General features: G+C 37.9%; 2 protein-coding genes across 2 annotated transcripts; both read right to left on the bottom strand.

The window, feature by feature from the left end:
• Window positions 1-11,332: 11,332 nt before the first annotated feature.
• On the bottom strand, window positions 11,333-81,683 carry LOC139127607 (ankyrin repeat, PH and SEC7 domain containing protein secG-like). Its single transcript, XM_070693519.1, has 14 exons — window positions 81,662-81,683; window positions 73,720-73,825; window positions 72,362-72,466; window positions 68,148-68,246; window positions 60,719-60,817; window positions 59,451-59,549; window positions 54,361-54,459; window positions 37,988-38,086; window positions 35,088-35,186; window positions 32,196-32,294; window positions 23,572-23,670; window positions 20,390-20,449; window positions 20,019-20,096; window positions 11,333-14,787 (listed from the first exon to the last, which is right to left on the bottom strand). The coding sequence occupies exons 2-14, from the start codon at window positions 73,750-73,752 to the stop codon at window positions 14,485-14,487; spliced, it is 1,371 nt and encodes a 456-aa protein (XP_070549620.1). The 5' UTR covers window positions 73,753-73,825; window positions 81,662-81,683; the 3' UTR covers window positions 11,333-14,484.
• An 11,541-nt stretch (window positions 81,684-93,224) lies between these two features.
• On the bottom strand, window positions 93,225-96,920 carry LOC139127599 (uncharacterized). The gene is made up of 2 exons (XM_070693511.1): window positions 96,464-96,920; window positions 93,225-95,716 (listed from the first exon to the last, which is right to left on the bottom strand). Exons 1-2 carry the CDS (start codon window positions 96,865-96,867, stop codon window positions 93,937-93,939), a joined length of 2,184 nt encoding a protein of 727 aa, XP_070549612.1. The 5' UTR covers window positions 96,868-96,920; the 3' UTR covers window positions 93,225-93,936.
• Between the last annotated feature and the right edge of the window lie 29,325 nt (window positions 96,921-126,245).

Raw genomic sequence — 126,245 nt, forward strand, 5'->3', positions numbered from 1 at the left:
GAAAGGTGTGTGCAACAATATTAATGTTAAAAAATAACCAATTATAGTACCGGTCGTTGCTGGAAGTATAACAATATAACAAAGCAAAGTACATGACGTCTAGAGTTTAACTCACTACTAAACAGGTGAAGACCCAATTAAGATTAATCCAGGTCTGCATAATGACATACCAATGAATCTTCGCTAATCAAATGATGCCAAACAGAATAACCACACATGGCATGATTTTTCCTCATTAATATCTCAGTTGTATGGGGAAACGCAATTTCGCAATTTTATAATTAAGCATCACAACTTAGTACGTATATGACAATTAGCCGCTATCCTGTATGTTTCAGAGATGTGAAACGGATTTTTACTTTAAAATATCCTTCTATGCAGTAGTACACGCGCTGGTAGTTTCGCTATCAAAAGTGCAATGACGTTGTGTTATTGTTCTGAACAGCCAGCCAATCGCCGTACACTGATAAAGCTAATGCCGAACAGCGGTATGAATAAAGAGTGCTCGGCTATGACTACGCCATAGCCGTATTATAGCCCAGCCACGCAGAGCGGAGTAGAGCGTGTGTTGAAGCCAAAGAAGTAGCCGAGGTCCTTCTTTTATTGTACATGTGGTCTTTTGTCCTTGCAAACTTTGCGGCCACCTAAGTCTGTGTATGGTGATTTGTGTTCGTCCACAGTGTTTCCTTCTATTGTGGTGCAGGGTAACATAGTGAACGGAACATGTTCACAAAGGTCAACACAGCATCGTACTTTTGGTGCATCAGAAAAACATGAACACGTTTTTGTCTTCAGAGAGGGATTGAAGGCATACAGTTAGCACCTAGTTAAAACTTTGGTAAAGTTTTAGAGAACACAAACGGACCCTGAATCATTTCTCTAGAATCAACAATCCATGTAGACACAGACCTTGTCCGTGATGTAGGGGAAAGCATAGTTTTTTACTCGATGGATCCACAATGTGGATTGGTGGGACGCAATGGAATTTAGTTTTCTTTTTTCGGCCCAACCACATGTGTTGCAAATTTGATTGTATTTTTATCTTTACTGAACTGATATGACCGTCACCAACTTGAAAAATTTGATGTCGATTTGTTGCAGTTCTAGCACCCAACATCCCTTTATTCTCGTTGCGAAACATCTGGGTTATAGCGTAGCGATGGGTCATTTGTTGCATGGAGAAAACATATGACCGCAGTTCGGATTTTTCGACTGCTATACTGTACAATATATTCAACGTTTCAATGTAGATGAATGTTCAGTTCTAATGTATGTCACACAATTTCTGTATCGTTTGCTGTCTTGTAGCGTCTGATCTATATCTACCCGATGTAAGAACCCACTGAGAAGGACTCGGCATGGCGTCTCAAACGAATCTCTTTGGTAGTGTTACAGCTTATGTAGTTTACTTAAGAACATAGACAGTAAAGGGGGACTTCCCGCTCTACTGTCTATGTTTTATTGTTTTTATACAAAAGAATAAATTGTAATATATAATTTTTTTTCTTTGACACTCTATGTTCAAATGCACAGTTTTAGCCTCGCAAGCACCAGCATTGTGAGCAATTTGTAATATTTGTTGAAAATTTAATTCTAGTCCAGACTTAAATTCATTGTCATCAGATATTGACATAAAGGGTTTGTGCTCCTTTGCTGTCGATGCACTGCCCTCAGAAATTCGTTGTGCCAGAAATGTTACTTCTTTAAACGTTGTTTGAAGACCCATCATTTTACCAAGTTTTACTCATAATTGTAGTTTTTTGAGTTTTTAGCTGTTTTTGTATCTTTTTGTATCTTTTAAATACTTGTGTTCAGCGCACTGAGACGTTATGGAGTGCGTTTTTTTAGAATTAAATATTAAAATATTATTATTACAAGTGGAACACTCAATTTTTTCTGTAGAACATCAAGTTTTATCTTGGAAATGAAATAGAAATATTGAAAAAATACATCAAGTCAAACTACCAAGAATGGAACATCAGTGACTTATTTTTTTTACTTTATCATTTATTGTACCAGGAGTGTAAACTGCCCTAGATGCTGAGAGCCATGAGCTTATCAGCGTCAGGCATCGGTGCTGTGTTGGTGGATCTGAGTGGAACTCTCCATATTGACAATACTGCAATACCAGGAGCTGTAGAAGCAGTTCAAAGGTCAGTCGACAAATTCAAAGGTTTAACTGCCAAGAAAACCAAGACCTGTGAAAAAAGTGAGGCAAAATACTGTATACCTATGTAGTAAAACAATTCCCATTGCTAATAAGTAAAACAAATTCCATTGCTATATTATATAGTTGTATCCAGATACGTATTCTGAAACACTCATAAATGAACCCATGCACACATAATATTTATCTATTGCACTTCAAGTATTTGAAGAAAATTTCAAAAAAACATGTCATTTCGACACAGTACACTAACTTTCTTTGGTTTATCATAAACCATAAATCTGTTTGATTTTCTTCATTGGGAGGAAACAATAGTTATCATATTTTCTTCCGGTTAAAATTGCTGAATTACCAGAAAAAATTGATTTAAAGTTATCCAATTCTATGACGTCATATTTTCTTACTAAAACCTTATGCATTTTAGAAAGACCAGTATCTATTATATAGGCAACATGATGTCTGACCAGTACTTAGGCCTAAAGGTAATTACAAATGCTCAGAACAGCCATTTTATCCAATCACATACGCGTTTCATGAAGGGTGTCAAAACATTGGGCTGATCTTACATTTATAGATAAACATCGAGAACAATAGTATTATGCATGTGTTATAGTCCCGAGCAGGTCAGTTTCTGTTTGGGGAGAAGTTGGAATGATCGTTTTCTTTGTTCATGATTAAATCACGACTGGTGTCATATATTATACGCAGCTCACATATTACCATTTATTGCAGAGCTTTTAAAGAATTTATGACAAACCTTGAATTTTCTTATAAAGTTAAAACATAACACCAGTTTCTATACCTGATATGCCATCCCCCCCCCGTAGGATTTTTGTTGTGAAAATTTGTTTTGCACAGTAGTATAGACACTACAGATGTTAGTAATGTATAGAAATATTCTTAATACGAAGTCACATTAGAAACAAACGTAGAGTATCATAATGTTGATGCTATGAAAGTTATCATAGCCAATTTAAATAATTCGAATTTCTAACACGACTCACCTCAAGTACACGCAAAATCTCTTTACACTTTCATTGCCATTTTAGTTTTGTCAAGGCCTGGGTAACTAAAACGTTCAATAAAACAGGGGCTACGCGTTATATGAATGAATGGGAATCATGTGTACATCGATTCTCTAGTATGGTCTTTTAAAATGGAAATTTTTTTGATATCCCTAAACTTGGGTTTGCTTAATTTTGAAATCGTATTGGTGGACAGCAAAAGTGTATTTTGAGTTCGATATCTACCAATTGTTAATGAAATACCAGGCAAATCGATTGATTTGCATGTAGAAATGCAAGAATTTGTCATTGTAATATTGTCATGTTTTAGAAACCTTGACAAAAGATTTGACATTATAAGCTATTTTAGAAAATAACATTTCATGGAAATAGCGTCGCCGATCTATATTTCTGATAAATTTAAAAAAAAGCATTTTTCTGTCAAATAAGGGTAATGGAAAAAAGCTTACTCTACTGATTCACTCAGTGCTTTCAATATGTATTAGCCTTGGATCACTGGCGGTGTGAGTAATGGTGTTGTATGGTTTTCAACGCTAACAAACAAGCTGTCGCGATTCCTGGAGGGTTAAACATCGTTCTACTTTTGGTGTTATCAAGACATTCATCGTACACATGGTGCGATAAGTCTACTCGAAACTTATCGTTGTGACCTGGGGAAAATTGTTAGTCGCTTAAAAGCTATAACATCTGGAGTGAGGCGAAGTTTTAATTTTCTACTGCATCATTCCATGACACCGCGATATTTTGCGAGAAATCAACACCTATAATTAACTTTTGTTTGATGATGATCTACATGATAAAAAGCAATTTGTTTTCGCTGGGGTCCAATAAAGACACTCATAAATAATATACTGTGAGCATCGATATCGTTGCCAGCAGCCCATTTCAGCACAAAATGAGTCGGGAGGCATGTCTTGCAAATACGTAATTTTGAAGTTCATGAAGTTATTGCGACAGTAATTGTAGTCCCTATACCGACACAGGAATCCTATGTCGAAACCGATGAAGGATTGTTTGTTGAAATATTTATTTTAACTAACTGCGCACTCTTAACACAATAATAATTTATCCCTACATTGGTTGACTCCGGCATTTACAATTTTTATCTGACCATGGTCTTTAATATGCAGCCGTGTCATTTTGGAATTTCGATCTTCCGTTTTCCTTCGCATGGTTCAAGGCAAGAATTCTTTGTTTATAGAAATCACGATGCCTGGCAATATGAATAGGCTTGCCTCATATATTATATATTGTAGGTTTAACATAACAATGAACGCGTCTGTTTTCATTCTTTCGTCTGACAAATGTTTAGAAGAAAAAAGGTTCTATGGATTTTCAAACCCAATAAATCATTATGACTGATATATTCATTTATATAACATAACCAGTTCATTGTCCTGGATTGTCATCGGTTCTGCCATTTTCGTTATTGTTGAATTTACGCATTCTCACTATGTCTTTGAATAAAGTACCCGCATTGCTTCAAGATCTCGTCCAATTCATTTTCTTTGGCAACGATACCGGGCCGTGACAGATGTCTTACGTTCCTCGTGCGCCCTCAACGGCTAGCAAAATGAGCAGCTATGAAAGCAGTTCAGGTCACAGCCATGTGACCAAAGCTAAGCTCCGACTGTAATTAATTGTTTTCTTGCACAAAAGAATTGTAACTGTGACACTGAGACTATGCTTCTAATACTCAACAATATATGGAACAGTGATGTTACGTCTCTCTCTCTCTCTCTCTCTCTCTCTCTCTCTCTCTCTCTCTCTCTCTCTCTCCTCTTGTATACCTTATAACCTATTTGTAGCAATTGTGAAGAAACTTTATGTGATTTTCAAAAACACTATCATACTCATCAAAAGATACTTCTATTGAGCCCTCAGCATAGGCATCACTGACATTTAAAGTTTGAGATTGGTGAGTTTTAGGTAATTTCTCTACTGAAGTAAGTTGCATGGCGACCCCGATTTATTTTAACTTTATATGTAATATTAAATAATATTTTATCGTGAGTCAAATCAATCGGGAGTAAACGCAGTTTCCACTATTCAGCAAAGAGCTAAACCTGCATCAACAAAGAGTATAAAAAAGGCAGGCAAAATTTCAGTGTCTGAAAAATCTTCCTTTCAAGACATTTTACATTTACACGACTTTAGCCTGCTCACCCAAGTTACTATGGATCCTGCACATACCGTGGGTCCACAATCGCAACTAATAACGTTGGTCAAACTACGTTAATAAAAGAAGTTTATGACGTGTATGGTCATTCGGAAAGAGTTTAATATCATGTCAGTACATGGCCGGAGGCTGACAAGAGTGAAGTATTCAATTTGAGCTAAAACTTTTGGTTAGATGCCGCTTTAAAAAACACATATTTACAGTACTTGCTCTGCACTATAACCGCCCTACCGATATTGTTACCAACGATAAAAGAAAGCAGTTTTAAGTTTTAAGCATATTACATCAACAGCCATTCATTGAATTTGCTTAGTGTAGCTTTCCACCTTTGCGACTTCTTTCGAAACGTGAATTTTGCCGACAAGTTGTGTATTTTAAGAGTAGTATTTATATCGCCTGAAACTAATTTATGACTTGTTTTTTTGTTTGATCAAGAAAAAAAAGGGGCGATGAATTTTTATGAAGATTTTAATTAAAGTGTAAAGAAATTGGGTAAACTGACGTAAAACAGTTTAAGTCAGAGCGTAAGGGGGCTATTGTCTAGGTGTCAAACGAGTAATTGCATTTCAGAATACTGGCTACGAAACCGTGTCTCAGATTTTTATAAAAGCCTTAGATTTTTCACAGTGTTGAATCAAAGTTTATCAACCTATTAGTCTCACAATGCCGTCTAATTAAGCGGCAATAATGCGACTCTAAAGTCCTAAATTACAAAACTGAGACAATGTTTAGAGACAACCTATTCGACAAATATCTGTGAAACTCTGGTGGACTTCCTTTCCTGCGATCTCGAGTTAAACTGTTTAGAGCGTGCTGTAATGTGACAAATGCCGAACTGAGAAAAAGACGATTTAATTCAGTTCGGGTTTTCCTTTTGAATGGCCATAAACAATTTACTCGACAGACCAAACATCAAAACAAGACAGTGCAATTAACTGTTCAACCCAAACAGTATTACCACTCATTGAAATCAGTGTCAACGGTTGAAATAGGCTAAAAGGGTAATTTTCGGGAGCGACGTTTCCTTTGTACACAGTGGCCGATGACTGAGAGGTACCAAGGAAGGCATTATGCATGATTTTTTGACGGATTAGCTGTAAGGTTTAGACAGAGTATTATCTGTTTGACCCAACTGTTGTGACTTCTACGGCATCTCGATGCCGTCGACACAAGCGTAAATATTGTTATTTTATGTCAGTATTCGATCTCGGAAAGGGTTCATAGCCGCGGAAAGTTTTGATCGAGCGATCCCGATAATGAGTGACATAACCAATGGAATATTGGTTGACATCACAACAAAATACCTGCATTTATATGTAGATATAGATTGGCAGTGTCTGTGATCATGAGGGTAAAAAGAACTCCATGTATTGATTGAGTTAGCCGCTATTTTTTCCGAACTTCACGCGACTTGAAAACAGATTAACATTACTCAACTCCGAGCATTTCTCAGACAACCGTTTACCTTCACTCTTTACGACATTTCTGAAGTGAAGACCGTTTCCGGAGTCATTTCGGCTAACATAGACCATATGTCAGTCAGCGGCAACAAAATCTAAGGAGAGAATCTTAGAAACTTTAAGATTAGCCGAAAACATCTAGTTATCTCAGCCGCTGTTCTCGTTGAGGGGTGTCTCAACATTGCGTGTCATCGGTATCTTTACAAATGCTCCCATTGGACGACAAGTAATCTAACATCGGCGTTAAAAGTTAGGTTGTAGTATGACCCTTTGTCTGACATTCGCAGGCCGTCTTTTACTCTTGTCGACATCGGTGTGGTTGTTGTAGACTTTTCAGGACCCCCTTTTCGTATCCTTCTTTTCATGATGCTCTTTTCCTCTCTGCCTTGAATGTTGAACCACGGTCCCTCCACAACAAGTAAGGGACCGTGATTGAACACGTAAGGGTAAGTCGCGGCATCCAGTATTCGCTATCGCTATGGCTTATAGTGGAACGTACAATTTATGTGAACGGGAAGACTGGAGCTTTTCCAAGTTGAAGAGATGTTGAACATCAAGGTATGGATCCACTGCTCCGGGTGTTTTCTCAAACGCGCAAAAATGGCTCAAATAAAACATTCGGTTTGTGGCAAATCAATTACAAATAGAGGGCTCGCCGACACGACTCGTCTAACTCGGATTATGCTGCCAAATGTAGCCTTTGGATTTTAAACAAAACTACTATCTGCCCCAATGATCATGGATTCGCAAACGTAATCGGCGGGCGATCTCTGAAAAGAGAACTTGACCGTGACTTTTTATCATTTTTATTTGATAATGACTAAAAGGTTCTGCCGTCACTCATGCTGTAGATTGTAACACTCGATGTATGCTGCTATTTGTATTTATTACTAACCTGAAATTAGATCGTCAAAATTCACAAATTCGGCCTCTTTGTGTCACTAATACGTACAAGTTGCCATCTTTTTGGAGCGGCCAACCCTATGAGAAAAACGTACGATCCACTTTCTCCGCCTGAGCACTAGGCCCACACACGATAATCTCGACACACGCAGTGAACGACAGGTGTCATTGGGATTTTTACAATGGATGTTGTCCAAGTGCATGTGACAATACTGTGACTCCGTTTAGCTTAACCCCTTTCAAATCAACACTTAACGGTAGTCTCAAAACGCAAAAACGTACACCTGTTCCTCTTATGTATTCTTATCGCACAATTTTGGGTTATAGTAAAAAATATATTTCTTTAACCTGAGTGGACAATTTGCTTGCGGATATTTACTTGTCCCCGAGTCTGTCTGATAGCTCAGTAAAAAGCTTCGTGCTTTTCCGATTACTATATGTGTGTGTTTGTACTGTGTCTGTGTGTCGTCTGCTCCATGCACACTGTGTTGCTCGGTCGCGCACAGGATTGTAACATCTAAGTCGGTTGCTGTGACCAACTCTTTTGGGTTGGAAACGGTAGCCGACTGGTTTTGTGTGAGGCCTAGCAGCTAGGCGATGTTGCCGTGAGTGTGTGGGTGTTCGAATCCCGTTTGGGTTATAGTAAAAAATATATTTCTTTAACCTGAGTGGACAGTTTCTGCTGGTGGATATTTACTTGTCCCCGAGTCTGTCTGACAGCTCAGTAAAAAGCTTCGTGCTTTTCCGATTACTATATGTGTGTGTTTGTACTGTGTCTGTGTGTCGTCTGCTCCATGCACACTGTGTTGCTCGGTCGCGCACAGGATTGTAACATCTAAGTCGGTTGCTGTGACCAACTTTTTTGGGTTGGAAACGGTAGCCGACTGGTTTTGTGTGAGGCCTAGCAGCTAGGCGATGTTGCCGTGAGTGTGTAGGGGTTCGAATCCCGTTTGGGTTATAGTAAAAAATATATTTCTTTAACCTGAGTGGACAGTTTCTGCTGGTGGATATTTACTTGTCCCCGAGTCTGTCTGATAGCTCAGTAAAAGCTTCGTGCTTTTCCGATTACTATATGTGTGTGTTTGTACTGTGTCTGTGTGTCGTCTGCTCCATGCACACTGTATTGCTCGGTCGCGCACAGGATTGTAACATCTAAGTCGGTTGCTGTGACCAACTCTTTTGGGTTGGAAACGGTAGCCGACTGGTTTAGTGTGAGGCCTAGCAGCTAGGCGATGTTGCCGTGTGTATGTGGGTGTTCGAATCCCGTTTGGGTTATAGTAAAAATATATTTCGTAAGAAACAAAAACTTTCAGACAAAGATATTCTTCACACTTGATGATCAATATTACTGGAATACTTTTCAGGGAAAAATAAATTTCCGTGTTTTCGACATAAAATATCCCGATGAAGGTTGAAAGCTACGTTAATGCGAGAAAAATGAAAGAAACTTGGTTCTTGGTGTTCAGAATTTGGTTCCTTGAGACACTCTTTATGATCTAACAGACCTTGTGTAAATCTTGCAAAGTGTGTTGTCATCCATTCGAACTCGCAAATTATATCAAATTATATCAATACAATAAGAATAAAAATAAGTCGAACTTACATAAAAAACACTTTTTTGCTGTATTAAGTGGGCGTAAGGTTAGCTGACAGTCACATGCCTGATACGTCACTATTTCTCTAATTACATGTAAGGATTCAAGAATGTCTATTATCTTCCGCTAAGCTGTCGCGCTCATATTCGGAATATGCAATTTACAAGACTGCCACAATCAGATTATCATAGTCGCACGAAAATTGATTTCACAGATGAAACAAATTTGTTACACAACTTGCAGTATCTGTAAAAATCCAACAAATTTACCAGTCCCAAATGAAACAATGAGAGAATAATAATTGCTTGCTAAATGAGGTATTGTCAAATACATAACTGGTACATAATATAGCTCTTGTTCAGCACTTCATCATAAAATTTTTCTTCAGATCATCACTTGAATTCGTTTCTACAGTCCAAAAAGGAACATGTTCTCAAAGAATTCTAGTTTTAAATGGTGACGAGTCTATGAGATGCTGAATTAATGCCTTGTACAATGTTCCTATTCACACATAAAAGGCCTTATAACTCAGATAATATCAAATCCCCTTATTATTGTGACATACCCTAAAATAACACGATGCAAGGGCGATTTGGACCTCGTCGTTGCATGTTCGGATATCTAATGAGTTACCAATGCCTACATTTGCAAACATGTAATAATTAAATCGCTGATTTAGCGGAATGGTTCAATCAAGAACTACTATGTCTTGGTTACAAGCTTGTAACATTTTGTTTTTAAGTATTATATAACTGGAGTGTTTAAACATGAACTAACTACTGCATTGTAGGCACTGATATCGCTGCGACAAGGAGGCTATAGATATAAAGTCACGTATGATTATACCAGATATATAATAGTTTCGGCTGGTACCCTTTACACTTAGCACATATAACAGGTGCAGGAGATATAAAATATCATAGTTGATAGTTGTAATTATAGCGTACACAGTATTGAAAATGACAGTATAAATCCCAATTTCAATGCCTATATGGTTTTACATACAATCGCTTGAATGTTAAGTTTTCTGTAATTTAAAAATAGGTACATCCTCACATGCAAAAGGCGTATCAAATTTTACGCTGAAAACTCGATTCGCAAAGATGCATTTCTCCCCTAAGTTTACATGTGTGCACGTTGTACTATAGCTATAATGTAGAAGAGCTGCCCATTCACATGCGTGATTTACGTTGATCCCAAATAATTGTGGACGTATATCAAATAATATCTACTGACACAAAAAAGCAAAGAAAAATAGACACACGAAAATGCAATGCATTGTTACTTCAGTAAGAACATACATTCAAGCCCTAAAACAGTGTTATATCAACCATCAAATAAAACTGCATTTCTGTAATTTCTTCTGTGATACAATGCGAGATCTATAATCTATATCATTTCCTAACGGTACTGCGACATGCTGCAACGATGAGGGGTCATCGTACATGTAAACAAGTGTATATTCGTGACATATATACCGGTAAGCATGCATTCAATGTGTACTGCCAAGGACATACATTGCAACAGATTGACTAAGCAGACAATAATTGATCCGATTACAATCAAAATATAATGGGGACTAATATGAGGCTGAACCCGTTTAGTTGCAGAATGCAGCTATTTTTCATTCTTTTTCTCATTGAATTTTGCCAGGCTTAAATAGTGTTGTATTGTCATTTTTTTCATGACCTACGAGAAATAAACTATTACTATTACTAATATAATATAATATATTATATCATACCAGTACATTGATGGCGCAAATACATCGATCTAATTGGTCGAGACGCAAAAGAACCATGGTATATTGGCGATATAACACGGATGGCATACGCGCCAGCTTTCAGCTTGAGCAAAACGCCTGTTCAACGCCTGAATTTCAATATACTGTTATGATATAATAGCAATTAGTCACACCCAGCGACGGTATACCACTCGATTTTGACCAGTTCACTTCATATATGCACTCGCTATCGCTCGTGCATATAAATTGTGAACTGGTCAAAATCTTGTGGTATACCGTCGCTGGGTGTGCTTTATTGCTTAAATATATCATGATGCATATTACTCACACAGAGAAGAATACTCGTGTTCCATGGTCTACCGAAGTGTATTTCAAGTGTTACTGATTTAGGGTCACCGCTTTCCATTTATTGAAGGACGATAATATGGAGATCATCAAAAACTTGAATATTTAGACAGGGGAACATCCAAAAAATATTATGTATGTTTATGTAATTCAATCTGATTATATTTGCAGTATGTAATGTTAGATTATTATCTTGGAGTCTGAAGGATTTTGCAATGTTCCTCACAAACCCAAACAATTCTTTCGCCATGTGCTACAGGAATAAGGTCGCCAAATTTACGATCTTCATCGTTTTTCCCAAGAAGCCTTTGAAATTCCCGTCGACTAAGACTATCTGTACTTATCTCTAACTCTTTCATAGATTCATCATGGGATTCATTTCGTACTTCGTTCAATGCAGGATACTGGCTTCCAAAATCATTTATGGATTCTGAAAGCATTGTATTAGCCACTGTTGCGACATCGGATATGGTTGCTGCTGTCACTGTTTGGCCAGGAATGAAACTCAACAAACGGCTAGCCTTCCGGATGATTTTCAGTACCCTACAGATGTGTTTGCCATACCTTTTAATAAAGCCTTTCACATTGCGGATTCGATATCCAGGAGAATCTATGAAGTGCAGTGATCCAGGACATTCGCAAAGTAAGTGAACAGCATAGCCATCATAGGGATGTGACAAAACCTTGTGTGCCAATTGTGCTAATGCTGACATGGCATCGATGTTTACAGGTAAAATAATGAAACGGCTCGGGCAATACATATCATTATGCACATCAAGAGTTGCACTGTAGAAATCCGTTCTCTCAACTCCAGTCCACAGTAACAAATCATCCCTACTACTAAAGTTGTGATCATGAAACTTTGAACAATAATGAGATTCGCCACTCGTCATAATTGTCCCGATATCATCTTTGCGCAGCTTAACGCAGTGGGGACACGCCAGTGTATCGGCGATATTCATGTCGACATTGTCGTACAAATGGTTCTTGCTAACATCGGTAACAGTTTATTTAAGTTGGTTTAAGATACAACAAGCCTGTGGTCCCCTGGCACTGATTAGGATGCTGTTGCTGTGGTAAAGCATCTCAAATCGAATATGATGTGCAATATTAGCAGAGGCACTGCTTGCATTGCTGCATTCAGCACAATGAGGCACGGTTTCATGGCACCGGAAGACGATGTTGTTTCTTGTGTATTTCGGTTTTATCCCCTGTAAGAATTTCATTTCCTTGTTCACTGCAACTATCAAATCGATGAAAAATAAAGGTGGAAGAAAACCGAATGTGCACAACAGGCTAGCTTGTTTCTGTCCAGGTTTCGGATGAGGAAACCAATCTTCGCGACTAGGCTGGCCAACTGGTAGCTTGCAAGGAAACAAATATTGCTGCTCTGATTCAGGGACGGAAACTTGATTTTGTGTTTCATTATGAGGAAAACAAACGCGCATCAATACAAACACTTCCAAAAGCGCATCGTGATGCTTAGTATCGATATCTTTCCAAGCTTTCTTCAGGTTCTGCATGTTTAATATTCCATTACTATCTATGTATTCTTCAGTACTTCCGTCTTCCCTATAATATGATATCAACGTCTGCAAGATATTAGCTAACCACTGAGCATCGAGCACGACGACGCCATCCTTGGAACCATTCCTTGATTTTGACCTATCTAAAACAATGTTCCCTTGACTACACAGAAAGCTTGTTACATTCTGTATTGCCTTCTGGTTTTCTATTCCAGAGTCGATTGCGATAGTTTCATACTCATGATACGATATCAACGGATTTGTACGTTTCAAACCTTCGGATTTAAGCTTTCCTCGAAGTAGATACCACCTTTCTGGTATGTCCGGATTTGATAACTTTATAGTGTCGACGCTTACTTTTGTCAATTGTCTTTTAACTTGCTGCATGCTTTTGTTTTAACTGAAACATATAAATATGGGTTTTGGGAACTTTTACAGGAAACCTCAAAATATCCGAGAATATGAGGGAATGATACAATGGCCCTGTCTTCAGAATCAGTTTCACCGTCATTTTCAGGATTCGTGAACAACAACGTAGCCTGCCAATCCATGAAGGTCACTTTGTCTACCTAATTGTTCTGTGTTTTTACAAACAAGACACTTTCCATCGAGACGTTTCGTATAATGCAAAAGATGCTGTTTTCTCACTTCGCACATTTCCTCTCGAAACCTTAGCCATATGGAAGAGAGCATACCCTTGTTTAACGTCGGTGCATGGGTGCCGACCAGCAGAACGGCGGAATTTGGCGCGTAAGAGAATATTGTCTGGAGCCACAATTTAACTCTGCCAATCTGGTGTAAGGAGAAGTGTTTGCTACAGATGTGCCTATGGAAAATTTACTGAGATCAAACACAACAAGGAAAACACTGTCATCTGTAATGAACAATGAATGTGATTCAAGGAAATCGACATCTCCTGCAAAGTCAAAGATCGTTAACCTTAAAGACTTCTTATCCAAGAATAATTCAGAAACTGTGATGCCATCTGTTTTCTGAACTTTTTGTTTTTTATCTCCAGTCAGTGCTTTTACAAGACTTGTTTTCCCAACGCCTTCATGGCCTGCAAGTATCACCTTCACATTGTCATTAGGTATGGTCTTTGAATCTAAAAATTCCTTCAGATAACCAATAATGGCATCCTTACCACCCTCTATGATATCAAGAGGTATATTCAGAGCAGGGTTACTTTGAATATTCAAATCTTTGCAATCAGTAAGTTTACACAATGATGGCGGCATTCTTCGTATGGAATTGTTACTCACGTCTAACACTTCTAATCCAGAAATCGAACCAATGTCTTCCTGCAGCGCAGTCAAATCATGTCATTCAGGAAAAGTTGTTTTACACCGTCACAGGCAAGGTGGTTATAGTTTGTTTTGGTTTCGCGAGAAGCTTGAGTATGCTTTTGAATCCGGACAGTGCAGTGACTGATAATAAGAATTTTGAGTGACCAAGACAACTTGATAGACCATGGTACACTTACATTGTTATCAACGCACTGAAATACTCTAGAAGATTGCAAAAGCCATGACATAACTTTTTACGGATCAAATGATTTAATACAGATCAAATGTAAGGCATGAGATACCTTTATCTTTTTCACATTCTTCATATCTATGTCAAATAAAAGAATTGAACTTATTTCATACTTCTGAAGTAATTTATTCAACACCGACAGTGCTTTGTTGTCACTTAAAATCACAACAGACGCTGTGTAGCCTTGTTTGTACCATGATTCCAATGTGCTTGATGCTTCGTCGCATATCTCAACGGATGCAGGAGCCACTTCAGGTGAGTCAACTAAAAGCCTTGCAAGTTTGAGTCCACTCTTCTTAAAAAAATTCTATTGGGAAGTAAAAAATAAACAAACAATACAAATGTTTACAAAATATATATTGCAAAACAATTGCTTCAGTCTCTAGACTAGTACGGAATGTAACGAGAATTTAGTTAAACTCGGTAACTTCATGCAGGCTGGTACAGTAAACTCACATTTAAAGTAAACTCACATTTTCCTACATAGGTTGCCTTTATTTCAGCAATTTTTTTTACACAGATTGTGAAAATAAAATAATTGCAGATACATTTAGGGTATTAAGACATAATCCGAGAAAAACATTTTCTCATAAAGTGACTGCGAAAAGTAAAATCCTTGTCGATTGTCGGCAATTAATGTGATTAGCTCAGAGTTTGTTATTCCCCAACCTGCGTAAGACAATAAGATTACATGCTCCAGAAATGATTGCAGAAATACTTAGAGAGTGAAAATCAAAATTCCGACATGCTTCTCCAAAAGTGACAGAACGTATAAAATACTCTCTGTGTAATCGAAATATGCCGTAGTAGTGGCATGAGTGTTAGTCTTTATCAACATTGTAGACGAATGTCTTTATGAAACGTTTGCAGAATAATGTAGGTAAACCTTCCGAAATGACATTGCTATGACCCTTATATAGCCCCGTCAATACCATCATGTCAACGCTTTACAAAAAATATAAAGTATTTCACCGTCCTTAAGTCGGTAATGCTCCGAAGATAAGATTCGGTTACTCCTCATTTTCATCAGTGTTTGCAGCTGATGTGGCGCCTCGGGTAAGGCGTTTGCAGAGGATTAAATATTAGACGAGTTGCCATTTCAACAGATGCTGCACACTCGGACAGTGCTGTCTCACCACGCGCTCACTATCTCTTCAGAGGTTTACCGTGCCTTGCTGTGCAAACTGTGGAATGTTTATTTAAGAGCTTGTCCCAAAAAGGACAATAAATTCAAGAGTAACTATGATATAACACAACGGGGTAGACCTTAATTTTTCTGTATTTGCATACCGAAATAACCCGTGAATTCCCTTTAGCCCTTTAGTCTTCTTTTACATCAGCAACATCGTAGCGTTGGTGAAGGGCGACGGCCTTTCGATTGTTTACATTGTTTACAAGTAGTTCGGGAATAGTCCAATACTGATGACGTTGATTGTTAACATCTCGACGTTTGTCGTACAATATTACGGTCGACCTTATACAAAACGTCACTAACATTGCAGGATTTTGGCATGGTTATATGATAAATTACACTGATCATATACCCATGCCCATATCGCTTCATCCTAGTGACGTTTACCGTAAAATATCAGCCGTGATATTTCACGGTAAACATCGAGATTTGCACGATAAACGCCATCGGTTTTGGAGTGTTCCCAAACTACATTTGTAATTTGATGGATGGTAAACAACGTAAACAAACAAAATTGCTGCCGCTCTCCGCCTGCGAAGCGATGTCGACGAAATAAAAATTCGAAGGTCGTTCGAGGAACACGTATTTTTCGGGTTGCTAAATACGGAGATAACACGTTGAGTCTTGTAATGTTTTCAAAATGGTTTTCTGATAAAGTTCTTGTATTTTTTTAAACAAGCTCTAGCAAACATTCTGCCGTTCGATGGCAGGGTCTACCTTCGAACAGGTAGCAAATGCATGGCGTGAGAGCGATGTAGACGCGCGACGCCTGTTGACATGGTAACTCTCAGTGTAAACAAACAAAATGGCAGCCCCTCTCCGTGCCGTACGACGATCTAACGCGATCGAAATCAGAAGAGATTTAAAGCAAAGGACAGGTTTTGATCAGTTACAATTGTAATAGCATATTGCACCTTAAAACGTTTCCCCTGTATCTTTATTTTTTGGGTTCATTGAGATATGGAGGACTTGCAGCGATGTCGCATGCGATGTTGACTTTTTTCATATAGTTTATGAATGACTGCTCATACAAATATTTCGATATTTATGCGCAAGGCGTAATAAAGTAAAGCCTCAAAATTTAAGGTTTTTCGTAAGTATTAGAAAAATTCTGGGCATAGGTATGGTAAATAGGTTATTACCCTATATCGCCTGTTCCCTACGTTGTATCGGCGTTCCTGTCATTTGTGCTGTGTCAGACACTCGGTTTCGTCTCGTTTCTGGCGTAGCACAATGACACTCATGCTGATACGACGCAGGAATAGGTGATATTGGGTAAAACCTCTAAATATCTAGTACACTAATGAACACATTGTCTATAATTTAAAATCTAGCCTTTATGCACGTTTTAACTTTGTGCTTCAAAAGTTTTACAAATCTAATGTCCTACGTGGACATTAATGTTTTAGGTTTATTGATAAGTAATGTGTGTGACATGTATTCTACACACATGATTTGACTACGCCGAAAAGTTAAGGAATTATGGGCGTCATCGAGACAATATCATGTTACGAAAGACAAACATAATAATACTTTGCTTTGCATTGACGCTTGCGCAGCTTTTCAGGATCAGAACATAAAAAGAACTATCAGAATCTGCTGCAAAGCCAAACCTTAACTCTTACAAATATTTATTTACAAAATTTGTTTCATGGATACAATATGTTCACACATTATGTATATGACATACTGAAAGAATGAAGTGCTAAACAAAAAACATCCTATTGCTGTTATTAGAAAAAAAAAATTTCTTCCTCATTCTGTTGGTAAAAGCACAGGGTAAAAGAGTCAGTCACCTGGGGTGGGGGATAGGTGGGGCTCTTTTTGCAGTGGTTTAGTTTCTTTTATAAATTTTGATAATGATATTTCAAAAACGATTTTGACTCCAAACCGTCTGACTGCTTTCTGTATTACCTACAAGTATTTATCTCCCCTCCAACCTGTGTACATACCATTTTAATTATTCTGCAAACGTTGCCGACTTGCTAATCGGCTGTCCGTATCAGCGGCTTAATTGATTAAGTCAACACCACCGCCGTCCCACACGCAGTAAAATAAGAGAAGGGGTGAAGATCACAGACATAGTGTGCGATGTCGCCCGTAAAACTAGTGGACGCTTAAAATATTTACGAGTTCATAAATAAAGAGGAAGGTACACTTTTCAATATTCGCATAAATGGAAGGGAAATGGGCTCGCCGGTAACAAATGCATTATGCTTAACTACCGTCGCCACTGCTGTGCATTTGACAGGCACCTTTGGGCGACAATTGACATTCAAATGTTTTAGGGAAAGGGTCGACCAGGGATACTTAGCCGTCAAATGATCATAACATAGATAGCTCTTCTATGATGTGGTAAGTAAGAAACTAAAAGAAAACCCTTCATGGTTTGTCCGACTCGGGCCGGCCAAAAGTCCGTACAACTACAAAAAGAAGGCTTTCAGCGACGAAACTGTTATGAAACGTGAACACGGTTAGTTAGTAGGGACCTTTCCATTTCCATATCTTAAACAATAGTGGAGAAGGATACAAAAATAAGATAATTGCATTTTAAACTTCATATTTGCATACAAATGTCATGGAAGTTACCTCCATGGAAATGAGGGTTTATAAAGCAAATCAAAATGTTGGCTCCAGACGTGCGTTCAGTCGTCGCGAAAGTCCTACACCAGCTAATATTTTAAGTGCGGAATAACGACTGTCTTATTTAGGGTATCCGTTGCAGGCTGTGCCAACATTTTCAAGCGGCACTCTGCACAAATGCTCATCACAGCTGCAATCGTGTAGATTATTTCAAAAGTGTACGTTTTCTGGTACAATTAGCGCCCAAGTTATCCGTCAAAAATAGGACATAACCTCACTGTACCACCTCTGAATGTTGCGACGGTTAGCCCGTACGGTACAGAATGAGACAAATTAGGTTTTAGTATGCCAAAAAAAAGCCAGAACAAGTATTGTTCGTAAGTGAATTTACGAACAAATGTTCTTTTTCTTTTGTTTTGAACCCTTGACCCGTTTTCTGTGTCTGCAGCATGCAGCAGGTACGTTTTACAAGTAAAGTGTTCGAGTTGCATGTAAATGAAATGAAATGTTGATGAACAGAATGCGTATGTTATCGTTGGATGCTGTATGCGTGACACAGGCGCCTTTTGGCTGGGTTGGGTAGTCTGCTAGATAGATCGACTTTCTGCTAGATCTATCGATCTACACGCCACTGCAACCTAAATATCCCAAAGTGTGACACAGAAAAGCTCCATTTACACACAATCGGGTTTTCAACTACCCGTGCACTCATGCAAAACATTCAGAACGTCACTCCCATATACCTAGTTGGCTTAAAATAATTAACAATCTTCTCGACAATCACGCTGATAAAGGTATTACTCGCATCTTCTTGAAGAAATGGCCGTGTTTGAGGTCAAACGTAGTGAAACACGACCTCGATAGATCGAGCAGAAACTCAGTCGGTCCGGCAGACTACCCAGCTAAATGGCGATTCTTGTGCATGTGTTATCAATGTACACTAGTACAGAAATCTGCGAGAAATGGACACTTTCTCGCTTTTTTGCGAGAAGTATGCAAGACATGTGTTTTCTCGCATTCGTCCAGCGAGATCTGTTTTCTAACCCAGCTTGTGCGAAAATGGAATTCTTGCAATCAACTGGCAAGAAATTAGTTAGTGGATTGATGGCAAGAATTCGATTTCTGGCAGGTGCAGAGAGAGAAAACTAGTTTCTCGCTGACTGATTGCGAGAAAACAAAATTATCGCATGTTAACTGCGAGATAGTATGAATTCTCGCAAACTTCTCGCAAAAAAAGTGAAGTGTTCATTTCTCGCTAATTTCTCACAAATTTTTGTACTAGTGTTTATCCAAACTTATAAAAAATGCTCGGCCTCGGGCGTTGAAATTTCGACAGACAAGTTGATATAATATAATGGCAATTATCCCCGCCGCAGTCAGGTAAACACTCGATTTTGGTACAATTCGCTCCATATAGCACTCGCCTATCAGATTGTGCTATATGTCGCCCATTGTACCTCAATCTTGTGTACACCCGCCTGCGGCGGGGGTTATTGCTTAATTAACCTGGCAATTATATTTTTTAAAGGGCGTATTAATCTTGTATACGGTCAATTGAAGGTAGTGTGGGCTGACGGGTTTTGGTTTACTTTCGAACTCAAACACAGATAAAAAAAAATCGCGTGGCAGGTTTCAAAACATACCGCGTATTCGTAAACAAGCAAGTTCGAATTTTCATTAGCGCAGAGAGCTACATCAAACAGACTATTGACGAAGATATATATGTCAACCTTTTATCAAATAATGATAAACATGACAAATACCTTTATTGAGATGTCAGCTCGTGTTCGAGTAAGTAGAAGTATGAGGATACGCATACAGTTGATCTGTTCCTGGAGTTCCTGAAAAAATCGTGTTAAAATTTTACCTCAGTTTGCATACAGACAAAAGAGATCATACTCGTATGTTAGTCCGATTTAACAAGCAATTCTCAAACAGTATTTATTTTATGCGGAGTCCCTCAGGTAACGACACAGAAATAAAGTTACGCATTGCTCTAACTCTCACTAAAAATGAAATATAGATAAGAACTAAAGAGTTAGAGTTAAGAATCTGAAATGCTACAAGAGTTTGAAAGTACTTAAATGTCATTAATATGGATGAAACACTAAGATTTGACATACAACTAACTTACCATATCCTTAACGGAGTCTTTGTAATATTCTACTACACAATCCAAAGGCGTGCGTCCCAACTGCAATAAAATATTTCGAAATTGGTTTTTGAAAGGTTGTAAATGGAAGGGCTGTTCAACAGACAGACCGCTGCTTAGGACATTGCATATAAAGATTAACTATATGAACTTGCGCACGGTAAGTTTGCGATTCAAAGGTATCAACAGCAATGCTTAAAAGTAACATGTAACATGACAGACATAAAAGCAACTTGTATCATCGGCGTTTAGACTATATTTTGTCACTGTTAGGCGTCTATTCTGGGATAAACATTGTCTCGGTGTGTACAGATATTCATCGATCTACAAGCATAATCACTTGCCATACAAATGGTATTTATTTTCTTAATAAAATTCAAAACCCTGTTATATTTCTTGCAACTGCTGCATTGCTAATGGAAAATTTCCATATTTTTGTTTACAGATGTATAACGATTGCTTTCTTTTATGAATATTTTTTCTATTGCGATAAACACAAGGCTTGGCACCTAACAGATGTTAGTTTTAATAAAACATTGTACAACTGCATGACTAGCATGTCAATTCAAACACAAAATAACTATCAAGCTAGATAAGCAATAGATGTCTTGTTGTTGTAAAACCATCGTTGTAATGTACACTTCCATCAAAAGATGCATTCGCCCGACTCTCTCGAATGCCAGGACCTCAGCCATTCTTTGGACTGTATATTGACAAAAAGCATGTTTGGATATTTTGCTTTCGAAAATTCGCCATGCATTGTTCGTTTACATGCTATAACCAACTGTGTTGCCATCGACAATTCAAGATATATGAGAATTTTAGTAAGAGAATGCGCATCCAGTCTAAAATGTATTTGCGCAGGTCTGCTTGATCCTGAGAGGCTTAGCAAGGGTGCAGTTCAAGCAAGAAGGAATCATACTTAGGATATGATAGACATCGATGAATATGGCTGACACATTGCAAAATGCCTAAGATTTTCACAGCATGTGTAAAAAAATGACATGACCATACTTTCATAAACAATTAGGAAGATTCACCTGATATCTTTGCGACTTTAATATTTTGATTTCGTAACATATCTGTTATATCTGATATTTGCTGTAGTATTAAATCGGGAGTTTAACCAAGAAAGAACAAATGGACCAATGAAACGGTCTGATACACAAAGCGCTTAGGTAACATTTACTAGTAGTGGCTTTTGGATTGGGTATGGTAATCTCCGTGATCATTTCTTGCGCACGTTTTCAGGACAATTTTGATCTATAAATTCATAACATTGGACATTTATTAATTTTCAATTTTTAACCAGTCGATTTTCCGATTATTGCCCTATCCGCCAGTATGAAATGTAAATAAAGGTTTAATACTTCCCTGATAGTGAATATTAGGCTGTTTGTATAACATTGTTTATCATATACCTCGCGAAACGTTCCTAGGTAACGCTTTGGGGGGAAAAACACCCTCACATTTGTGTAATAATTTGCTGTACCACGCCTATTAGGCACGCTTTCCCCAAATACGGGCAAGCACGAGCATTTCAGAACGAGCTCCATTCTTGTTACTATGCACACTGCTATCAGCAAACGTTCCACTCGTAAACAAAAGTAGCGTGAGATTCGACGTCTCCTCCGTTCGGGCGACAGTGCAGTTAGCAAAATCCGGTGATATTTCTCAAGGTTTTTATATTAAACACCAGTGTTACCTTCGTACGCTTTCGAAGATGTCTGCGTTTTTGAAGACTTTGAAAGTGAACTAAATGTTAATTAGATAGAGTGCGATCATGCAATAGATAAGCTGAATTCTTAGCCGTCAGCCCAGCTTCAAGTACATGGTCATATCTAGCGAAATCCTCATAAACATAAATAAGGCACAATATTTCGTTCAACCGAGCTTTTTGCTGATAATCGCATATTACTTCCGATTTAGTGTGATTTACTATAAGTTACGCCATGCTGTTCTTCTTACACATCGTTTCACGCCTCATTCTTTCTTGGTATACGTACGCTGCTCTATATTCTACAAGTAAACTAATGACGTCATTATGCGGCCATCGCTTTTCCGAAAAAACTACAAAAATGGCACTGTGATAAAGGTTTCAAGAAATCGCGTGCAATTCTATCTGAAAATATTTGCATAATATTTCTTATAACATATTTATCATACCGTAAGGTACATGACAAGACATTTACGGCCCTGATACGGATTTTGCTAAGCTAGGTCGTACAGCGTACGGAACTTGGCACGCTCAGGCCCTTCTGCCGTACAACCTCGTTCCGAAAAACCCGTATCGGGGCCATTAAGATGTTACCCTGTCTTCCTAATATGTGTCGCCATTTTGTTAACCAACACGTGTGCAAAAGTTAGATTTGACACAGCAACATTCAGTTTGGTGACAGTGTTAAAGAGGTTAAGGGGTTGAATGTGACAAATATTTGGATTTTGCTGCAACTATGTTATATTTCAAAAGCTCATTTACTTCTTTTTGCCTTCTGCTAGCAATTGTAAACAATTAATAACATTGATGTGACATTGCGTACTAGACTGATCACCCATGATATCCACATGTTGCTAAGGGATGATGATATTATGAATTAATTAGCATTTGTATAGATAACCTGTGGACATATAATATACCTTTACTTGTACTGACACAAAATGGTCCAACCCTGACAGTACTTAACTTCTGAATACAAGAACTAAACGTACAGTTGTAAATTTTCAAGACTGGAAGGGAAGCAGTTCTCTGTTTATAAAACTCACTGGTAGTTCTGCAATGGAACTCGGGGAAATAAAACTAACAACAGACTGTGGATTCCCAGCCAATCGTCATACAACTTGACCTTTTGAAAAGTAATCGCCTCGTATTGAAAATGAACCACTGACACGGCTTTTTACACATAAAGCAGAGTGAAAGCAAAGTCTGAGCTGCAAATATGAGCTCTTTCATGCGCACTTATTAACTATTTTAATTTGTTAATGTTAATTGGTATTATCGGCCACTGGCCCTATATATAATTCATGAAAATAAATGAAAAGTGGTAACAGACAAAATTTGGAAAAGGAAAATTACTTGCGGGCAATCACTTATATCGTAAAGCAGTGTTAATTTGAAAAGTCTTGTCACACTGTAAAAATGCATGTGTGACTAAATACTCGCTTACCTTGTTCTTTATGTCTGCTGATGCTTTGTATTCTAACAGTAATTTGATAGTCTTTTCGTTCCTCACATCTGCTGCAATGAGCAATGGTGCGTTGCCATCCTGCAGGGATGTGAATATATATGTAATTTGATTATGTATAAAGGCTTGCAGACTGGTGCTTTTTACTGGTATAATGAATAGTTTAGGCTCAATTGCTTTATTGGGTAATGTAAAATGCACACCTAGAAACAAATATTCTGTCACAATTAACGCTGGCCAAAATGCTTGATATACACCAATATCTACACATATATACTTATTCTGTACATGTGTTAAATACGTAAAGTATACGCGAACGTATACTAATAATATGCAAAAGTACAGTGTGCACTTGTGTGCCAAAAAATAACGTATTCAAATGTTCCACATACAAAGATATACATAACGTAAGCAATAAATATTGTGTTCCATATACGTCAATATACGTAAATATACTGATCGCATACCAAGCATTTTGTCCAGTGTATAAGTGAACAGAATCCGTGACATTTTGCGGCATATCGATATTTCAACAATAGCCTGATTTTCTACTTGATTCGATTCTCACATTCATTTCTTCCATTCCGTATCTATACTGATAAGTCGATATAATAAATAATGATAAACATATAAAACGCTCTTGAACGTCGTGCATTTCAATTCCTAAAACAAATCTTGTTTCATTGTTCCTGTAGCATTCGCAGTATGTGAGGTACAGTTTGCGGTCATTCGATTATCACAATATGAAACCCCATAATCAAAATAAAAAAGTAATCTTGAGTTTTTTCATTCACATTTCACATTTCTAAGTTTGCTATAGACCGATTGTTCATTACTTAAATCAGATCATTTCTTGAAAATAACGAAATGACCGGAAGTAATTTGATTGTGAAGTAGACAAGATTAATGCTATCATCATTTTCATGTCAGAAACCCCCGTAGATGCATTCTGCATAAAAACATAGCCACAACATATTCCTATGGCGACAGATGTACGCAAGAATTAACGTATCATCACTGAAATTTGCTACTTTGCCAGCTCAAGTCTTTACTCTCATCTCTGCTGCCATGTCTTCTGTTATGATATAGAACTACTCTGATCATTGTTGTAGAAACACACCATAGCTGACAAAAGCCAGACAGTCTAACTTAAACAGGGCGACCCTATGTACAGTTCCTATCATAAGTCTGTTTATTTCTGCCCGCCACTTCTTGGGGAGCAGCCATCTTGTTTTATGCACGTTTGTTAGTGTTTGTGTTTATGTGGCTACAACTCATTAAATAAGTGTACCGTACACCACATCACTTCAGCCTGAGTCAAAAACATAATCGTCTGATTTGATTGACAAGATACTTTTACCTTGGGTCCGTACTACTTTCACCAGCAAAGATTATTGCAAAATGTTCAAAGGACGCAAAGAATTGGTTGGAAAACGGAAAGAGGGCAGTGCCCACGGTTCCGTATCCTCCAGAATCCACTAGAATATAATTTGGTGGATTCTGACATTATACAGCAGAATCAAGAAGAAAATCCATTGCTATCAAGTGTAGAGAATAAAGAAGTAGGATACACAATGTATTCTGCCGGTATCAAATGAAATCGTCTAATCTATTTAGGGGCCTTAAAGCCGCACTTTTCAATCCCAGGTTCTCGCAGTAGTGGAGTTCTCCTCCCAGTCAAACACAAGGCCAGTACGATGTTTGATTTCTATAACATTAATTACACAAATTGATCTCAACCTTTTGGCACCTTTTGTGAATCCTGCAAACAGAGCTTATACAACCGTTTGGTTTACTATCGGTTCAAATCGCCAACGGTCATTGATTCCCAAGCATCAACGCTCGAATTTTCTAAAAAACGTCTTCCAGTCACATTAGAATTTGAATATAACCACAGATTTCGATCGGCAGCAGCTTCGCGCTGACCGCTTTGGCAGTCTGTCAGCGTTTTTGCGGTCGGAAAAAACTAAAAAGTGGCATTTTCTGGAGCGTGTGCCCTCGTGCTGCCTGTTTGATGTCCACTTACACAATGAACACTGCCATGGGTTGGCGCCCTTTTAAAGGGAGGCTCCGCCTTTAAGTTTTTCCGCCTAGGGTGAAAGGGCATTGGATTATTTTATGCCAACGTCAAAAAGTGGCAATCCCCCATCCCACATTTATATATATATATATATATATATATATATATATATATATATATATATATATATAAGATAGATAGGTAAATAGATAGATAGAAAGATAGTAAGAGAGAGAAGAGAGATAGAAACATAGATACATAGATATAGATAGATAGATACTTAGATATATACATGGACAGAATTTTTGGATATATTTTAAACATACAGCCATTCTGTGCTTTAATAAAATTTTGGTCATGTCAGTTGTAAGTTAGGAATTTCAAAAATTCAATATTTTGACCTGATTTACGACTGTAAGTTAAAAGTAAAAAAGTGTCGCATATGCAATCTAAACTGTGCTGGACCCTTTCCCCAATTTAAAAATTATACATGCATGCACATGTCTTTCAAAACCGAATGTAAAGTATAGTGTCAAAGGCGAATCACTACTGTGACTTCCCCACTCAACGAACATAACGTACATAAACGTAGCTCAGTCCAATAACTTTTCCTCAGAAAACAGATCATCAGTCAGAACAATGAACAGACGTCGTCAGCGTCGAATCTGAACCTCACACTGGTGATGTGTTGCAAGAGTGTTTAAATGCAAACTCCAGGAGTTCAATCGATGCCAAGACCATTTCTTTCTGATTTTGGTCTTCTGCATGATGAATTTAAAACATCTGGGTCTCCATTATATCCAATGAGATACGCACTGCACCAAACGAGTCGACCAACTCTGCCAAAACGGGTTACGTGATTGGTCCATTTACGATTTTAAACGGCTGGCGAAATCGCCGGAAAAAATTGCTTTCTTTTTGATCGCACATGCATTTTACATGTTGAACATGAGAGCCCCATTCATGTCCTTCCCAACTGGTATAGATTTTTACTCATTTGCGGTGAAACGGTCATTTTATGTAAGGTAGGAAAAATTATATCAAAGGCCATGTCATGGCATGGGCGGCCATTAAGTCACATCCCTTATGGAATTATTGTGATGAGAAGCCAGGCACTGCCATCGCACATTGAATATGTTGCACGAGCTGGTTAGTCAATTATTTAAATCTTTTCCCAATATTCTGTTGTCCCTTGCACTCACACACATACATTACCCTGCATCGAGCATTTTACCCCTCTGAGATGATACAAAAAAGTTATATTGTACAATTCAACCATTGTAATTGTTATGTTCGTACTTTCTATTGTAGAAAACACCTGAAGAAGCTCTAAATTTAGAGCAAAACGTTGTGTTTGAGGTATAATAAATACGTTTGGAACCTAACAACCAGGTGTGGTAGTGTGTCGGCCCAAGTTTCTTATCGATATATATATATATATATATATATATATATATATATATATATATATATATATATATATATATATATATATATATATATATATATATATATATATATTGTTTGTTGTTTATTCTGTTTGTTGTATGCTTGTTATTTATTCAATGTTGTATGATATTGTATGTGTGTTTGTTAATTTATCTAGTTGTTTATGTTTGTAAGTATATTTGTTTATTATGTTTATATATTTTTTCTTTGTTCGTGTATATATTTTTTTGTTTGTTTGTAAGCTTGTTTTTTTCTTGGCTCTCTTGTGGTCTCAGACATGTAGAATGGCGATACAGCCATTGGCATTGGTTTGGCCATGCAACGTTTCAATATGTACATGTTTGTAGAGAGTTTGCGCTCGAAATTGACCATAAGCTGCTAGAGTGCAAACTTTCGCAGCCATCTGCCCGGATCGAAAGATGGGTACTGCGTTTACAGGTGTTCACATTATCAGTTGTCTACAGATCCGGGAAAACAAATATCGCAGATGCATCGTCTAGACTTAACTCAAGAGAGGTGACAATGATTATGTTAAAGCTGTTGCAGAAAATAGCGTACCTGTTGCCCTGACATCCAAGGAGATAGGAAGATAGAGAGAGCATCAGCCGATGATCCAGAACTAAACTGTATCAAGAATTGTGTGAGAACAGGAGATTTAAGAGACTGTAGTGTAGACTGTAGTGGACAGGCATACCTACATGTGAAACACGTGTCATGCACAGTAAGAGAAATACTCTTACGAGACAACATGATCATATATAAATCCACAATCGGTGTAAAGTCATGTATTGGAATTAGCACATGAGGGGCACCAAGGAATAAGTAAGATGAAAAACAGACTAAGAACGAACGTTTGGTGACCTAAAATAGACAGAGATGCCGAGCGAATATGCCGAGCTTGTCGTAGTTGTCAAGCAGTCAGTCAGTACTCACTGCCAGAACCAATGTCCTGAGTAATGCAGCAAAGTGAGCTGTGGCAGGATTTGCTAGATCCGTTGCCTTCAGGAGAAGACATAATAGTCATCATCAACTACTACAGCAGATATTATGAAGTGGCTATACTGCGGTCAATGGGTGCATGCACAGAGGCCCTCTCTTGAATCTATAATAGAGCTGCTTGCAAAGCGTGATATGTCAGTCAGGCATGGGTGCATGAACATCCATCGGGACCAAGGGATTATAGAACAGTCCAATCGGAGTTGGCTGATGGGCTCTTTAGGCACCAGTATGCTAAAGAGATGCAGCTTCCTCTGAAGTGTGGTCTTCCTTGTTGGAAGCCTGGCTACATGCCATCATTACAGCTTTGAACTCGGAAGCAACATGGTTGACCAGCAAAATGCCTTCTGAGGCTATAAAGGCTAGAACGTTGACAGAAAAACCCTTTGTTTGCACATCATTCTGTTGGTATTCAACAGCAAAAACTCCCTTTGAAGTTGGCCTCTGTTACGGTAACTTGCCTGGTGAGCCAGATGGGTGGTGGTCGCCGGGCGCAAATCCAATCTGATCCTTGACAAGCTTGGGCACTCGATGACCATGCCTGACGAGCATGTGCTGTACTTTTGCAGGATTGGCCACCATGGGGATTTGTCTGCGAGGAACTTCTGGTAGTGCACCCTGATACCTAACTGCAATCAGCTGGGGATCCTCAGTCATTGCGAGCTGCTACCCCTCTGTTTCTGTTACACTTTGGACAGGCTAAAATCATGTTGTTAATCGAGGAGCCCCTGGTGCTGTCTAGCTGGTCGACACTTAACTACTTGTTGTCCTTTGGCTGGTAGGCCCAGAGGAGCTTAATACTGCAGGTAGCACTGTGGTTATTTAGGGCCTCCTTTGGATTCAAGACGTGAATGACCTTCAGGTCAAACTTTCATCACTTGGCTTGATCTTCGCACTTGTAGGTTACGATAATCTTTGTGATGGCCTGATGGAGCTGCTGCTCAGTTTGGGGCCAGGCCTCGAAACTCTCCCCAGGGGGAAAGGCTACCTGTTTCAGCTGGCGCATGAGCTCCATCCAGGACATGGCAAGGTTGCAAGGTTTGACCACTGGAGACAGTCATCGATGATCAAGACATTTTTGGGGTTGTTAATGGTAAGGTCCTGGCTAGAGTAATTCGTAAGGCTAGATGCCAGTCTTGATTGCTACAGACACTATCCCTATGCTGACATTAACGATGCCGTTCAGCAGCAGCTCTTCTCTGCAGTCAGTGACTGGGATGGTGACTGGTATATTTTGCTGCTGGCTGTCATTGGGAAGGAACAGGAGCAGTAACTAAATGTCTTGAAAGCAGTCCATGTAATGCTTGAATAGCAGCCCCTCCTGTCTTTCATAAACTTCCTGTCCTAAGGGTATGACAAGGTCACTAGACCTCTGAAATTTGCCCAATATAAGAGTAGGAGTAATGATAACACACTACTGACTTCTGCCTGCCGTGTGGTGTAGAATCCCCTCATGTTTGATATATACCGCCACTTATAATTTTGTCAGACACAAAACTGGCTGAAGACGTGTTTATTCCCGCAAATTGCAACTGCAAATACAAGCTCGCACATGCGTACTCATACTGAAGTAGTGTTTTATCTCATCAGAATGTTTCACTTTACATTTATATCAAATCAAGCCACAATAATGTAATCTTTATATCGTGCTTTAGTGGAGACTGCATTGACACTGTTCTGTATGTCTGCAGATGCTTTGTATTTCAACAGTAATTTGGTCGTCTTTCGATTACCTTTCTCTTCTGCGTTGTGCAATGGAGTGTTACCATGCTGCAGGATAGTGAAATACAAGCAGTTTAGTCATACAGTATGATATGCTTTACAGCTTTACATTCTAAAGTGATGTTTCTTATATGGTGAATATTACACTATTTCTTTGATATAGTAATTCCACACTCGAATTCAGATGATAAGCATTTGGTTGAATTCTAAGTGAACAGCTGAATCGGACCCAGTAGCATACGTCTACGATCAACAACGTAGCCAGAAACTGCAGAAGGCACCACGTTCGTTGCTCAACTCCATCATTCAAAAATAAGACGTTCTCAGTCTTTTATTGCTTTTATATGCTGTTCTTCTTAGTTTTTTTTGAGTTTATGAAGTTGCAGAGCCGTTTTGATATTAGCTTTTTGTTAAAGTATGACCTTTTATCTGTTTAGATTTGCTAATCAGCAGTAACTGCAACCATCCGTGCCCTATGTTATCATATCAAGATTATACAAGTTGCTGCCACGTCGACAGAATCTCACGATTGATCCATAATCTAGCAAAAGGATTTTCTGCTTGACACTCGCAATTCACACTAGAATAGTGAATATTTTGTATAAATATTTTAAATACCAGTGCAAGTTCCAGTGCACTCTAAGTTAACGATCATTCCACCACAAAGTTTACTCCATGCGCGTACACAAACAGCTTGTGTGTGTTGGGCGAGAAAGATGCTGAATACGAGAATGAGAACTCTTGTGATAAATTAATAACTGCAGCAGTTTAGTTTGATATAATTGAGAATTCACAAAATTTTCAACCCTACCAAAAGATCAAAACTTCAAACTTTGTCTGCCTTTAAGTTGTAGGTGACGGGTTCTTAGTCACAGCTATCTGATCAAACTTTATAGTATAGTTGCCTGCTCTTGAATTGTCATCACCGGATGAAATTTGTTGTTGTAACCAGTTCTGTTCGTCTGATATTTGTAATAGTTTTTGTCAATATATTAACATTTAATTTTGCATTGGTTCGACTGTTGTTGCCTGTGATCCCCAACTGCTTTCCGCAATACTGTCCCCTCCTGCTTGATTTCGCGTATTTTGGGCAAGAGATCCCAACGCGGTTTGCATATTACTTTAATTTTGGGATTTAGGAAAAGTAAGTCCCCTAGTAAAGATTTTCTCGTCATACCTGTTTTTAATTATGGCATTACCATTTTTACCGAATGATCAATGTCACCCCACGTTGCTTCGTTGTAAAAGAAAAGTTGTGCTGATAATGAACATCGGTTTTGCCCACGGCTTTTGGTACAAGTAAATTCGTATTTGTATACTAATGAAAACAACGCTTTGTTTCCTCTTCCTGCAAATTGCCTGCAACTAATTTAGTTGTCACCGGCATTTTTGGGTTCTAAGATATGCGCTAATTGACACCAGTGGCTTTTGATTCCTTAACTATGTGCAGACGCATCTAATGAACAATGAATGAGCTTACACACGAGAGAGCTGTTGCCAGTGGCCTACACCAGATAAATGCTGTCATAAATAGAATGCATTTTTTGAATAGTCGTACTTTTGTTCTTTAGACGCTTATGTTTTGTGTGGCAAACAATCAACAGACATAACTAAAATCGACTCTCTGTTCGCCTTTCTCATATATAATTTTCTGACAAAACTATTGTAGTGTTTCGCGCAATATAGGATTAGAAAAATGATCATACTTTTCTGATTAACAAAGATATGATATGTTTGAAATGGGTCCAAATTAAAAATAATATACTGCTTTTCGGTTATTTTCGATAAGTCTTTTAACTGCATTTAAGAAGAATTGAGTGCCACTGTCTCTGCTGAACCTTTGCTTCAGTTTATTTATATACGATACTACCCAGCGCCACGCTGCCTCATCTGACCACGCATGCTATCCACTTGTACAGGGGATTATATGATAAATTTACGTTTATTGTATTCAAAGGACAGTCAAAAATGTGATGTTACTCTAAGAATACAGTCCAAGAATAGTGCACACCCACAGAGCATGTACCTTCCAGACACAAGATATAACCCATTTCAAACTTGATGACTGAGAGCCAACACGCCGTCCACGCATCTACCACTTGTGGCCTTTTGCTGACACTTGCCCGATACAATAGAGTGATTCATAGTAACGGGCTGCAGACTCATGCCAGCCGTGTGGTGTAGAATTCCCTAATGTTTAATATATACCGCCACTTATAAATTTTTTCAGACACAAAACTGACTGGATACGTGCTTGTTCCCGCAATTTGCAACTGTTAATATTAGCTCGCACATTCGTACTTATACTGAAGTAGTGTTCTCATATGTCTCATCTGAATGTTTCTCTCCACATTTCTATCAATTCAAGCCTTAATAATGTGTCATTTCGATAAAGTGCTTCAGTGGAAACTGCACTTACACTGTTCTGTATGCCTACAGATGCTTTGTATTCCAACAGTAATTTGGTCATCTTCTCATCACCATTCTCTGATGCTTTGTGCAATGGAGTGTTACCATGCTGCGGAAAAGCAATATATGACTTGTTTAAATCATATGCTTTTAATTCTAAAGTGATGTTTCTTATATTGTGAATGGTTACACTATTAATCTGTTGTCGCAACGTCACACTCAAATCTAGATAATAAGTATTTGATTGAATTCCAAGTCAACAGCAGACTCAGACCAAGTAGCATGCATCTACGATCACAACGCTGTCGGAAACTGCAGAAGGCGCCACGTTCAATGCTCCATTCCAGTAATCGATAATAAGACATTCTCCTTAATTTAAATGCTTTTATCTGCTATTCTTTTAGTCTATTTGAGCTACAGAAAGTTTTAAGGCCGTTTTGATACTAGTTTTTTTGTTAAAGTTGAGCTTTTATCTTTTGGGATTTGTTAATCACCGATTTCTTCAACCACCAGTGCCCTATGTTCTCATAGAAACATTCTACTAGTTGCTGCCACGTCGCAGAATCTCAAGGTTGCGCTGTAATCCTGCAAGAGGATTTTCCTGCTTGGCACAAGCACTACGTATACACACTAAAAGAGTGAGTACTTTGCAGAGTTATTTTTAATACCAGTAGAAGTTTGAGTGCACTATAAATTGATGATTATGCTGCCGCCAAAGGTTACTCCAGCCGTGTACACTTAGTCTAATACCAAGTGTGAATTAGGCGAGAATGATGCTGAATAAGAAAATAAGAACGCTTATAATAAATTACCAAAGGGATAAAACTGCAGCAATTGAACATTGATACAGTAAAATATTGACCGACCAGCGGGAGATAAAACACTACACAGCAGCAGTTTAGTTTGCTATAACTTAGAATTCATAAAAAGTTTCATCCCTGGGAAAAGATCCGAACTTCCTACTTTGTCGGCCTTTAAGTTGTAGGTGACGGGTTCTTAGTTGAAGCTATCAGATCAAACTTAATAGTTGTCTGCTCTTGAATTGTCGGCACCGAATGAAATTTTGTTATTGTCACCAGTTTTGTTCGTCAGATAAGTGTCATAGTTTTCGTCAATATATTTATATGTATTTGTGCATTGGTTCGATTGTTGTTGCCCGGGGTCCCAAACTGCGTTCAATAATATTATTTCTTCCTGAGGGGTTTCGCGTATTTTGGGCTAGAGGTACAAACGCGGTGTCCCCTCATCAAGGAATTTCTCGTTGCACATGTTTTTAATTATTTCATTACCATTTCTACAGTTTGATCAATGTCACCCTGCATTTCTTAGTTGTAAAAAAAACCTTGCGCTAATTATGATCAGCGTTTTTGCCCGCAGCTTTAGGTACAAGTAAAAGCGCATTCATCTACTTACAAAAAAATGCTCTGTCACCGCCACCTGAAAATTGCCTGCAGCTAGTTAATTGTTGTCATCAGGAGCTTTGGATTCTAAGAAATCCACTATTTGTTGCCTGTGGCTTGTGGTCCGATAACTATGCCAGACGCATCTGGTGAACAGTGAATGAGCTTACACATAAAAGAGTTGTTCCCCGTGGCCTACATCCACTTAATGCTGTTGTACATGGAATACCCATTTTAAGAATATTGGTACTCTTGTCCTTTAGACCCTAACACTTTGTGTGGCAAACGACAAACAAACATTACTATAATCGACTATGTTTTAGCCTTTCTCATATATAAATGTCCAAGGAAAAAAGCTAATGTTTCACGCAATACCGGATCAGAAACATTGTCGCTCTTTTCTGGTTAACATAAATATGATATGTCTGAAAATGGGTTCAAATAAAAAGAATGTACTGCTTTTAGGCTATTGGAAATTCAGGTCGCCACCTCTGCTGGACTTGCGCTGAAGTTTAGTAATTTCCTGTACTACCCAGAACCGCGCCGCCTGGTGTGACCACGCATGCCCCTAATTTTACATGGGATTATATGATAAATTTTCATTTATTGTATTCAAATGACAAGTCAAAAATGTGACAGTGTTCTAAGAATACAGTGGAAAAAGAATGCACACCCTGAAAGTATATAACTTGTAGAGATAAAACCGATTTCCAAATTTGAAGACTGAGATCCAACACGAATCTCTACCATCGGCGACCTTTCGCTTACACTTGCCCGATACAAGAGAGTTATCCGTATAGTGGTAAATATCAGGTGGGTCAGTCAAACCACAGTCCATATGTGGAATTTGCAGATATTTGTAGATAAGGATAATTAGGTGTGAAAAATAGCTGACAAGACCCATCTGCGACTATACTATAGATGTTTATTCTTCCTAATGTTTCGGACATACACTGACAACCTTCATCGGAGGAAGTTTGTGCAACACATCTGTTCTCTTTGAGCTGTGACAGTGAACCTCACTGTCACACCTCAAAGCAAACAGACGTGTTCCACAATCTTCCTCTGATGAAGGTCGCTGTCACAGCTCAAACCGAACAGACGTGATCCATATACTTTCTCTGATGAAGGTCGTTGGTGTACGTTCGAAACGTTAGAAAGAATAAACATCTATTGTATAGTAGCAGATGGGTCTTGTCAACTGTTTTTCATACTTCAGGTGATTCGTAATAACAGACTGCAGACTCATGCCTGCCTGTGGTGTAGAATTCCCTTATGTTTGATATATACTCAGCTTTTACTTTTTGTCAGACAAAATACTGATCAAACAAATGTGTTTGTTCTCGCAAATTGCAACTGCAAATGTAAGGCTTGCACATATGTACTGAAGTAGTGTTCTTACACATTCTATTTCATCAGAATTTTTCACTTCAAATTTTAATCCATTGAAGCTCTAATAATGTGTCATTGTTATAAAGTGCTTTAGTGGAAACTGCACTTACTTCATCCTGTATGTCTACAGAGGCTTTGTATTCCAGCAGTAATTTGGTTGTCTTCTCATTGCCATTCGATACTGCGTTGTGCAATGGAGTATCACCATGCTGTAAGAAAGCAAAATAGAGTCAGTTCTCTTCTACCTCGCTGCGATCATGGAGCCAGACGCGGAGCTAGTATTTCCATGCTATATGGCAAGCCTAATTGTTGAATATCTTGGTCATTACATGCTGTGTTACAAACGGTTTTTCTAGGTTTGCATAGTTTACCCTTTTTGATAAACGTTAGTGTTGTATTCGTAAGGAAATTGTGAAACCAATAAATTTGTCTTGCTATATTCGGAGTCGTAACAGTCTTACAAAGAGTAATCTTAATTCACTGCCCACGTGGTTGTCAATCCGATGTAATAGCTATTCCAAAGATTTTCAACCGATATAAGAGTGCGTACAACAAAATAAGCGCATAAATTTATTGTAATAGACGTATTGGGTATGGCCTATTAGCCTGTTTCAAAATGACCTGTCATAGACACATGTGCTGGCCAGAGTGATTGGTATTTTTGGTCCTATAAGGTCCGCTTACAGCTCACTGACTTGCTGGACCCTTTCTCTTAGGTCTCAATATCATGTAGTGATCGCTTCACGGCACTGTGATTGGTTACATTTTGTCTGTGTATTAGCCTCGTTCAGTAGTGTTTGTTGTCTCGTAATATAGTGTCCCATGTACTTCCTGAAAACCGTTGTAGTAACCAGTCATTTAAAGTGTTTGCACCTGGTATGTCGTGCGATCACAAGAAATGAAGACAAAAACAGAAGGCCGACTTCGCTTGAGAAATAATCTGCTCACTACTTTGATGCGTGTCTATTTAGCTTTGAATGCCGGCGAAGTAACGGTTCAGTTTCAAGGTGATATTTTTATGGTCGTTGGTGTGGACTAAAGTCTCTTCTACAGCAATTCGTTCTGAACACAAGCATTCTGAACATTATAAAAAACATCGATTGTTTACCAATAGGGTTTGTGAACCATGTGATACTTACGCAATACGAGGGACCGTTTTCAATTTTCGAACATGCACAGCATACACTGAATAATACTTTTACCAGCTTGCGCGTGCAAAACAAGCATTCTGGTCGGACAGCCTTTTAACGTTCGTTTAGGGATCATTCTAATGTTGACATTATCATGACATCTTCAATAATTATTGTGTATTTTTGCAGATGTTTTTGGTCATCTTTTGGTCATGCCATTGAAATGAGCTATCAAAGATTTTCACCTTCATCATCAACACATGTGCCTCCTCTACATAACTCATCGGGGCTACATCGGCCATTATGTCGCTTGTTTTAGGTAGTAAGCCTCAGTTAACCCCTTGACTACCAAGGGCAATGTATTCCTATATACCATTCCCCTTATGTAAATATTGATAAAATCTTGGGTGTGGTCATTGCATGAACACTGATTAGAGTAAAAATTAAGTAAGTACCAATAAACCATATATTTTCTGAATCAGCATGAAATTTCCCACTTTTTCATACATACGTTTTGTATTTCCAGGTCACGTGACTGATCACATGACACATCATGTGAGACCAGAGTTGGCAAAGAATATGAATTTTGAAGCATCAGGACGTGTTTTGAATCCATAAAATGACGCAAATTTGAATACAGTTGCAATTTTCATGGCATTGTCTTTACATATATGTAATAATAACTACCCTTTACTTTATTTATAGATGTACAAATTTAAGATTTTTCTCACAAAAGGCAGAGTAAATGAACCACGAACATCAGCATCTGACATGATTTTGTATTTGAAAATCAACACATTTTATATTTGTAAACACCTGCGTTATGTCTTCCTTGCAGAAACATGCATCTAAAATGGTTATGATTTATCAAAAAATAATTTACAATATTTAAAAATACATTTTAGGGAACAGCATATCACATGACCAAACTCACGACCAGTCATGTAACCAGTCATATTGATAATATGGCTGCTATAAAATTTCACTGGCTTATAGTAAAAAATTGTATTTCCTCTAGTTTCATTCACGAATATTGCTATTAATAGAACATATTTACATATAAATCATTGTTTTCAATAAATAAACATTTCATTTCATTAAAAAAACAAACCATAAACATCTTCGCGATCGTCCGTACTTCTGAAAACTGTAAACAATCAGCATGACGCTTCTGTGATCAGCCTGACCTTTCAGGGTCGAGGTCATGGGTCACGACATTTGCTTCCGGATTTTGGCCATACTTGGACGTACGGGGGCGCAATCCCATTTAGGCCAAATCGGAATGCATCAATCTAAGTCGCGCTGCATGCCGACGCCGAAATTACGGGATTTTTAGCGACAAAAACGAAGCAAATACGCCTATTTAACTGTGCCGGATATTTCCGGCACTCAAGGTATATGGTAATTCAATATGGCGCCGGATATATCCGGCGCCATAGGTAGTCAAGGGTTAATGCCTTGTGGGTACTGGGCACATTTGTTCGGACACAAATGTGAGTTGTCTCCGGTATATTCCCATGTATTTTTCCATTTGTTTGAATGTTGTTGCCGCTGGTTCCAAATGGCTGTCCATAGCCAGCACGTAGGCCCATAAAGGTAAATGTGATTACAGGTTTTAAGCATGGAAACACGTTTGCCTTCACTAAATATTCAAGCTGTTAAGATCAAAAACCGTCAACTGTACGTTTAAATTCTATTAGCAAAGAACTCCATTTGAAGTCTCTGGTTTTGCTGCAAACGTTACAAACGGGAGACTAGTTGTGTACTAACAGTGAAGTGCACGTGGTGATATCACACATTCTATCCATTCTTCAATCCATTGAAGCCCTTATAATGTCCCATTGTAATATCATGCTTTCGTTGAAACCCAATTCACTTACTTTGCCCTGTATATCTACAAATGCATTGTTATCCAAAAGTAATTTGGTCGTCTTCTCATCATGGTTCTCTATTCCCCAATGCAAAGGGGTGATACCAAACTGTAGGAAAGAGAAAATATTAGCAGTTTAATTGTACAATATGATAAACTTTAATTAAAATCTAAAGACTTTATTGCTCAACGGGATAATTGAATGTTCGACTATTGTTTGATTTCGTATTGTCACAAGCAAGCCTAGAAATTAAGAATTCATGAAAAAACTCATTTCACCTCCACTTTTTGTAAAGTGGGAACTGTTTTTTGTTTTGTTAACTTAAGTCAACAGCTGACTCTGACCCAGTGCGTTAGCATTAACTACCATGCTGATGTCAGTAGCGATCGATCGAGCATTTCACTAATTGAATGAATGAATTCAGGATAATCATAAACTGTTCTCTATCGCCCCATCCTGGCGACATATTCGCCAATTTGAAATATAAACTATGATATTCCATGGGAAATGCACTTTAAATATCATCGGTTTTGGAGTGTCCCCAACCTATAGTTTGAACATACAAGTGGCTTTCTGTGAGACTTGGCTAAGTGATAATGTGCCAGATGAGAATATCTGTATGGACGGTTTCACTGTATTTTGTGGCGACAGAAACTCTCATTCTTGCAAAAGCAGAGGTGAGGCATTTGTTTTTATATTAACTCTCGCTTGTATACTAACATCAAAATCCACAAGAGGCTTTGAAATCCTGATTTCGAGATATAATTTGTCACTACACCCATTTTATCTGCCACGCGAGTTTTCAAACATTGTGCTATTCTGTGTCTATATTCCACCTAGTGCACGTAAATTATTGTATGTAAATAAGGATTGTACGAATTGAATTGTATATAGAAGGTGTCTTTACGAATACCAGCTCAGAGAAGGGACAACATCTTGAGAGAAGGAACTATCTGGCAATATGTAGTGTCCATTTTCAAGAAATAAACGGAGTTGGAGTTATCTTTGAAGACTTGGAGTCTCAACGCTGTTTCTGTACCCAGACATCCTCTCGCATGGCAATTCCCCGAGGAAGATAATTGTCAATGGTAATACATGGTGGCAGAATCCGGACATACAGAGCAAGCTCTAGTTGAAAAAGTTAACACCAAACGAAAAATACGTACAGCACGATGGATGCAGCCTTGAAAGAATGTATTAATGTAGCTGAATGGCAGCACGATGTCACGGCCAGGTTGGCAGAGCTACAGGACATCATCTCTGGAAATGGCAATTGTCTAGGACCGGGAATTTTCCACAGTCGCGACAATGACAATATCCTACAATGATGGCAGCGATATACTAACTTTGCAGACTTTCTGTGCTAGTCTGATGAAAAAATACTCAAGGACTTTGGTTTCTACTTATCAGATGAAGACAATAGGTAGTTCAGGAATTTATCTGACTATCAACGGGGTGACTTGGAAATTGAGGAGAGACTTTCCTGAAGCACTTGATAAATGTGGTCCTACATGGCTCTACGATAAAATGCTTTTCAAATTGAAACAGCAGTGTAACCAGACAGTCGACCAATACACATCACTGCTACAGCTAAAGGCAGAGAGAGCCCGGACAACCGACAAGGAAATTTTGTCGTACTTTATGAATGGACTGAAATCTCCACTACAAGCATTCGTCGCAGGAATTGATCCCACAGATTTTGCAAGCGCCTATGAACACGCGATGACGGCCGAAGTTGTCAACAAACTGCATCAGAAGCCAGAGGAGGAGCCAGAGGAGTTAACGGAGAAGATCAAAGAAAAATTCGGACAATTAAAAGAACTAGTGAAAGAAATATCGGACATTAAATCGAACTTGCATGAACAATCGCGACAAAACGACTCACGACAGACAGGCAAGAGTCGATGGAAAGTTCATATATACGGAAGAAGAAAAGCTGGGCGCAAATGGATACGGTATAATCACTGTCAAGGTATTTTACATAATATTTCAAAATGTTTTGGAAATTCAAGAGACTATTTGATAGTAGAATATGTTATAATTGTGGGAAACCAGGGCACATAGCCCGTCAATGTGTTAAGAAGTTTGTAGGGTATCACCAGAGCAAATTTACTAAGCCAGCTGTTTGTTGGATGTCATTTACTGAAGGTGAAACTCGAAAACTTTCCCATAACGACTGTTTCTCCCGGAAAGGTAATACTTTTGAAGAAAATTTAATTGCTGTTTCTATCTGTAACAGAAAGATAAATTCTTTGATTGACACAGGTGCTAGTATTACAGTGGCTCCCATGCGACTATTAAATTTAATTCTTGAGTTACGGAAATATCTGATTTTGACATCAAGATATAGTTGTGTACAAACAGAGTGGAAGGGAATTTGAATGCTGTTGGGTTCATGAAGATACCTGCCTTTGTTGGAAATAAGCGTGTTATGTTGAATGCAAACTTGGGTGATACTCTCATTCATGATTTAATTTTTGGGCTTGATTTTTTGAAGCGTTATAGAGCTGTCATTGATTTTACTGCAAATAGTGTTATGTTACAATCTGATGTGCCATTGAGAACTACTGTCGATATGATAATTCCCCCATGGCGTGAAATGAAAATTCCCGTTAGGGTGCTGTATAATTATTCTAATGGAGTGTTAGGTTGTTTTTTTGATAAACGAACCCAATTAACGTCTGGTGATTTTGTTGTCAGTGGTTTGGTGTATTCGAATAAGAAATCGATGCCAATGAGAATACATTCGATAATGATGTTAAGATCAAGAAATGTAGTATTGTTAAAGCATTTTCGCCACTTCATTTCTCTGGCAAATTATTCCACAGGTCAAACCCATGATTAATAATGTTGCTAACAGACACAGTCAATCACAATAGGAGAGACATTACTTGCTTTGTCAATTGAAGCTTGATGTGTTAGACATAACTGATAATAAACACAACAAACTTAAAATATTTTACTGCGTAACACTGATGCTTTTGTTGATTTTGTGGTAAACTGGGTCATTGTGATTTGATTAAGCATAAGATTCAATTGCAAGAGGGTTCTGTTCCGTTTCGTCGCGCCCCTTACAGAGTGATCCTTGATAAAAAGCAGGAAATAGAACGACAAATTAACAAGTTATTAGAACAAGGTATTATCGAAACATCTACTTCTCCTTTTGCAAGTCCAGTGGTTATAGTTCAGAAGCCTGACCATTCTTAAAGATTTTGTACAAATTTTCGACACCTAATGAATGGTATAACTATACCTGATTCCTTTCCTTGTCAACACCAGATGATTCTTTAGAAATGCTTGGTAAAAATAAATCCCAAATATTTCCCGATTTTAGATTTGCAAGTGGCTTTTTTCAGTTAGAAGTGGATGAAGAAAGTAGGCCAAAGACAGCTTTTGTCACACATCAAGGTTATATCAATATTGGAGGCTGGCTTAGGGTTGAGAATTAGCCCCAGTTGTTTTCAACGCACCATGCATTATGTCTTACGTAACATTAATTGGCAGTATGTTTTCTGTTATATTGACGACATAAGTATTTTTAGTAACCTTCGAGGACCACCTACAACATATTAACACCGTTTGATGAGATTACATGAAGCGGGATTGAAATTGAAGCCTAACAAGTGTCAGTCTATGAAATGTAGGAAATGTTTAGGACATATTATTAGTCAAGATGGAATTTCAGTTTATCAAAACAAAGTAGAAGCTGTAAAGAATTATCCCCGTCCTCACACAGTCACACAATTGAAATCATTTGGGAATGGCAAATTACTATCAGAAATTTATTAAGAATTTTTCAATAATAGCAAGGCCTTTTCACAAATTATTGGGAAAGGATGTCAAATTTTACAGGACTGATAAATGCGAGGAGGCATTTCAGAAATTGAAACAGATACTATGTGAAGCACCAATTTTTGGGTACCCTGATATGAGTAAAGAATTCATTATATATACTGATTGTTCAACTTATGCCCTTTGATTTGTTTTGACACAACAGCAAGTTGGCGTCAAGCGTATCAGTTTGTATGGAGGATAGAGTTTAAACTGTCATAAATGGAACTATTCAATCACAGAGATAGAGGCCCTGGCCGTTATACCTGCTATTAGATATTGCGATCCGTATGTAAGGAGCAATCACATTGTTCTTGTAACTGATCATTCCAATCTAACTTTTATGTTTAAAAAAAATATATCAAAAGGTCGAATTGGTCGTTGGATAATGACATAGCAACAACTGGATTATGAGATTTTTTACAGGCCTGGAAAGAAACATATGAATGCTGACGGGTTGTCATGGCGACTGTATCATCAGTATGAAGGTTTTCCTTCAAACGTCACTGATCTTGAGAACGCTCCTGAAATAAATTATCGACTTGATTACAGTCTCATGCTGGTTGATAAAGCAGTCAATAGACTTAGTTCAGCATCCTACCATTTCTAGTTTGACTGTGGGAGCATGGAAACCTTAACCTCAGGTTACGTCACAGGCCAAGACACTTTCTCAGATCAAGAAACCAATACCGACAAGGCAGACAATGAAAATGACAAAGAAGTTATAAAAAGCTTACGAAAGGAACAGAGAAATGATTCATATTTAATTAACCTTTTAAATTATATGGAAAGGAACGAACTACCTGAGAATGAAAAGTTAGCTAAGAAATAAGTAAATATGGCTCCTAATTATGATATTGTTGACAGAGTTCTATATCATTATTGGAAACCCACTGGGAAAGCTACTACGAAAACTGATTGTATTAGACAGGTAGTTATCCCCAAAGCTATGAGGAATTATATGTAGAAGAGGGTCCACGATTGTGTCGTGGGTGAACATCTTTGTTACACTAAAACACTGGGATTTTTGAGACAAAGGTAGTTTTGGGAGCGAATGCCACGAGATGTTTATATGTATCTTAAAACGTGCGCCCATTGTCATACTATGAAACGTGCCATGCCCCCGTCCCATGCTAACTTACTGCTGATTCCCGTTTGTGGACCATGGGATCGACTAGGAATTGATATCTTTGGACCATTACCCCGAACTTATGATGGCAATAAATACATTTTAGTTCTTACAGATTATTTTTCCAAATTTCCCTTAGCCTTTCCTCTGAGGAATGCCAGAGCAGAAACTGTGGCCAGAATATTGTTTGATGAAGTAATTGCTACACATGGAAATCCCAGAGTTTTATTGAGTGGTCAAGGATCAAATTTATTATCTCAGGTAGTAAAAGAAACTTGTAAATATTCAATATAGAGCGCAAAACATCGACTCTTTACAGGCTGCAGACCAACGGCTAAACTGAACGTTTTAATGCTGTGTTAGCTGACATGCTATCAATGTTTGTCGATAGCACACAGAAAGATACAGATCGTTATATTATCTCTGTGCTATTTGCTTATCGAGTTAGTCCACAAGAGTAAGAAGCAACGGTTCATCTCCCTTTTTCATGTTATATGGAAGGGAAGCTACTCTCCCTATGGATGTAGAATTTCAACCAGTTGAGGGAAGAACACGAAATATAGACACCCATTTGAAATACTTGGCAAGTAAAAGAAACATAGCCCATCAGTTAGCAAGAGATAATATTGAGAAATATCAGTGTAAAATGAAACAACCCCATGATCACCGTATTAAGAAATCTCAAGAGTTTAAGATAGGAGATGCAGTGTATTTGTACAAGCTGTCAATTAAGCCAGAAGTAAATAAGAGATTTGTTCACAAGTGGACAGGCACCTACATTGTTTCAGAAAAAGTGAGTCCTGTTAATTATAAGTTACGACTTTTAAATAGCAATAACAAGTATCGTAAGGTGATCCACGTAAACAGGCTGAAGAAAGCTTATTTGTGTCCTTAAGAGTTTAATTCATTGACTTCTGATAAGTCTGAAGATGAATTACAAGTTCTGTTTCAATCGTCAGCAGCTGACGAGATCGGGAACTCTCCTGATGACTATGTTAGTTCAGCTGCCAGTAAGAGTGTACATTCTTACAATGATGAAGACAATGAACACTCAGTTCATCCATATTTAACAATTGGTGGTGACCATGACAATAACACCCCACGATCAGTTGGCTCAGAAAGTAAACAGGCACCAATGAATGAAGTGGAGAAAGTTTTGAAGGTACGATATAGAAACGGCTAATTACAATATTTAGTCAAGTGGAAGGACTATTCACACAAGTATAATACATGGGAAGATAAAAATAACATGAATGATGCCGCACGAGAGTATTTATGGAAGCACCTTGTGAAAAATTACAGGCAAGGCATTGCTGTCTTTTTTACGAATTTGTTAATTGATCACATGTAAAGATAACACAAATGTGTGGTCACCAGTTAGTCTTGGATGAATGATTTGCGTCATAAGCAAGGCTGGCCTAAGTAAGAATGAACTTTGTGAGTGGTGTGACTCACTTCGTTTGCCCCTAAATGTGATCAAAGTCACGAAAATATGAATTTATAGTGTCGTATTGATCCTCTGAATTTATCGAGATGTAGTCCTTCCACTTAAAGAAACCTCGAGAAAGACAAAACTGAGAGTATTTAAATTTAATACCCCCCTCCCTCCAATGGGAGTTACACAAAGTGAAAAGGACGGAAATAATTTACGCCGTCATTCTGTGAAATTTGAATTGAGAAATCGGCGATAAAACCCACTCTGCCTCCATTAACGGTGAATTTTGTGTGACTGAAGTTGTACAAGATATGGAAAAGAAATTTTATGGTTCTGCAATACGTAATAAGACAAAGTGTCAAAGATGAAACAAGGAAAAGATTTATTTTTCAGAATGAAGGGATAGAACAACCTTCGCTTTAGGTTTGTAAGATTGGTCGATTTGTGGTTCCACACAAATTATGAAAATATTATTGTTAGAAAGGGCCCATAATACTCACTATTTATGTATATTTATAATATCAACTGTTGTAAGGAACTTTTTCTTAAATTTTCTTGAGTTGCGTAAGTTTTCGTATTTACTAAATTTTATTAGTGGTTGTATGCTTTTGATTTTACCGTTTATTTGTAATTAAAAATTCATGCGCGACGCATTCATAGAAAAAATTGGAATGATACAGAGTTCATTGACTTTGACGTCAATTCTGCATAAATGTTAATTATGTGTGATATACTATACGTTATGTGAGAAATATAGCAAGTAATACTGTTCTCGTGTTTATGGTGTTGGCCATTGATACATGTAGGTGCTTTCGCACCAAATACCTTACTATGAGGGAGAGACATTCAAGACGAGTTTGCTCTTCATTTGTATGTAAATAAGGATTGTACGAATTGAATTGTATATAGAAGGTGTCTTTACGAATACCAGCTCAGAGAAGGGACAACATCTTGAGAGAAGGAACTATCTGGCAATATGTAGTGTCCATTTTCAAGAAATAAACGGAGTTGGAGTTATCTTTGAAGACTTGGAGTCTCTACACTGTTTCTGTATCCCAACATCCTCTCGCATGGCGATTCCCCGAAGAAGATAATTGTCAATGGTCATACCATAACATGATGCAGCTCATTCCAACTTATCGCTAGGTGCTCAAAAGATGGAATCCCAATAAAATCCAGGTTAGTCATTGGTCTGAAGACTCCGTCGCACAGCTACAAGGCTGCTTTGCAAGTACTAACTGGGATGATTTCATACCAGACAAGAGATCTGAATGATCATGCGACTCTCGTAACTGATTATATTAACTTTTGTAAGACTATATTGTGTCCAAAAAGTCTCTTAGTTTATGCAATTCAAAATCCTGGGTTACTTCAAATATCAAATTCTTACTGAAACAGAAACAATCAGCATACCGATATAAAGATAGACAACAAAGTCTAAGGACAACTAGAGAGCATTTGCAAGCAAAAGCGAAGTTCCAGAGACCAGAGCAGCGGAAGAAACGAGAGAATGTGTGACAAAGATAGGTGCAGAATGAAAGAGTGCTTTGGATTTTACTTTGGTGACTGACCTACAATTCTAACACTAGCGGTACTTTTTTAGTATTATGCTTTATTTTCAGCAAAAGTCTTATCACAAGGCAGTCCGGAGAATTACAGTACACAGATTACAAATGCCTACATGTACGGTAAAAACGCAACAAATACATACGGGGGCGACAACGCACGGAAATGTTTATCAGACGACATTCTCGCAAGCCAGAGCAATAATTTTTGCTCCGCTGCGCGCTGACCTACGCAAAAATCAATCGCTTGACGGGTAGCGCTGAGCTGTTGCCGTAAAGAGGCGAGTGATTTACGACGATGATCAGACGAGAGGAAACATCGGACCTGGGCCGTTGAAATTGAGCCACATGCTTTTTCATTTGATTAAAAGCACAGACTAAAACAATTTTCATTGCTATGTCGCTGTTTTCACAAGATACTGACCGTTTGATCTTGGAAAGTTGAGTTGCTTTTTACATGCAGCCAACGCATGCCGGTGCGAGACAGACAGTACGTTCACTATGAATGGCTACCTCTGCATGGCAGGGCTGTGTGTTACCGGCCCTCCCACCACAGCCCCGCAGACTGATATAGGAAAAACCGCTGGTGGCTCCTCAGAAATACGGCGGGCAGTTTCTCCGCCAAAACAGTCGATTTTGAGTCCAAATTTGCATTGATCATCGTTTTCGAGCACACCCACCTCGCCTAGGTACACGATATGCCAATCCGTGCTTGTAAACTTTCAAAAACCGTACTTTTCTCTCTCTGTGCGAGCGATACGCCGCCATTGTTGTCTCATGAGCATTCGGGCGAAACAGTATAGCCACGTACGGCGAGTATTTAGAGAAAAAATAAAATCAAAAAGCAACAAAAACAAAGCGAAAAAAAGCTAGAATTATTAATAACTGAACGCAATATGATAGTTGAGCAATGCCAAATAAAAAATAAATCAATAAACAAACAAGAAATGCCCGTAAAATCCGTCCGAGCTGAGCGATGACGTCATAAGCGTGTCGCAATGCATTCTGGGTAATTAAGGTAAAATTTGTGTATAGCATGTTCTATGGTAGTAATACCGGAAATAGAGAAAGAAAGAAAGAAAGAAAGTAAGAAAGAAAGAAAGAAAGAAAGAAAGAAGGAAAGTGAGCAAAAACTAACAGTTCCAGAGCTGGTCTCTGGAACTAATTAGATCACTACGTACAGAAATCAAGGTAGCAAAAACTTAAATTCAGGAAGAAGGTTGAAAGTGAGTTTAACAACATTAATTCAAGGAAGGTTTTTTATTATTTGAAAAAGATGTCCGGTCAAAGTCTCGTACAACCAACATCGTCGTTATTTGAGCCACAATCACTGGCTTGAGATCTTAATATATTTTACACCAGGTTTGACCAAAAAAAGACTTTTCTGCAGAATGTAATAGAAGGCTGTCCTCCTGTCCATCCCCACTTCAAAATTGACACAGTCATTTCTACCTGTGATGTACGGCGCCAGCTGAAATGTACGATACCATGCAAAGCCAAAGGCCCAGATGGTATCACTGGTCGTGTGCTAAGGGCATGAGCGGATGAACTTGGTCCTGTGCTTAAGAATTTATTTCAGTGTTCCTTGAACACTGGTACTATCCCCTAACTTTGGAAAAACTTCAACAATTGTACCCGTTCCGAATATTTCATCGCCTTCAGAAATAAACTAATTTAGACTGGTAGCCGTCACATCCCTCATTATGAAATGTTTTGAAAGGTTGGTTTGTCAAATCTAATCCCCTACGTTCAATCAAAGCTTGACCCAAATCAGTTTGCATATCAACGTAAAAAAGGTACAGATGACGCAGTCGCTTGTCTTCTTCCCAAATTGTTAGAATATCTTGATATATATCCCGTAATTATGCAAAGATTTTGTTCATTGACATTATTCTGCTTATAACACTAATCAGTGTCATATTGTGGTAGACAAACTATTGAAGTTCAATATTTCACTTTCAATCATTCTCTTGGTTTATAATTTCCTTACTGACAGGCCACAATGTGTAAGAGTCGGACAGTCCAAATCTACGATGATCTCCACAAATACTGGTGCCCCTTAAGGATGTCTTTTAAGTCCGTTCCTGTTTATTTTGTATACAAATAATTGCCATATGACTGCTTTTTCCCACTCAGATTTAGGCGTGTTTGATTATGGCCTATTTTGGGCAAATCGGCCATAACCACCACGTCTATTAAAATTCATGAGTTTACTTTTTCGTTTATGCACATACTTAATCGGTTGGAAATCTGTTACATCAGGTTGACAACTCCCACATGTGGGCAGCGAATTCAGATTAACTTTTGGTAGCCCCATAGAGCTAGCTCCATGCTCTTTGTAAGGCAGTTGTGATTCCGAATAAAGCAAGACAAATTTGTTGGTTTCACTAATTTCCCTACAATTACAACACTAACGTTCATCGAACAAGGAAAACTATGCAGACCTAGCAAAGCCGTTTGTAATGACATTCAAAGCACAGTGAACATGCAATGATCAAGATTTTCCACAATGTTTGCCATATAGCATGGAGGTACTCGCTTCGCTCCTGGCTCCGTGACTAACCATGGAGGTAGAAGAGAAATTTTTTACATCCTTGGACTGACGAATGCGTGACCTAAAATAAAGCCACAGAGGTTACTATTAACACTGTGGCGACTGCTTCCTTTCTACTAAGGTTTACACGACCTCGCTCAGCCGTCGGTTTGCACGAACATCTGGTTTTTATCAATAACCAGACGATCTGTTCTCTCGAGAACGATCCATGAAATATTGGGCAAAGTGAGAAAATGCCTCAATGTGTAGCAACCTGGGATGTTCGTTATTTACATATGAAAGAAAAAATGCATTTTATGAATTTATTATCTGAATAGAATCATGAAATACATATGAAAAATGAAGTGCAAGTGAATGTTATTTGTCATCGGCGGTGTTTACTGTTTACTGTGTGACCTCAAAGTGTTTACACTGTACGCAAACATTAGAAATTTAAAACGGCACATCTGTTGCCGCTGACGTCAAACATTGGTTCGTAAAGCTCATCTCTTTCTCTCACTTGTATATTACAGGCAGTGAGAAACCACGATGCAACAAGAAATAGAGCGCAGACAGGAATACTACGAAACGAGTATTGCCGGTGGTACCATGAACAGACCATACACAGACCTACGAACTGGTAATTTGGATCTTTTACCGGAGTTCATTGGTCCAGAGCCGGGGCTTATCAACCCGCTGCCAGACGATGCTTCAGAAGTCGAATGGTTTTTGCAAATATTCGACGAGGATCTGATAAGATTCATTACCCGATGCACTAATTGTTACGCTAGACAGAGGAGAAGGGCAAATGCGAGTGAACGAAAAAGATCGGCCTGGACACCGACGACGGTTGTCGAAATGAAAGCAATCATTGGAGTGATGGTGCTATTTGGAATTTGCTGGCAGCCTGCAATCCAGCTGTATCGGTCGGACCATGTTTGCTTTGGTCATAATTTCGTCAAGAGAACTTTCTCCCGTGATCGCTTCAAGCTACTGATGCGATATTTATACTACAGCACACAGCCGTACTGTGCTCGTAACACAGCCATGTATACAGCCCAAAAGATAAGTGAGAAACGGGATAGAATGTTGAAAGTACAAAATGTCATTGATCGAGTGAATGCAAACAGCAGAATGCACAGGAGCCCGATGTGCGAACTGGCAATCGACGAAGGAGTCATCCCCTACCGGGGCCGCACAAAGAATGTTTTCTACAATCCAGCAAAACCGCACAAATATGGAATGAGAGTTTACACTCTCAGTTAGTCCGCCACGGGTTACGTTTTCATCGACGAAGTCCATCAACCTGTCGCTGATAACTGTCTTGATCCCGATGCTGCAGACAACCCCCAAGTTTTCAGGGGAAACAGACCTGGGAAAGTTGTTTCACGGCTGATTCGACCTTACTATGAGTTAGGACATCATGTCATTATGGACTCATATTACATTTCTGCCCCGTTGTTTGACCATCTCTACGTGCATAATATTGCTGCCATGGGAACCTGCAAGATGTACACCTTAGGTTTACCCAATGAAATAAAAAATGCCGCAAACTATGATCCACAAGTCGTACCGCCTGATGCTGACGACGAAGAGTGATGGCCACGTGGTAGTTTCTCGGTATTTCAAGACGGCGCAATGACAGTATGTGCCTGGAAAGACACAAAAATGGTGAAATTTATGAGCACGGCAGTCTCTGAACAGCCCCGGCGAAAGTGTCGGTGGTCTAACATGGACTACCGTGTTAGTTCATGGTCATATGACCATGGTCAACCTTGGTAGTTCATGATCGACCATGTTTGTTAAATGGCACAAATTACCATGGTTGTCCATGGTCACCAACCATGGTCAACCACGGTAAACCAAGGTAGTTAACCATGGTTAACCATGGTTGACCATGGGCATCAAACGTGGTTGACCATATTATTTACCTTGGTCAACCATGATCACCGACCAATGGTATTTGATGGTTTTTGAATCAAAACCTTGGGTTGAAAATTGTCAGAACAGAAAAAATCATGGTATAAACCTCACCAAAACTCTGCAAAACACCAGTGATCCCTGACTGGTGTCATTATAACATGACAGACTCACTTAAGGATCAGCAAACTTAGCCTCCATTATAGTGTCCACTGCAATAACAGCTAAGCCCTTCAGATTCTATCAAAGGTCATCCTCCAGCATCTTCTGAGTGTTTCCCTGAATGTTCGATGAGCAAAAATATCCAAAGTTTCTCCCAAAATCGATGTTAAAAACACAGCTACTTTTCCAGTTGTTCACTGAACAGACAATCCGTTTGAAGTGAATTTTGAAGATGGCTGCTTCAAATGAGCCAATCAAATGCATAGCTTTATGACATGTGACATCATGGTAAAGGGTCAAAGGTCCAATGACAATGGACCTATGACCTTGCCTATGTTGATATCATGTTCCGAGGCAAACATTGAGTGAGACTGAGATAGTCTTAACTTCCTGCCATTGCAGCAGTGCTTTCATGCCCTCCATGTCAATGATTCCAAGAAATTCAGCTCGATATTTGTCCACAGTCATCTGACATGAACAAGAATACAGCAAATTGGTCTAAGCTTCCTGGGCAATGACATTAATTTTCTCTAACAACTGTGAATGATATCAAGAGACTCAACTATGTAAATATAGTAGTTTTTATACATACAGCCTATTATCAATATGATCAACAAGAAAATTTGGCATCAAAATTAAACTACCATGAGTCATCAAATATCATGGTCAACCATAGTTGACCATCGGTAACCACGGTCATAAATACAATCAGTCATCAAATATCATGGTCAACCATGGTAGCCAATATCCATAAACAGGTCAGTGATGATAGACCGTGATTAACTGTGGTAGACCATAGTATTGGAATGCCTACTGTGTTCTCATATCATGGCCAACCATGGTAGTTCATGGTCAAACATCAAAAACCATCAAATACCTTGTTGACCATAGTACACCACAGTTGACATTATGCCGGGGAAAGACCGAATCGAGCGCTAGTGAGGCGTCGATGTAAAGATAAAAGAACCGGTGCTTTTGAACGAATTGAAGTAATATGGCCGAACATTGCTGTAATGTACAATCAGTACTTCAGAGGTGTTGACTTGACTGATCAACAGCTGGCTTACTACACGCCTGGTCGATCATCGCCACGGTGGCACAGAGCTGTGTTTTACCACAAGCTGAACAAGGCACTCATGAACGCTTTCCACAACATGGCATCAGTTCATGGATACGGTCAAAGTGGATCGAGATACAGACGTCAGCTCATGTTTCGCGCCCAAGTAGCAAAACAGCTGATCGGTAGTTTCTCCTCTTGGCAATGTCCCCAGAGAGGAACTAGTCTGATGGCACCATGTCTCATTCCTACCAATGTGGAAAGAGTTGGTCATCGAATGGGTCGCAATCCGGATGTGTGTTGCAAATTTGATTGTATTTTTATCTTTACTGAACTGAAATGACCGTCGCCAACTTGAACAATTTGATGTCATTTTGTTGCAGTTCTAGCCCCTCCCCCATCCCCGACGGCTTCTCTCTATTCTCGTCACGGGACATCCAGGTTTTAGTGCGGTGATTGAGTCATTTATTGTGTCACATCATGCTGAAAAATAATGACCGAAGTTCGTATTTTTCGATTGCTATACAGTTTCAGTATATCAATTTAGATGAATTTTCAGTTGTAATTTATGTCATACTATTTTTGTACTGTTTGCTGAGCTGTCTTATAGCATATGATCTAAATCCCCCCTATGCTAGAACCAACTGAGAAGAAACTTGGCATGGCGTCTCAAACAAAAGTTTGTAGTAGTGTGACAGCTTTTTGTTGTTCAGACAACCGGATGTCTGACCAGTGTATAGGCCTAGGGGTAGTTACAAATGCTCAGAACAGCCATTTTATCCAATCACATACGTGCTTCGTGAAAGGTGTCAAAACATTGGGCTAATCTAACATTGTAGATAAACATTTAGAACAGTAGTATTACAGCATGTGTTATAATCTCAAGCAGGCCAGATGTGTGTGGGGAAAAGTTGGAATGAGAGTAGTTCACCAACTAGCCAAATTTTCTGATGATGCTGCTGTATTTGCTCTACTAAGTGATTTTAACTCGAAAATTGATTACATAAATTCGATAAAATATCTTTCTGACTGGTGTAGCTCGAATTTCTTAGAGCTAAATGTATCAAAGACGAAAGAGTTTAAGATCGACTTCCATCAGCTTCTTGACCAAAATGACCCAAATTGCTGTTAAACAGGTGACCTTCTTCAAGTATTTATGCGTAATTCTCGACAATAAACTCTCATTTAGTCACTATACAGCAGCTCTTCAAACGAAATATCAGCAGATGTTGCACGTGCTTTAAAGGCTACATTCCTTTGATGTATATTCATACCTGTTAATCTTACTATATCGGAGTATTATTGAACCACTTCTGACTTATTGCAATGTATGTTATTTCTCGTTGCTGTCTACCGTAAATCACAAGAAGTTGTTGAAAATCTCGCAAACAGCTGTTACAATTATTGCTAGACTCACTCCGTCCCTTTCAGTGCACAGTCACTGATAATGCAATACTACGCAAAGCGCGAGCACTTACTGCTGACGTAAAGCATCCTGTGTGCTCCTCTTTTGAATTAATGGCTTCAATTAGTGACCGAAATAATGGTGTCATCTTTACCGAGGTAAGTGAACGGTGGGAAAATGTTGATATTCACGCACAATATTACTGGCAAGATAATCTCTACCATAACATAACGTTTGGTAGGTAGTCGTTTAATAAGTACATTATTTGCATGTTACGCAAAACATATTTTTCCTTTACCAACTAATCATTTCTTGGTAGGCATATAAGTATTATCCTTTATCGTGGAGGCATTTGTTATTTATCGTTGTCAAAATCTTCCGACCATCACCACAAGTGAAGAGATGCAAATACTAATGCCTTTATCGACGATTAAGTCTTTGAAGTTGATATTACACTTCACTGAATTCGACCAAATTTTTCATGTTTGGTGAAATGTTGCAAAAAGTAGCTTTTAAGATTCTGATGTGAAGTTTAAATCCTAGAAAGGACAATTCCACAGATCCCGTTCGTATAGTAATACGATTGGCTGTTCACTCATGACACATCAAAACAAACGTTTTATCATGGTTTATCCTAAGTTCTTTTTAACGGAGTTATGGAGAAGTCTACACTGTGTATGTACGTTTAAATTACTGTTATAAAGTGAAGTATTCCGAGTAGTATAACGTCAGGTTACAATTTCTAAGACAAAACTACGGAACGATATTTAGTATACATGTTCAATTATCCTTGTGTTAGATATATAGAAGAATGGAGCAAAATTTATCTTTAACAGCGATAAAACCACAATGCAAACAGCAGTAACTACAATTCTCCATAAAGCAATACTTTCTGAATCAATCGATATTGATAGCAGGAATGTTATCTAACCAAAAGCCACTGGCGATAACTAACGCATTACTTAGAACCCAAAGCCACTGCCGACAAAAATAAACTAGCTGTTAGCAATTCGCAGGTGGCGGTGACAGTTTTTTTTTCGTCAGTAGACGCATGCGAGTTTAATTGTTCCCAAAGCCGCCAGCAAACATACTGTTCATTATAAGCACACTGTCCCTTTCACAACTAAGCAACACAGGGCGGCATTGATCAAATGGTGGAAATGGTACAAGAAATAGTTAAAAACATGTATGAAGAGAAAATCTTTGGCGAGGGAACTTGGTACATTCTATGAAATCCTAAAACTAAAATCATGCGCATATCACGATGATATCTCCCACCCTAAATACGCAAACCCCACGGAATGGAACAATTGTGCGCTAAAATATCAGCGGAGATAATACTTACAATGTCCTTTATATCGACTATTGCTTTAGCTTGCAACAGTAATTCTATAGTGGCTTCGTGACCTTCCATCACTGCATTATACAACGGGGTCCGTTTAACCTGTTTGAAAATATAAAAAATAGCATTTAGGCGGTTGTATTTTAAAAGGAGGAAAGGAATATCTGCATTGTCTGGCGTTTAACATCAAGATCCTAGGTTTTTTCCTGACGATGTCAGGCTTCGCTCCAAATCTTAAAAGAACACCGATGTGTTTCTGATAACACGGTGTTTCCTCTAAATGACCTTGTGATGTAATTTTAAAAATACTGAAAAGTAATTGATGAAAATGCAAAAGATATCTTCACTGTAAAAAGATTACTTCGTACGTAGATCACGCTGAAATATTTAGTCTTTGCGACAAAAAAGAACATGAATAATTAAGGAAGACTTAGTCACAAAAAATGTCGTTATTTAGATGTGATATCTCAGATTTCACGTTTTCTCATACTTGTCCGTCGCATGTCGAGGTCATTGCACGTTTTCCTGTACTTAATACAAGTAAAAAGCAAAAGATGCCATTATTTATGTGCTATGTAATTGAATTTTTGAATGAATTTAATATACAGGACGCGGTAAAATAAATAAATAACGTGGAAAACACAAACAGAAACCTTTATCTATAAAATCAACATATTGCTGCCCATCAAAAAAATTGGAATTTCGAAAAGCTTCTCAAAGTACAGTTACGACACCTGCAAGGGAGAAGTCACCACTTTCAGCAGCTCATTTTTTTGACATTTAGAACTTACAGAACAATATTTGGCGAATTACTCTTTAAAGTGGAATATATTATTGCGACAATGCAAGCGTGTCATACTCTGGATATTTGCATGTAAATCTTGTGTTGTTCTCTACAATCGTAAGAACAAGAGAGCCTTTTGACGTTGTTTCTTCATGTTGTTGTGTTATTATGATATAACATAACAGAAAAACACCAAACAAAATTGAGTCTGGAACAAAAGGCTTTATCGTCTTAAGTTCGACGGAATTATATATATATATATAATCCCATGGTATTTTTCTCTGTTTGACGTCATCGTATACGAGTGTTTTTCGCGGAGCCGTACAACTTCGAGCCGAAGGCGAGAAGTTGTGCGGCTCCGCGAAAAACACGAGTGTACGATGACGTCAAACAGAGAAAAATACCATGGGATTATATACTTAAGGCATGAACAGTCTCCTTATTTTTCTTTTGACGTAGAGGAATCAAAATTATTGTAACAAATTGCATAATTTCGTCGCGATTTGTCTTTTATTTACGCGGCTCACTTTCATTTAACGGGTAAAGCGGCCCGTCACCCAGTAGATATATATACTTTCATTCATAAATCCCATTAAGTTCAAATTTTGATACATGGAACGGTATTTCTACCAATCAGACATACGGATTCGGTCACGTGATCGTGTTAATCATTGTCTCGCGCTGTCGATGCCAGGCGCGGCAAGTCGTCTATCGGCGAACATGGCTTTCACTGCGCTAGCGACGGATAGCCATAGTATTTAGAATATTTACGAATAGATTTATGAAGTAAAATGCAACGACACGATCGAAACAGTATTTCTCATTCTTAGAGATGCTGTGGCTTTTGAAAAAATCACACAAGTTTTCGACTTTGGGGAGCGCGAAAGATTCAATTCGATGGCACAAATAGTAGGCCACATCGCATGTTTGTTTTGTGTGTGGCCACAAGGCTGCCGTCACTGGTCTCCGCCGGTGTCAAATCGGATTCCGATCTCGGTCGTCTATGTTTTCGTCTGACGGACTTTGATGTTTGCAGTGACACATATCTCGCCCGAAGATACATCCTAATTTTATTACTTGACGGAAACTCCGTTCTGATGTGTGTGTTTTCTGAGTCAACTCTCGAAATACATCGGATTCCAGTCGAGTCGAAAGGCAAGGCTCAATGTGGAAGTCGTACCTGTAAATTACCTGGCGATCCCGGTTGGCGATAAACCTGAAATCTACACCTCAACGTAGGTTCAACTTAATAAATGAGTACAGTATAATCTTCGGGAAAGCGACATAGGGGGCAAAGCATAAAGTCATTCGACTAACAACGATAAATGTCCTTCATCACACAAACAATTCCGTAATGTAGCTCGGAATCAAACCCTCAGCGTAAGGCTGTAGCGAAGACATAAGCTGTCTATAGCCGCGACGCGACGTTACTGAGCCATTAAAAAACGATCAACGGTATCCACATTCGATTCTCGATAATAGCTATAGTTTTTGCGGCTCGAAAGTTCATAGGACATGCCGTCTATGTTTCCATGTGCGGATTTGTCGGGTCACCTTTTTTGTAAAATTGTCATGACAGCATGGCATCGATCACGACAAATCGGTCTGTGTTCGTCGCCTCTCGACGTGCAGGTAGGAAAGGTACCATGCAGGAAAATAGTTCCGGTTGATTACGTACAACAGGGGTAATATGGATTTCTTATCTGTGCTGGTGTACATCACACAGGTGGAGATACGGGCCAGTTCTTGTGATAATATATATATATATATATATATATATATATATATATATATATATATATATATATATATATATATATATATATATATATATATATATATACATATATGTACATACATATATATGTGTGTGTGTGCGTGTTTGCATGTATATATATATATATATATATATATATATATATATATATATATATATATATATATATATATAAACATACACACATAAACATACATACATACATACATATATACATAACTACATAACTACATAACTACATAACTACGTACACACATAGAGCCTATGCTGGGAAAAGGGTCGAAAATTTACACTGAGCCTCGCTTTCGAGACATACAGCTGAAAACATTTACGTTCAGTCTCGATTTCAGGCAGCTGCAAAATTATATATATATAGGGCCTCGTTCTGACACAGCTGCAAAAATTATACATAAAGGGCCTCGCTTTCGTAATACAACTGCACAATTATACATACAGACCCGTTTTTGACACAGCTGGGACTGGGAAATTTTTATATGCATACACCTCGTTTTCGAAACAAGATAGTGACTTCCAAATCTTCACATAATGCTGGTCGCAAGCGGATTTACATAAAAATGTTGCATTCACAATGCTGCACACATCAGAGCTTGTGTTCACATAGAAGGACCCTAGTAACCCAGCGTACGATGTTGTGTGTTCCCGGCATTATAAGGTGTTGGACGGGAGGTGGTAGGACTATACCGCCGCGCTGGGAACACATAGTATTGTACTCAGGGCAATAGAGCTAAAATGCACCATGGCAGGGCTAAAAAGGACCTGGCTGGCTGCTATATTGTAGCCCACAAACCATTCACCGCCTTTTCTGACGTGTTGACTTAGCAGCTCCAGCCTGAAGCGGCGCTGCACAGCCAACAGGTCAGAAAAAGACCGCGCACGGCCCATGACCTGCAATTTTCGCAGCTAGACACTGGAAAAACTAATGATAATGCACGCATAGTACTGGCGCTTGTGCCATACAAGTGCATTTGACCTTTGTTTTTGCTTTATGTTGTGCTAATAAGCTAGCCACAAGAATGATCGTGGTATTGCTATCAGATGAGCTATCACCACTGATCAGGGCTGCTCGTAGAAGAAAGGACAGGCGTCAACCATACAACGCTTGTTCACTGAGGCCGCTACAGTAAGCTGTACAATCAACCTTCGCGGTCTACATAGTGAAGAGAATAAAAACAAAAATTTGATGCTGAAATCTTGGTGCAAAAAACATACATTATGATTGTTGAAGGTCAATTTTGGTAAAAAGACACCAGTTCTTGGAATTTGGCTTTCCTCTGGGCATTTGATGCAAGGAGCATTGCATTGAGGTGCACAAAGCATGGAGGTATTCATACAATGGTTGTGTTTACGAGAATTAGAAATAACCAGACATTCCAATATTTCCAGTCAATCAGCAACTCTCGGCTGACAGAGTATATGAGATAATCAAGAATACATACATGTACAGATTTATCTAATTTTGTATTGGAAAAAAAATATTCATAGTTTCATCATCGACAGCCTTGTATGGTGAATCAATATTTCGGTGAAATTCAAAAATCAAATTTCTTGCGAAACCATGGACTTGTAACTACCCTAGCTTTGACTGTTCAAGGTGGTTAATGTAGGATACCATTACATTTTCATTGCTTTATTGTGAAACTTGTGGATAATGTATATATTTGAAAGAATCTGTTTATTTCGTTGGTGATTTCCTATTCAGAAAAAATCACACAGGCAATCAAAGGTTTGGCCATAGAATCAGCTTCTGTCAAAAGTGACCCCCCACCAAGATAGGAGTGACCTACCAAGATAGGTTTATAAAAAATGACCCTCACCCTTGCACAGTTTTCTAAAAATGTGACCCTCCCCAATTCACCCTGCCCCACCCCCGTGTACTAATCTGAAGACTCCCTAATGAGACCAAAGAGAAAGGGTCCAGCCAATTAGTCAGCTGTAAGCGGACCTAATAGGATGACAAACACCATTCACTGTAGCCGGTACATGTGTCTTGGACATACATCGGTGGTCTTTTTGTAACAATACCAATACAGCAATGACCGATCAGTCGCCAACGTCATGAATAAAACAATCGTGTAAATCTAGGCATGTAGCTTACAACGAACTCGGGTCATTAAAAGAACATTTTACCCTTTACTTAAAGCACTCGGTAATTTTCAGATCCAAGAAACTGGTCACTTTCTTCAGCCTGGGGTAGGGTGGTTAATCCATCGGTGATCACCATGTTTTCGACTTTGGCGATGGGGAGCACCGTTAAATGCTCAATAGGCAGGGTCAGTGTGTTTTTGTACTTCAACACGGACTCGTACCTGCAGATCGCGACCCCGGTGACTAAAGTTTGCTCCTCTACATTTTGAAGTGCTGCAGCGTTATTTTATGACCACCGCAACATATGATGTCATGGCGTTATTCAATGAAGTCCCTCTCACGTTTCAGTTTTAGTGAGATACATTCAATTGTTAAAGGGTTATGATTCACATATCAATACAAAGTCCCGTATCACTTTTGACTAACCTCATCCTCAGCATTGACATCTGCATCATGTTGAACCAGCACTTGAGCGACGTCTTCATGGCCTCGTCTCGAAGCTTCATTCAATGCTGTGGATTGGCCCTGGAATAAACATTGTCAACGATGTTAACACGGTAATTCATCAATCAGAGATAAATAATTTTGGCGCGATAAAAAGCGTCACCTGACAAATTTCTGGCAAATCACAGTAATGAATGAGTGTGCGTATGTGAATGGGAACATTTAGAAACACACAGCTTAGCATACTGGTTAGTAAAGCACAATAATATACTATAATTAATAGAAGCTGGTAACGTGAGAAATTGATACCTGGTATAATTAACAATAGCATTTACGAACAAAACTTAAACCTGAGTTTTTGCATTGTTCATGAATGACTCGAAACAAGTCACATTTCACTCCTGAGTACACCGAATGTAATAAATAATCAAATACGGGTTACCTTACGCTAACTTATCTATCGGCCTTTCTCCATATGTATATTTATATCTTTTATGCCGGGTAAGATTGAAATGTATCGAAAAAATCGCACAATTATGATTTTAGGTGATATCCAGTGTATCTGTTATACTCAGTAAGTATGTTAAACATCTTGCTGATAAATGTTTCGAACATCCAATGTTGCGACTTGTGTGCTCTCACCCGTACTATGGTTCTGCGCCTCTAAAGACGGCCTAACACCAATTAAATACATCTACATTATCGGTCAGGGATTCAGCTGAGAAAGCTAGAAGTGGCCTTTGTAGGTCATTCTTTGGTCAACGACCTCTGATATGAATTGTAAATCTATGGCTCTTTCGCTTACCGTGTCACATAAAGTTTGCAATTTAAGAGTATTAAATTTACACCATACTCACAATTTAAAAAAAATACAATTCTTCAGTTTATCTCCATCAATGACTCATGATCATAAATGGTGCGACATATACGCCTGTCATCTCTATTGTTAATTGTTTTCGACACCAGAGTTAAAAAACCCACGCCGGAGAAGAATTTCCGAGTTTCGAGGACTTGAATACGGTCTAACGCTTTGGGAGTGGTAGGATACTCTTTTTGCCAGTAGACAACTGCCAGGGTGACTATATTATGTTCTTGTACATTTTGAAGTGGTGTTGTGGGATTGTAGTACCACGGCAAGATATAATGTCATGGTATTATTCAGTGAAGTGACACTGGGAGAGCAAGAAATTTAGTTCTTATAGAGTTATGATTCAGATTTCCGTATTGGACATGGAGTCACATTTACTTACCCTATCCTTAGCATTGACATCTGCACCATTTTCAATCAGCACTTCAGCGATGTCTGCAAGGCCTTCTCCACAAGCCGCATGCAATGCTGTGGCTTTTTGCTAGGAAAAAAACAAGATAAATTACGTTACTACGGTAATCAGAGATAAATAATTCTGGCGGTGTAACAGGCATAAATTGACAATTTGTTTGGAAAACGCAAGTCACAGTAATCAAGGAGTGTGCTTTCATGCGTAGAGAATTAACAAAACACACAGTGTGCAACCAGATATATAATGTGACACGTCAAATAGTATATAGCTATTTGGCACATAGTGCACAACATTTACAAAATTAGATTTTGAATAGTCCATTTATGGATTGAAAGAACTGAAAACTCACCCCTGAGTACATCGAATGTAATATTCGGCTGATTAATTAAGAATTGGCTGAATTAAAAATGCTTAAGTACTTCCAATAATGTTGTATTATAGTATTCTCATTGCACATAGCAAGTTTTGTCGATATTGGTCAAGTCAATCAAGATATATAAACCTAGTTAGAAAGCTTCATTTAATATGCAAATTGGGAGTTGACTAAATTAAAAATGCTTAATGACTTTCAGTAATGTTGAATCATAAGCTTAGTTTCGGCAATATATACTACAGATTTAGATTGAGTGTAACATTTTAGAAAGATAGGAACACGTCGTTTGGTGTAAATATAATGTTGATAACAAAACATTGGATTGTGGAACCACTAAAGTAATTAACAAACACTGCATGAAAACACAATAATTCAGATAAATTCACATTAATGAGTTGCCTGTATTATAGTATAATACACGTGAATTCACATGAATCCACATGAATACAGGCTTGCTGAGTACAAAAAGTGGATTATTGACTGTATTCATCTGTATATGCACTCTTCAGCTAAAATACAGGCAATAATCCATGTTAATACAGTAAGTATTATAGGGTTTTTATGCAGTGAAAGCGCTATCAGTGTCTATAGAAGTAGAAGGAGTCGTATTTCACCCGAGTTCTATCGATGCTAGAAAGGAAGACCATTAACCAAAAAGTTTTTTTAGCAGTGTACAACACATTCAACTCCTGCAAGATACTTTATTTTCAAATATTAAAATAAAACAAAAGTGTTCATGTTCTGAGTATTTGTGATATTGAAATGCAAAATCAGCAGTGTTTACTGTGTAGTCAAATGCCTGTAAGCTCACTCGTAAAGGATTATCATAGTCAATGGTGAGTTCAAGCCCCGGTACGGCCATAGCGTTGTATCCTTCACCAAGGCACTTTATTCCTCATTGCTTCTTCCCACCCATGAGTGATGGGTACCTGGTAGGACAGTGGTTGTAATGTGTGCGTTTAGCTCTGCTGCGCTTATTGACTGCACATGTGAGCTGTTGTTTGCTCCCCAGGGAGTTGAGTGGTATCATATTAGGTCCAGTGACCAGGGGTAATAATAACTGTAAAATGCACTTGTGAATATGTGCGCTATATAAGAACCCATTATTATTATTAATACACTCTCGTGCACTGAGTTTTGGTGTTGGTGTTTTGTCTCAGCAAGATTAGAGTCTCTGTCATATATTTCCAGCAAATTAGTGAGACAGTCTTTCCAGACTGGTGCCCTTGTCCTGTTTTGTCTAAACCATGCTTAAATGAGTCGAAACTACAGCATGTCCAGGCTATCAACACATTTTGTCTCGATTATGTAGTGCTGATTTATGTCAGCATATTGTTTGTGTTGTTTGATGTTTCTAAACTTTATTTATCAACATAAAATATGTTCATGTTGTCGTTTGATTTTTATTCACTTTCAAGGTTGCCTTATTTCAGTTCCTTGTCCTAGTGGAGTATGTATTGTCCACAGGTGAAAGTTTACTCCTAGAAGCAATGGTGTAATAAACGACCCCTTCTACGTCCATAGACACTGATAGCGCCTAGTTAATTACTTTCGTGGCACTTCAATCCAATGTTTATGTTATCGTGATGAAATTGACACTAAACGACGTTGTTCCGATCGTCTCGAAATGTTACACTCAATCAAAATTGTTAGTGTATACCAAGTTTCGTCAATTTTGATCATCTTAATTCAAATACATATACCTAATTAGGAAAATTTATCAAATATGCAAATAGCAATTAAATTTAACCCGTGTGCGGGGTATATTAAAGGCTACCAATATATTGAAAATTCAATATGGTGCTTGAGTGACAACTGGGAACAGCAAAGTAGACTGCTTTGTGAAAATCAGTCTAAAAATTTCTCAAACAGACAACTTTGGCGTGCCATCAACGTAGACTGTTTCATTAACACCTAGGCCATACAGGTATTCGCAAAGTTTCACAAATTTTGTTTTTTTTTTTAAATTACGACGATTACGGGAAAAATCACATTCGGAACAAAGGGAATTGCCCCTCGGAAACAGTCGTTATTTGATTCAAACAAATGTCAATCATTTAGTAACACGGAGATTCGGTGCATATGAGAAGAATTACGATGTAAACAACCCGTGTGTACGGTTAGAGTTATATCAGCGTGCAAAGGATGGAAACTTGTAACACGATTGGAACTACTTTGGGTAGTTTGATTATAATTTTCAAATTTCTCAATAGTTTTCGGTGCCCTATAGCTGAATGTTGCAATATTACAAATTACTCACAGAAACAAGTGTGTAACTTAAAAAGAAAAGCAGATGAGGTTACATTTGCAGATTATATCGACATTACTTCACAATCCAATTATCCCAAATTATTCCAATCCTGTTTTTGTGTTGTCATACACTCTTTTACTAGCGTCTATAGTGCAATCACGAAATTGAACCCTTCGGACGCGACTTAGCAAGAGGACTAGCAGTAGTACCAATTGTTCTTGCGAAAAGCGCATACCCCTTTTAAACAAAAATGCAGGGAGAATCCATAGTTTGCATTTACAATGACATCGAAAACAACCATCAAAACATGGCCGTTGTCTCCGTTTCTAGCTCCATGCCTCCATAATCAATTTAATTATAGTCAGTAGAAGGGATCTACGTTTTAACACCCCATCCAAACATACGAGCGAACATGACGGTACTGAACAGTCGCTTTGTATATTATATGCCGGCCCTGCAAACGGCTGTATGGTTTATATACATATACATGTTAGAGCTTCACACATGCCGTGTTCGATGCTGGTAAGGTTTTGATGTACCTGTTGTCCCAGTAATATTTTGACTTCAGTTATGAGAAGTAAACAAAGCTTGTAAGCGTCTGAACAGTTTAAACATTGTATCTGTCAGTTCAAAGTGAGCAAGTAAGCGTCATCACCCGATCTCGTAAAGGCTTCAGGATACGCGTGTCAAAAGACAACTCTCATTGAGTCTGCGCTACAGTAAGAATTCAACAAACATTGGACTATAATTCCTTCAATAATGAAGATGAACCAAGTTTGTCTTTGATTCTAGTGGCAGTTTTTCATGCAAAAATTGCTCCGAAAATAAACATAAATTAAAGCTGCAAGCAGCGTTAGTGGGGCCTAAGCTGTTACTATGGTTGACAATAATTGCACCGATGACACTATGGGCACAACTTAAGCTTAACTGGTCTCTTTTGTTCTCGTAAAGAAGCATTTTGAATATCATCTCATGGTTATTGTTGATTTTTTTGAAATCCTACATGGCCGCCAAACCACGTGACCCATCCATATGATTTTGGCAAACTGTGTAAGGATAATAACAGCAAAGTTTCAGTTCAAATGGTGCATTGGTTCTGGAGTAAAAGATTTCCGACTAATATAAGGGGGTTTTGTTTGCAAAAACAAAAAAAAAACAAAACAATATGGCCGCCAAACCACTAGACTGATCGAAATGACATTTACAAACTTGATAGTACTCATACTTGTAATTACATTTGTAAAATTTCAATTCAAATGGTTTATTGGTTCTCAAGTTTCAAATTTTTAAAGATTAAATTTTTCTGTTTTGAGAATCCAATAGGGCGGCCAAGGTCAAGTGACCGCTAACCATTTTATTAACAAAATTTAAAGAACATTGCTACATACCAAATTTCAGTTGACCAGACCCCAGGTCACAAGGAAAAGCGACTTTTCAATTTTGGTAAAATCCAATATGGCTACCAGGTAACCCGAGTTATTAAAAATTCAAGGGTCAGGTGCACCACTTCTCATTAGCCCTGATCACTCTGCCAAATTTGGGAAGTGTACATGCAGCGGTTTTCCAGATCTAAGATAGCAAAGAATTGACAGAAGAAGAAGAAGCGGAGAAAGAAAAAGAAGAAAAAAAACAATGAAAGCGATAGGGGCCAAGCCGAGAGGCTAGGACTCCTCATTAACTCATGCTGAGTTGTAGAGATCACCCGTCAAGCAAACGAGCAGCCGACTACGATCGCTATTACGCATCTTTTGACACAAGAGATTCACGGAAGTCTCGACCCTTACGTAATGTAGTGAACTTCCTTTCTATTCTGGTTTTAGCGATCGGTCATGACATCGCATCGTTCACCGATTTCCTGCCATTCTCCTGATCGTTCTCATACGTCCGCGTACAGATGAATACAGTTTCGTCAAATTTCATCATAATTCGTGATTTCACCATACGAAATTTCCAACTTTGGGTTATGTGTAATTTATATAAGTGTTTGTAACATTTTAATGACTACTTCCACTATGTACGGCACCAATTCTGTAATAAGGATGTATATGTCGTGGTCATTAGCCAATAAATGAACGTTGACATGGCTTCAAAACTTCAGTTAATGTACTCAGCAAGCTCCTTTATGATTAAATTGATATGTTTTCTTTATTTCTTGTTTTTCGAGTATTGCCATGGCATAAATGAAACGAACCGGTAAAAGGAGACTAAACCTATATTAATCCGAGCTAATTTGAGAGCAAACACATTACGTAGATAATGCGAACGATCGCAACCGTTACAAATAGTCTAATTATGCAGGGCCATGCAACAAAACGCCCACCCAAACTTGGCACTAATCCTGGTCCTGGTCCATTTCGAGCCAGGTATCGTGATTAAGTCCCTTTGTGATCAACATTTGCAGAAAATATCATCCAATTCTGTACAACCGTTCTAAATGTATGTCTCATTTTTCTAAAATTATTACTTATTATAAATGAGCATGAAATATGCAAGTCACACCCACCAAAATCTTATCAGTTCTTGCTATTTCCTTACAAAATCTATGTGCAAGATTTGATTTTGATCTGATAAGACGTTTGTAAGATATGGGCCCACAGACAGATGGACAGACAGACTTCTAGGCATCGCTGCGACATTAGCTCACGTGTGTGAACACGTAAGCTAAAAACAAACACGCTCGAAGAATCTAGTATAATGACTTTATAAACGAAACAGAAATACCGTCTTAGTTACAACTAAAGCTAACTAATTATGTCGCTTATCGCTCAGAAGTAATTTCTTTTCTCAATCATTAGACGTACTGTTTTTCTCTTTGCTCATGGTGGTTGCAAAGTAACCTATTGTTGTTCCTGGAGTTACCCTATTGTTTTTGTAGGACTTCAATACTTAGGGGCCCATGCCTATCGGCTTGGCCCCCATTGGTTTCATTGTTTTTTCCTTCTTTTTTTTACTTCTTCCGTCAAATCTTTGCAAGCCTAATTTCTGAAAACCGCTGCATGTACACTTCCCAAACTTGGCACAGTGATCAGAGCTAATGTAAGGTGGTGACCTAATCCTTGATTCGTTTATTACTCACGTGACCTGGCACCATATTGGATTTTATGAAAACCTAAAAGTGGCTTTCCCTAGTGATCTATGGGTCTGGTCAATTCGAATTTTTTTGTGTAGCAAGCATGATCTCTCTTCTTTACAATTTTCTAATAAAATCATTATCGGTCACGTGACCTTGGCCGCAACATTTGCTTTTCAAAATAAACAGTTTCATCTTTAAAAATCTTAAACTTTGGAACCAAGACACCATTTAAATTGATATTTTGCATATGTCATAATACATGTGTGTACTATCAAGTTTGCGAAAGTCATTTAGATCGTCACGTGCTTCGGCTGCGATAAGCCTATGACCTTTTTTCTAAATTTAAATGTTATCTATAAAATCTTAAACCTTAGAACCAAAACATCATTTGAACCGAAATTCTACTCATGTCATCATAAGTGTAAGTGCTATTACATTTGTGGAAGGCATGTGGGTCTGTCACGTGGTTTGGATGCCATATTGGATTTTTTTAAATCCAATTTTATATCCAAAAATTTCAAACTCCGGGACAAAGGCAATATTTGAACTGAACTGAACAATATTTGAATTTGAACTCATGTCATCACTTGTGCGGGTACTATCAAGTTTGCTAAAGGCATAAGGATTTGTCACGCGGTTTGGTAGCCTTATTTGTTTTTGTGATAAACCTTTATTCAAAGCCTTTTACTGAAGGAGACATGCACCATGTGGACTGAAATTTTGCTCATATCAACTTTAGTGAGGGTATTTTTTCAGTTTGCAAAAGGTATATGGATGGGTCACGTGGTTCAACGGCCATATTGGTTTTCACAGCTATTGAATTTAAATTTTAGTCATATCATCCCTAGTGTGGCTGCTTTCAAGATTTCTAAAGGCAAGGATCGGTCATGTGGTGTGACTGCTATATTTAATTTTTTTAGAAATATCAATTTAATCTTTTAATTAAAGCCGCCAGCAGCTTCATGGGGCCCAAACACTTGCAAACATTTCCAAAAGGTACCAAAATTATAATCAATAACCCTCTAATACCATTTGGTGCTTCATCCGATCAAATTTAGAACATTTAGCATTTATTTATGGGCAATACTAGGCATATTTGTTAAATCGAGATGAAAGGTCGTAATGGTCTCTTGGATGTGTTGGCAAAACAATTTTTGTCCAAAACATATCCATGTGTACCAAAATTCAAACATCTAGCTCTATTGGCTAGCCAAGACTAATATATGTACATAATGAATGAGGTTCAGGATGTGGCATTATAAGGTCCCTTATTACATCCAATATCGATGGTATAGAACTTGTGGTTACTGATTTATAGGCGTATATGCATATCGGAGGTTAAAAGGTCATCGAGGTCACATCGCTTTTGTTGTAGCTTGAATCTCTACCCAACCAACATGATCAAACACAAATTTGAAATGACTTTGTACTATCCTGCGAAATAAATCAAGCAGTTGAATAAAGTCAAACGCTATGGTAGTGGTAAGACACTCTATTCGCAAGCAGACCACTGCAAAGATGACCATAATATGTTCCTCTATATTTTGAAGTGTGTTTTGGTTGTTTTACCCCTGCAACATATAATGTCATGGTATTATTCAATGAAGTGACTATCACGTTTCAGTGGGAGAGATATAAATTTAGTTGTTAAATCATTATGATTCAGATTTTTCATATTTGGTACGGGTTTACATTTACTTACCGAATCCTTAGCATTGACATCTGCACCATGTTTGATCAGCACTTGAACAACGTCTACATGTCCTTTTCGAGAAGCCGCATGCAATGCTGTTGCTTTTCCCTAGGTAAACAATTTCAACGATTTTAAAAGGGATTTTCATCAATCAAAAAGAAATAATTGCGGTGTCGTTAAATGCATAAACGGACAAAATATATATAATCACAAGTCACAGTAATCAGTGGGATATTAATAACATAAACAGCGCCAATACTAGTATATAGCGTCACAATTCAGCTAATGAATAGAAACTAGTAACGCAAGTAATTGACATATAGTGATAACAGCATTTACGAACAACATTAAAAATGAAGTTTTGTTGGTTTCTTGGTTGAAGTAACTGAAAACTCGCCCCTGAGTACATAGAATAATTCACGATGAAATAAGGCTTACCATACGCCGACAAATGTATGGGCCTTTGTTCATATCTGTTTTATATCTGTTATGTCAGGGTGGATTCAAACGTATCGTGAAAAGTATCTTTATTACAATTCTATGTGGGCTAAATGCATCTGTTATACTCGTTGAGTATATATAAAAACCGATGATTGAGAGTTGTGTGCTCTCGCCAATCCGCAGTGCTACGCATCCATTGAGGGTGATAACACCAGTATACTACGTCTATTGTATTTGCTGAAGATTCCACTGAGAAACTTATAAATGATATGGTAGGTACTTCCTTGGTCAAAGACCTTTGAATATGAATTGTAAACCTATGGCTCTTTCACTTACCCTATCACTTAAAGCTTGTAATTTACAATTTTTTATTTCTACCAACTCACTGACTTATTACTGGCGGTATTCTGCCGACATTCAAGCCCGTCGTCTCTTAGTTTATGCGATACCAGTGCTCGAAATAACATATGGGAGGGAAATGTCCGTCTTTTAGAGCAATTTTACAGCCTGCTGCACAAGTCATTGAACTGCCACCTAGTTATTTGAAAACGGTGCAATATTTTTTTTAAATTCCAGCCATATATTACCTGTCACTTTTCTAGTTTCCTCGCATGGTAATCAGCTGAACTTGAAAATCATTCTATCAATGTAAGCCACAACTTTTTTGCATTCGCTTCAACATTTTAACTAGAAGATTAGTAAAACCTGAGTCGTTTACTGTTCAGTCCGCACAACACATCGGGTGAACCTGTGCACCTTAATTAGTAATGAACACGCCGGTAGAGTGGAAGATGATGACTTTATTAACAGAAGGGAAACGTCATCCGAGTTATAACTTCTTCAGCCAAATAATGTCGTTTCTCTCACAGAAGTAATTTCATTTCTCGTTTATTCAGATTGTGTCTATTTCCATATGAAGATCTTATTCATATTGACTGTTCGAACTTTTATGACAACGGCACTTTTATTACCACTGACTTGATGGCGATTTCAAGTTGAAAGATTACATAAAAATGCCAGACAAATAGTGTTTTGTATTTGGAAGTGAAGTATGATGCAGCACGCTTACAACAGCCAGCTATGACAAAAATACAAGCTAGATAACAGCCTTATTGTTTTGTAAATCGCTCCAAACAGTTACATTCTATCTTAAAGCTACATGACAATACAACCTTTTGAACTGGTGAACATAGGCGTATGTTAAACACAACTCGGATTAATTGTTTAAAACATTTTTCTATGTGTTCAATAACAGTTTGCAGAATGAAAGTTTACTTCGTCTCAAATACAATGACATCGGTTTTCAACGGTCATCGAAAATGTTCGCCATCCAAACATCCACACAAATTCTCGGAGATACTCGTGTACAACATTACAATCGTAATGTTGCTAAATGTTTAATTTCCAGCTATTGTCGTGAAATAGCAAGGAAAAAAAGGTATTGCTGGAAACATTAGTCGTTCAGTACAATTTTCCTCTATCGAATTTTTGCATGTGATCTGATGGTCCCTCTTGAAGCCGCCAGTTTCGCTTTTGACAATGTATGGCCCTTGTAATATAATCAATCCTATAACACCATGATGTAATATACCGATGCGTATACGGATAAATATGTGCTGTGTTCATAATAACAACTTGGTACTACAGAATAGCCTTTCTTTGTGGAGTTTTGCAACAGTTGTCTACAATTTTCATTCTTATGAAGCTGGCTACAGGAAAGTTTGTGTCACTTCGATGGATCCTGTTTGTGTACCTAATTTCCTTTATTTGACATCACATCTAAGGCAGATAAAAAGGTTGGAGATAAATGTGGATATATGGTAAAATTAGATGTTATTTGTTTAAGTGAAAGACTGATGTTACTGTTTCTCTTTTACGGCTATACTTAATGTTTTAATTGAAGCAGATGTGCTTCTTTCCTTCAAAAACATGTTTGTTTCATTTGTTTGTCGAACATTAGCCATTATTGCATGACAACTTTTCTCCACACAGATTAAGACGTGGTTGATATGACCTATTTGCCCAAAGTCGGCATACCCACAACGTCGAAGTAATCATAAGTTTACTTTTCTTGTTTACGCACACACACACGGATTGGAAATCCGGGGGATGGAAAGAACACCAGGTTGACAACCCACACACGAGGGCAGTGAATTAAGATCACTCTATGTAAGGCAGTTAAGATTCCAAATGAAGCATGGGAACTTTGTTTCTTTCACAAATTTTCCTACAAATACAACACTAACGTTCATCGAACAGGGTAAACTATGCAGACCTAGCATAGCCGTTTGTAACGACATTCGAAAGACAATGAGCATGCAATGACCAAGGTATTCCCAATGCTTGCCAATAGCATGGAAGTACTAGCTCCACTCCTTGCTCCATGATCGAAGCGAGCGACTAACCATGGAGGTAGAAGAGAACTCCTTTACCTCCATGTACCCACGTCCGCGTGACAGAAAAATAAAGCCACGGAGGCAACTAGTGGTATTTGCGTAAATTAATTTACGTTCATTATGAATCGTATTCTTTTGTTTGATTCATCATGGAATCGTTTGTTACGATAATCAATTGTAGCATGATATATGACATAACTGGTCGTAAAACTACCAGAACACCGCGATCGAGATGGTTATCAGAAATGTAATTCTTTGATCACCAAGTCGCTCGTTAACAGGATTATCTTCTAAAAAGCGTTTTTTTCCATTATTGTGTTTAATATGAGACACTATTTATGTTGTTTGACATGCTGAAAGATATTTCGTGAATGGGTAACCATGCGTAGCTTCACAATAACACATCAGTCAGAAATAATTTAGTGTCTGCAATTAAATCGAGTGTTGCCAGGAATTCTTAGGACCCCGAGCATAAGGGTGTGTAAATACAAAAGGTGAAGCGCCATGCCTATTAAATATATGGCTGGAGATCGAGAATGCAGTTTTGTGGTTTGGCAATTCCGTATTAACGACATTATTTGTCCCGGTTGCATTTTGAAGGGCAGCTTTGAAATTATACCTTGACAACTAATCCTGCTCTTCGGTATCTTGGGCTTTGTTACAAAAGGTCGTATTTCTTAATGGGCATTAAAAATGTTTACTAACAGCAAGAGCCATGGAGCCTCGACGTTTATGGCGGAGTTACTTTACAGACTTTCGCTTCAGTATTGAGGTGATCACAAAATTGAAGCAATATACTATGGCAGACTGATTCGGAAGTCATTGGTTGAACACAATTAACTGAAGCGTACGCCCGAGGAAAATCAAGCTATTTCTCGGACTAGGACAGGTCTCATCTCAGGTACTCATGAGCATGGTCCACCGAGGGTACTAAAGCGTGCATGGGTCTGGACCAGTGCTAACATATTAGCGAAAATCGACCGTGGAATGATGTCAATATCTCCTTGATGTTGGAAACGCATCGTCCGGCTTCAGAATGGTGAGCGACTACATGGGCGTATTTGTATAAGACATTTTGCCTGACTCATTTCCATAATTTTGGAACTGGGCAGTTGGAATGGTTTCATACTACACATTGCTCGGCTTACGTCTTTTGACATTTCACTGTTGTTTGTTCTGTTAAAGATATACAGTCACCTGTAATCTAAATATCCCTATACATGGTCAAAATGCCCATGTGAGGGCGCTATTTTTTAAAAGCAGCCACCCGCTTAAAATTTGTGATTGGTTAGATTTTCCCTTTCCATGGTAACTCTGGCAAAATTGGAACAGGTGACAGTATACCTTTAATATTTACACCATGAAACAGATGATCGTTATACTTACGTAATCATCATTATCCTCGACTATACTATTGACATCATAACCACCACGTTTTATTAAGGACTGAACACCCTGAACATCACCTTCCTCTGCTGTATCAAAGAGAAGCTGTAATAGAAAACAATTAGTTATATCCTGCTATACTGGTATTTCGAAACTGCTTGATTGTTGATATACAAAAACATAAATGAATTCGAACAAATTACAGTATCAAGAATTGGGCTTGTTAACATTTTTACATTTAATTTAGTTATATTCACTGATGCATTTGTATATCGTCTCAGCTATAAAACACGTTATTTTCAGCATATTGATAGGCATGCAGAAAATTGACCTTTGCAGAATATATGTCCGCATATGTGTCTTAAACATTTCTTCAATTTCCTTGGACAGCGGTGCGGAGAACAGCAAAGCTGACAAAAGGTGGATTCGTGATCTCTTCAAATGAGGAAACTACTCGCAGGTTTCAAAACAAATCCTTGTCCTTCATTGCCTTTTTTTCTTAACATGTGTCAAGATTTGTAGAGCTGTAAGTCAAATCATTTGTTTGTACTTTGAGAAAGATAGATTGGTCATTTATATCACCGACAAAGACTCTCTGCTAGGATTGTCGTAAACAACGTCATTCGGCTTTTGCTACCATATAGCAACATCGTAATTAAACTCTCGTGATCAAACGCTTGCATGGATGCCTTTATCTACAAGTACAGAGAACCTCGTGACGGACTGTGAAATATTTATATGGGAATACTTTGACCAGTTTCAACAACATGCGTGCCTGTTCCCTGGTGGGTACACGCATAGAAAAGGTTTACTGATAAATGTTGCCCCGAATCGGTAATTTTTTCAAAAAAAACATAAACATGGGGCAATTTTTCATCCGATAAAGCACTAAGCATGGGTCGATAACAAAGCAGATGGTCCACACTTTAGGAAAACCTTCCCATTTAACAGAAGAAAGGAGAAATTTCCACAATTTGTATAGCCTATCTCCAACAATGAGTCTCATTTTTTATATAAACATTGGTAGATGTTTTCGACCTGGGCGTCACACCCCAAAAACGAAAATATCAGGAGTACCCCTTCAGGGACATGTACCAGACGATTGTGGTTGGAAAAAAAATGTTTCATATGTTTGTACCGGTCCGAAAAGCAACGTTATGAAATGTCAATCATAGTCGGCGACTTGACGACAGCTGAGCTCTCCAACTTGATAGATTCAGTGCACAAATTTTAAAAAAAGCAACAATACATGATCGTCAATAATAGAAATTAAGTTGCCCAGGAAAGTAGAGTGAACGTTTAATATGTTATATACTACACACGTATAATTGTGGGAAACCACTTTAAAATCAGCTTACCTGGGCCTTCACAATTTTGTCATTGGAAGCCATGATAAAGCCATAGACAATTTCAGGAGATCAGCATACTTCGGTATTGGTGTGCACTTCTTCTACGTCCTTCAGTCTGTAAAATCAAACGTGGCGTAGATAAGGGGATCTTGTGACCGCAGCCTAGTATATTTTTGGTAAATAATTAACTTCTGGGCGATGCTTTTTAATAGGAACACCAGTAAAAATACCCTCAGTGGTGTTTTTGTTGTCTGCTGGCAAAACTTTGCCTTAATGTAGCTTTTCTTCGTGGAAACATTGGGCAATTATTTAACAATAAAACACCTTCGAATTCAGGGATGATTTACCACGAAATTTTGATAAGTTCACAACATATACGCACGAGCTATAGCGAAAGCATATGAAGTTGAACTGTTCAAAATCGACCTTTCAATAACAATTTGCGATGTTGTTACTTATTTGATAACATTCAGCCAATGACAATACATTTTGTCTAGGTAAGTGTCAAACGTTCATGTCGCCATATGTACATTTTTAATTTTTGAGGACAGCGACAGAATACAAACTATTTAGAATAGTGCATGGTGTCATCAGTTTCAGCTAAGAAGTTTCAGGTCAAACAACTTTGAATAACAATTTGAGAGATGATAACCTGCGTGTTATTCGTAGTTTCATCATAGACTATAATTTATAGAGAATCAACATTTTTAGTGAAATTCCAAAATCGAAATTCTTGTACACATGCAATTGTCAACGAGTCTAATCAAGTACATAAATATAAATCATCAGACGTCTATAAATACATAAATTTAACTCATTTTGTATCGTGAAAAACATATTTATAGTTTCCTTATAGACTACAATGTATAGTGGATCAATATTTCGGTGAAATTCCGATATCAAATTTCATGCACACACATTGACTTGTAACCGTTCTCGCCTAACAAGTACATTAATATCAATAATCAAGCATACATGAATACACAGATTTACCGAGTTTTGTACTGCAAAAAAAAATATTCATATTTTCCGCATTGGCTACAATGTATAGTGGGATATAGGTTTGCGGTGAAATTCAAAAATCGAATTTCTTGTATACATATGCACATTTAACCACCTTCTTCGAATCAAGTACAATTATGTCAATTATTTAGTGTCCCTATATGCAAAAACATTGCAAGTTTTAAATTGGGAAAAAATTCTCATTTTTGTCATATACTCCCATGTATAGTGGATCAATATTTTCGGCAATATTCAAAAAATTAAATTTCGTGTACACATGTGCACTAAAATTCCCAAGCCAACCTACCACCTTTATATCAGTTATCAAACGTCTATAGATGAACAAATATACTGCTAGCTTTATACCGGAAAATACGCGTTCATAGTTTTCTCATAGACTACCATGTACAGTGAATAAAATTATCGATGAAATCCCAAAATCATTTTTGTACCAACATTCAATTTTTACCTGCCACTTCAAGCAAAGTATATTTACATGAATCATCACACACATATACACGTAGAGATGTAGCTTGTTTTTATTTTAAAATGTTGATAGTTTACCCAATAGACTCCCATGTACTTTAATTTGATATTTTTGGACGAAGCACTATATCGCTCACATTTTGCCACCCTTTGAGGGGGACTTCAAAATTGTAGCATGTCGAAAGGGGGACTCTAAAACATTGCGCGTTTGTTGGGATTGTATTTGAACATTCTAAGACATTTTTGAGTCCCTCCTCAAGAGGTATTGGTGATTGTAGCTTAATACTAGAAATATTTAAATGACAATGCCAGTGTCAATTTTTGAACTTTGAACGATCAATTTGAACCTAGTACCTCGACCTTGCATAGACGTTACATTGCACTCCGCCTAGAGCAGAGGGGTGTTTAGGGTCTGATCAATTTCTTCGGCCGGGGGGCGTTGTTTTTGAATTTGGTGATAGAGGGTCACCAAGTCTTCGAAATGCCCGATGCAGAAATGAGACATAGACGCCAGTAAGAACTGGACAACCTTCGAAGGTGCATGGTAAGGGCATGGTAGAAGGGATGCTGCTCAGTCCTGCCGAAAAGATTGGATACATTGCCAGAAAACAGGTCCGGGTGTGGGGCTTCGCCAAGAAGCACACAGGATGTTAGCCGTATGGCCATTGGGTCATGCTGCAGAGGCCACACTCTGCAACTGTGCGCTGCAATTGGGCGACAAAGGGCCTGGTCAGGGTCCTGCAGCCGCAAGTGGGGACTTCCAACAAGAAATCAAGCAGAAAAAAACAACCTTTATCTCCACTGGTTGCCAGCGAGCAACGAAATCCAGATACGCCTCGAGATTGGCAAGAGCAAAGCCTTCCGTAACAGAGAAAAGAAAAAGATCCACTTGAACCCCTCCAACCCTATGAACCCTCGTGAAGATGCAGTCATTCCCTTCAGCGTGCAGAAAGACCGTGGACCAGTAGCATTGAAATTTATACCCTCCCTTTTTTCAGAGACTTAACACTTAAGGCCATATCCTACATACCTTTGGCTTGAACTTGGAGGGTGAGGCACCGAGTTGTAGTAGTTTATGAGTCCGACAGATATAAAATAAAGTTGATTACGGTAAGTCTAACGTACAGTGATAGCGACGACATACTCTGTGCAACTGATGATTGGTAGATAATTGCGACAAATTAACTTATTTCCGGCCCTGCTTGAATATTTTTATTGTTTTCCTTTAAAAACGTATTTAGTTTTTCAAGGTATTTGTATTCTAGGATCTTTCATTTCTGCTGTGTAAACTACTTCAGAGTAGTATATTTACACTAATACACAAACACCTCTCGTCAAAATAACGCAAAGACAGCAGAATGGTTCCCCTTGATATATGTATGCTAATAGTCATATAATTGATCACGAAATCATTTTGCCTTCTTAGCATTTGCAAACAGAATCTAGTACTCTTATCTCGCTCGAACAATCACCACACGGAATCCCAATAGGTGTTTTATTTTTTTTAATATCATGCGTCAACAGAAATTTTCACCTGCCCACACGGATGAAGGCACGGGCCAGGCTCTGAGAGTCATAAGTTTACTAAAAGTGTTTTGACGAATGTCACCATAATGCAATGGCATCAAAACATTTCTTAATCCAATTGAACCAACTAGACTGTATACTTATTAAAGAACACTGAGCTAAGCAGCGGACTAATTCTAAAAGGTGTTTTCATTGCTTGTTTCCTAAAATTGATGTTTGCAGGTCAACAGTTTATGGTATTCAGGTCATAAATATTATTTAACTAATGCTGTAGCGGTTTATATCGTGGTCTTTTCAAGTAAAGTCATAAACAGCTATGTTTATTAGCTTTACAGCTAGTCGTTATGGTCGCAGACTGAAGGTCACTCTAAAAACGATGCACGACTTTCTTTGTACCACAGCTTCGCGTATGTTATGACAGGACGCGTTGTTACCAATGATATAATGGTTATTTTAACAGTGCTATTGTTTTTGACGTGTTAAAATAACGTGAATTAATGTGGCATAAATTCAATGTTTTATTACTTTATGATTTATTGACAATTACAGGATTGATAAACTTTAATCCTTTATTTGGGCATGCAAATTATGAAACTTTTTACTATTAATTATTCGTATTATCACCTATTCAGTTTTTGCCCTAGACAGGTAGTTTTAGTATAGGATAAAGCCTGAGTACGAGGGCTCTTCTGGTATATAAAGTCCAACCCAACCATAAAATGTCGAGGCCGCAGGCCGAGACATTTTATCGTTGGGTTGGACTTTATATACCAGAAGAGCCCGAGTACGAAGGTTTTATCCGACTTAAAAACTATCGCCCCTAACTGATATATTTTCGTTTTCAATGTGTTTACGTCAACCGTCCCCTTTGTCAATGTAACATGTTTAGGATATGAATTAAAACTTTTATTTGTGAAATAGCCTTCCAATGTAATGGAACATTCAATAAATGCCCTAGGGCACATTATATAAATGCCCTAGGGCACAGCAGATTTGTATTGCCGCTGGTTTCCGCTGTGTTACCAAATTTGAATATTAAAACGTACCAGATGTCTACAGAATATGACATGTTCACTTTTGATTGGACACTACTTTACTACGGCGCTGTCATTCGTTTCTGGAGTTTGGTGACCAAGGCTTTATACGAGTAGATAAAACACCCTGAATTGAGCACTCTGGTTGGCCAATCAACAGTAGATAGTTTTTAAATAACTTTACAATTTCTCAGCCCTTGCACTATATATATCTGTCACTTTGAGAAGATTTTTGTCGTATATATTATTTTTAGATAAAATACATATGAAAGAGTATTTGTACTACATAATCGTTGACACAAATTTCGTTCAAAAACCCTGCAGAGTAGTAAAGTTACTTGTGATATTTATTTCAATGTATTCATGCAATGGCACACAATGCTCTTATCAACACGAATTCAGTTGATATTTAATATTCGTGAGGTACAATGACGTCACGACTTCGCCACACTGGCTTTTCTTTTTTTCCCTCCAAATTTCTCAGCAGAAATTATTTACACATACCACACTCCATTGCTGCAACTGAGCTATGGTCAACAGTTTCTAAGTCGGCCGGTTGGCTGTTCCCTAATGTGAGTGTGTCAGTAGGCGTGATCATGTCTGGTTGCAATTTTAGTTTAGAGATTGCTTTAATTTTATGATAACAGAATCTAGTGCTGCGATCCCAACGTAACAACAAATATTGCCCGGCTTTCAAGGAAAATATCAAGCATCGGCACTTCTCTAGTATTAATGCATCGACAACTATGATGCATTGCATTTTCTGTCAAGTCATTACACTTACTGAAAGCTTTGTAACAAATTCCGTAATATATCATGATGGATATTCACGACTGCATCCCGTTTCGACCAACCGGGTCGCTAATTTTTTCAACTACAGGGAACTGCGACCCGAAAGTACGTAAAGGTATGCCTCAAAATAGTCATGCTAAACACAGGTCATTGTCAGTAACATATATCACTGTCAGACTACACCCAATGTAGTTGACTCATGAGTGCACCCGAGATGGCCCACAGGACAACCGGTTCTATTCTGGGGAAGTTGTCACAAGGCCTCGTCTTGGCTGCAACACTGCACTGTTTGTATGTAACAATTGTTAAAACGCAACGATTTTGATTAGTCAAGCATTTGAAATACATCTAAACTCGTAAGTGCTTATTATAAGGGAAAGTGTACATAAATATATCATATTGTTGACCAACCTATGGAAAACCAAGTTTATGGATATGGGAAAATATTTTCGCCCAATATAACGATAATTTCATAATTGTACACTCCAATCTATGTTTGAAATTAAAATTTTAAATTAAAGTTATGTATTGTTGACAACGTTTACATATCAGTCAGCTGTTCCATCTTCCAACATTCTATTAGCGAAAAAATCGTATTCTAGATGAATTAAAATCTCAATTTCATTTTCGATGTTCTTGCTTGATAAACTCAATTAACGGAAATGGGGTCCCTAACTGTCAAACGCAACGAGTATTGTTTTATCACCTTCTTATTTTTAATACATCGTTAATTCCCAACAAGAAATTCAAATTTCAGAGCTTAAATCACTCACCCTTAGCTTGTAGCTGCTTGGACAAGTACACGACTGTCAGTTGGTCTACTGTTAAAGAAGTAATGCGGATTTACTCATCGTTTGCACCTGTGCAGTTATACAGACAACTCTTTGACTAAAACAAGAGGATTGTCACTGCAATGATCAGATAAACGTTGACACAAGCGTTACGATTTTGTGAGGTTTTAGTATCATTGGTATCATTCCATATGATTTGTTTGTTCATTTTCTTATAGCATTCTGACTACTACACAGTCATGTACATGTATTTTGAATTACCTACATTAGAATACATTTTAGGATTGTAAATGAAAATCTCCTAAAGTCTTCTAAAATCCAGACATAAATTCTTCGACTTTTAATATATATCGACATGCAAACATAAATTATGACATCATTGACTTGCGTTGCATTATTTCTTTTAACGTGAATCTCAATATTTACTATTGTTCTACTAATTTTTTATTGCAAAGTTAACATTAATTCACGAAATGACTACGTTGATCGCAGGATTGTCTATTGAACTGTAGATTAGTAAAGCAAAGCAATGGGTCTGATAGATAAATTACAGGGAGGCAACAGCTTAGTTGCAAAATTTAGGAATTTCCAATGCACATTATGTACATTATACGCCCTCAACGGTTAGTAGAACAGGGGTGTCTGAAAGGCTGTAAGTCTGAATGGTGTCAAGGTAAAATGTTCTTGTACGAAATAATTAAAATTGGGAATGCGTAAAAGTTTGAAAGGTACCATCTATAATTGAGTTTAATGACATCGATAGACCTCCAACACAGAATCCTGACTTCAAGTCAAACGCAATGAAAGCATTTAGCACAATTGTCTCTACTCTATGATTTTTTACCAATGGCACTGTGCACCCGTGCGGCCCCCTGAACAGTGTGGCAGTTCATTGACCTGCACTGTACGCTGAGAAAATATTTACGATTTATCCCTTGAAGGTATACTATTTTCGTGCCTCTACCATCTACAATTGAACATACAACGGACGAACAATGGAGTGTAAAGTGAAATAAATCTATTCTTTAGCATTTTAAGTAGCGATTACAGGACAAATACGAAGCTGTTTGGTTGTTTATATGGCATGCTTTAATTTTGACCTGATAAGGTAGAGACACTGAGAGACACTGCAGGTAGATTTCTGACTGGACATTGCTGAAAGTACAACATGTATCACAAGGCAAGGTTGTGTGGGTCCATCAAAACCTAACAGAGATGGTCGGTGAAGACCCTGATCAAGATTTCTTTAGGTCTGCATAATGACATAATGCTAATTAATATTCATAACTCAAATTTTATGTTGAAGGTGAAACAGAACATCTCGACCTCTCTTGGCATATTTTTTTCCTTTTTATCGCATTGATATAAAATAGATTATTTTAATTTCGCAATTTGATAATTCTGATTTCGCTTCGGTATATAACACAGCCCCGGTACCATAACCGTTTCTTTTAAATGATGTGAAACCGATTTTCACTTTAAAATTCCCCTCCTACGCCGATTGTACATGGGATGGCCGTTTCGGTTTCAAAAGTGCGAGGTAAAATAAGGCAGAGTCATTGTGTGGAACAGGAAGCCAATAAATGACAGCTGACATTAATCATTGGTTTGACAAAAGTAACCATGTCGTTTACTTTTGGTTTCGATCAAAACATACACATTTAACCGTTGAATAACGAAATACGGCAGAGCTGCAAATATTCACTGCCTTCTAACAGGTGGGTCACTCAGCATGACCCTAGTCTTGGACGTGTATTCAAAGATCAGCGGCTTCACTGAACTGCTGTTAAACGTTTTCTACCCATCTGATGAGCGGTTTTAAATTTGGAAGTTGAATTTTGTGCCGAAATGATTAAAATGCAGTTATGCGTTAAAATAAGAATATCCCTACCTTGTAATGAAGTAGAACTCAGACGTGTTACACGTAGGTCAAAGTTCACTATTGGGTCTTTTTTGAGAAAGTAAAATGTGCTTACAATATTTTGAACATTATGACGTCAAAGGAAAATCAAAACGGCCTGTCAAGATGCTAAGATCCATTGCATTCACATTTTCTCAGCAAACTGCTTTCAAAATTATGTAATAAAGCATATGTCTATGGACATATGCGTGAGAAAATTCAGTGCTGATCGGGATAGCCATTTCGACATGTTCCTTTACGTCAATTTACAGGACTATAGATTACTCGGGGCTCATATGAAGATACGTCGAACTTAACAGTATGTACATGCGTCTTTTTGATCTGAAATGTACACATTTATGACATGTCCCGCAACATTTGTCCAGCATTAATATAAGAAAATAAAATAGACCACTCACCCTAAATTTCCTTCTTCTGAACAGTGACACAGATAGCGCATGCGTTAAGTCATCTACTGTAAACATAAACGAGGTCGCGTGATTTGTGATAGCGACCATAGGCATAGCCAATCCCTTGCCGTCCCTACCGACTGACTGATCATTGTCACTCAATCTTGTTGCTGTTTACGGATTAAATTTGAATAATTTACACAAAATCGAGAGAATTATATATTTTCACTGCTTCACATGTACGTCTTTCAGTCACTGACCCGGCATGCCGACTGTCGCTGTGCGCACTTGGTCTCTTCTGCGTCCTTTCATATGCCAATTTCTGCGAATAGGTGAACGAGGGGGGAACTGGTATTATCGTGCCGAGTCTCATGAGCAGATTTATGGCCACGAGAAAATCACACGCTTATCCCTGGTGATAGGCGATACCCTATGCTCTACTGAGAGTTGACCTCAGCTGACCATAAACAATATCTGCCGGGTTGTTTCACATAACATGTATTGAATTTACCTGACAGGTCAATACCCAAATTCTGATTCAGAATAACAAGTTACGATTGTATTGAATCTTTCTATTGAAAGCTAAAACAAAGTGCGTGATATGTTAATATGTGTTCTCAGAGGACACTCATGGGGTAGCGCCTATCGACACAATCATCGTGTGTATAGACAAAAAAAAACGCTTACCGACACGATGATCGTGTAGATAACGTGGTTTTTCTTACCTATCCACACGATGGTCGTGTCAATGAGCGTGTCCTTTTTACTTATTGACACGATGATCGTGTCTATAAGACGGATTTTCCGCTAATTTGCAGGATGATCGTGCAAATACGCAGTTTTTCTTTCTTATTTGCACGATGATCGTGCAAATAAGCGGAAAATGCTTCTTAAAGACACGATCATCGTTTTGATAAAGAACAACATATATACCGACACGATGATCGTGTAAATAAGAAAAACAAACGGATAATCCACACGATGATCGTGTCTATAAGAAGCATTTTCCGCTTATTTGCACGATCATCGTGCAGATACCAAGTTTTTTCTTACTAATTTGCACGATTATCGTGTCTATAAGAAGCATTTTCCGCTTATTTGCACGATGATCGTGCAAATAAGCGGGAAAATCTTATTATCGAAACGATCTTTAGACTTTTTTTGTTACGATCATCAAACACAGCAAATAACCGGAATGTTAATGCCTTATCGGGCCAGCAAATGTATTTTCTCTGTGTGTGTGTCGGCGCAATTGTCGTCCTTATGGCCTAAGGCACGGTGCTTTGTAATTTTAAAGTTGTGAATCTCCATCAAAGGCCATCATGGGTTTTACTTTCTTACTAACTTAGGTATGAAGATTGAGTTTATGAAATGTTATGGGTTTGCGTCATTAAAATGAAATAAATATGCTGCCCTGTTAATGTATTCCTTATGGCTGTTGATATATGATTGAAGTTGCAACTAAGTAAGTCTTTGCCTGACAAGTTATCGACTGTAACAAAAATTTATACATAAATAGTTATCATTTCATTTTATTTACACACTATCTAAGACGGGTAATTTGATTAACAAACTAATTTTCATCAGAGTCCTAAAAGTATGCATCATCAATAGCAAATCATCTGAGCAAAATGTCCAGAACTTACCAGAAGAAGGCAGAAAACACCAATGACGTACGTAGACATGATGTCCCAAAATGTATTCAAAGCGAAGACAATTCCTAACCTTTCAACTTATTTCGCGAGTTTTGTTTACTTAAAAATTACAGGGTACATTTCAAGGGGTAGGCGGCCGCGCCCAAACATACACCAGCCACGACACACTGGCGCCCTAAGCCCCTGGCAGTGGATCGGCGGAGATTGTCAAATGCAATGACAATTTAGATTCGAACGTGAGTGTTCTAAAGCGAAGCTTCCCTCGTTCATTGTGGCCGCTCTGCGTACACAATGTGCCACCGGGCTGTCGTTGCTAATGGAGGAGAAAATAAGCAATATAAATAAAAGAAGTATTGTTTTATCTTATAAGCTGCGATTTTGTTTGTCATCCTCTCTAATTCACATTTTTAGCAGTTTGAGCCTCGAAAACGCGAAATATTGAGATCGCGAACATGGTTTCATTGGTGGTTTATTATAAAACGGGTGATTGGATTTTAGCAAGTGATGTCAGCTATTCAATTGTCAATTGAACACGTTGGCTAAATTATGGAGAACACACTTTTTGTCATACGAGGAAAATTTATTTCAACTCGAAAGCTGTACTTTTGAGACCACTTGATAAAGCAAAATGGTGACATAAGTGTACAATTTGCATTTGATCGCAAGTTATCATGATCGTGTCGCTAAGTTGCTTTTGATTCTTGCTTACCGACACGATCATCGTGTCGATAGCCACAACGTACTCATGGACGTTGCGTAGCCATCGGAGCTGAAGTACATGTGCCAAGCGATTACGTGATAGGCTTTTCACCAGTCACATACAACCGCCTGGTGGCGCTTTTAATCAAACTATTTAACGACTCGTTGGGCAAAAGGTCTGACTTAGGGGAGCATCCGGCTGGCCGAACAGGAGACCTTGCTTAGAAAGCAAAGATGGGTCTGTACAAGTGTTAATAATTGTATCTGAATACTAACATGTTTGTTGTCTCTGTTTATATATAACGCGTTCCGATTCCTTCCCCGATGAGTTCTTATGTTTAGAATGTTTACCATTCCTATAGTAATCGACATGGTACACATCTAGTACCGAATTCAGTAAAATGACCCTTACTGTTCGATTTTTTTATGTGATCAAGGAAATGACTTACAGCTTCCTTACTCAATTTGAATGCACGTATTTCCATATACACATCCGGCTATTATAGAAAAATCCTCTCCTGTCATTTTAAAAAGCTGACTGACTCTAGTCATGGCCATGCTTTTAACAATTAATTGTCGACTGTCTCGATAAATGACTTTCACCCCGAGTTTTATACAACGACCATGAAGGTCAGTGGATAAAATGCGCAAAGTAGACTAAGTGCAAATGAAACCAGTTTAAATGTTTACTCATCGACGTCGACGCGATTGAGTGTAGCCTACATTATTCACTCTGTCATAAATCACATTCTTTCAGCAGAAACAGTTCAATCGATCTTGCAAGAGTACAAGACGGGACAAACTCCAAATGTGTCGGTTCAGTCGTGGTCTTTGATCTCCGTTTGACTTATAAGATAAATAGCAGCTAGCCTACAGCCTTCAGCTTCTCACTTAATACATGTAATGGAGAATGACTTCACTTCTAAACAGCTTGAAAATACCTCATTCTGCTTAATAGGATATAAATCGAAGTGTAAGAGGTTCCTACTGTCAAGTTTTTTACCACTGCCGAACAGTTCTCAAAACGAGTACTTAATTAAAAAGTCATCATCAGTATGAAGTACCGCGGCAATGTCAAACTTATAAAATGAAGACGATCTTACATCCGAATTATGTGCTTTAGCGTTATGTACTACGTTTTTTTACAATTTTTATTTACTTTGAAGGAAAAAAAAACACAAAACGACAACAAACCAATACATAACACAGAAACCACAGGTGTACGAGGTAAAAAGGCTTACATTACCAGGGGCACAGATATACCCCGTTTCGTATTAAATTTCGTTTCACTTAAAACTTTCTGTTCAATCTATTATTCCTTTCACTTTCTGAGTGAAGAGTTGTAAAGATGGTGTAATTGTGCATATCTGCTTGCATACAATAGATACTTTCCAATAAGCATGATATGATTAAGTACATTAGCATCATTTTGAGAACCTAATATAATGGTCTTACATGAAAATGACACACTTACATAGACCTTCCAAATTTTTTCTATAGCTTTCCACAACTTCTGTGCGATTTCATAATGCTAAAAAGGATGCTCTACACTTCCGATCTGGCCACAATGTTTACAAGTATTGTCAGTTCGTACTTTATTTTTGAAAAGGAAAAGATTTGTTGCTATGATACAGTGAAGAACCTTAAACTTGAAAACTCCAAATTTTCCTCCTTGGTAACTTTGTAAGGAAGATGCCAAGCTTGCTTACAGTTTATTTCTGTATTTTTAACATAGTCCAACTGCTCAAACTTAATCTCAGCACAAGTAAACTATAAAAGTCTTGTGATTTACCTTTGCCAATGTCCACAACATTCCTCTCACAAATGTCTAGACATTTTAAATGTGGTGACAAGCAAAAATTAAATCTTTCAATTCTTTTGGTATGCCGAAATACGTTACAAAATCAGTGGAAACACTATATTTACTAATAAAGCTAGTATATGACATGGATTAACCATCATCATCGATGAGATTGTGAATATATACGATGCCCTTTTTAATCCAGTTATTTATTATACCACACTGATTTACACCCAACTAGAATATTCTCATTATTCCAAAGTATCTCTGAGATAGCATCTTGAGAAGTTGTAGGTAAATTATAATTTTGTAACTCTTTCCAAAATCTCAGGACATCCTTGTAAAACAAGGGGATGTGGGTTTGCATTCTATGAATATTGTAATTACACTTCAGTAAATATTACAATCCCCCATAAGGACGGCAGTAAAATTTGGGTATTATTCTCCATGGAGCCGTAGTTTCGGAAATACGTACGGTCCATGCTAATTTGAAAGCCTTATTTGAATTTCAATGTCAACCATACGCAGTCCACCCTCTTCCAACCCTCCAATCAGCGAGTCGTTTTATATGGTGTTTCTTTTCTCTCCACAAAAAGTTCAACAAAATGAGACCTTGTACAACGTACGTCCTTATCTGGAATTGAAATCGAATTCAAAACATAAAGCAAGTTTGAGACTTCAAAAGCTTTTTAAAAGTACCACTTTACCTCTAATAGAAAGATCTCGTGATTTCCAAATATTCAGATTCTCCCACATTTTTCTAATTTTACAACTGAAGTTGAGATATAAGTTCTATGAGACATTTTGGCGTAGAAAGATACCTAAATACTTAACTGGATCATTTGTGGGTGTTATTTCATCAATCACTTTCCACTGATGTTTAATGTACCCAAAAGCACTAATTTTGTCTTCTCTCGGTTTACTTCCTACCCTGAAAAGTCTTTAAAATGGCTAAGCATAGACAACAATTTTAACAGATATTTGATCTTTTAAAATTCAAGAGGTATCATCTGCAAATCAAGATATGATTTGTTTTTGCCGATTTCGTAGTCTTATATCTTCTAAATTACAATTGGAGCGAGCTGCTATAGCCAGAAGCTCGATTGTTGTCACAAAAAGTGCAGTAGACAGGGGACAACCTTGTCTAACCCCCTTTTAATTGAAACCAGTACAGTGTCCATTGTTAAGTAAACAGCTTTCACTGTTATTGTAAAATACAGATACCCATTTCTTAAAGGAATCCCCAAAATATAAAAATTCAACGGCTTTGTTCAGAAAAAATCCATTCTAAGGTGTAAAACGCTTCAGTAAAATCGAAAAACATCATTGCTGCTGATTGCCCAGTGCTTTCACACAAATCTATAATACCTACAATTAAGCGAATATTATCGATAATAGATCTTCCTGGAATAAATGCTGCCTGATCCTCATGATTAATTAACGGCAAAATATTTTCCAATCTTTTGGCAATACATCTACTAGCAACTTTGCAATCAGTATTGAGCAGAGATACTGGTCTCCAATTACGGAGCTGGGATAGGTCTTTGTCAGACTTTGGTAATAAAGTAATAACAGCTTATTTTTTGTGAATTTGTGAATGTTATAAGCACAGTACAGAGAGGCTAACAAGACATCACTAATTATTTCTCAGAAGAACAGGTAAAACTCTTGAGGTAGACCGTCATTACCAGGAGACTTGTTTTTTGGAGCTCGTTGTAGTGCATTTAATATTTCATCCTATGTCAGGGAACCCTTGCACAGATGAACTTTATCTGGAGGCACTGTTGGAATATTTGAATGATTGAAAAACCCATAATCATCAGTTGTATCTAAATCTTAAGAAGAAGAAGAATATAAGGCGGAATAAAATGTTTTCATCTCATGCAAAATCCCTTTTTCACCTTGAATAAGGTGATTACTCACTCTCAGGTGCTTTATTGTTTTCTTAGTGTAATTTCTTTACATCTGTTATCTTATCCAAAATCTATTTATACAGACTCATATTGATTCAGAACCCCTTCATTAAGATTATCGTCAATTCTTTCTTCCAGTCTATGCAATTCTAAGTAGACGTCTCTTCCCTTATCTATGCTATCTCTGGCTTTCTTTTTTGAATATGTAATTGTTGAATCCCTTATCTTATATTTTAAAAATTCAAAAAGAGCACTATCACTTTAGTTTGCGTTATAATATATTTCTGTAATGAGTGTATTCATCATTTGCGTGTATTGTTTATCTTCTAATAAACTGCAATTAAATTTCCAAAAACCTGGGCCTCTTCTGCTTGTTGAGATCTCTAATGTAAGCGTTATTGCATCATGATCTGATTTTATACTAGGGATAATATCACACTGTTTTACTTGCTTCTGAATAGAAGAGGGAATAAAGAAGTAATCTAAACGTGATGCCGAGTTGCCTCTTCTCCATGTGAATATATAGGCGTTTGGGTTGTGTATTCGAAAAATATCTACAAGGTTAAGAGTGTCAATAAATTTATGGACCCCACTTCTGAAAACATTTCTAGTGTCAAGAACGTCTCCTCGTTTGTCCATTATTGGATCTAACGTAATATTAATATCACCCCTACAATAATTTTACAGTGAGGAAAGTTTGCATGAACAGCTGCTGATGCACTTACCGAAAACTCAATTTACTCACGTTCTTTGTTTGGAACACAAATACTTGCAATAACAATCAATACTGATTTCAGCAAATTCAAATCTACCAAAGGTATCCTTTACAATACTATTAGGGTGAAATTTATTTTTTTATGAAAAAGAATGGCAGTACAACAGCTCTTATTTGTGTCATGCAAATAAATTACATTACCACCGCACTCCGATTTCCATTTCCGTTCAACTTCTAAAGTACTGTGGGTTTCTTGCAGGAGGATAACATCTGCTTGTTGTCTTCAAAACAATCTAAAAAACAGCTTTTCGTTTAGTATATTACCTTATACCTCGTATATTAAGAATAACAATTTTTACAGACATTCAACAAGAAAGAAACAAAAAAAAAACACAAAATGCTGCCAAACAATGAAATCAAGAAAAAAACAGGCAGCTGGAAAGTTATTCCGGAGGACAAATTCATTTTTTTTTAATTTACAAAACTTGAAATGCTGTTTAAAGTACTATCTTACGTTTAAAGTACTATGACCATTTAGCAACACAAGCAATATAGAAGCAAAAAAATGCAAAACTTTATTGATACGATCGTTGTCTTCATTTGTATTTTTCATCCAAGAGTGATGGATTTGACTCTGTAAAATACGTAGGAGTGACTGCGTACTTGTAGTGGGATTACCAAGTGTGAAACATGTATACAAAAACAAACGTGTGGTCCTCTGAAAGCTACTCATAAGTTACAATTATCCAAATTAAAACACTCAACGTAGGTATTTGAGTAGACGATTGAAAAAGTTGTTTTACATTGTGACAACAATCTTAATTACAAATTTTATGCATTAATGATCATAATTCCAAATTGAACAAATAATTCCAAAGTGAACATAGCCATTTGAAACGGATGTTTGATAACCCTCACGGTCGTAATCTACGATAGTGGTGTTCTATGTACAGTCGTATAGACATATTTCCAGATAAGTCGTACCCAATTTGTAACTTAAGCAGTAGTCGTTTAGGATACTGCAATAAGGCGCCGCCATAACTGTAATTTGAATTACGAGTTAAATATGATTTCAAGAATGGATATTAAGCGCCTAGAATTGACAGAAATCATTGCAACAAAGTAGTATTTTGCTATTATTTTCACCACTTTTAATTTAAAAAGTCCGCGGTAGCTTTTGGACCGGCCTACTATACAGGGTTCCTAACATGTTATCATTGCTTATGCTGAATACCCTGAATATGCTCTTGTCCAATCACGGGCACTCGGTTGTTCTGAATTGATAGTCTGAATAAACTAAGCTGCTTATATGTAAATACGAACTTTGATGATAGGTACGCGCGCGACCTGCACTGTGTAAGAAATTTATAACAGAATGCCGTTCAGATTGAAATGCCTACTTAGCTACAAAACCAGATCAAGGTCGGACGTGTATACGGGAACGCCACAAGCGATAACATCGACCGTATTATTTCGATGCTAAACGTCGCGGCGGAACGACGCACGCATATATACGCGTACTATAGGTACGCGCGCGACCTGCACTGTGTCGTTTCACATAATGATATATATACACAAGGGTATGCAAATCATTTATCGACGATATTATTTACCGATGAAACGAGTCGAATTCCGTCGCGAAAACGACGTATGAAATTTGAAATGGCATCGTGGCACACATCAAGTTATGAAAATGATAGACATGTTGTAGATATTAAAACTATGACCGAGAATAAATGCATCGCTAATCCTGACTATGTGCGTTACAAATTGCCGTTATCCGGTAGCGACTTTGGATGTTCGAACGTCGCACAATACGCTAATGTAGCAAATGCCGTTCTGTGGTTTCGTCATGCGCAGAAGAAAGGACATATTTTTTATTTCTCTTCGTAGTAAAAACCTTCCAATATAATATTCCAAAGAAGAACATTTAATTTTTTTTTCAGTTTTAGTGAAAGCCTTTCGATAGAACCCGAAAGATTATTTCAAATGTGCATTTCTTTTCACTCAGTCTGTTTGGGTCGAACGGACGTGAACAAGCCTGGCAGGTCAAGGGTTACATTTTCACATTTTTTTCTTTGTTTTCATTCTGTATTTACTTTCTATCGTCAGTGAGTTACATTTTAAAAATAAAAAATGTGTTTACCTTTTGCGGACGTTTCAGAGGGGAATAATATCTGTTCCCCCCCCCCCCGTCCCCCCTTTTTTGTAACGCACATCGTCAGGTTCCACGTTCATATGAGCAGACCCTTGTGTATATATACATCTCTGAGGCCGGGACAGCAGACGACAGTTCAGAGGCGCGAGGCGCTCGCGTGCATAGCTGTCGTCGCGTGCACGTTCCAGCCACCGCGCTCATGTACACGGCAGTCATAGCAACGTACCATCGTCATTCTACGCGCTTCATGATTGCGGTAAATACACCACTTTCCCGGAAGTGGAATGTCGCTTTTTAGAGTCGCACGCATGGTAGTCACGGAGACAGACGACCCTGTCTGGGGTGTTGTTGCCGGCCCGGGCGACGATCAGCTGTTGCATAGCGTAAACCGGTAAACAGGGAAGTTCAGTATGGGAAAAGGAACATACTGCTGTGCCGTTGGATGCACTAACAGTCGTGGACTAATAAAGATACCCTTCTACAGGATACCTGTGAGACCACCTCAAAGGCGCAGAGCGTGGATATGTGCAATTTCACGTAAAAACTGGACGCCAAATGAAAATACCCGGTAAGGTAACCTGCGCACAGCAAAAAATGTCGTCTGCACCAGTTTTGAAAATGGCGCCAATATCATACATACGTAGTACTATTTCAAAATCGCCGCTGATCATATAATGTTTTCTTGGTGAAAGAGAGAAGAGATGCCAATTTTCTCCATAAACTGATCACTGTTTTATTTACTATCTTATTTCAGGCTTTGTGCAGCACACTTTGTTGGTGGTAAAAAAAGTGACAAACCGGGCTCTAGGTCATATATCCCCACAGTATTCACCCATAAACAACGCCTAAGACCAAGTAAAAGAAAAAAACTGAAAAGAAAGGCACCAGAAACTCTGACCTCAAGGTAAATATAAATAATACTGACAAGAGTCAAAACCCACAGTGATATCTGCAAAATGTAAAATGCATAAAGTTTGTAAACATATGCAATTTTTTAATGGAAAATTCTGAGCCATATATTTGAGCAGGTATATGCTCTAAACTCAAGGATTAAACTTATTAATCCTGTAGCACTCAACATAAATTGAATATATTGAGAGATATTTTAACATTTTTAAAGGTTGCTGTAAATAGTTTAATCATAGGCAGATAAAATATTGCGACTTTCATATATATTTTGTAGAGAGAAAAGACAAAGGAATCGAGAGAAGATGAGAGAACATGATGGAAGAATCCACAGAAAGCAAGCTACAGAACATGAAAACTTCAATGCCCTCATGTTCCATGATTATACTGTGAGTGAGTGTCCAGCTACCTCAAGTATCAGCGCATCTCTCCACGATCATGATTACTGCATTGGAGCAACAAGTCTTACAGTTACTGCAAATTCAACCTTGGATGAAGCAATCAAGAAAATTAAAGATCTGCAACTAGAACTTGATACAGTGAAAGAAAAACTTAAAGAGACAAAGAAAAAAATATTATCCCTTGAGAACATCAAAGACGATGACAAATTAGTTCATTTTTACACATCTTTACCAAATTACGCTACTTTTAAAGCTTTATTTGAATATTTTGAGCCAGATGCAGCAAAAAATTTAATATGGAGAGGGAAGTACACTACAACCGATGGTACTCGGAAAAATGATATTCAAGGGGAAAGAAAACTGTGCTTGGAAAGTCAGTTTTTTGCAGTACTAGTACGGCTTAGACTGGGTATGTTAAACAAAGAAGTGGCAAGAAATTTTGGGATTTCTGAGAGTTACTTTTCTCGTATTTTTACAACTTGGATACATTTTTTGTCAGATGCCCTTCAGTCAATAATTCAAATCCCATCATCTGAGGAGCTTGAAAATGAAGGTGTCCTACCGCAGTGTTTCAAAAGATACACCAGAGTGAAACTAGTAATCGATTGCACTGAAATCTTTTCAGAAAGGCCATCACAACTTCAAACAAGAAAGCAAACCTGGTCAAACTACAAACATCATGACACCTTCAAATTCTTAATTGGTGTATCCGCTAAAGGGGCAATTTGTTACGTATCAAATATGTGGGGTGGGCGGGCCTCAGATAAATGTATTACCAGAAATTGTGGCATTATGGATGAATTCGAAGCTGGTGATTCTTGTATAGCTGACAGGGGATTTGATATGGAAGCAGAGTTCAGTACTTATGGAGTAAATCTCATCATCCCATCATTCAAAGCAAGCAGATCTCAATTAACAGGTGAAGAAGTAAGCCAAAGTAGGCGAATTTCTGAGTGTCGCATACATGTCGAACGTGCCATTGGGCGCCTTAAAAATTTCCACATATTAGACAGATCTATCCCCCTCAGTATGAAGCGAAATGCCGAGCAAATTGTGAAGACCTGTGGTTATCTGACAAATTTTCAAAGTCCGACAATAAAATTGTAAGGTGTCATTTGCAGCAATGTTGTCTTTGATGATGGTGTGTGTGTGTGTGTGTGTGTATATATATATATATATATATATATATATATATATATATATATATATCAGTTCAATTTTTACTGTGTGTAAATATATATATATATATATATATATATATGTATATATAGGTATATATATGTGTATGTGTTAATCAAATCATTAAGAAACAGAAAATAAGATACAATTTTCAATATTTATTGAGTTCCAATTCACAACATTAACTTCAAGGCTCTGGTTTTTGATGCTGTGCAATCAGAAACACAGTTCGAAAGATTTTAACATTTATCAATTTTAGGAACAGAATAGTCTTATTAGTTATTAAAATCATCACTATAGAACATGTACCTTCAGGCTGACAGCAAAAAATATCACTGGCCAACCTAGTTTCTTGCATAAAGGCTGCAAGTACAATACCAGAGTCAAGGTCAAATTAAATTTACAATCCGTTGGGCTAGTCAGAGCAAAAATTACAAGCCCAGTATAAAAATCTATGACCTCAGATCAATGAATTGTTCTGTCCCCTGGATATGGTTTGCATTTCTATGGTCAAACTATTTTCACTCAATGTGCCTTATATGAAAAAATAGATTGTAAAAGCTTCTTATTTAATACCTTAAGTGGTCTTCCATTTTTGACATTTTGTTCAATAAGTTCAGGCAACACCAAATTATCATATATAATTGTCATTTTTTTTATCATGCGTTTCCATAACACTGCATTTCTATTTACCTTAACAATCAAAATACCCTGTGTTGTCCACTCTACAAAGTAACAAACATCGACATCACATATATTAAGTTGGCCTTGAACTTGGTAAAAGTAATTATGATTCTCATCTAATTTTGGACCATTTGCAGATTGTACAATGGGATATCCAAGTACACCAATAGGTTCTATGGGACTGACAAACCGATATCTATATGGGCATTTGATTCAATAATGGCTTCCACATTTCCAGTTGTGTTTGAAACTATTGTTGCATCAGGTGTTGCACCAAATTTTGGCCACTTTGGATTTACAACAAAACCACATTCTTGAATCTGTAAACTATCTGATTCTAGTATGGTTGACATCTCATTAGAAAATTCTTCCAAAGCAATTTTTTCATGTTCTCTGCCCCACTTTGTTTCTATGGAAGTGAAAGATCTGTAATGCAATATCTGAGAAATAAATGGATCAAGATTTGTAAATTTTCTCCTCTTATATACAACACCAAAATTTGAAGCTGTAATTCGAACACTGCGATGATAAAACCATTGGGAGCATTTTGCTTGCAATCTGGTTTCCTGTTCAATCTCTTTGGCCTGTTTGTCATTGACAATAATTTTGTTTTGAAGAAAGGAATTGTAATCTTCATGTGACTGACCTGAAAACTTTGGAAATGGCAAAATGGTATTATTATTAACACAATGAACAAAGTGATTTCTCATTTTACATTGATCAAAGCTAAATGATTGAATAGTTTGGACATTTCCCTCAGCAATCTCTACAGCAAATGCAATGGCAAACAGGCCACAATCTTTATTACCGACTTGCTGCTGAACAGGAGGGCACTCTATTGAACAGCTATGCTTATTTAAACCATATATGTGTGTAACTTGTTTAAGTAATTCATCAGGTATGTGACCACCAAAGCTACTATCAAATATCTGCACTTTACCTCCTACATTTGATGATGTCACCCAATGGCCATGACCATTATAGTGTATCTGTATAGACTCTACTGAAATAGATCTGAGCTGAGAAACAGGAAGAACTGTTGACTGTAAACCAGAAATATGTGGGTATTGTTGTTTTAGTAACTTTTGTGCTGCATAAATATGCATATCTGAGAATTCACTACCATTAACCACAGTCAACATGTCATTGTATGTAAGACCAAGATCTCTATTCCAATACAGAGTGCTTGAGTTTTCAACACTGGCATGTTGGCTATCAGAAATAGTTATTATTTCTGTCGTGTTTGACACACCCTTACTGATAGGGGGCACACTGAAATTACATCTGTCCTGCACAAGTGATTTAGTCAGTATTTTACAAGTACTTCTGTTATATTGAGTGTGGCATGAAGCAGTGCTTTCATTTTTTTCAGGCAAGGAGCGAGGCTCAAATTTGCAATCAGTTTTGATTTCAGAAAAACTCACATCTTTGGACAATTTCAAATTCATTTCTTTCATGTTTACATTTTCTTTGTCATAAACAATGTCTGTCTTAACCTCAGTGGTTACTTCTATTTCTACACTAGGTGGCAGATAATCAGAACTCATCTCATTAGGAAGCTCTCCTAACACAGAAATTGATTCTGATCTTTTATCTGGAATAGTTTTGCTTACTCTAAAATGTGTCAACCAATCACAGTTTCTATTACAGTTCAGCAGTTTTTGCCGTAAGTCTAGACATCTGATCTGTTCATCTTCTGAGAGGTCGTGACTTCTGTGTCTTTTGTACACTACATGTGGGTCCAAAAGTGCCTTTCTTTTTTTTCCATATTTCGGCTTATAAACTGGAATATCCGATAGAGGTTTGGCTATGACTTTGTTGTTCTTCACTGCCGTCCATTTACAGATCACTTCTGTTGTTCCCGGTGCATCAGGTAAGTAGTTACATCCCCTTTCAAAGAAGTCAACCAAAGAAAACAGCAAGGCAGCCAGGTGAGTGCATGCTTGACCAAGACTGAAACGCAACAAAATAAATAGAAAAATTATCAAAGTGAAACCTTGGCAATAACAATGTATGAAAAGTAATGTCATTCATTTTTTTCAGTGATTTTGTAAACAACATTAGGCTAAAGTAATTAAATTCTTTGTTTTGCGTCCACTCTAAATGGGAAAAGGTACGCGCCTAAGCGGCTGAAAAACACACACGAGAAAATTAACAGAATGTAATTTGATTACAGCAAATAAAATATTGTAACAAAATTTTAGTTCAGAAAAGCTAAGCGGTCATGTCCTAAAATTTCCTATTCAAATACACTGTGTGTGTTTTTTCATGAAGACCTTTAAAAACCTAAGCGAGTGGGGACGCAAAACAAAGACTTTAATTACTTTGGCCTTATTTTGCTGCAGTTCACTATATCAGTTGACTTTGATCACTATTTATTTTTATTTCATCATTTAAACTACATTATGAAATCAATTAACCACTCTCGCAATTAGCCATCAATGACACAAGACAAAATTGTACTTTGCAAAGTCAAATATCACAGTTACCACTGTTACACTACTAGCTAAGCTATTACAACAACTCACTACTACTACCCACATCGCCAATGCGACTACTACTACTACTACTACCACTACCACTACTACTAGTACTACTACTACTACAACTACTACTACTACTACAGTCTGTACAGTTGTAGTACAGACTACAGTTGTACTTGTACTTGTGTACTTCACGATCAGTGGGCATAGTACTCACCCAGCAACACACTGGCAGGTCCCACCATATACAACACCAGTAACTTTATCCAAACAAACGTATGTCGTGTAATCTTTGTTTGTCTTCTGTGATGGGAAACACTTACTCCGCACAATGCAAAAATTCTTACTCGAGGACAACTGATTATATTGCACACTATGGATGTGGCCTGCCTCGTAGAGATTGTATGCTCTAAGAGCTTTGTAGGCTCGTAATGTGTCCTTGTCAAATGATTTATCGTTTGAATTTATAAGATATTCCTTCACATTTTCGATGGTAATTACTGGGCTTATCTGTCGTATGTCTTGACTCCACCCATCTTCTATCTTTGAAAACTCTAAGTCGCGATACTCCAATTCTATACTGACAGCAAGTGGGTCCGTCGTCTGCTTCGACGCCATCATACCGGAACACCCCAGGCAGATGTAGCCTCGCTTTGAAAGCAACTTCCGGGAAAGTGGTCTATACGCGCTGGTAAGAACTCTGCCGTGCATGCCGCGGTGCAGAGAGACCGGGCGTGAGAAAGAATAATCAGTTAGGTGAACAAGCAGAATGCGACTGTTTCTTTTGTATTAATAATACCTCGTTTTTTTTAGGCTTTTATATTTTTCTAAATCACGATGTAAGTTCTCCAGCGGCAAACGGAAACTAAAATACGAAATCATATTTACACGCTTATACACCATCATTTAAGAACAACAGAATGCCCGTGGTCCAATCAGCAGTTTTGCCGTCTGAGATAATGCATACAAAACAAACACTTTGCATTTTGATGTTAATTCTATAATTCCACCATAGACCAGTCATATTTTACAGCCAAACATCCAGCGATGCTTTATCGCTCACTGCAATGTGACGATTAGTCATCAGTGATAAGTCAACTCAAGCAATAGGTATCTTGTTAAACTGCAAAATTATCGGATAGAATTTGCCAGCAGTTTTCTACATTAGTCAAACTTTCACAATGAATATGAGTTAGGAACCCGTCGCGGTCATTTATTACGGCCTGGGGGGTCTGAGGAATCTGAGAGAGGTCACTCATAAAATTGAAAACTACAAATGGGGGTACTCAAAATGTGGATAGAAAGAAGAGGTACTCAATTTTTGGTGTCAAATAAACTTAAACACCTCTTTCTGCGACATTGCACACTTTTTTTCAAAATTTTTGATACGAGAGGGACACACCCTCTCTCGTACCTCTGCCTTTGGGTTTTTAAGTTTTACTGCTAAAAAACGAACTGGAAATACCTCTAAGATTACACCAGACTCAACCATTGCACACATTAATTTCTCAAGTTTTACACGGGATCTAGGGCAAATCTGTACTGTTGTGAATTCATCCTTTATTATCAGGGAAACATTTTCTTATGACTTCAGTTCAGTAACCATTTTGTCATGTAACCATACTATGTTCAGGCTTTTTTGTTAGCAGCTGGCAGCTGGGGTAATTGCATGGCTTGTGAGGCTGTCAACAAATAATAAATGGATGTAAAAAAATATTACTCTGGCTGTTAGTCCTCTGGTATCGTATACAGAAATGTAACATTTTGCCAATGACACTGGGAGGTCGCATATTCCCTGCATATTATTTGATCTTCAATCTCTTGCAAACTGAGAACTGTTTTTATAAAATGTATTGTCATTGCTTGGTTGTTGAATATTGTGACTGAAACACTTATCATACAAAAATGTTATAAAAATATCGATATTCAGTGTCATTTAAAAAAATGGTTTATCGAGTGCAAAATTGCTCGAGACTGCACAATTACACACATACATTTCTCAAAATTTTCTAGGCAAGATAGGGGACACCCCTGCTGACACTTTCCCCCTCAATCTCTTGCGTGCCCCTCCCCCTGTACTTTCAAATTCTGCCCAGTCAGATAACCCGGTGAAAAGCCCAGTCATTATACCCATCCAAAGTAAACAATACTATATGGTTTGATACTGGTTATAGAGACAGCTTTTATCTGTAATTTGTTGTTATGTTGAATTTCATTATGTTGTTTTCACCATTTTCAACCGTCATGAGATAACCAGTGATAATCTAGCAGAGCACATCAGGTTATGAACATTCTTTAGTATTGCTGTATTTTTGTAAATTTTACAAATACATGTGATTTAACTTTTCTCAGTGTGGGGGCAGTCACAATTTAAGTGTAAGAGGGTTGCATACTCAACTTCACCATATTTGGCAGAGGGCTACTCGAAATTTCGGAGAGCCGATGAAACTCCTCCGACCCCCGGCCGTTACTATTGGTGGCTCCCTTACGGGCATACCTGTCTGAATTCGAAGGTGTTTTGGTGATCAAAATGCTGGCTTTCCAAATCTAATTCTAGTTTAACGTTAAATGATACTTATCTTACTATTCTACATATAAAAGTAGAAATAATCAGTGCGAAAATGTTGTTATTCTAAGTGTACATGTGTTACATATAATATTTCTTACTAGTTGATTAAAGTTCATGCCAATGTATAATTTGATGTGCTTAAGATATCGATCTTTACAGTGTCACAGAATCACTGATTGCCGCAGTGCAAGGGAGACCTCTTAAATGACGTGTACACCTACTCAATGCACGATTACAATTTTCACGGTTAGTAAAAGGTCTCATGGATGTATGCTAATTTACCGTAGACATAAAAGAGAGCTTAAGATTTCAACCATAGCGAGAACATAACGCAGAGCGTTACGCACAGACCTGTGCGGTTTACGAGTGCGTAATCACGCACCCCAGTCACGTAATGCATGTACTAGACACTTTTGCTCGGTGTCCGTCAAAACATTGTCAGATAGTCAAAGTTAACATTTAATTTGTGTTCGAACAACCATTCATATCCATGTTCAAAACAAACGACAACTTTTATTTCAGACGCCTGAATCTACATTCGTTCACGTCCCTTTCACGGGCATGCATTATTCGTTCACGTCCCTTTCACGGGCATGCATCTAAATCTCTCTCATATACGAGCTTAAGAAATTAAATATATTATCAACGATCGAGTACATAAGATACGAATAAGAGCTATATAAAAAAATTACGAAGAAATTTGAATCTCTACATGAATTAAATTTAAACATATTCGAAAATATTTTTTGTTGGGGGGGAATCGTTTCGTTTCTTTACAAATTTATAAATTAGTATTGCAACAAAAACATTGTATGATTATTATGATTATATACCATTACATTGACTCTTGTATAGAAAGCATTGCACAGTAATAACTGTGATCTCTATTGCCACAAATTCTTAACTTGATCTTGCTAAGATTGAGACTGTTGATTAAAGATCTTAAAATACTGTAAAATTTAAAATATCATAACACCGTTTGTTTTAATTCTCGTTTTCGAAGTTTTATTGTACCACATATTAGTATTAAGGTAGAAGTGCCTCGGTCTCGTTTTTCGAATATCGAAAATTATTTTCTCCGTACCATTAACGAAAAGCTGCCTTTTTGAATGTCAAACACTGGTAAATGCCATAATATTTGTTTCGCCAGTACCAAACTTTGCACGGTGATCTCTGATTTTGTTCTGATATGGTGAGCGACTCGGAATGGTTGAAAATTAAGTTTCATGGAGGAAAGTTTGAGCAAACGTTTAAGTCTTTCACTTTCGTGGCGTGTACTGCCTTAACGCAACGCTGAAGGATTCGATGCGTGTGAGGTTGCATGTGATATTGCTCATGCTTGCAATGGTTTTATATATTATAATCAGGTTATCGATCGTTCGGTCTTTAACTAACACGGTTGGAGCTAAATAGGGAAAATTGGATGAGGGTAATTATTAGTAACGTGTAACGCAATCGAACTCTTTACAGCTGAAATTTTACAAAATGATAGAAAAGTGTAAATTTTAATTGTTCTCATTGAACAAAACAGCGAAAACACAATGATTATTGCATACCTCTTTCATCGGATTCATTTTCATGAAAAAATATTTTTGTGTAAATGTTATTAAAAAAAAAATAAAATGTCTAAAATTTCCCTAATTGACGACTTTTGAGTCAGGGCACTTTTGAAATGTCCTTGACTTTTTCGTGAATTTAGGGCTTTAAAACACCAAATTGAGTCAGGGAATATTTTGAATGACCCTGACTGACCTAACTGTTAATCAATCGAAAAATTTCATTTTGGTTGAGGCAAATTGAGATAAGCACTATTATTTCAGTAACGAAGGAACTACAGACAAGCTCACACATTTTCATTCAAATATGAATATTTTTCATATGTTTAGAACAAAATTGCATTAGATACTATCATGCACTGATTCTTACTGATCACCTTTCAACAGCATTGTAAATTTTGAATAAAATATTTAAGTTGGTAAGCAAATATGGTGTAAAATTAGACAAAGTTTTAAAATTCACGAGAAATAGTGCCGATCCAATTATAACTATTAAGTTCCAATCATGTTAGTTATGTGTTAAATGAAAATGATAAAATACAACAGTGCCACATCTCAGGTTCTTTATGTTGAATGTCATCTTAGACTTAAAGCGTTTGACTTAATACAAATTAAGAAATGTTCAGTTATTCTGCCCATTAATTTTACTCCTGAAAAAAATATTATACTCTTTTGCTATTTTTCGATGATAAAATTCCCATCTGATGATGCTCTTGGTCCATTTTGAGTCCTTGCAACATAAGAGAGTGAGAAAATAACTTCAAAAAGTACAGATCGAGTGGTTTCTCCCTGTCAAGTACCAGTAAACATGACGCAGTATACGTGACAAAAGTAAACGTGTCTCAGTAAACGTGATACACTGAACATGACAGATTAAACGTGACAGAGTAAACATGATATAATAAGCGTGACACAGTAAACACGACATAGTAAGCGTGACACAGTAAACATGATGCAGTGTACATGACATAGTAAACATGACACAGTGTTATGAAGAGCTTTTATCTCACATAATGCACCGGTGGTCATAGGCATCAGTAAAATTACCAATTCAAACAAGAAGATCTCAATTATGTAAATCGATATGAATACAAACCATAAATGCAACAGACTCACAAAGACATTAATTACGTTTAATGAACGAAGTTTGAGAATTTCACATGGTGGGTTTGCCACGTATCAAAGTGACTTTCAAATATTAATTGTGACAATCATGTTAATTTAACATCACGACCTGTATTGATGTTTATGATTGGATATATTTTTTTATCTTTCATTTATGTCTATTGTATGATCAAAGCCACGTCATAAAGATAGCGTTTAAATTCTCATTCTTAAGTAATACGCGAGGCAAAGTGTAAACAAAGAGAAATACAGCTGGTCCAAGACATTTAGACCATGGGAGAAGTGTAGTTTGGCAATTGCGTTTGTCTACCGAGAAATAAAGTCTATGTGGTATTAACGAATTCTAAAGTCTCGTGCAGTCAATGCTTTGAAGATTTTCAGTACCTCGATGCAGGCGAAGACGAGCCCTTAAGATGAAAAACAAGAATCAAATAGTAACAACAGTAAGCATGAAAGTAAACATTATGACCTGTTAAATGCGACAGCACATTCACTGGAAAGAAAAATGGAGCAGATAAAATTGACGCTATTGACATCGTCACTATTTGGGATTAAAATTCACCTTATCCAAAACTCCAATATTCAGAAATTTTCACAGTGACTACATTTATCAATCGAGCGAGACGGAGACAACGATATGCCTAATAAATTGGATGTATGTCAATATGGAAAAAAAAGGATTTTGACAAATATCGTCGTCTTGTTTACTCAAACTATGGCCACTTTCTGTGTTAGGTTTTGGAGGTCATACATGCTAATTACTAGTTAACAGTTTAGAAAACCTTTAACTGATCGCTTGATTAACAGTAGTGAAAACTCACCCATAAAAGGGTCGCATTTCATCGATGGTCAAAGAGATGTCTAACACAAATCACTAACCGAATCAACAACAGCCCTATTCTTACAGCCATATTGGAGCTATCTTACCCGTTCCTCTATGCTTACAGGAATTTTTTTAAAAATCCATGTATGGAGACGACGATATTTGTCAAAATCCTTTGGTGAATTAAAATCCCTTGAATTGTAAATTATAAATGTAACTTACTGTAGCTTCCAACACAAGACAGAAACAGCAAAAAACATCCATTGGTCATTCAAATTGAATTTCGTTTTAAACTTGAATATATTGACATACATCCAATTTATTAGGCATATCGTTGTCTCCGTTTTGCTCGATTGATAAATGTAGTCACTGTGAACATTTCTGAGTATTGGAGTTTGAGGACTCAAATTAACTTAGCATGATTAATATCAAGTTTTAGTTTCTCATCCTTATGTCATTTTTGCGACATGAATAATGTGCTCCGAGACTTTAATATTTATCATTATCTCATTAACTGGCCCGTATCTCCACCTGACGTACACCAGCATTGATAAGAAATCCATATTACCGGTGTTGTAAGTCATCAACCAGAACTTTTTTCCTGCAATGGTACCGTTCATACATGCACGTCGCGACACAGACAAGTTTGTCGCGATCGATGTTCTCATGGCATTTTGACAAAAAGTTGCCCGATAAATCAAGATAGGGACATAGAAGGCATGTCCAACGAAATTCTCAAGAATCGAATGAGGATACCGTCAATCGTTTAATGGCTCAGTAACGTCACGCCTCCAGTCGTAAGGCTCATTTTGGACGTCGTCGTACCTGGCGATAGTCAAGCGACGTCGTACCTGGCGATCGCGGTTGGCGATAAACCCGAAATATACATCTCAACGAAAGTTTAACCTAATAAATGAGTACCGTATTATCTTCGGGGAAGCGACATATAGGGCACAAGCATAAAGTCATTCGACGAACAACGATAAATTTCCTTTATCACACAAATTGTTCCGTCGTTTCTCGATCGGAATCAAACCTAAAGCGTAAGGCTGTTGTGAAAACATCAGCTGTCGACCTGCAGCCTTAAGTCTGCAATGGCGCTGTAGAATCCGATGGATTTCGAAAGTTGACTCAGACAACACTCAAAACAGAACAGAGTTCCCGCCAAGTAACAAAATTGGGATGTACCTACGGGCGATATATGTGTCACAGCAAACATCAAAGTCCGTAAGACGAAAAATTGACGACCGCGAGGGCCACCGGCGAAGACCGGTGATGACAGTGCCCTCTGCAAGCGTACATTCTGTGTGTCATCGATCTGAATCTTTCGGGTTCGCCAAGGTTGTAAACGTGTGATATTTTAAAATCCACAGCATCTCTAAGAATGATAACTACTGTTTCGATCGTGTCGTTGCATTAGCGTCATAAATATGATTGTAAATATTCTAAATAACTCAAAATACTATGGTTATCGCTAGCGCGGTGAAAGCTATGTCTGCCGATGGCAGACTTGCCTCGGCATCGGGCCACCGCGAGACAATGATTGACACGCACACGTGACCGAACCCGTATGTCTGATTGGTGGAGATACCATTCCATGTATCAAAAGTTCAACATAATCGGATTTATGAATGAAAGTGTACTGTAAACATTCGCACACCTCCTGGGTGACGGGCCACTTTACTCATTAAATGAAAGTAATCTGCGTAAATAAAACACAAAATCGCGATAAAAATTATGCAATTTGTTACAATAATTTTGATCCATCCGCATCAAAGAAAAATAAGAAGACTGTTCATGTGATAAATATATAATCCAATGCAATTTTTCTGTTTGACGTCATCGTATACTTGTGTTTTTCGCGGAGCCGCACAACTTCTCGCCTTCGGCTCGAAGTTGTACGGCTCCGCGAAAAATACTCGTATATGATGACGTCAGACAGAGAAAAATACCATGGGATTATACATAATTATGAACACGATTGGAACTAATTTCGGAAAATTGGATCTTCATATTTTTCAATTTCTCAAAAGTGTTTGGCGCCCTATAGCTGAATGTTGCAATATTGCAAGTTACTCATAAAAATAAGCGTATGATGATCGTACATTGGCATATCAAACCGACATTACTTCACTATCCAATTATCCCAAATTAGTCCCAATCGTGTTTATGATAATGTTATATTTACCAGATATTGCCCGTTGCCGTGTCCTATCGAAACAGCATGCGAGTCTTTCTGCTGTGACAGTCAACAGGCGAAGAGCCAATGGTATATTTGGACAAGGGAATATTTGGTAAAAACTGTTTATCACAAACCATGCCAAGAAGTTACGGTAGCGGTAAAGGCTATTTTTGCACCAATTCTTTTCTCAGAGTTAATGTCAAGTTTCAAGTGTTAGAATCAAGATATTTAGTTCAAATTTTCAGGATAACTCCCTTAGTTAATACTTTCTCCAAAGAATATAAAAATTGTATATTTGTAGCCATGATTTCGAAATATGACACCAATCAATATTAAAATTTAATTTTTCATATTTTTTTACATCTTTGAATTTAATAATAAATTAATATTACCAAATTAGTTATAAATATGTTGACACTATTAATTGTAAGATTTGTACGGCAGGATTTGTAAATAAAATTTGTTTTTATGATTTTACATGGGTTTACATATCAAAAAATTATTAAAACTTCTTTCAAATTTCAAAATGTGATTTTTCAAAAAGTACTTCAAATACGGGAAAATTGTGCCGTACAAATCTTATCTGTAACCTTGTTAATAGGCTGCAAAAATTCCATGTCCATATCTCATTTCAAAGGTCGGATTTAATTGGTATAAAATTATGTAGGAAAACTGTTATTCTGTCAAAATTGTTGAAAACAAGCCATATTTGCACTCCTCTTTTGAAGTCAAAGAGCAGTCTTTTTGGTTAATCTCACTTTTGACATCTTTTTGACACTCAAATAATCTAAAAATGCATTTATAATAGCAGTCACGCATTCTGAATGCAAGCACTGCCTAGTCAAACTTTCCTAAAAAACAGTTAAAAATGACTTTCCCTTTTCAAACATTTTTTTAAAAGCTAGGGGACCTCTACCATAGTTAATACACTAAGGACTCCCCAGCTTCCTCTTATTTGGTCAGTTTTTCAGAAGTTTCAATGGGCGATAACTCTGCAATGCTTATGACCCAAAATGTCTAGTTTTTTTTTATTCCACAGAGAATGTTGACTACTTTCATGTTTTAATAGTTTTATTGAAGATTATAACTGACGCTCTAGCCTTTACCGCTACCTTAAACATTGAAAGGAAAACCCTTAACATTTGCGACTAACTCTTCTTTTTTCCGACATGCGTATAAATGCTGAAAACTTATGTAAACAGGCGTTATTCACGTAACAGGCGTTACTCATATAATAACTTAGCTCTGTACTGCAGTAAACACAACATGCGACAGCTCCTTAACATCTTAACGAATATCATAAAAGATATAACAGAACACAAAACACCTGGCAGGGACGAGCTACTTGTAATGACAATAGAGGTCCATCAATTCTTTCCTGTTTTTCAAATCCCTTCCGATTTCCTGTGCGTTTGATCGTCGTGCGCAGCAGAAAGTGGCGGTTATTTTGTTTCCTTTTGTTTTGCTTTCACTGCTAGTGAAACAAGTGTTACACGAGACGTCACATGGTCTCGTCACGCGCTCACTGCCTGTTTGGAGGAGACCGTTTTTTCCATTATAATATTGACAAGTTGTTCGAAGGAACTACAGATTCAACATACCGTTACCGCATTTACCTATTAAAATAGTCTTGAACCTTGCAACTCGGTAATATGCATACCGCTCCCATCAAAGGTATTCACTATAAAATATGGAATAGAACAAAATTTGTGCACAGTGTTAAAGTATAAATAACGTGACGAGTAAGCTTGAAGTTTTGATTTTAATTGCTTTCAAAATTAACGATATTAAGACTCCCCTTGATTGCAAAATAAGTCGATTTTATCAGAACGTCGGCTAAAAAGTCTGATATACATAACACATACTATCAGTTTTGTTTCTCTTCTGCCAGAGAGACAGGCAGACAGACAGACAGTGACAGAGGAAATCAGATAGAGAGAAATAGGCACAGACAGCAATGTACACTGCAGAAATACCAAGAAAGACCGAATGACAAGAAAGGTAAAGGCACAAGCATAGAGAAAAAATGAAGAGTAATAAATAAATATGTGGACTGATTAAGTAATCGCTACTAGTCAATTCATGCAAATGTACCATATTTTAACATTTTCCTCAAAGTGCCTTACTATGCGCCCTCAACGTCAAATTTGAAGATGACATCGTCTTCTTTGTTGGCTTTCCGTTGAATCAACTTTGATAGGTCAACGTTAGGAATGACGTCATGCCAAGACAATTTACTCTTGCCATCGCTTTGTTTATCAACAAAGCGATAGCAAGCGATTTCCACCGACAAAGAGACTTCCAGAACCCTATTGCATATCCCGTCCGATGTTCACTTTCCCTGGAAACCATAGGCCCTCGTTAAAAGTGGTCATATTACCTAAATTATCAATTATGTGGTAAACGGATTTAAATGAAAACGTTTTGTTTTGACTCCGAATGAAATTTCACAGATATTTCGAACATAAATTTGGTGATCTATAAAAATTACTACAGTTACTAAGGTAAATTATTGATACCTTCCCAACCTCGTTATTTCGACTTTGTGCTACAGAGTCACTGTGAATGAGATGTACTTTAAAGAGGCACTCCCACTTGGTAACATTTTTAAAACACATTTTTTTAATGCCAACGGTCGATATTTGACGTGGCGACTCCGCGCGGATCGCAAGATATCGATAAAAAATGTCATTTCCCGAACGTATTTTTCACATCCCGAAATTTACGATCGTTTCTGGTTATGACCCGAAATCCCCCGAAAATGTGTTGTTGTGCTGATTGACGATATTCTAGGGCGTCCAAAAACGTTCGAATGACGCAATTAATTTACCTCCTACAGCGATTACTTTATATACATCATGATCAATGCCTTTACCTCTGGCAATTCTTTTTAAAAACTTCTCCTTAGTTTTTGTCGTTTTCATTATTCTCAATCAGTTGTATTAAATTTTTAAACAATACCACATAGATATCAGTTTTTACGTGTAAAATATTAGTTGCCTCTGATGTCTACCTTTTGTCGTCTGCTACACAGTTACGCGTGGTTCGATACATAGCGGCCGCCGCGTGTGGTATGCGCGCGGCCACTATGTATCAACCGCACGTATCTGTGCTAGTCACCTATGCGAATTCTGGTGGAATTAGCAAACTTCGTTTTTCTTTTTTTTTTGCCGAATCATAAGACTCGGCTTTCTTTCATGGGACATGACCGATCACCGATGCGAGCGGTACTGCTGGTGGCGTACAGCAGCGTCAGAGTAGACTCGTACTCCATAGCTTAGTTGACAATGGCCCCAGTGCCGAACGTTCTATGTTCGGAATCTGAATTCAGGTGGGCCACCGGAATTCAAACTTTTTTGAGGACATGTTTTTATCGATATCTCGGGATCCGCGCGCAAATATCGACCGTTGGCATTATAAAAATGTGTTTTAAAAATGTTACCAAGTGGGAGTGCCTCTTTAATATATCATCAAGTAGTGTTTTTCCACGAGAATTACTGATTATGATTATCTGAGTATATCCCATCAGCATACTTCCTTCACCGCTGAAAATACAAAGACAAAAACATCATGCCATAATCCTATTCGAATGACACCACGTTACCTGGCCTACTTTTGTGTGCAAACAACTAGTTTAGATATTTTCAGACCACAGTGTTTCAGGTATTCCTATCTAGAGCGAACAAGCGAGCTCCGGCAGTCTTCACTTCAGTCACAAAATAATTATAGCACAGCTGTGTCTTTTCTTGCTTGTATACCTTTCAAGAATTTAGCGAATACGCAAGTCACACGAATGATGTCATGCAGCCAAAATCTTACTAACTTTTATCACGATAGTCGTTTTTGCACGTCCTGTTTTGATCTAGTGCAGTGAACGTTGAGACGTTGATCGGTTTTAGATGGATATCTACCAGGAGTTACATTATAAGTGTATCGCCAAACATCGAATATGACAGGCAGTAAATATCCATTGGTTCAGGGATTCAACATCATTATTGTCATCAATATATATGTCCCCATACATTTTTCCAGAATGTGCAGTTGTCTCAAAGATCACGTGACTATATATTCAAAAAGGTTTATCCATGGTGTTGCAATTCAATTAATGTGCTGATGCGGCCAGCTAATGTCGCACTGGTATTAGATTGTAAGTGTGTATGTTTCTGTCCATCTGCATAACATTTTGCACTAAAGAACTGATTTGATACCGATGGAATTTGATTAACATTTGAGGTTACGAAATACTGAGACAGGTATTTAATGTCAAGGTTCGCGGTGCACCTGGAGAACACCCGACCAAATTGTTACTACTAATCAATCAGATATTCGCAAAGAAGCCTCCCTAGCTTCGTGCAAATGACGCAGGATCATGATAAGTTTTGAAATGATTCAGTGTGGCTCTGAATTTGTCAGCATTGCCAGACTTGCAAAGTTAACTTTCATGTCCAATAAATTTGATGGAAATCGGTGAAAAAAGTTTTGCAGAATTACGTATTGATAATATATCATGTATCATATAACCAGAACTTGTTTTCAGACGCAAAGAAAGTTTACGAATTTCGCAAGCACCTGAAAACCTCGAAAATAAGTCGCCATGATTTATTCATTGAGCTGAACACGTACCTTCTAGTCATTCCTTATCAAGTCATTCATTACTGGAATGGCAAATCGTTATTTTGTTGCTAATGTCATGACAATAGTCTATTTTGCAGAGTTTATTGTCGAAATTTTTATATTAATCCTTCTCTGACAAAACATGATATCCTTTTTCACGCGAGTGTCTCATTCTTTTATGCAGTTTTCATATAATGTATCATCTAACACGCTACAACGAGATCAGATACTCACTATCAACTACCAAAATGAGCAATTTTAAGTAGAGTGCCTTGCTGCAGGGGCAAACGTGCGCTATGCTCAAGGTTGAACTGACGATCCTCCGACAGAGAGTCCTTAACGTACGATTAACTGGGTCTCGAACACATCACCCTCCTTTAGTAAGTTTGACACTAAAACCGCCAATTTATGATGCCACTTTAACTGTGGCATTTGGTAAATATGCACGTGGGAATGCTTTTTTCCCTTGATATGGAAATATCTTCCTGCCTGACATGTTTGGTTTCACGTAGGCAGAGTCCGAAGTGATGTCAATGAGAGCGCCCTCCGCGTTTGAGGTGAGGTACGCTTCTTATAAGACCTTTGCCATCACAAGCCACACAGGGGCATTGCAGATTTTTTCAAGCACACAAATTATTAGAAGCGATTCACTCTCAAGGATTTACTGATACATTTGCTGGGTAACATTGCTGATACTACTCAATTTACTTATTTAAGGAAGTATAGCCAGATATGGTGAGAGGACATGTTATAACAACAGATGATGACATGCCCAACAGTGTGGTAAAAATAGTCAACAGCAGAGTGCATATGTTTATTTACGAAGCATCGCACCGGTCCTCAAGCGATTTGGTTATGGAGGATTTAGTTTGTCGTTGGACTTTGTGGAAATCTAAGGAAACATAAATCTGAATAAACTTGGTCAGCTCGTGTAACCACCTTTTTGCAGTGCACAATGGTGTATATACAGGAAGTCAGCGGTGGTGACAATATGCATCTTTATGCACTTGTATGAAAAGTCTAACAAGCCCTTTAAAAGTATGCACCTTTATGTAGTCCAATAAATATTTATAATAATCATAGGGAAGGTATAAATGTCATATATTGAAGTTATGATGATATCAGCAATTTTGCATATTTTGGACAATTTTTGCCATTTTTTGTTAAAAATGTATTTTACAAAAAACTACTTGTCTGATAGTTTTCATATTTGATAGACATGTCCCTTAGGATAATCTTAATGGGATATGTGCAAATTGTGATGAACTTTTCATTGTGTATTTTTGCGGCTATTATTTCCACCTTCTAGCACAAAGATTTATTTTCTACATAATAGAGCGAGGCTCTCTTGGCCACAAGGCTACTTGTTGTACTTTTTGGCATGTTCAGTTTTTTGTTTAACACTCAACCGCACGGTGAAACGCCGAGGTTTCATTTTTCAGCATAGACAATGTGTTTATAATTACCACTGTAATATATTATCAAAAATTGCATTCAGGTCAATACTTAAAATAAGTAGTAACATTAACGACTATGATTATACTTTGTGTATAACAATATACTTGGCATTTATGGATTGTTTGGGAATTAGAACAAAAAATTGTTTTTGACTGCAAGAGACATAATACTAAAAGAAAGGTAAAAGTTTCAGAAAGTGTCTCTTGAATCTTAAAACATAATAATTTATGATGATAACAAAAACAATACAGAATCAACATAAATAATGTTAAAACTCTTATGATTTATTCTGTGTATCGTTATTAACAGAAACTGCTGTCCAAGATGGAATGGCCTGGCGAGGCGAGAGGAAAATCTAGAGACGTCTTGACAATTGAGTATGAATCCTCTGAGGACAGCGTGCATGACCACATTTGCAAGATTAGTGCTTGTATTCACAGACCCTTGCCGTGCGACAGAGAAAGACATTGAAAGATAAAGAGACCACTTCAAAATGCGTACACACTTACGCAAAGGCAAATGCGTGTGCGGCTACCTCGCAATGAGGGTTTCGCGTCAATTTGGCCTGAGCCCGAGGATGATGCACAATGGGCCGTTAGAGGGACACGTGATACTTCCAGCAATACTGACAACTGGTTACAAGACAGTGTGTAATGTATAAACATGATCGTCTCCCCTAAAAGCTCAGTGATGTATTTTAAGTTACCAACACTGACCTTTCCGCTGTTGAACTTTGCTGACCAGAAAAATACTTTACTCATGAAGGTCCAACTTGGCACGCTTCTACAACATATTTACTGTAGTGACTAAGCCACAAACAGTTGTTGTTGTTGTTTCTTTATTCCTCCTCAAAACATGAGAAGAGTTACATCAACACATTAAATTACAGAGGTAGTAAGGGAAAAAAATTACTCAAAAAAAACCACTAAATTATATAAGTAAGCTTCTGTCAGAAGGCGATACACGGTACTATGTTCAGTTCTCAAGGCACATTTGCACAAAGTCCAGCACAATTTCTTGAAGAGTTGCTTGTTCACCAGACTCCTGGTAGTCAATCATGTAAATACTATCTTCTAAAATATTTCCAATGAAGTCAAGGTCATTTAAGTTGAAAAGTGTTGCAGAAACAGTAATGCTCATTTTGTCGAAAAGACAGTTCCAAAAAGAGTCTCTTGCTATTGTTGTATGACAACAGGAAGTTAACAAATGAGTCAAAACATCATCAACTGTATTTTGACACTTAAAACAGACTTCATTCTTAGGAAAAGTGAGAAGATTCATAATACTGTAAACAACTTCACGGCGTTCAGGAAAATTGCGTAATATGTGTACAAGTGAAATGGAGCTAATTTTGTGTGCAATCGAGAGTAATCAAGCATATCATCTCTACTTTCCAATCTTTGGACGGTCTCCAGTAATTATTTTCATTCTCATGGATGGCATCATTCACAATTGTTTTCCAAATACGTTTTGTCGGGAAATAGCCAGTAGCGCAAAATTCATCAAGAAAGCATGTCAGATCGTATTTTGAAATGATCTTAACAGTATCAGCGATAAATCCTAAAGATTTCTCTGTAGAAGACAGTTTGAATTCAAAAAGACGATGTAAAAAATACATTTTCTTGTTGAAAAAATATTACAGTTGCAAAGATTTCCAAAAATAACAGTTTACATTTGTCAACATAGCTTCAATTGAAATTAGACCTAAAGCACTTAAAGCAAAGTCAGTGGCAGTTCTGATGGGGAAACCTTGTATGATTTAGCAGCATAACGCTGACTTTCTCAAGCATAACTAGCTCATTTTTTGTGAGAGACCAAAGCTCACATCCATGAAGAGCAGCTGGAAGGCACACACGTTTCCAGACTTCACAGCTAAGAATTGGATTTAGACCATGCGGTCCAATACCCACACTGCGAAGCGAATTTATCAATCTCCTGGCTTTTTTGCAGGCAGATAATGTGCGATCTATCGAAGACAGTGTATTGGTAATTTGCATGCCAACAATGGTGATAGAGTCAACTTCTGTGACAGAGAATTATGTAACAAAAGATTGCGTTGGTGGTGGCGTTCTCGATTTGTTTCCCCGAAAACTAAAAGTTTACTCTTTGATGCGGAAAGTTGCAGTCTCCAATTTGAACAATAAGCACAAACTATATAAAGTAATTTCTGGCAAGTAGCGCGAGTTGGCGCTAAAATTGAAATATCATCCGCTAAGGAGGGCGAGCCTACAAACGAGGAGCCAATGAAGCAACCCACATTACTGTTTTCCAGTTCTTTGAAAAGATCATTTACATAAAGTAGGAATAAAGAAGTCGAGAGAACACTTCCCTGACGCACACCTTGGAAAATAGGGTATTTGTGTGAAACATACATTCCCAAGGCATTTGACATTCTTGGCCATAGAACATGGTTCGCAGAAGCCTCCAAACTTTAAGTTGAGGCCACCAGAATACAATTTATGAAAAAGTCCGTTCCACCATACTGAATCGAATGCTTTATGAACATCTAAACTACACAGAAAAACTTTGCTGCGTCTTTCTACATGGTAGTAAATTGTTTCTAGTATGCAGAAAGCTGTCGTGATATTGCTTTGACCCGGTTGATATCCTGCTTGTAAAGGATGCGGAATTTGTTTTTCTGCAAGGCAGGGCTGTAAACGCTGTGAAATGCAAAGTTCAAAATGTTTCTGCAGTGAAGAAAGCAAAGAAATGCCTCTATAATTTGAAGCATCGACACGATTTTTGCCACCACCCTTGAAAATTGGAACAAGGAAAGCAGTTTTGAACGAAAAGGGAACATATTCAACGGTGATGATTGAATTGAACAGGTGTAACAAAGAATTTACGAGTGAAGGCCCTCCGAAGATAATATGCTCATACGTTAAATTATCCGGGCCACCTGCCTTACCACGTTTTAGTTTCCCTATAGCACGCGTGATTTCATCAGCTGACAAGGGTTTACAAAGAATGGTGTCAGTATTACGTTGGCTGTCGTTAACCAATTTACGAATTTCGTTATCGATCTGGTATTTAAAACGAGCTGAGAATACTTCATCTTCAGACGGTTCGTAAAGTTGCTTGAAGTGGTGTGCGAAAGCATTTACAACAAAGTCGGGATCAGAGATTTTCACGCCATTAACTTTCAGAACTGGGATAGCGTCAGATTTGTTTTTTCTGCGAAGATTGATGCTACGCCAAAAGAGAGACTGATCAAGTTCTAAACAGTTTTCAATAAAGTCATACTTTTCCCTTTCAGCTTGGCGTTGTCGTTTTCTTAATTCTCTTCTAAATTGGCGTTTAGAATCTTTGTACTTGCGTAGGGATTCATGTTGAAGGCCACGAGGTCTCCCTGCTTGAATCCACTTATTTCTAAGCTCCCAAGCCCGTTTGTGAAATTGTTTGATATCCTTCCAATAGGGCTTCAAATACGGTTTAAAACGAGAAGCTGGGATACATTGCTGTGCAGTATCGCGCATGTTGACCAGTTTATCTGTGAAGCGATCAATGTCGGGGGGACAAGAAAGCATCTCTCCGCTAGCTGCATTAAGGGCAAGCCGATCTAAATTTTCAGAGAGCGACTTGGTATACGAATCTTTGATACGGTCAGGGTCGAGTTTCGACCATGCCAGACGTGTTTTATGCGAAATAATGGGCTGACTGTGCGAAATTTGCAGAGTTAAGTTGCATACAATAGGAAAGTGGTCTGAAAGGTTTAAAGCAGAGTCATCGAGAACTCTGCATGACTTTATCCCTTCTGCAAAATTGGACGATACAAGTATAGAGTCTATTGTGGACGTATTCTGTCCACTGAACGACCAAAATGTTTCTATCGGACCTGTGCAAACATTCAGTAAATTTGTTGGCAGAAGATCGCATGAAGTAACAAACTGTTGAAGAGCTTTATCTCGTGTTGAAGTTGGAAGCCCAGGGCGGCGAGGCCCGAATAAATTAGCATTAAAATCGCCAAGAAAAATGACGTCACCATCAGGCGAGTACGTTGAATAGAGGTCATCAAGAAAGGTAATGTAATCTGCATAATCATCAACTGCATAATTAACAGGTGGCAAGTAACCGCGAAAATAAAAGCACATTAAGTAGGCGCGTAATGAATTTTCAGGCCAATAACTCGGTCATCACCCAGATCTAAAAAGTCAACACATGAAAGTAAGGTTTTTCTTACGAGGAAGGCAACTCCCCCTTGTCCCCGAAGAGAAACAATATTTGCGTTGTCTTCCAACGCTCTATGAACAACACCAAATGAAGTGAAGTTGAGGTCAATAGAATTTAGAAAATTAATTGAATGCGGAAACAACCAATGCTCACTTATAGCTAAAATATCAATGTCGTGAAGCATTGTAGTCAAGTATGGAACAGTAGTCATCACCCCACAAACATTCCAACAACCAACCCGCAACGTATTACATTCAGAATTTGAATGCATTAAAAAATAAAAAAAAACAGAGTGCAGCAAACGCAAAGGTAAGATAACTAGTTATCTGTGCTTTGAATGTTAGGTTGTTGTCCTGCTTGTGTATTTTGATTTCGTCTAAAACTCGAATGTTCTGAAAATTTTTGTTCTCCCAACCACCTTCTGCAAAATACATTGCGGGGCCAAAAGTCTGTGGTAAGGAGAGCATCTACATACTTTAAACGTACATTAATCTTAGCCGCCACGGCTACTATACGTTTGCTTGCAATAATTCTTACCATCGTAAATTCGATATTGTGTTTCTTTAAATGATTCTCAAATTGCTCACGGGAGGTGCCGGCTTTGATGCCGCCAACGTACATTCTCTGTGTTCGAGGTCTTTGAGAAACACCTTCAAAACCAAAGTCAGTGTCACCACGAGAGTTAGCAATTGCTGAGTGAGATGGATAATTACCAGATTGCGATTTCTCTGGAATCGGCCCCCACGTCAACTGCGCTGTATCAGGTGCGGGCTGCAAATTTTCAAATACATCAGATGTAGCGGCTGAAGTCGGTATCTCGGATGGAGTTGAAACCTCTCGTGTTACAACACTTGAAATGCTTGACTGTTCTCCAGTCTTTTGTGGCAACTTGGTATTTTGTTCACAATTACCTGAAATAGACTTTGGGTATTCTGAAAATATCGAGGTTAGATGCGTATCTCGTTCACTTGTATTCATTCGAGGCACCGTATTCACGCTCACCAGGTTAGGTAGTCTAAAAGGAACATGTACATCTTCTGGACAAAAGAGGGCGCTCTCCTATATAGAATGGTAGCGTACTACCTTAAAGTTTAGATATTTTCAGACCACAGTGTTTTAGGTATTCCTATCTAGAGCGAACAAGCGAGCTCCGGCAGTCTTCACTTCAGTCACAAATAATTATAGCACAGCTGTGTCTTTTCTTGCTTATATACCTTTCAAGAATTTAGCGAATACGCAAGTCACACGAATGATGTCATGCAGCCAAAATCTTACTAACTTTTATCACGATAGTCGTTTTTGCACGGCCTGTTTTGATCTAGTGCAGTGAACGTTGAGACGTTTTATCACGATAGTCGTTTTTGCACGGCCTGTTTTGATCTAGTGCAGTGAACGTTGAGACGTTTTAGATGGATATCTACCAGGAGTTACATTATAAGTGTATCGCCAAACATCGAATATGACAGGCAATAAATATCCATTGGTTCAGGGATTCAACATCATTGTCATCAATGTATATGTCCCCATACATTTTTCAAGAATGTGCAGTTGTCTCAAAGATCACGTGACTATATATTCAAAAAGGTTTATCCATGGTGTTGCAATTCAGTTAATGTGCTGATGCGGCCAGCTAATGTCGCAATGGTATTAGATTGTAAGGGTGTATGTTTCTGTCCATCTGCATAACGTTTTGCACTAAAGAACTGATTTGATACCGATCGAATTTGATTAACATTTGAGGTTACGAAATACGGAGACAGGTGTTTGGATGTCAAGGTTCGCGGTGCACATGGAGAACACCCGACCATTTTGTTACTACTAATCAATCAGATATTCGCAAAGAAGCCTCCCTAGCTTCGTGCAAATAACGCAGGATCATGGTGAGTTTTGAAATGATTCAGTGTGGCTCTGGATTTGTCAGGATTGCCAGACTTGCAAAGTTAACTTTCATGTCCAATAAATTTGATGGAAATCGGTGAAAAAAGTTTCCGGAATTAAGTATTGATATAATATCATGTATCATATAACCAGAACTTGTTTTCAGACGCAAAGAAAATTCTCGAATTTCGCAAGTACCTGAAAACCTCGAATATAAGTCGCCTTGATTTATTTCATGGAGCTGAACACGTACCTTCTAGTCATTCCTTATCAAGTCATTCATTACTGGAATGGCAAATCGTTATTTTGTTGCTAATGTCATGTCAATAGTCTATTTTGCAGAGTTTATTGTCGAAATTTTTTATATTAATCCTTCTCTGACAAAACAACGCGAGTGTCTCATTCTTTTATGCAGTTTTCATATAATGTATCATCTAACACGCTACAACGAGATCAGATACTCACTATCAACTACCCTACTGAGCAATTTTAAGTACAGTGCCTTGCTGAAGGGGAAAACGTGCACTATGCTCAAGTTTGAACTGACGATCCTCCGACAGAGAGTCTTTAACGTACGATCTACTTGGTCTCAAACACACCGCCCTTCTTTACTAAGTTTGATACTGAAACCGACAATCTATGATGCCATTCTTGCTGCGGCATTCGGTAAATATACACGTGGAAATGTTTTTTCCCTTAAAGAAGTAATATCTTCCTGCATGACATGTTTGGTTTCGCATAGACAGAGTCGTAAGTGATGTCAATGAGAGCGCCCTCCATTTTTGAGATGGGGTACGCTTCTTATAAGACCTTTTCCATCGCAAGCCACACAGGGGTATTGCAGATTTTTTTTCAAGCACAAAAATTATTAGAAGAGATTCACTCTCAAGGATTTACTGATACATTTGCTGGGTAACAATGCAGATACAACTCAATTTACTGATTTAAGAAAGTACAGCCAGATATGGTGAGAGGACATGTTATAACAACAGATGATGACATGCCCAACAATGTGGTAAAAATAAGTCAACAGCAGAGTGCTTATGTTTATTTACAAAGCATCGCACCGGTCCTCAAGCAATTTGGTAACAGAGGATTTAGTTTGTCGTTGGACTTTGTGGAAATCTAAGGAAACATAAAACTGAATAAACTTGGTCAGCTCGAGTTAACACCTTTTTGCAGTGCACAATGGTGTATATACAGGAAGTCAGCGGTGGTGACTATATGCATCTTTATGCACTTGTATGAAAAGGCTTACAAGCCCTTTAAAACTATGCACCTTTATGTAGTCCAATAAAGATGTATAATAATCATAGGGAAGGTATAAATGTCATATATTGAAGTTATATGATATCAGCAATTTTGCATATTTTGGACAATTTTTATGTTAAAAATGTACTTTACAAAAACTACTTGTCTGATAGTTTTCATATTGATAGACATGTCCCTTCGGATAATCTTAATGGGATATGTGCAAATTGTGATGAACTTATCATTGTGTATTTTTGCGGCTATTATTTCCATCTTCTAGCACAAAGATTTATTTTCTACATAATAGAGCGAGGCTCTCTTGGCCACAAGGCTACTTTGGCATGTTCAGTTTTTGTTTAACACTCAACAGCACGGTGAAACGCCGAGGTTTCATTTTTCAGCATAGACAATGTGTTTATAATTACCACTGTAATATATTATCAAAAATTGCATTCAGGTCCATACTTAAATTAAGTTGTAACATTAACGATCATGATTATACTTTGTGTATAACAATATACTTGGCATTTAAGGATTGATTGGGGATTAGAACAAAAAATTGTTGTTGACTGCAAAAGACATAATATTAAAAGAAAGGTAAAAGTTACAGAAAGTGTCTCTTGAATCTTAAAACATGATAATTTATGATGATAACAAAAGCAATACAGGAGCAGCATAAATAATGTTAAAACTCTGATGATTTATTCTGTGTATCGTTATAAACAGAAACTGAAGCACCTACAGTCGGAGCTGTCCAAGATGGAATGGCCTGGCGAGGAGAGAGGAAATCTGGAGACGTCTTGACAATTGACTATGAATCCTATGAGGACAGCGTGTTTGACCACATTGGCAAGATTAGTGCCTTTATACACAGACCCTTGCCGTGCGACAGAGAAAGACATTGGAAGATAAAGAGACCACTTCAAAATGCGTGAACACTTACGCAAAGGCAAATGCGTGTGAGGCTACCTCGCAATACGGGTTTCGCGTCAATTTGGCATGAGCCCGAGGATGATGTGCAATGAGCCATTAGAGGGACACGTGATACTTCCAGCAGTACTGCAATTGGTTACAAGACAATGTGTAATGTATAAACATGATCGTCTCCCCTAAAAGCTCAGTGATGTATTTTAAGGTACCAACACTGACCTTTCCGCTGTTGAACTTTGCTGACCAGAAAAATACTTTACTCATGAAGGTCCAACTTGGCACGCTTCTACAACATATTTACTGTAGTGACTAAGCCACAAAAGTTGTTGTTGTTGTTGTTGTTTCTTTATTCCTCCTCAAAACATGAGAAGAGTTACATCAACACATTAAATTACAGAGGTAGTAAGGGAAAAAAATTACTCAAAAAAAACACTAAATTATATAAGTAAGCTTCTGTCAGAAGGCGATACACGGTACTATGTTCAGTTCTCAAGGCACATTTGCACAAAGTCCAGCACAATTTCTTGAAGAGTTGCTTGTTCACCAGACTCCTGGTAGTCAATCATGTAAATACTATCTTCTAAAATATTTCCAATGAAGTCAAGGTCATTTAAGTTGAAAAGTGTTGCAGAAACAGTAATGCTCATTTTGTCGAAAAGACAGTTCCAAAAAGAGTCTCTTGCTATTGTTGTATGACAACAGGAAGTTAACAAATGAGTCAAAACATCATCAACTGTATTTTGACACTTAAAACAGACTTCATTCTTAGGAAAAGTGAGAAGATTCATAATACTGTAAACAACTTCACGGCGTTCAGGAAATTGCGTAATATGTGTACAAGTGAAATGGAGCTAATTTTGTGTGCAATCGAGAGTAATCAAGCATATCATCTCTACTTTCCAATCTTTGGACGGTCTCCAGTAATTATTTTCATTCTCATGGATGGCATCATTCACAATTGTTTTCCAAATACGTTTTGTCGGGAAATAGCCAGTAGCGCAAAATTCATCAAGAAAGCATGTCAGATCGTATTTTGAAATGATCTTAACAGTATCAGCGATAAATCCTAAAGATTTCTCTGTAGAAGACAGTTTGAATTCAAAAAGACGATGTAAAAAATACATTTTCTTGTTGAAAAAATATTACAGTTGCAAAGATTTCCAAAAAATAACAGTTTACATTTGTCAACATAGGCTTCAATTGAAATTAGACCTAAAGCACTTAAAGCAAAGTCAGTGGCAGTTCTGATGGGGAAACCTTGTATGATTTTAGCAGCATAACGCTGACTTTCTCAAGCATAACTAGCTCATTTTTTGTGAGAGACCAAAGCTCACATCCATGAAGAGCAGCTGGAAGGCACACACGTTTCCAGACTTTACAGCTAAGAATTGGATTTAGACCATGCGGTCCAATACCCACACTGCGAAGCGAATTTATCAATCTCCTGGCTTTTTTGCAGGCAGATAATGTGCGATCTATCGAAGACAGTGTATTGGTAATTTGCATGCCAACAATGGTGATAGAGTCAACTTCTGTGACAGGAGAATTATGTAACAAAAGATTGCGTTGGTGGTGGCGTTCTCGATTTGTTTCCCCGAAAACTAAAAGTTTACTCTTTGATGCGGAAAGTTGCAGTCTCCAATTTGAACAATAAGCACAAACTATATAAAGTAATTTCTGGCAAGTAGCGCGAGTTGGCGCTAAAATTGAAATATCATCCGCTAAGGAGGGCGAGCCTACAAACGAGGAGCCAATGAAGCAACCCACATTACTGTTTTCCAGTTCTTTGAAAAGATCATTTACATAAAGTAGGAATAAAGAAGTCGAGAGAACACTTCCCTGACGCACACCTTGGAAAATAGGGTATTTGTGTGAAACATACATTCCCAAGGCAATTTGACATTCTTGGCCATAGAACATGGTTCGCAGAAGCCTCCAAACTTTTAAGTTGAGGCCACCAGAATACAATTTATGAAAAAGTCCGTTCCACCATACTGAATCGAATGCTTTATGAACATCTAAACTACACAGAAAAACTTTGCTGCGTCTTTCTACATGGTAGTAAATTGTTTCTAGTATGCAGAAAGCTGTCGTGATATTGCTTTGACCCGGTTGATATCCTGCTTGTAAAGGATGCGGAATTTGTTTTTCTGCAAGGCAGGGCTGTAAACGCTGTGAAATGCAAAGTTCAAAATGTTTCTGCAGTGAAGAAAGCAAAGAAATGCCTCTATAATTTGAAGCATCGACACGATTTTTGCCACCACCCTTGAAAATTGGAACAAGGAAAGCAGTTTTGAACGAAAAGGGAACATATTCAACGGTGATGATTGAATTGAACAGGTGTAACAAAGAATTTACGAGTGAAGCCCTCCGAAGATAATATGCTCATACGTTAAATTATCCGGGCCACCTGCCTTACCACGTTTTAGTTTCCCTATAGCACGCGTGATTTCATCAGCTGACAAGGGTTTACAAAGAATGGTGTCAGTATTACGTTGGCTGTCGTTAACCAATTTACGAATTTCGTTATCGATCTGGTATTTAAAACGAGCTGAGAATACTTCATCTTCAGACGGTTCGTAAAGTTGCTTGAAGTGGTGTGCGAAAGCATTTACAACAAAGTCGGGATCAGAGATTTTCACGCCATTAACTTTCAGAACTGGGATAGCGTCAGATTTGTTTTTTCTGCGAAGATTGATGCTACGCCAAAAGAGAGACTGATCAAGTTCTAAACAGTTTTCAATAAAGTCATACTTTTCCCTTTCAGCTTGGCGTTGTCGTTTTCTTAATTCTCTTCTAAATTGGCGTTTAGAATCTTTGTACTTGCGTAGGGATTCATGTTGAAGGCCACGAGGTCTCCCTGCTTGAATCCACTTATTTCTAAGCTCCCAAGCCCGTTTGTGAAATTGTTTGATATCCTTCCAATAGGGCTTCAAATACGGTTTAGAACGAGAAGCTGGAATACATTGCTGTGCAGTATCGCGCATAACATTGACCAGTTTATCTGTGAAGCGATCAATGTCGGGGGGACAAGAAAGCATCTCTCCGCTAGCTGCATTAAGGGCAAGCCGATCTAAATTTTCAGAGAGCGACTTGGTATACGAATCTTTGATACGGTCAGGGTCGAGTTTCGACCATGCCAGACGTGTTTTATGCGAAATAATGGGCTGACTGTGCGAAATTTGCAGAGTTAAGTTGCATACAATAGGAAAGTGGTCTGAAAGGTTTAAAGCAGAGTCATCGAGAACTCTGCATGACTTTATCCCTTCTGCAAAATTGGACGATACAAGTATAGAGTCTATTGTGGACGTATTCTGTCCACTGAACGACCAAAATGTTTCTATCGGACCTGTGCAAACATTCAGTAAATTTGTTGGCAGAAGATCGCATGAAGTAACAAACTGTTGAAGAGCTTTATCTCGTGTTGAAGTTGGAAGCCCAGGGCGGCGAGGCCCGAATAAATTAGCATTAAAATCGCCAAGAAAAATGACGTCACCATCAGGCGAGTACGTTGAATAGAGGTCATCAAGAAAGGTAATGTAATCTGCATAATCATCAACTGCATAATTAACAGGTGGCAAGTAAACCGCGAAAATAAAAGCACATTTAGTAGGCGCGTAATGAATTTTCAGGCCAATAACTCGGTCATCACCCAGATCTAAAAAGTCAACACATGAAAGTAAGGTTTTTCTTACGAGGAAGGCAACTCCCCCTTGTCCCCGAAGAGAAACAATATTTGCGTTGTCTTCCAACGCTCTATGAACAACACCAAATGAAGTGAAGTTGAGGTCAATAGAATTTAGAAAATTAATTGAATGCGGAAACAACCAATGCTCACTTATAGCTAAAATATCAATGTCGTGAAGCATTGTAGTCAAGTATGGAACAGTAGTCATCACCCCACAAACATTCCAACAACCAACCCGCAACGTATTACATTCAGAATTTGAATGCATTAAAAAATAAAAAAAAACAGAGTGCAGCAAACGCAAAGGTAAGATAACTAGTTATCTGTGCTTTGAATGTTAGGTTGTTGTCCTGCTTGTGTATTTTGATTTCGTCTAAAACTCGAATGTTCTGAAATTTTTGTTCTCCCAACCACCTTCTGCAAAATACATTGCGGGGCCAAAAGTCTGTGGTAAGGAGAGCATCTACATACTTTAAACGTACATTAATCTTAGCCGCCACGGCTACTATACGTTTGCTTGCAATAATTCTTACCATCGTAAATTCGATATTGTGTTTCTTTAAATGATTCTCAAATTGCTCACGGGAGGTGCCGGCTTTGATGCCGCCAACGTACATTCTCTGTGTTCGAGGTCTTTGAGAAACACCTTCAAAACCAAAGTCAGTGTCACCACGAGAGTTAGCAATTGCTGAGTGAGATGGATAATTACCAGATTGCGATTTCTCTGGAATCGGCCCCCGCGTCAACTGCGCTGTACAAGGTGCGGGCTGCAAATTTTCAAATACATCAGATGTAGCGGCTGAAGTCGGTATCTCGGATGGAGTTGAAACCTCTCGTGTTACAACACTTGAAATGCTTGACTGTTCTCCAGTCTTTTGTGGCAACTTGGTATTTTGTTCACAATTACCTGAAATAGACTTTGGGTATTCTGAAAATATCGAGGTTAGATGCGTATCTCGTTCACTTGTATTCATTCGAGGCACCGTATTCACGCTCACCAGGTTAGGTAGTCTAAAAGGAACATGTACATCTTCTGGACAAAAGAGGGCGCTCTCCTATATAGAATGCGTACTACCTTAAAGTTTAGATATTTTCAGACCACAGTGTTTTAGGTATTCCTATCTAGAGCGAACAAGCGAGCTCCGGCAGTCTTCACTTCAGTCACAAAATAATTATAGCACAGCTGTGTCTTTTCTTGCTTATATACCTTTCAAGAATTTAGCGAATACGCAAGTCACACGAATGATGTCATGCAGCCAAAATCTTACTAACTTTTATCACGATAGTCGTTTTTGCACGGCCTGTTTTGATCTAGTGCAGTGAACGTTGAGACGTTTTAGATGGATATCTACCAGGAGTTACATTATAAGTGTATCGCCAAACATCGAATATGACAGGCAATAAATATCCATTGGTTCAGGGATTCAACATCATTGTCATCAATGTATATGTCCCCATACATTTTTCAAGAATGTGCAGTTGTCTCAAAGATCACGTGACTATATATTCAAAAAGGTTTATCCATGGTGTTGCAATTCAGTTAATGTGCTGATGCGGCCAGCTAATGTCGCAATGGTATTAGATTGTAAGGGTGTATGTTTCTGTCCATCTGCATAACGTTTTGCACTAAAGAACTGATTTGATACCGATGGAATTTGATTAACATTTGAGGTTACGAAATACGGAGACAGGTATTTGGATGTCATGGTTCGCGGTGCACCTGGAGAACACCCGACCAAATTGTTACTATTAATCAATCAGATATTCGCAAAGAAGCCTCCCTAGCTTCGTGCAAATGACGCAGGATCATGGTGATTTTTGAAATGATTCAGTGTGGCTCTGGATTTGTCAGGATTACCAGACTTGCAAGGTTAACTTTCATGTCCAATAAATTTGACGGAAATCGGTGAAAAAAGTTTCCAGAATTACGTATTGATAAATATCATGTATCATATAACCAGAACTTGTTTTCAGACGCAAAGAAAGTTTACGAATTTCGCAAGTACCTGAAAACCTCGAAAATAAGTCGCCATGATTTATTTTCATTGAGCTGAACACGTACCTTCTAGTCATTCCTTATCAAGTCATTCATTACTGGAATGGCAAATCGTTATTTTGTTGCTAATGTCATGACAATAGTCTATTTTGCAGAGTTTATTGTCGAAATTTTTATATTAATCTGTCTCTGACTAAACATGATATCCTTTTTCACGCGAGTGTCTCATTCTTTTATGCAGTTTTCATATAATGTATCATCTAACACGCTACAACGAGATCAGATACTCACTATCAATTACCAAAATGAGAAATTTTACGTAGAGTGCCTTGCTGCATGGGCAAACTTGCGCTATGCTCAAGGTTGAACTGACGATCCTCCAACAGAGAGTCCTTAACGTACGATTAACTGGGTCTCGAACACATCGCCCTCCTTTAGTAAGTTTGACACTAAAATCGCCAATCTATGCTGCCACTTTAACTGTGGCATTTGGTAAATATATACGTGGGAATGCTTTTTTCCCTTTATGTGGAAATATCTTCCTGCCTGACATATTTGGTTTAGCGTAGGCAGTGTCGGAAGTGATGTCAATGAGAGCGCCCTCCGCGTTGGAGGTGAGGTACGCTTCGTATAAGAACTTTGCCATCACAAGCCACACGGGGGCATTGCAGATTTTTTCAGGCACACAAATTATTTATTAGAAGCGATTCACTCTCAAGGATTTACAGATACATTTGCTGGGTAACATTGCAGATACTACTCAATTTACTTATTTAAGGAAGTATGGCCAGATATGGTGAGAGGACATGTAATAACAACAGATGATGACATGCCCAACAGTGTGGTAAAAATAGTCAACAGCAGAGTGCATATGTTTATTTACGAAGCATCGCACCGGTCCTCAAGCGATTTGGTTATGGAGGATTTAGTTTGTCGTTGGACTTTGTGGAAATCTAAGGAAACATAAAGCTGAATAAACTTGGTCAGCTCGTGTAACCACCTTTTTGCAGTGCACAATGGTGTATATACAGGAAGTCAGCGGTGGTGACAATATGCATCTTTATGCACTTGTATGAAAAGTCTAACAAGCCCTTTAACACTATGCACCTTTATGTAGTCCAATAAAGATGTATAATAATCATAGGGAAGGTATAAATGTCATATATTGAAGTTATGATGATATCAGCAATTTTGCATATTTTGGACAATTTTTATGTTAAAAATGTACTTTACAAAAACTACTTGTCTGATAGTTTTCATATTTGATAGACATGTCCCTTCGGATAATCTTAATGGTATATGTGCAAATTGTGATGAACTTTTCATTGTGTATTTTTGCGGCTATTATTTCCACCTTCTAGCACAAAGATTTATTTTCTACATAATAGAGCGAGGCTCTCTTGGCCACAAGGCTACTTGTTGTACTTTTTGGCATGTTCAGTTTTTTGTTTAACACTCAACCGCACGGTGAAACGCCGAGGTTTCATTTTTCAGCATAGACAATGTGTTTATAATTACCACTGTAATATATTATCAAAAATTGCATTCAGGTCAATACTTAAAACATTAACGACTATGATTATACTTTGTGTATAACAATATACTTGGCATCTATGGATTGTTTGGGGATTAGAACAAAAAACTGTTGTTGACTGCAATAGACATAATACTAAAAGAAAGGTAAAAGTTTCAGAAAGTGTCTCTTGAATCTTAAAACATGATAATTTATGATGATAACAAAAACAATACAGAATCAACG

The sequence above is a fragment of the Ptychodera flava genome, unplaced genomic scaffold (assembly GCF_041260155.1).
Source record: "Ptychodera flava strain L36383 unplaced genomic scaffold, AS_Pfla_20210202 Scaffold_33__1_contigs__length_2856901_pilon, whole genome shotgun sequence".
NCBI lineage: Eukaryota > Metazoa > Hemichordata > Enteropneusta > Ptychoderidae > Ptychodera > Ptychodera flava.

What these genes read in the sequence shown, in the direction of transcription:
- LOC139127607 (XM_070693519.1), bottom strand. Translation starts at nt 73,752, where the DNA reads ATGGCTTCCAATGACAAAATTGTGAAGGCCCAG. An exon ending in ATGTCAATGCTAAGGATAGG is followed by an intron (nt 59,550 to 60,718) that starts GTAAGTAAATGT and finishes TGTTTATTCCAG; the next exon opens with GGCCAATCCACAGCATTGAA. An exon ending in CTGTAGACATACAGGATGAA is followed by an intron (nt 32,295 to 35,087) that starts GTAAGTGCAGTT and finishes GCTTTTCCGCAG; the next exon opens with CATGGTAACACTCCATTGCA.
- LOC139127599 (XM_070693511.1), bottom strand. Translation starts at nt 96,867, where the DNA reads ATGATGGCGTCGAAGCAGACGACGGACCCACTTGCTGTCAGTATAGAA. An exon ending in ACCTGCCAGTGTGTTGCTGG is followed by an intron (nt 95,717 to 96,463) that starts GTGAGTACTATG and finishes GTTGCGTTTCAG; the next exon opens with TCTTGGTCAAGCATGCACTC.